Source organism: Solanum verrucosum, unplaced genomic scaffold (genome assembly GCF_900185275.1).
Source record: "Solanum verrucosum unplaced genomic scaffold, falcon-dt-bn FXZP01000064.1, whole genome shotgun sequence".
NCBI classification, from domain to species: Eukaryota; Viridiplantae; Streptophyta; class Magnoliopsida; order Solanales; family Solanaceae; genus Solanum; species Solanum verrucosum.
Window position 1 is genome coordinate 839,726 of NW_026020144.1, and position 140,632 is coordinate 980,357.

A 140,632-nucleotide genomic window follows, 5' to 3' on the forward strand; every position below is an offset into this window, starting at 1 on the left:
AGACATGAAAATTTTAAGTTTTTTAAAATAAAATTTAAATATTTAAAAACTATGTAAAAGTACTATAAGTTAAAATAATTTTTAGAAATATATGAAATAATTACGATAAAAAATAGATTTATTTAAATATTCTAAAGATGTCACAAACATTTGATACTTATATTAAAAGCTCAATTGAATTTCATTTTACATTGAAAAGTTCCTTACTTTAAATTAAAATACTCCTTATAATTGATTATTTTTTATATAACAAAATCTTTTTTTGTCACGTAAAAAAAAATGGAAAAGACCATAAATTTGAAAATGGTCAGAAAAAAGTCTAATTTTAGAAAATTAGAATTTGACATCTTTAATTAATAATAAAAAATATTTATTATTTCCATGTTGAGAGCTGTTAACACTTAACCATATGGACAATAATCCTTTTACTCGGAGACTCGTCCGTGTGGTCCTTTGTTACTATAAATAAAATAATGTAAAAAAGACATTATTCTTTTTCATAACATTGGTCGCATTAATTCGAACGAAAAAAATCATTTCAACGATTGATATGTTTACCACTGTTTTTGTCGTGTTTCACCTTTTCGATAGAAAATAAAATTACATGAATTTGGATTAATATTTTAAAATATATTTATTTAAATTGAGATGAGAAAAATTATAATTTAAAATATTTTTTGTGTTTAAAATATTAAATTTTAATTATAAAAATATTTAGTTAATTTTATCTAATTTAAATCTAATAGTTAGATTAATTTGCGAGAAGCGAAATATAGCAACTCATTTTGGAAACGGAGGAATTACTTGTTTTTCTTTTAGTTAATTAAAAAATTTGACCATCCATTAAAGTTTTGGGTTTTTTTTTTTTTTGTAGTAGTAACAGAGTATTTTTCTTTGTTATCAACAAAGCTTCAACTTCGAAAAAAAAAAATGAATTTCATATATTTAAATTCATCAAGAAAAATGGTTCAAATATACTCAAATATTATTTTACAGTACTCTCGGAATGAAATTTTGTTACGGATCAAAGAAACAAGATTGTTTTTTTAACAACAGAAATAATATTAGATCAAAAATTTAACAAAGAATAAAATCGCTAGTAAAGGAACAAACTTAATTATTATTATTTTTCCCCTTACTCTTTTGAAAATTGATAGACTAACCTATATTATTCAGTCGAAATCACGTATTCTTTCCTTAGGGGAGAAAACAGCTTAACAACAATTTGCAAGCAAAGGTAAGAGCTTTTCTTGTTGTTTATTTTTCACCTACCATTTTTTGTTGGGACATAATATATACTCCTAGTTTATACGTATTTTAACTATTTTATTGACTATTTGCTATTTTCCATTAGTAATTTAATATAAGTACATGATAATTCTGTCATCAAGGCAAAAACGAATCGAAAATATTATCGAGTGTTTAAGTCTGAAGCTCATTGTTCTAGCCCTAGGACACAAATGATGATATCCTTATTAGCATTTACTTATTTTATGAAAGATTCAAATATCTAAGGATGAAATAGGAAAAATTAAAAGAAATGGACAGTATAAAGTAGTAAAATTGTGTAGAAGTCATAAAGTGTCAATTGACATAATTAAATATTTTTATTCTAGCTACACAATATATTTTTTTAATGAAGGAGTGTCTTTCTAAACAAAATTCCAATTTCATATAAATCTGATTTCAAATCATATTTTAATATCGTATATCCAAATTAATCGTAAATCTTTTGAAAAGGCCAAACACATATATAGCCCCTCTAACTTGTTCACATTTTTCATTCTAACACTTTATCTTAGCTTTGTTCTTTAACCCTTAAACTCCATTTTTTATGTATCATTTTAACACAAAATACTATTTTTATGATTTCTTTATTTTTATATATATTCTTCAATTGCAACTTCTTATTTTAAATTGACATGTGTCAGTTAATTTTAATTAAAAAATTAAAAATTAACAAAAAATAATTCTTTTTAAAAAATAATAGTTTATTTTTAAGAGTGTTATGTATTTTTGTGTGAAAAATAACCGACGAAATTGTATTGATTTTCTTTCTTTAAAATCACCGACAACCTAACAAAGTCAGTCGAGTTTTAACATTGTTTAGTAGTGTTATTAGTAATGAACAAGAGTCTTTTTTTAGTAGTGTTATTAACAAAGTCAGTCAAGTCTTTTTGAAGATGGATTTTTTTATTCGTATTGATTTATATTAAAAATTAAAAGTGAGTATTTGCGTTAAATTTAGATAGCCTAGATGATAAGAAAAAATAAATAAGTAGTGTTATTTAATTTAATTGAATGTTTAAGAAAGAAAATCAAAGAACTTCCGTCAATTTATTTTCATGCAAAAATACAGAGAAATATCAAAAAATAATATTATTGTTTGAAAACTTTTATGTTCGTTTGCGAATGTTTACTTTTTTTACGAAAATAAACAGGCACACATCTATTTCTTTAAAATAAGAAATTGCAATTGAAGAACATAAATAAAAACAAATCATAAAAAATAGTATAAGTGTTTAAATGGTACAAGAAAAAATGGAGTTTAAGGGTTAAAATAGAACAAGGCTAAGTTGGAGTGCCAAAATGAAAAATGAGGGCAAATTTGAAAGGTTATGTATGTGTTTGGCCTTTTGAAAATGATAACATGACTAATTAGATTAACGGTGTACATTTTACGTAATTTAAAGGGTACTCTACTTTCTTGGTAAAAGAGACGTAGTAAATGAGATTAGTGATTAGTGGAACAGATTAAACCTATGGTCATGACTCATGCCATTGCTTAATTAACTACTCCAAACTGAGATTTAATTATAATAAAAAAACGTGGTAATACCTATTTCGTACAAGCAACAGTAACTAACTGACAAAGTATGGCATAAGTATTGAAATATTGTGCATCAAATAATAATAAAAAAAAGACAAGTGAGACCTACGTGTACATACAAACATTTGTCAACAACCTAATTATTTAGAAGTATTTTAATAATTTAAGAGATGGCATAAAATTATTGGCAGAATGGAGCGATATAATATTGGGTTCACCTAAATTCAATATTTCTAATGTGTAGAAGAGTATCTATATATTTTCTTACAAAACTAAATATAATGGATCTACAACAAAAAATATTAAAGACTAATTCATTAAAATTTAAATTTTGAATTTGTTTCTCGAGATTAGCATAAAACACCACCTAAGTTTAGTTGGAAATTTGCATGTAAGGCAATAATTCTACGTCAATCTCCATGATATTTTCTGCCATGTGCACAACATTTTGTCCTTTTCGAAATTAATAATGCATTGGATTATTGATGTGTAACTTATCTTAAAAAAGGTGTATGGATTAAATGTGATTTTGATCGATTTTGGTTTAGTGGGTTTGGGGGGAGAGGGGGGGGGGGGGTGTTCTTGCTTTGTGGTAAAATGGTAGGTGTTAGATTTGAATGTTGAATTAAAGTTCTAAGAGAATTATATTTTATTTTTTATTTTTTCAGAAAAAAAATGGTTTTTTGATTTTGTGGGTAGATGTTGGCACCAAGAAGAATGAAAATATGATTGATTCTTCTTCTTTTTTTTTTGGAAAAAAGATCATTACTCATAGTGCTTTAAATACTTGCATAAATAAAATTTAAGACTCTTCCTATGAATAAAAAATTTGAGTAATCTAATAAATGAAGTATTAGATTTGTTGTATAAAATTATTGGAAGATATTGTGAGAGTGAAATTTCAGGTTCAGATAAAAATGTTTGAATTTTGATATAGTTAAGGTTGCAATTTCAAAGTTTGGCCTTGCCAAGGCCATCTTCAATCATATATGTATGAATTTTGATCTCATCAAGGCCATCTTCAATCGTATATGTATGAATTTTGATCTCATCAAGGCCACCTTCACTCATATATGTATGAAGTTTGTCGACAAGTCTATAGCTTCAATAAAAATATCTAAACTTGACCGTTGCAAACTATTATATATCTAAAATCTTGTTAAGGTCAAAATTTTAGTTAAACGTATCTGAAGTTGAATTTTTTTTCAACTCCCCAACTAGTCATACTAAATTTTAGGCAAAAACGTCTGATGTTTAACCTTCACAAGTCCACACTTCAAATAAAAACTTTCAAAGTTATATGCGAATTTTTAACTTTAATCGCATACTTTTAAGGAAAAATTACTTAAATACACAACGCTACTTTACCTATTCTCAATATTTCCCTACTCTTTTACTAAAATACAAAAATCCCTTATTTTCCCCCAATTCAACTTAACCAGATACTTTATTAGTTTAAGTATCCGTCCGTTATTAATTAAAGTATCCGCGCTGCTATATTATGCATCCGCCCGTTAATTAAGTATCCGTACTGCTAACTACTTAATAATTTAAGTATCCGCCCGTTATTAATTAAAGTATCAGCGCTGTTATATTATGCATCCGCCCGTTAATTAAGTATCCGTGTTGCTAACAACTTAATAATTTAAGTACCCGCCCGTTATTAATTAAAGTATCCGCATTGCTATATTAAGTATCCACACTGCTATATTATGTATCCGAAAAACACTAAAAAAAGGGATTTTTGGTAATTAATGAAAGAGTAGGGAAAGGAAGTAATTTCTTTCTTATACTATGTCATTTGCCTAATTTTTATTACCAAATCCAAAAGTGGGTATTTGTTCACTTCGTCCAAGAATAATGTTCATTAATTTGCTTGGCTAGTCAAGCATGGGCTAATTTATAGATCTTTGGGCTTCGATTACCGAGGAATAGAGGCATTATTACACAAATTTGGGCTATATTTCGACTTTTCAGAGGCCCAAACAGGTTTAGCCCATTGCAATATTTGGGCTGTATACAGCCCATGACTTTATTATAGGAAAACTCATATGTTAAATGTATTTTAAGTGCATCAATTATTCCCCGGAATCATATCGACTGCAAATGAGCAAGTATTGTGAAACTTTTTGAGATAATAATAACATACCTAGTATAATCCGATTAATGGAATCTGAGGAGAGTGGTGGATAATAGGTACATAACCTTGTTCTTCGTATCTAGTGAAGGTAGAAGAAGTTGCTTTCGTAGATCCTAGGCAAAAGAGAAAGAAAATAAAAGTAATTGATTCGGCTAATTCATATTTGCGTCATGTCAGATCTACTGGAAACAACGAAAACGCCCCTAAAGTTTGACATCTTAATTTTGGATATATGAGTTGAAATACTTTCAAGATAAGTTGCAAATGTTCAAGACATGTATTGGAATATTGTGGCAGCTTGACCAGAAAATTATGATTTTTAATTTTTATCAAAGTCATGATTCATGAATATTAGCTTTGAACAAATTAATATCTTATTGTTATTTTCAAGACTATCAAAAACAAATTCCATACTATTCTCATTATGCTAACTGCTTACCAAATCAAATTTAGTCATCAATTGAAAGCAGGCAAGACGGTGAATATAATTGTGATAACTCTAAATTTTTTATTAACATTTATTGCGACCAATCCAAAATATCCATATCGACTAAGACCTTATTAACGCAACAAAAAAGACCAAGCGGAAGAAGATAGCCCGTTGGTTGGTTCACATTATCACGTGTTTTTGCTTCACTTCTAGAAGAAAGTAAAACACAAATGTACAACTACTATTAAAAAAAATGTATTGAAATCACTTTCAAAATTATTAATTTCATCTTCTAATTGTTGACAGCCTTAAAAATACATTCTTACTTGACTAATTAAACTTAAATACACTCTTAATCATGTCACATGAGTGGGATACACCCCTAAATACTCGTTAAGTTTAGAGGTATTTTCAACATTTTCTCGACTTTTTATTAAGAGTTCTATGCTTCTACGATATCACTTACTATGTCATTTGGCAGATCTTGAAATGCATTTAATTAAGTTCAGTTAGGAGGACAACAAAAACATATTCTAGATAAACATAATGTGTTTAATTATGGCACGTCAAAACTGTTACCTACCCCTTTAATTTAGCAAGGTGTGTTTCTTGTGAAAACTAGAAGTTTTCCTCTCTAAACACGATTTGCGTCAGGTGTTTACATCGAATTGTATAGATTTATTATTATTAGCAATTTAGTGAAGTGAAAATACATGCTGGTTAATTATAATTACATTTTAATATTTATATACAAAAATATATTATATACTTAACTTGATATAAATATCGAATACAGTAAATTTTTACCGTCAAATATAGTATGTTCATAAAATTATGACACGTAAAACTATTAATTACCTACCCCATTAATTTATCAACATATATTTCTTGTGGAGACTAGAAATTATTCCTTTCAAAAACACTAATCGCCACATAGTATTCTCACCTACCCCATTACCCTACAAATTAAGGCCATTTTTTTTTTTAAATATATGATAAAATTCAACGTTTTTTTCAGCAATAATTGTGAACAAGTTGTGATAGGAAGCTTCATATTCACGTGTAGGTCTTAACTAATGTACCAAAATGTCATGCGACAGTTCGGTCCAATTCCAAAATAACATTCGATTATAATTGTTTGGTTGAAGTAATTAGGAAAATTAATTAGTTTGTATACAAATAATTGTAAAATTAATATTGGGTTGGAGAGATGATTAGGAAAAAATAATTTAAAATAACTTATGTGGTATTTCGTTGGTTGTATGAGAAAAAAGTAATACTCATGTGGTTGACAGCAACATTTGATTGGTGGTACTAAATAATACTCACGGGAAATTATATAATGAAAGTTTTGAAACAACGATATATAAAGTTATCTTTATGTGTGTTTTATAAGTTATAGATTCAGCGTGAAATTAATCATTGATATTGAAATTAGGAGGCTTATAGACTTACTATATTATACCCTTTTGTATTGCGACTCTTTAACAAGATACATATATAAAAATAGATAAAAGCATAATATTTGAATGAATCTCTTGCCAACACTTAGTTGCTCTTGATTTCTTTTTATACATACACTAGATAATGTGACCCGTGCTATGATAATATAAACGGTATGTTTTGGGGCTAATAACTGAGTTTTTGAAGCGATTGTTTGCGTGGATAAAGAAATAATTTTTTTTTATAACAAACCTGTACTTTCTTTGATGTTATTTAAGGCATAATAAGATTACCCACATACAACATTTTTGAAATATTTTATATAGTCAATTATCATGATTTATAGTATTTTTACGATAGATTCACTTCAAGAATCAATGGAATTTTTTGTATTTTTTTCAAAACATATTTTATATTGTCAATTATCATGATTTATAGTATTTTTACGTAATTTTTAAATATAAAAAATAAGACAAACAAATTAAAATGGACCCAATATATGTTATTTTAAGTTATTAATTATTGTGATTTATGATATTTTTATGTAACTTTCAAATAACGTATATTACTGGTCACTTTGTCCTAATTTATGTGATATGGATAAAATTACAAAATTAACCCTTTTAAAATGTCTTTCAGATATTTTAAGTTGTTAATTATTATTATTTATAATACTTTTTTGGTAATTTTAAAATGATATGTGTTATTTTTTCTGTCCCAATATATGTGAGTCTAATAGAATTCTGAGAGTCAACGTATTGTATTATATAGCTTTTAAATATTTTAAATTGATAATTATTGTAATTTTTAATATTTTTTAAGTCATTTGTAAATGATATATGTTGCTTCCTTGATTGGGACTTTTCCATTTGTGACACATATATATAGATATTTGGTGCCCGTGCCAGCACGGGCCCAAAAAATATTAATTTTTTTTGTTTTAATTTATGTGATATAAATGGAATTTGAAGATCAATCGATTTTTTATATGTTTTCTTAAAAATATATTTGAAGTTATTAAATTGTTGTGATTTATAGTATTTTTACGTTAGTTTTGAATAATATAGGTTACTCATGTTTCAATTCACGTGAATAATCATAAATTTTTCCAGTTGTTAATTTACTGTGAATTCTTGAAATTTTGACGTTATTTTCAAATAGTACATGTTACTTATTCTATTCCAATTAGTCAATCAAATTTCTTATATGATTTAAAAATATTTTTAATTGCTAATTATTGTGATTTATAGCATCTTTTATGTAACTTTTAATAATATATAATTTGTTCAAATTCATATGACAATGATAAGATTTCAAGAGTCCACGCAATAAAAATTTAAATTTTTTAAAAAGTTGTACCTCTAATATATTTTGTAGCTAAAATATACTCTCTCCGTCCACTTGTATTTGTCATGTTGCGCTTTTTGAAAGTCCGTTTGACTAATTTTGAAAGTTAAATCAGATTGTATTAATTCGATATTTAAAAAAATAAATTAAATATGCATAATCTATACAAAAAGTACTATAAATTGTAATTTTTGCCTATGAATATGATGAAAAAACACATTGTAAAATATTAGTTAAAATTCTTATAGTTTGACTCTAAAAGGAAAATCATAACAATTAAAAGTGCATAGAGAGTAATAAATAGGTAATTAAATTTCAAGAAGTTTAAAATAAAAGGTTGGAAAAAAGAATTAGATAGACAACATATATTGAAAATTGAAAACATATAAATAATAAATGGGCCCAAATAAGGTCAAACTTTTTGGCTAATAAAGTAGTAGGTAATTAATGGTGTTAAATTGTCCAATAATATAAATTTTAAAGGTACAACCATAAAAGAAAAATGTACAACACTATGAAGTACATATCATCCAACACTTGTCATGTGCTAAGTAGTAGATATTTCCACTTATTATATATAGTAATATATTAGTGGTTTTTGAACAAACTGCATAATTCTGTCCATCAAAACTCGGAGCGATTCGATTCTTTGTATGAAGAAAAAATTAAAAAAGGACCATGCTATAACCTGCTACTTTATTGGAACCACGTTAATGTGGACCCTCCACAAATAATTCAACATAAAAAGGCCAAGTCAAATTTCTAATTTTCTAATAATATTCTCGTACACTCACCTAATTTGCTTGCATGTGAAATAGTTAGGTCTGTTTAGTCATCCAAAGACATTTATAAAATTATATTATAATTAAATGACACTCATATTTATCCCCACGTCTAACACGACATTATTTAGAGAAATTTGTATATATTTTCTATTAAAATCCAAGTAGCAAAAAAACAAAAAAAAATTGAATAAACAAAAAGAACTTACTTGTAAGGCTTGTGATGTAATGAAATATTAGGACGAGTTTGACTTTTATAGCATAATTTTATACACTTTATTTTACACAAGCAATTGATTATATGATGACATGTGTTTAAGTACAATAAGAATATACGCAATATAGTTTTGCAAAGGAGGGTGGTGTATATATATATAGTCTTATATTGTATCTTAAGAAGGAAAATAGTTTGTTTTTGATAAATTTTCGGTTTAAATAAAGCAATGTAATAAGATCAAGTATAGCAAGAAAATACAATAGTCACAAAGAAGACATGCTAAAAATAAAAAACAAAAGTCGAATACAATAGCGATAACAAATAATATAGTAGCCAACAATAGCTATAAACATGAAAAAATAATTGTATACATTGAATTTATTTTATTGTTATAATTGCTTCTTCACTAATTTATTACAAAATCTTTGTTGCATAGATTACCAATAAAAAAATTTAAAAAATCTTTGTTGCATATAACTCGAGAATAAATTAAAGCAGTGTCACTTGATGCTAACGCTTTTTATGTTTTAATACGTGGACATATAATTTGTCTAGTTTCCATTCTACTACATCTTATTTATATTTTATATATAGTTGTATTTTGTCTTGTTAGCAAACTAAATTTATCTCAACAATATTCGACATTTTAAAATAAAAAAAGAGTTATTTTACTTTTACCCTTATTTTCTATTAACGAAATATTAGTAAGGTGAGATGTTCAATGAAAACTATATAAAACGATAATTATATATACTTGGATGATATATTATAAGGAAAACATTATGCACACTATCTATTTTTGTGAGACTGTAAAAATGATCTGACAAATTAGGTCATGTAGCAATAATATGATAATGTGCAATTCTTTTATTTTACTATTTAGTAAATCAGATCTAGCATGCAATAATAAAAAGTAAAAAAAAAAAAAAAAAAAAAAAACCACAAGCCAAATTTGATCAAAGCCAAAGGGGTTGTTGACTTGTTGGTACATTTGGTAAATGGTTGGTGAGACTTGAAAAAGTTGACTGTTGGAAACCTTGAAAAGGGGTGTATATGTATTTGTTTTTTGGTTTCATCTGGTATTTGATCTCCTTACGTTTTTATCTGATATTGAATTCCAACTAAATTTAAATTTACGTTGAAAAATTCTATATTGAGAGTAAAATACTCCATAATAAAAATGACTTTGTATCCAAAGAGATTCATGACGTTTATTATGGGCACGATACTTAGTCCTTCTTAATATTAGGAGTTTACTTAGTAATTTCCAAAACTTCTTTATTGTAGCTTTCTTACAGTAAAATTTATTTGTTTTTATATGTATTTTGTAAAAGGAATTATATTTTAAGAAGTAGTTTTGACTAATTCATTTGACTTTTTAAAAATATTTAATAAGCATATTTTATTTGATCAATATTTTTAAAAAAGTACTTTTGCATATAATTGAAATATATATGTGTTAAATTATTAATAAGGAATTATTTGGTCATAAATTTATGATAAGACTTTTATCTTAAAGAAGAATATAATTTTCTACTAATACCATTAAAAGAACAACAACATGAATTTGTAACATTTTCCTGCTAAAAGTTATTTCTAGTGTTACTGAAAAATATATATTTTATTTGTTGGCCCGATATATTAAATCTTATAAAATACTTTTTAATTTTTTTTTTAAACTTAGTTAAACAGAATATATTAACTTCTTTAAAAAAAATATTAAAACTTAGTTAAACAGAATATATTCATTAACGACAACAAAGTGCCTTGAGACCACCAAGATTCACATTTTTCATGTGCTCGTTTCATTATTTACCTCGAGATCTGAAATTGAAAAAAAGAATTAGAATAAAGTTGAAAGACCCACTACCACAAATTAATCATGCATTATCTCTTTTAAATAGAAAAGTATATTTTTGTGGACTTTTCATCAGATAAATAAGAGTCAATATGTGTAAAATAACGTTAATATTAAGTATTAAATATTTGTCAAATAAAGAAATATGCTATTTTATTTTTGACTAGTTAAAAAGAAAAGTCCGTTGTCATATAAATTTGGGATAGAAAGAATATTTATTGAAATTTTGAATATATATAAATTATTATGATTAAGTTTAGAATAATATATTCAAACACGTGACATGTATATATTGACTTGACATAAACACTCTATAAAAACAAATTTTTATTGCCCAAATACTTTGAGTTGGGAGAGTGAACTCTTTGAGTGTGACCTCATAATAAGTAGAAGTTTTACATGCAATAATTTGAGAGTTAAGTCTTTGTTGATAAGGGGCGTTGAACTTCTTCATAATTGATTTATGATGTAAATCAAGTTAATCGGTTGTAATTCCTTATAATTGGATAAATCTACAAGGAACACAAATTAGTCGAGATTCTAAATAACATATAAATTATATGGTGTGAATATAAATTAGTTGACTATTAGTCGTAAATATACTAGAAGGTTGGACTAATAATCGTAATTGTGAAAGAGAAGATAAATTAATAGACAAATTTAATAGTATTAGTGTTATGTACAAGTGAAATTACAAGCACTAGATTGCAACTTTAATTCTGTATAAACCACACAATAACAACAACAATAACAATAATAATAATAATAATAATAATAATAATCTATACATTCTATACTTTAAATCAAGCAATTTGATGTTAGAATGTCATTTATTAATTATTATAATACAAGTTTATTAATATGATAAATAGTAGACATCAATTTAAAAAAAATACAATTTATTGCAAATACATTATACAAATGATTATTTATTAAGTCGATATAAAGGGATATATAAATTTTTCACTTTTAATTAAAAATTTCAGTTTGAATAATGTAAAAAAAATAAAAATCCAACAGGAATCACTTTCTCCGGCTGATATTTACACCCAAAAGAATAATTGGAATCTAGCATATAATATGACAATTTGGACTTTTGCGATGTTTTTATTTTGTGGTCCTATAATATGTACCAACGAATTGTTTGGAAGTTGGCTTCATGGCTTGCAGTTGAATTACGCAAGTATACATTCTCTATATATAACATTATGTTTAGTACTGATTAGGACGTAAATTATTAATATATAAAATTAATATGATATTTAATTTATAATTTTAAAAAATTTCGTAACTAATAAACATATAAGTAATAATTTATTTTATGTATTTGATATAATATAATAGAAAAAAAAATCATGCAATATAGATTTGATTTGAATTGACATACCAAAAAGTACACACTTTATGATTTTATTAATATAAATGGTTATTAATTAAATTTAATTTCGTTGACCACCTACCCCTTTAACAACTACTCCCTCCGTCCCTATTTACTTGTCCATATTTCCTTTTTTGGTTGTCCCTATTTAGTTGTCCATTTTGACAAATCAAGAAAGGACAACAAATTTTTTCCTATTATACCCTTATTTACACTTCTTGAAAATTGTAAAAGTGTATGTTGTTTCCCTCCAATTTATTTCACTTTAATTCAAATAAGTGGTTGTAATTTTGAAGTGAAAAGTTGTCATAAGGGTAAAATTGTAACTTCACTGTGCTAATCATTGTTGCCTTAATCTGTGTGTCATTTCTAAAGTGGACAACTAAAAAGGGACGGAGGGAGTATTATTTTTTTTCTTAAAATAAAATAATAAATTAGACATTTTTCTCTCTTTTTTTCCTCTATATATTATGGTTAACATTATTTGAGGTTTCCCGTCTCAAAGGGAACAGAGAAAAACACACAAAATATATTTCGGTCCCTTTTTTCTTTGTTTCCCTTTGATTCCTTCTTCTCTTTGGATGGCCGGCCAAACAGTCATTGTTTCCGGTTTGAATCCGGCGGCCATTCTTCAGTCCACAATCGGCGGAGCTCCGGTTGTAGCAGCGGCGGAGAACGGCCATACCAGAAAAGTTGTTCCTCTGTCAAAAGATGCCCTTCAGGATTTCATGGTTTCAATCATAACCCAGAAATTACCGGACGATAAACAACCCTTTTATGTTCTAGATTTGGGTGAAGTTGTTTCCCTTATGGAACAATGGAACTCTGCTTTACCAAATATTCGTCCGTTTTATGCTGTGAAATGTAACCCTGAACCTTCATTTCTCTCCATGTTGTCTGCTATGGGTTCCAATTTTGATTGTGCTAGCCGTGCTGAAATTGAGTATGTTTTGTCTCTTGGTATCTCGCCGGACCGGATTGTTTTCGCTAACCCTTGTAAGCCGGAATCCGATATCATTTTCGCAGAGAAAATTGGGGTTAATCTCACAACTTACGATTCCGAGGATGAAGTTTACAAGATCCGTAAACATCACCCGAAATGCGAGCTTTTGCTTCGAATCAAACCCATGAACGACGGCAACGCCAGATGCCCAATGGGTCCAAAATACGGCGCATTACCGGAGGAAATCGAGCCGCTCCTCCGTACAGCTCAAGCCGCTAGACTCACCGTCTCCGGCGTTTCCTTCCATATCGGCAGCGGAGACGCCGATTCCAACGCTTATCTAGGAGCCATAGCCGCAGCGAAACAAGTTTTCGAAACAGCAACTCAACTCGGAATGCCAAAAATGATGGTACTCGACGTCGGCGGCGGATTTACCTCCGGCCACCAATTCACCTCCGCTGCTCCCGCCGTGAAATCAGCTCTGGAAACCCACTTCCAGAACTCCCCGGAGCTAACAATCATCGCTGAACCGGGTCGTTTCTTCGCAGAAACGGCGTTCACTTTAGCAACAACCATCATCGGCAAAAGAGTCAGAGGTGAATTAAAAGAATACTGGATCAACGATGGGTTATACGGATCGATGAACTGTGTACTTTACGACCATGCTACGGTGACGGCGACGCCATTAGCGTGCATGTCGAATCGTAACAACCTCAACTGCGGGGGGTCGAAAACGTTTCCGTCGACTGTATTCGGGCCCACCTGTGATGCACTGGATACCGTGTTAAGGGATTACCAGTTACCGGAGCTACAGGTTAATGACTGGCTGGTTTTTCCTAATATGGGTGCTTATACAAAAGCTGCTGGATCAAATTTCAATGGATTTAATACATCCGCCATTGTTACTCACCTTGCTTATGCTTATCCAAGCTAATGATTAATTAGGCTTAAATTAGCATGGTGGTTGTAATTTTATTTTTTTCTTCTAATTTTGTCGTTGTTTGGTAATTTATTTGCCAATCAGCATGTAGTTTCTTTTTTGTCTCATAAGAAAAGCAAGGATTTGCCAATTGGATTTGCTTGTAGTTATATTTTATGTCTAAATAATCCAATTTCATCTATTGAATTTTATGTTCGAATGATTAATATCAACTTAAATTCATGATATACCAAAATGAGTGGTCGTGCAATGATAAGGCTATTTCACACTTAATGAGAGTTTTGATTGAGTTTGAATATGGGTATGAAAAAAATTCAATTGGGAGTGCAGCCACCAAATAGACGCGATCTGAATTTATTTGGAACTCCTACATAGACTCCGGACATCAGGTAAAAAAATGAAAAAAAGAAGAAGTTAAATTCATGATATAAATTTCAAAGAATTAAAAAAAAAAAGATATAAATTTCAAAGTTATATTTAATTAATCCACTCCCCCAAAAAATTTGTATATGAAATCCTTGCTTGAAATTTCTCAAATTAAACTCATAAGAATTCAAAATATTTAAAAATGAATCAAAAAATAAGACTATTTATACTCGATAAGCATTTTTTCCCGCGTTATAGACCACGCATCACCGCCCATCAATTGCGCAAGTAGGCCATGGGATTTGGATATGCCCATCACACCTTAATCAGAATATGATAGAAAGTACATTTTTGGGTCGATACAACAAACATAGTAAAGTAAAACTATTCGTATATATTAGTTTATGATTTACAATTTATGAAGGATATATTATATTCTCTCATGAAATGAACCTTGAGACTCAATAAAAGAGCAAGTTGAACTCGAGGTACATTGATTCTTTTGAACTCTTCAAAAGAACTGAAATTGTGGCCTATAAATTAGTCTCACCACTTGCTCTATCACAATTCATTTAGTTTTTCATATTTCGAAAATATTCTTTGAGATTCGAACTATATTATTCAACATAATGTATATATTGAACACATACTTGTGATTTTCAGTACATTCCCTTCATTTTTTTTATGATAATATTTTATGTGATCATAAAAGCATGTTCGTTAATGATAAATAAAAAAGATTGAAATAAAAAATTATGAAATAGAAATAAAAATTATATTAAAGTCCGATTATATTTATATTGAGCTAATAATGCTAGGAGACAAAGAAGGTGAGATTCCCTCCTAAATTATTGGAAGAAACTACCTATCTAAATGACGACGAATCCAATGAATAAAGTGAACCCTACTTTAAATTTATATATTCTCATAATATCTGTCATTTCTACAACAACCACAAATTAAATATTCATCACTTTATTAAAAATCAAGAAAATATTCTTTCTATCTAGTTTCACCTTTACTATTTCGAAAAGATGCAGCTCATAAACATATTTTTGGTCTCAATTTATACGGTATTATTTTGAGAATCAAAATTGTTAATTTTGACCATAATTTTTTATTTTTTTTTATATATATATTAAAGTTGTTAAAAAAATTGATTTGTTCGATATGAATTAAGATGGAGGGATTGACATTTTATGATTTTCTCGATATAAAAGCTCAAAATGCAATAAAATGTAATAGAAGGAATAACATTTATTATTTCACCATAGGAAAAACAAGAATTTACTATACTTTTAACATCTAAGTATGTTAATTTAGCTTTTACTTATAATTTAATCTAATTCAATTTAACTTTGAAATTGACAAAGTCAATTATTGATAAATGAGTATTAAATAAATGACGAGTCATGGAGTATGTCAAGAAAAAAATGTGTGTGCTATGTGTGTCACGTTATTTTATTAATATGAACAGTAAAAATAGTCGAATTGAGAGAATTGACACGTTCAGATAATTCTTAAGAAAGACCATTAATAAAGAATGAACAACTTTTTCTTTTTAAATTTTATTTGACACATTCTAATCATGTTAATTACGTTAGTGGAAAACCAACATTTTGACTTTCTTTCATCATCAAATACTAATCCTTTTAAAACTATATTAATTTCTTTTTGAAATCTATGGTGAATCATGATTGGACTTGGTGATATCATATAGCAGTATATCTTCTTGTACACTAATATTTCATCAAACTATTTTATACGATTATTATTTTATTATAACACATACAAAAAAGTAGGTACATAATTAAATGTTTGTTCATAATACATCATGGTGGTCTTTTTTTAAATACAAAAAAACTACTACCAATGAGAAGAATACACAATAGAGAAAGAATAAATATAAAATTTGGGAGGGTATGGTTGTTCTTTCTCATTTTGAATAGAATAAAAGGGGCAAGTGAATGGTCAAATTGATATTAATTTAAAATTAAGCATGAACGGTACATAGTGTCAAAGAATAGTTTAATTAAGATAAGAATTATTAAAAACTTTAAATGAGTAGCTTCATTTTCCAAATCTTAAATAGAGATTTGGTTCTTGATTTCATGATAGGGGCTTAATTATATTAGAGATTTGGTTATCAACATCGTAAGGTGATAACTTATTTCAACGAATAGGTCATATCGAGTCATTTTTTAAGAACAATAGTTCCGCTCTGATAGAACCACTTAGATCTTGAACCTATACCATTCTAAAAGGAAGGATGGCGAAAATTCTTCATTATCAATGGAATTCCAATGTTCTCTTGATAAAACAAAAGATCATTTTATCAATCAATTATATCTGATGCATTTTTGCTCGTACATATAAACAATAAACAACAAACAAAAATAGATCTGGTGTAACTCTATGAGTGAGATTTGGAAAGGGATCGTACAATAATATTTATGAAAATACAGTATGTATGCCATTTATGATCAAATGTGAATATCTATAGTATATACACTTGCATCATTTAAAAGGAAATGAACATTTCACTAACAGATCCATAACTGGTCCAAGCCTTTTCTATTGAAGTCCAGTTCTATGTGGGCTTGGGCCCAAAATGTGGAAATTTTCCTAAAGAAGTCAAGTTGTTTCCACATAATTATGATTAATGACATAATTAAGGAAGTTCCAACTAACAATTGGTAGAGTTTAGCTTAAGTTCAGTGTACTGCGCCTTTAAATATCTAATCATGCACTCATGGCTTTAACGAGGCTATCATGTATGAAAGTAGAGAGTCTATTTTCAATAGCCACTTAATTAAAACAAATACATTAGCAAAAAATTCATGCTAGAAACAATGAAAAAAAGAACCTGTCATATGAAAAATGTAAGATTGAAAAACAAATGTATCCTCTTAAAGGAGTAGGATTGCGATTTTATTTTTAAATTGGAGGCAGGAGAAATATAGAAGAGAATTATATGGTAAAAATCGAACCTTTACCAACAAGCAACTACAAATCTAGAGAGACAAAAGGCTATTCACCCGAACCTTTAAACTAAATATTTATATATATATATATAAGATATATATGCAAAAGATTAAATCAACGGTCCAAGACATTCAAATTATAACCAAACATCCGAGATTTAATTCTTACTAACGTTGTATAAATAACCAATCAACTGAGTTACTGACGTGTCCTAACCGTCGAATTTTGTTCAAGACAGCAAGAGATTTTACACGGTAAAATCGGCAAAGGCAACCGTATATATATATTGAGTCTCAATTTTTTCTTTGTTTCATCTTCCTTACATTACAAAGTCAATAAAAATCTGCAAAGCTTCACTGATAACCATGGAAACTTTGACGTCTTCTGCCACAACTGCCCCTTCTCTATCCGTTTTTGCTCCTAAATCAAAACATCTTTCCTCTCGTAAATTTGTCAAGTTTTCAGTTTCACGCAAAAGTATGGAGTATTCAATCATTTTTCTCATAGTTTTTTTTCAAGCATTTATTGATTCTAATGCTAATCTTTTTGTTTTTGTTTTTGTTTTTTCAGATAATGGAAATGAACCCGATCTTCAATCTGACGGAAATGAAGGCACAAGTATCGTTCCCATCTTCAACAATCCTACTCTCTCCAAGGTATTTTTGATTGATCGAGCATAAAGTTGATATTTTTCTTTGATTTGATTGTTGTGTTTCCATGATATTATGGTGATTTTTGAGGTTTTGATTTGTGGGTCTGTTCTGTCTAGAGGTATTTTTGATTCATTGACCTCAAAGTTCAATTTTTTTTTTATTTGATTGTTAGGTTTCCATAAAATTATGGTGATTTGAGGTTTTCATTTGTGGGTCTACTTTATTTAGGGGTATTTTTGAATAATCAACCTCGAAGTTGCTTAAATTGTATTTTCTTTGATTTTATTGTTGGGTTCTGACGAATTTTGGTTGATTTTGGGGTTTTGACTGGTAGGTTTACTTATTTAAGGTAATTCTGAAACATCACATCTCGAATATACTTTGGTTTCATTGATTGAATTGTTGGGTTTCCTCAAAAATATGGTGAATTTGGGGTTCTGATTGATGGGTGCAAGAGTAGTTTTGATTTTTCACTTTAAAGTTGGTTTCGTTCTTTTTGTTTAATTGTTGAGTTTTCCAGGAAGTTGTGGTGATTTGGGATTCTAGTTGGTGGATTGTGCTGGATTTTGAGTTATCATCCTCAATATTGAGTTCTTTCTTCGTTTAAATTGTTGGTTTTTAACTATATTGGGGTGAATTTGGGGTTCTGATCAGTGTGTCTTTTGGGGATTTTTACCAGGATGCAGCTATGGGTTTGGTCCTTAGTGCAGCTAATGTAAGAGGCTGGACTACTGGCTCGGGTATGGAGGGGCCACCTGTGCCTGCTGGTTCTGATTCTGAATCCAATACTGACCAGATTTCCACCTTCCCTTGGTCTCTCTTTACTAAATCTCCACGAAGGCGTATGCGTGTGGCCTTTACTTGCAACGTCTGTGGCCAACGAACTACTCGTGCCATCAATCCTCATGCCTATACTGATGGCACTGTTTTTGTCCAGGTACTTTACTAACAAGAACCTTACAAGTTACATTGGTTGATGAAAGAATGAATTAGTGACCCTTTCTTATGTAGCTTATTATTTTATATGTTTATTGAAAAATAGAAGACAAATGCTACCCTTAGAAGTAAGAAAGGATCTTTCTAGAAAAAAGTAATGAGGACTTGGTAAGGAACTTTCTAGAGAAAAGTAAAGAGGACTTGTTTCCTAAGGGATGCAATTTTACCCTAATCAACCAAATTTATTGAGAAATATAACTTTTTAGGGCGAGGGATCAAATGAGATTTTGAATCATCGCATTGGTCTTATATATTTCAATATCGAGGATGAGACCAAAGATTTGCATTTGTTGATAAACTCTCCGGGGGTTGGGTAATAGCTGGGGTGGCTATTTATAATATTATGTAATTTGTGCGACAAAATGTCCATACAATATGCCTGGGACTTGCCGCTTTAATGGAATCTCTTATCTTTGTCGGAGGATAAACTGCCAAATGCTTACCATTCTATCCTGCTTGGCATATAAGCTAATTTACTTGGTTTCTTGTTTTGGCAGTGTTGTGGATGCAATGTATTTCACAAGCTTGTGGATAATTTGAACCTGTTTCATGAGATGAAATGCTACGTGAGTCCCGACTTCAATCCAAGTCCAGACAATGATATTGGCTTCAAGTATTTTGATATGGATGATGACAATGATGACGTCTTTCCACTTTTTTAAGGTCTGATAGAAGGATGTGTAAAAATTAGAGTGTTATACATTCCCTTGCTTCTATTAGGCAGTTTCTCTAATCACATGACTGTAAATAACAAGTATACCCTGTTTATATGAGTTATGACTGTTAATAATTGAATATGCATACTGGTATGTCTTATCTTGGTTGGGTCTTGAATCTTGTGATTTCCATTATGGAATTTGTTTGGATAAGTGCCTGTGCTTATTGATGTTTGCGTATACGTTTGTGCTGCTGGGTTCTATATATGTGATGAATTTATTCAATATTTTCTAATCACAATCTCACTGAAGGATATCCTCTCTATGCTGCTTCGTTTGGGGCTAGGATGTCAAAATGCCAACCACTTTTTCGCTTTTGTTTTCATGTGCTTACTAACTCGGCAAATTCCTTTTTATTTTCATATTTTTATACACTATGGTTGGTTTGGGTGAATAAGGTGGTCCATAGGGGGGGAAGTAACAGAGATGGTTACTTCAGTGCCCCTATAAGAGTCAGAAATGAGAGAAACTAGCTCCATGATATCTTCAGTGCCCTTCCTAAACTAGATTGTTCCTACCCCTTTCTTCCCTTTTGGCTTTATTGAACAAAGCAAAGCGTTTTTGCACCCCTGTACTATCATGCCAGAGTTTATGTTTTTTTGCTGGTTCATCTTGACATTATATGCCTGTTGTGAACTTGGGAAATCGAGTAGTAACTTGGTTGGAATGAAAAGCAGCTCTAGATTCAAGGGCTGTCAACCTTTTGAGCTGGAATTTATTGTTTTACTTTTACAAGCAAGCCAGTGAGCATGACGGGCGATGCGATGTAAGCCAGTTGGTTATATTAGGGAATCTTTTGGATAAGCTACTTATCCAGAATGGAACCTTGCTTGATTTTGGTTTTGATTGAAGGAAGTGTGTTGCTGGCACTTCATTTGAAGGTCAGATAGTGGCTTTTCCTACTTACCACTTAGGTGACTTGGCCTGAGGTTTAGGGGCGGATCTAAATGGGAACCTAGGGGTTCATCAAGTGAACACAGTAGCTTCTGCACAAGCTCTCTATATGTATTACGATTTCACTAGATATCGATAAATATTTGAACTATTATTGTATATTTACTTGAGGACATTGTAGGAACCCACAAACTTAGACTTGAATTCGCCTCTGCAGTGAGGTTAATGGTCCTTTGCACTAAGCTCATCCTTACTGTTACCGTAGAAGGAAGATAAGCTGATTTATACCTAGTTCATCTTATGTTGAAGAGAGTAGAGAGAATATGCCATTCTCATCTGTCTCTCATTTGTCCATAGGATTGTACAACAGTTAAATCCCATTAAGTTGGCAGTTGCTTCTGTCTAGTTCATGATTTGATCTGTGCACAATTGCCGCATGGATTGATGTTGTTCTGTATATAACACTATCTTTGAGTCTCTTGTCCTGGTTAAGCGGGAGACTCAATTGAGCACCTCTGCCCCATTTTAGTGGGGGTGGCTTGACTATCTAGCCGTTGGGCTCATGGGCCAATATAAATGTTATCTTTTGCATCATTTGTAAATCTCGATTGTAAGTGAAAGCATCTTCTATAAGCAATTATGAAAGCATTTAGATAAATGTTATCTTTAGGATATGTAAACATCATGAGAACATTTATAAGGCATTTGTACATCTTAGACATTCAAAACTGTATGTGTTGATATAAGACATGGAGGACACACTATTGTGTGAGTGTAGCTGAAGGCTACATTCTTGAAGTGTTCACGGTGTTTGGAGACATTGCTATAGTCGTTATCTCGAGTCATTGCTTCTAATTTCTCCTCCTACCCTGGTCTTCAGAAGTTATGGAACTTGGGCTAGAGTCTCCTCATTTGTCATCACTACTACTCTCTGAATGGCGATCTTCCCTCTTAGATCAATCATTCAGATAACTCAGGATGATCTTATTACATATATAACGGGGCAACTTGAGAGTACACCTCGACTATTTTACTTTCCATTAGCATTGGGTAACGGCATAATGCTGTTCACCAAGAGTTATCATGTGGGCAGAAGTCACTTAGCGTTTGTACTAACAATATAGACATAAAAAAGGAAAGATCCTTATATTAAATCTTCTGTTTTGTGTTTAATATTTGGGGGTTTTCATTTTCTGTTGCTCTGTGTATACTTAAGTATGAAACCTTCACTCAAGATATGCACTTCACATGTGAAGATATTTTGAATTAGAGTTGTAAAGCAGAATTAGATGGAATAGGCCTTGAGGCTTGTACCAAAAACTACTTAGTACAATTGCAGTACAACAGAAATAAGGGTAGTACATTAGAGTACCCTACAAGAAGCATAAATATATATATGAGTTTCCATTTCCTAATGTTTATGGCTTATTCTATGTCAATGCATGGAACATCAAATTTGTGGATCTTTGCAGGTTAGTCCACTCTTCATGTAAAGACTCCATATTAAATAATGTAGTTGTCTCCATCTTTAGGTCAGAAGTTTGAATCGTAGAAGCAATCATTAGTGCTTACATTAGGGTAGTGTTGCTTATATGCATCACACCCTTTCTTTTGCTAACACGAGATATTTTGTGTTCATAGTGTTAAAGGATTTTTAGATTAATTGAGGGGAAAATGCAAGTAATGTACTACTCCATAATCGATAAATTTACACTTATACTGTAGATATTTTTACTTACTAGTGTGTACAAGTTAAGTTATATTTGTTTTGAAATATCTCCTTTTGTGAGCTATGGTTAAGTTAATCGTGTCTCATTCCATACCACACAATAACCGATATTGACATTTGAGTATTTTCCATTAACATAATTAAACTTCTTTTAACTATAGATATATAATTCAAGTCGAAAACGCATCTTAAACCTATCAAAAATTACATGTCTGCATCTCTCAAAGGGAAAAAAATAAAGAATTGTGACCTTCTATAGAGCCACATAATGGAAAATCTACGTATTGAGATTTTTATTTTCAGTCTTGTACTAGTTTAAACTTTTTGTGATTCAATATAATTGTAGCCCTTCAATTTCCATCTTTAGATAAACATATACACGTCATAGGATATATAATCCATATCAACCAATAGCATTCTTTCACAGCAGATAACTGTCCATCCTTTGATCACAGTATACACCACTCATTTATACAAAGAATCAACCTCTTCCTTCACTACTCTATCCACAACCTCACATATTAAAACCCCATCAACCCCTACTCCCCTTTTCTTGATTCCAAATTTTCAATCACAAAAGCAACAACAACAACAATCATATCTATTAACAAAATGGCCACTGTTACCTCTGCTGCTGTTGCTATTCCATCTTTCACTGGCCTCAAGGCTGGTGCTTCCTCATCTTCCAGAGTTAGCACCGCTGCATCCGCCAAGGTGGCAGCTGCCCCAGCTGCCAGATTGACCGTGAAGGCGTCTTTGAAAGATGTCGGTGCTGTTGTTGCTGCCACCGCTGTTAGCGCGATGCTTGCTAGCAATGCCATGGCACTTGATGTGTTGCTTGGTGGTGATGATGGGAGTCTTGCTTTTATTCCTGGAAACTTCAGCGTTAGCGCTGGTGAGAAAATTACATTCAAGAACAATGCAGGGTTCCCACACAACGTCGTATTCGATGAGGATGAAATCCCAGCTGGTGTAGATGCAAGTAAGATTTCCATGGCTGAAGAGGATCTTCTGAATGCAGCAGGAGAGACATACAGTGTCACTTTGAGTGAGAAAGGAACTTACACTTTCTACTGTGCACCTCACCAGGGAGCTGGAATGGTTGGCAAAGTTACTGTTAACTAATTTTCTCACCTCTCTGTTATGTAAAAGTTGATTTGAGTTCCCATCAATTTCAACATTTTCCTTTTAGTATTGCCCTTCTCTTTTTGAGGTGTAATGAAAACTCAGGAAATTAAAGTTGCATATTTATCCATGTAATGTCATTTTGTGATTAATACCAGCTTTTTTGGACTGTAATATTGCTTTTGTAACATCAAAAAGTTCAACCTTTCTCCTGATGGTAAACAACATACCGTTTAAGTTGCTCAGACTCTTCAAAAATGTTGCCAAATCATCCAAAAGTAGAGCCTTTTTGGAGAATCCGAGCAACATAGTATCTCCTAACCTGTATGAACTAGCCCGTATTCACAGGAAATATGATCACAGCAATGAAACCAAAGAATAAAAATATCTTTCTCATAGTAGAATAGAATTATAGAAGAGACAGAAATTAGATAACAACAAATGGCCGAAAATTTTCACTCTGCATCTGTTGAAATTATATATCTTTAAAGTTAACTGTACATTTGGAGAGATTCTTGAGATCATCATGAACAAGATATTTATTACATGATTAATACAACAAAGAATGGTATAACATTAGTGAACACGATGCACAACTTCGACAGCAACCAAGATGATATAGTTCTTGCTCACTGAGTTGGAATTCTGATAATTATTCTCACCAATTCTATAAGAAATTGGTTTAATTTACAGGCATTACAAAACCGGAAGACGGGAAGAGTTATGTGGTTAAAGCATCAGGAAGATTGGTTCGAGCTCCTAGTATTTTACCACCAACATCAGGAAAATATTCATGACCAGGCAAGGAACTTACTTTCCCATCAGTACCAACTTGGACTGGATACTTGAGAAGATGACCTTGTAAAGGTTTGAATTCGTCAGCTGTAAATCTATTCCAGTTATCTTCAGCAACCTCATTTACATGCTTCACGCAGTTCAAACTTTCTGGCTTTGTGAAGGTATCGTCTAACTTGCCCATGTGCTCTGCCCATAGAGACATTCTATAACCATATACCTGCAGCCAAAGGCGGATCCGGAATTCAAATGTGATTTCAGCATTTAGGTGTTTAGAAGGTAATATTTATTGCAATGTTACTGATTTTTTTTCACATCAATATCTAAGTTCAGTGTTGAAAATACTGATTTCAGTTCAACACATCAAATAGAAGATCTATCCCCCTCTTCATGTAGTTGTAGTTGTCAAGAAGATCCTTTTATAGACAGGGTAGCATGATTAACAAAAAATTTCCTGCTATTGATTAAGATTTGATAGTTTTGATCAAAATGAAAATGTTCTAGTTTGCTTTATTAGGGGAAGGAGATTCACAGACCTGGCCATGTGGATGCCTTTTCTTCATAGCCCAAGTGTGATGAGGTTGATATGCACCCATAGCTATCTCTGTGTCTCTTGAACCAGCCATAGATCTTTGGTTAATATTGGCAGATCCTAAAATGACATACTCATCATCCACTATCATCCCCTTGGCATGTACATAAATCATAAACCGTCCAAATTTCTGTGAAGCTGAAATCTGATGGCAGTTTCATGGCAAAATTAGTCCTCATCATTATGTGCACTTACAAGTCTATCTATAACAACAACAACAACACAGCCTTACCCCTAACTTGTGAAGGTAGAGAGGCTCTTTCCGGTAGATCCTCGGCTCAAGTAAGAAAAGGACATACAAGGATATCTATAATGAAATAGTGTAGGATTTTCAAAAGATTCATACAACCATATCTGAATCTTTTGTGATTTCTTTTGTAAATCACACCAATTTGGTGTACTTCTATCATATTTAACATACAAAAGAAAAAATAGATCCAAATACGACTGCGCTACTCTATTAGTTCTTCGGAAATATTTAAGAGGCAGTTCCTATAACTTGTCAAGTGTTGTTAAAGATATTCTCTTGGTTTATAATGTAGTACAGATGACTTGATGTGTACTCAGCCAATGTCATGAATTGATCAAATTACAGAGAAGTAAATCTAGTTCCAATGTTCCATTCACTAGTTAGAATAGTTTTATTTCTTTTAATCCAGAAAACTAGCATAGATACTTGTGCGTACAGAGTATATAAAGTGACAAACACGTTTCTAACTTTTGCTTAAAAGATTGTTTCAATGATCAGAAATTCACAGTCAAGCACATATAGTTAGACAAGTAGCTGAACTGAAGGAAAAGAGGGTATCCTTAAGTATATCGAACCACATTTAATTCCAAAAAACATCAGGTAGATTTTAAAGCATTGTTTAGCGAAAGGGTAGCATAACAATTAGCAGATATAATGAGAATAAAGATTCCTACCAAATCGCCATTTGAAGCATAGTTAAACTTTGATTCTCCACGTAATTCTTCTCGATTACCCAGACAATAGAAGTTTAAGTAGTCAGAAAGATGTACATCTATAAGCTGAGAAGATTTTAGCTCTTGAGCGATGATTGCATACATCATTTTCATAGTTTGCCTCTGCAAGAGAAACACAATAATGAGAATAGCAGCAAAAGAGATAGTCTCTTAGTAACTGAGAATAATCTTTGATAGGCATATCACCCGTTGCTGGCATCAAACTACAACAAACTCAACATATTAAACGAAGCAAAACTGAAGTACAAGAACTGTAATGGAATTGTCAGTAGCCTTCAGCAACAAAAAGGACTTTTTCTTTTCTTTTTTGGAAATGGCAATAGAACTAAGAAAGTGTTGATCACATCCAAAAGAGAAGAAAAAACAGAGAAACAACTAAAAGAGGAGGAGCACCAAACTTAAAGGAGGACCTCTACAAGTAGATATAAACTCAAAATATTCAATTATCCACCAAACTAATTAGATTATCACATTTCGCTCACTTATCCCCGTGTTAGGGGCAAGAAATAGCAAATCATGCACTGTAATCTGAAAAGTTGGACAATGTGTATCACTCTTTCGGTCAATTAAGTTAAATCACATTCTTATTTTATTGATTACAATACTCAAGAAGTACACACAATGCTGACATTTAAAGAATAGTATGCTGCATAACCTGCCAATACAGAATTTCTTGCACTGAGGCAGAAGTGGGGACTCCCTCGGGCCACATTGGAATGACAATATAAACAGCAAATCGCTCTTTTGCCCGAATTTTGCTGGCTATTTTTAATGCAAGCTCCATGGGAATTAAATTATCAGCACCTAAAGTACAAGCAAACACTTGTGAGGGAACAAAAAAAGATGGAGCCAAAAAGAGTTGCACACAGAACCAAGGAAACCGCTCTTCACTGGCGTAGTCTAGGTGACCAAACAGCCTCATTAAGGTACAACTCCTTGAGTAGAGATGATTCATGTTTTTCTAATATGATTCATGTTAATGGACATTATTGGGTGAAAAAACAATAGGCATGCAATGATGAATTTCGACTCATAGTATGTCTTTAACACCTTGTTTGGTTAAAATGTAGGGGAAAGAAGGGAAAAGAAGTGGATTACCATTGTTCACTTAAAAGGGGTTATTCTCCATATTAAGTTTAAATGAATGTACAAGTAAAAGTCTTGACTAATCCTCTGGTACCTCACCAGCACAAGTACCAACTAACTCTATCCATCAATGCGTAAACAAATGGGAAGAAATCACCTATCTTTTTATGAAGAGGGGGATTTGAATCATGAGGGTAATTTAACTATTTGTGATCAAAATCACAATATTTCTCTCCAAAACTGAAGGCATCACAACTTCTGAGGTAGAAGGGTATCATGGCCTACAAATTTACTTTACCCTGTTATTTATTCATATGATTAAACAAGGTAAATGATCCTTACAATCCATCTTATTCACCTTCCACCTAACCCTCCTCTTTAACCCAACCAAACATAAAATGAGAAAAAACTCCATTAGTCAGAGACATTGGATTTGTATTATATCTCAAGGCAGTTATGGTTCTTTCTTTCCTTTGACAATCCAAAAGCACAGAAGAAGATAAATGATGCTAAATTAGATTAGGAACAACAATCATTCCGAATAAAGATGATAAACCTGCTTCTTTGTATGAAGGCCAAGCATATGATGACCCAAGGAAATATTGATTTTCAATATAGATAAAATGCTGTGCCTGTCTAATTGCTTGAATATATGCCATCTGGATGCTTCTATCAATCACCAAATTTTTTGCACAGACAAGGTTCTGCAATGAAAAATGTCAAGGACCTTTTAGAAAGTAAAGCAAATTCAAAACCAACGCTATATAAAGATGGCATGTGACATTCAACTTTCAGTATGGACTTCAAGAAACAAGAAGCTACGAGAGTATGCACCTGTGATTCAGCCAAAAGAACATCTTTTGGAAATCCTTTCAAGGACCCTGAGTCAATAGATCGAAAGACCTGTAAGCATTCAAACAACATAGTGTTAGCTGTAACTTAGTTAAATCTAATCAATGACTCAATATTTTCCTTTGTGAAGAAAAACGTTAGTTCCTACGAACCTGAACATGCCAGTTTTCAGGATCGTCTTCCTTGGAAACCCACAAAGATTGGTCGTCATTTGGAACAGAGGAGGAAGGACTTGTAATCCAAGAAATTCTTTCTATTTTGATCAAAGCATCGTCGTGCCAATGAGATATCTTTTTCAAACGTCTTCCAAACTCTGACCATTTTGTGGCTTTTCTCCACCGCTGCTCAAAGTTTGTGAGTACATCATATGCGGCAGGTCCTTCGATCTTGCAATGCAAATCATGCCATGGCTGTCTAGGCGCCTTGGTTCCTGCCTATCGAAAAGACAAAATTATATCTCTGCCAGGAAAATCCCAAAACATCAGTCGGGGAAAAAAAACTTGACACCAGGTCAATACATGAGGGTCGGATAGAGAGGAACAACATTAGTTCAGAGAACAAGTGTATCATCATTTTTATAGGCTTGCAAGAGAAAAAGATAACTGAAAACTAAAATATCAACTGCTTAAAAAAAACAGATTTTTTGAATTGCCTATATGTTATATTTTGGCAGGTTGAGATTACTAAAAGAATGTATGCTCAGGTGTTATATATTTCCCATCACAGAGGTCTAGACCAACAATAAACAATACTCACACTAAATGTTGGATTATGATAATCATCCTTGAAGACTGTGTCAAGATCACGGAATAATCTATGCTCAGGTGTATCATAACGCCCGTCACAGAGGTCTAGACCGCCAATGAAAGCTGAAACCTTTCGGTTATTGCCACTGGCTTGTGTGTCCACAATCACACACTTCTGATGGTGCGTATAAAGGGTTCCAACCACCTGGATATCATATAAACAGAAATGTAAGTTATCTGGATGGTTTAAATGAAAAGGAACTTGTATAGTTTGTCAGGTCTTTGGAGGGAGCGATCTTATGCAAGATCATAGAAAGGTGATTATATGTCTAAACGGTGAGGAGGCACACCTGTTGCATAGGACACAAGTATTTTCACAGAAATAATGTAAAACACATACACAAGCACATCTTACAAGTGATTGATATATAGGTTGAATATTTATGTCTATGCTTTTCTTCGTTACATTTTAAAGTAAATTTTTGAAAAAGTTAAATTACTTTTTCCATGTAGGTCTCTCTACATCTCCTATCTCAGATAAGGAATGCAAATTTTCTTATTGTAGGTCTTAGATATGATACCATGGACAAAGAGGCAGCAGTTTGCCACAAAGATCATTAATTTTGAGTTTTCAGGCATGAAAATTGTCCCTTGAACTTAAAAGCCAGAAATCATCCATAATCAGACTATCATCTACTCAAGGACAACGAAATATTGGTATGGTATGAAGCATGCCTGTTGCTTGAAAATGCTTAGCTTACTGCTCGCGTAACGAGGTGCCAGCACACAGTTGACAGATGAGTGCTTAAAAAATTTCCGAGTTTCTTCATCATGAGTTTGCATCACTCCATCCTGCAAAATTTAGTGCTTATTGAATCAGAAGTACACTGTCAAAAGACTATCAACTACATGAAAATTTCTAAAAGAATAATAAATGCAATTAAGTTAAGATCTTACACAACTAATTCAAATATTAAGAAAAGCAAGGCATTGTAGATGCGCAGGGGTAAGTCACATGAAAGGCTACAGAGCCCCACAGTCTGAGATTCAGTTATGGCCCTTGAATGGCCCCATTCAGCTGCCATAGATCATTCGTCAAAGTATATATTCTCGAGAGGCTTTTAAAAACTTTTTTTGAAACAAGCACCAGTAATCTTCTAGCTATAAAAGATTCTACCTTTACAATCCACTCATTCCATGAGGTAGACTACCACCTAACAAACTTCAAACACAGTTTGACATCATATTAAGCTGGTGCTGCACACAGAAACAGGAAAGCTCAACAAAATGATTATTGAGGTCTCTTACAGAACAGGCTATGGGGATAGACTTAAGAAGAGCTTTAAATGCGCTCAAGGAAGGTGTCCAGTAATACCATCAAGTTTCAAAAGTGCATGAGGGTAACAAGTGTCCTCCGTAGAACAATTCTTGTTGAGGGCATAAAGGTAGTGCCAAAAATATCGAGAAGTGTAAGCTTAGGGAAAATCAGGCCCTCCAACGGATGAAGCCAAGCGCCTATAAAGTTGGTACTGCTTCATGAACTCACAATACACGATGTGTCAATCTTCATAAGCCTCTAGATCTTTGACCTATATCATAGTCCATTACTCCACTTAACAACTTCCAAAATGGGAAATCACGGTATTTCCCTCTTTTTCTGGTTGGTTTAAAAAGCAAAAATAAAGTTATAATTGGCATGTACTTTTGCAGAGCCCTGGACCTAGCATAGTTATCAGCTGCAATGAAAGAATTCATTTGTTCATCCTTCTATGATACCAAGAAAAGATCAGGATTTTAAAGTTTCCATGTTAGGAGAGGAAAGATACAGCCTAGAATTTTTTTTCCCCAAAATGAATAGGAACAAAGATTCAAAAAGGGAAAAGGGTGAGAGAGAATTCTATCACTGTACAATCTACATGATCCCAACAAACATATAAAGTTCCAAAAAGGAAAGCATATTAAAGTAGATTATTATAATGTGCCTCACCAACTAGTCTAATGCTATATAATACCAAGTGGCACAATCTATTAATCAAATTGAAAATCATCACCATAAGATTATCCATAAAGGAGCAAATATCATACCGTTTGAATGAAGAACTTGCTGTGAGAAGTCTTATCATCCCAAACCAACAGCAATACCCTCACACCTTCCTCCGATTTATACTTAAGCAACTCTCCAAGTGTCAAATCTCCGCCGCTTGGCAACGGCTTACTTGGCTCCCTCACCAGCTTCACCTTGTGAAAAATTGACCACCCTACCACGTACACCAAATGATGTGCCTCCAATATCGCATGACATATATCTTCCCAACACTTGCTATGCTCGAATATCTTGTCATCATCCAATTTGATCTCCGGCAACATTCCGTCAGGCACGTGCGCGTCCTGATACAGAATAACAGATCCTCCGTGCCTCGCTGGGAAATAACTCGCTTTCAGGCCGCAATCTTCTGATACACCGCCGTTATACGCCGGATTACCATCACAATGGATGAATTTCATTTGCAGCCGAATCGCACAATCAGGCTTTGGAGGTTTTCCATAAGGTCCAATTATAGGAAACCAATCATCAATTAGCTCACCGGACTTGATCTTCTCAGCCGGCACGGTAGCAACGCCGATATAATCCGCACCGAAAACATCATTATCCTTAACCTGAAACTCTACAACTGAAACAGGATGAGCAAGCGGGATTTTAAAATGCTCATTCCAAACAGGATCCTGACAATTCGATATCACGCGCGTACGCGCCACAGTAGCGCCGGTTAAACAAACCGTAACATACGGATCACTAGTTATGATTTTCCGGTGATGACCTTTCCTTCTCCGGCGAGTAAACGGTTTCCGACAGATATCTAAAGCTGTAAAGCATCGACTGAGACGTTCGGTTACCAAATCCATGTTAGGTAACCTTCGAGCTTCTATAATCTTCAAATCAAAGTCTCCATGAAGATATACCACATTTTCACAATTCTCATCCGCCATTGATATATATATACACAAATTTACCCACACAAAAAATGAGGCAATGTGATATATAAAAAGTTGAAAGGTGAATCGTGTAACCGCCGGCTATGGCGGAGTTTTTAACCGACGGGAAGGAAAAAAATGAACAAAAATTGGTGTCTCCGCCGTAGCCAACGGTGGTGGGAAAAAGTAGAAAGGTGGTGGTTAGAAGAAACAGAAAATCAGCAAATTAATACATTGTGAGAGAAATGGAGCACACGTTCGAAGCGTTGGACTTTGAAGTTTACAATAAATAGTATTACACGTGGCTATTTTCCGTGTCCAATACTAAGTTTGGTCAAATTGACCCCAAAATTCTTATTTTTGTTTCGAATGATTAAAATTCCAAAAGTGTCCTTTACTAGATATTTCTTCGATCCATTTTAGTCATCGTGTTTATGTAATTGATCTAAAATAATGGATATGATGCCCATCAAAATTTAAAAAGTTGAATACGTCAAATTCAAAATTTCTTGCATTTTAATTATCGTATTTATGTAATTGATCTAACATAATGGTTAGGATGCCTATCAAAAGTAGAAAAGATGAATACGTCTATTTATAGTTTCTTGCATTTTAATTATCGTGTTTATGTAATTGAGCCAAAATAATGGATAGGATGTTTATTGAAATAAAAAAAGATGAATACGTCCAATTTAAAGTTTCTTGCAATTTTAGATGTAGTTAATTGTTATTTTTAAGAATCGGAAGATATAATAAATTGATAATTGTAATTTTTATCCCTGCCAAATAAATATGAAGAAAAAAGTAAATAATATTAATAGAATCAAGAATAATTAGATTATTTTAGTTAATATTTTCTTAAAATGTGAAGAAAATATGATAAATAAAATGGACATAGGGAATAAATAAACCAATAGATTTCGAAAGTTTTCATTTATGCATTTACTTTTGTTATGCCTTTTGCATATAATCCAAACAAATGTTCCTCTCTTTAGCCATGGCCATACCAAAACAAATTATAGAACACAAGCAATTTTTTTTGAGGCCACATCAAAACAAATTATAGAACACAAGAAATTTTTTTGAGACAAATTAATGTTTCTTAAATTATATATCAATGTTCAATTTTGAAATGTTTTAAAATAGGCATATTATTTAGACAAATTAATGTTTCTTAAATTAATGTTCTTTTTTGAATAATAGTATCACACTATTAACGTTTCTTAAATTACTACTCTCTCAACAATAGTTGTTCACTTTATTATTTTGGATGTCCAACAATATTTGTCCACTTTATGAAATCAATGATGATTTTATACTTAGTTCCTAATTTATCCTTATAATTAATTGTAGCTATTTCTCTATTACATTTTCAGACATTATATTTATTACAATCAAAGGGTGATATAGTAAAATTACCCTCCTTCTATTTATAGTTTCTTAAGAAGTGTACAAAATCAATAGTTGACAAGTATTGTTAGACATAATAATATATAATTTTCTCACAAATTAATCTGTATATTCTTTTTACAAGCATTTAGTTTCACGAACAATCTTTATATATATATAGGGAAGTGCTAAATGATCAGAAAATTTAAAAACTATAACATTTTTTTAATTTTAAAATAAACTGATTTTTTTTTCATTTTTTAGTTAAAATATATTAAAGTTAAAAGGGTAAAATGTTTTAAAAAATAAAATAACATAGATAAAATATCATTCTGGCCAAAAAGTTTTTTTCATATATATATATATATATATATAAAGATTATTTGATTCTCTCTAGTTCCAACAAAACAACAACAACTTTGTTTTCTATTTATCCAATTCCAAGATAACTTGTTTTTGAATGTTGTGCACAAATTAACACTTATGTGGTCAATCGGTTAATTGTCATTACTTAATTTATAAATTAAGCAAGTTAATCCTCGCAAGTCACGAAACGACCAAAACAAGGCGTCCAATATTTCTTTTTACTATATACTAATGTCGTATTTGTTTATGAAAAGAAGTCTTGAAATAACGATAAATTATTTGTATGTGATCTATAGATTACGAGTTTGAGTTGTGAAAGAAGTTACTAACGCTGAATAATTTATATCACACTCCTTAAAATGCGACTCTTTCCCATGCATGATTGTGGGATTCTTTGTGCATCAGACTGCTTTGCCCTTTTTTATTATATTTGTTTCTACTTTCTATTGGTTTTTTGGATAGTAATTTCTATTGTTACCAAATGGATATTAATTCATAATAACTCATCGTGGGTTGAACTCAATCTTTTACATAACAAAACCGTATCTCATCCGCTTTTAAAAAAAAGATTAAGTTTACATAGTTCAAAATACATAAGTTTAATTATCTAATTGACTAGACTATGCCAGACTTAGAATAATTGAAAACAAATTCTTCCTTCTCTTGATCCCCACCCACCTTCTGTAGAGGCGAGTCAATGAATTTTATATATTCATGTCACTTCATACGGCCCCATTTCATTGATTTCACTATTAAAGATTAGATAGAGATTTTTTCAAATCATAAGTTATGTGGAACCACATTTATTTTTATATCGATATTAATTAAATCTATCGTCTAGTACACACGGATAGAATCACATTTTTTCAGAAAAGAACAGTTACACCTACTCACTAAACATTATACTTCATCAATTCCTACAAATAAAGATTTATATATATTTAAAATATCATATTCAAGTAAAAGAAATTATTGAAGTTGTTAACGAATAACGAATAACGAATAACGAATGAAAAATCAAAAAATAAATAATAAATAGTATTATCAAGGAGAATTAAGGAAACATGTTCCATTCAAAGATATTCTACGACATTCATGATGTTTAGATAAATTACAAATATTTCATGAAAAATAAAAGAAATAGTGGATCATATATACTAAAGAACCTTCAATATATCTACTTGGATTATCATACATTTCTATACATTCTTAATATCCTATTAGCAAAAGCCTCAAGTAACTAAAATTTTGGCTTCAAAGTACTAATTGCATGAGACTATATACTATATACAATCAATTTACTCCAATCATGGCTATGGGCTATGGTTCTGCTAAGTTTGAATCATTTACACTCCAATTGGTTACATTTTCATCAGGCTTTATCATAAGACTCTGAATGAAGGCTAGCATCTGCGATATAATTGAATCATATAATATAAGTAATTGCAACATAGTTTTTTTAAAAAAAATGAATTATGAATTATGAGAAAGTGCTTACTGATGCAAATGCAGCACAAGCTAAACCGAATCCCGGGTAATGGAACGGGGCATTTTGCGATAGAAATAAAGCTGGAATGAAACGATATCATCAGATTAAGTTGACCTAAGTTCGAAAAATGTAACAACAGAGAATTGACAGAACAAAAGAAAGAGGGCTTATTTAGTTACCTGTTAAAGGACTAAAAATTAGTGGAGAAACTACACTTGCAAATGAACATATGCCTGTGATGCATCCCTGGACTTTTCCCTAAAACGGAAAAATTAAAGTAAAATTAGTTGTTGTCAGAGGCGGCTCAATAAAATTAGTGGCCTAAAGCTAAACCAAACAAGTTTAGTAGTGATTGTTGAATATGTACCTGCTCATTTGGCCCAATTTGCTTAGATGCAATGCTCTTTAACTGTATTTAAGTATAAACCTTTTTGTCAATTTTTGATGTTTATAACTAATGAACAAGAGATGGATTATATTCAAATGAACTTACACATGGCATTGCAAAAATAGACAAAATTGAGATCATAGCACTAGCATAAGGGACCTGCATGAATTTAACTTGTTAGAAACACCTCACTCATATAAAAGCCTATGGAGCATGAAGGAGAGAAAGCCATGTTGCTCGGATCCTTCAAAAATGTTGTAACACTCATGTCAGATTCTCCGAAAATGAAGGATTTGATATGAGTGCGACTGTATTTTTGAAGAAACCGAACAGCATAGGAGTAGTAAAGAGGTGAGAGACCTACCCAAGAGGACCAAGCAATGCTGTAAAGCAACATCTGCAATTGAATTTGGAGACAACATCAGTAAAACAAAGTTTCTGAATAGCTTAAAAGCATGTACTCCCTTTGTTTCAATTTGTTTCTCACTTTCCTTTTTTGACAACTTTAAATTCTAACTTTCTACCTGACATGTTTAATACCACAAGATTAAAGAACATTTTAATACATTCTTCATGTCTTTAGTTTAAGACGACTTGATTCAAAAGTCTTCTTTACTTTCTTAAATTACTTGTCAAGTCAAAGCCAGACAAATAAATTGAATCGAAGGGGCTATGTAGTTAAGTATATATAGATAAATTTGTTTTGTACATGAAGACAACTGAAGAAGAGGCCAATCGAAAGCAACTTCTCTTCTCCAAAAGCAGGAGCTAATATGGGCATGAGAAGTAGCTGCAATAGCACAAAAAGAAATCAGAATATTTTTTAAACTAATTAAACATCAGAAAAAAATGAATATATACTAAATAAAAATGACAAAAAAATAAAATAAAATCAAGTTACCTGTGATATAGATCCTGCTATCCCAGAAATTATCAACAAATCAGCAAATTGATTTTTGTTAAAGTGAAATTGTGCCTTCAAGAAAAACTGCATAGATTTTGATAAAAATCAACTTGTCATTCAAGTTCAAAAATCCATATAGAAAGAATGTTGATGTTCCAAAAAGAATGACATATGTCTATGTTTGAAGACTTTTTAAATTTTAAATTACTCATTTTACCCTTAACGACACGTCATTAGTACCATATAGACCACAAGTTATATACAAGTGTACTTTCTCTATGTGTCTAATGTCTTTCTTTTCTCTCCAAACTTTGTATCAACTAAAACGTCATCATATAAAATGAAATGAAAGGAGTACAATATGATGCGATATCAAACTTACAAGTAAAGAAGCCTCAAGGCCAACTTGTGCAACATTGACAAAGAATGAAACAATAGCTGCCTGTAAAAATGTCGAGCTGCAAAGTCCATTCAAAATGACTATAAATTTCAAATCCTGAATTCGTCTCTGATCGACTCATTGAACGATAAAAAAATAAAATTGAGACAAGTCTTAATCTAACCTGGTCTTCAACAAACAGAGCATATCACTGAAAGAAGGCAATGTCTTGAAAAATTGGAATCCTTTCTTTGGAGCTTTTTCCAATAGACAACTAGTCTCTGATTTTTTCGAGCAAATGTTACCTTTCGTTATCGATTCAGGGAGGAACATCTTCATGTATACTAAAGCTATCACTGCCATTGCTGCAGCAACCTACACACATGTAACAGTCGATTAACAACAATGTAATAAAAATTAAACGATCAGTATATATAACTTAAATCATACTAGTTGAAAATATCGCGTACTTGGAAAGTGGAAGCAGTGGATAGGAAGCGAGCAGAGAGGTTTCCACAGACAAAAGCAGAGGAAGCAATTCCTGAGAGGACTCCAAAAACAGAGGCACGACGACTTTCTGGAACATTATCAGCCTGAAATGAACAAAAAATCGCGTAATTTTAGTATATCAAACTAGTACTATTTGATCTAAAAAAAAAATCGATAACAAAATTCATGTTTTAAAGTGTGAGAATTACCACATAGGCAAGAGCAAGACATTGAACACTTCCTTCACAAATCATGGCAATGAGTGTTCTCAGCACGTAGTAAGCGTAGAAATAGTATTTTGTCCTGCTATATGCCAGTATGGCTAGGGCCATTTCAATAACAAGTCGTTCGTTAGGACATATAACTTAAACTCTTTTCTTAACGCTCTCGATTTAAAAAAAAAAACGAAATATAATAATTAGATTAAGTTAAACTGAATAAGAAAATGTAGAGATTACCTAAAGGGAAGATGGAAAGAGTCATAGGAAGAGTAAGCATGAGTTTTCTCCCATATGTGTCTGACAAATTCCCCAACACTGGCATCATCACTAATGATCCCAATCCTACTATCTGAAATGTTGTGAAAAAAACCATGCCCAAAAATATTCATCAGAGATTTCGAGTTTGCGTTTCTAAAATTTGTAATATAAAACAAGCCACAAAAAATGGTATGAAATAGGAAGTTTGAAGTTATGTTACTAAATTATATAAAAAATGTGTGGTTTTTCTGGAACTGATTAAAAAAAGAGTGTCACATAAATTGAACCAAATGAATAAATTCTTTTGGTGAATATCATCTTGTTTTCAATATTAAGCCTTCGTAATGAATTCAAATTAGTCGAGCAACTGATTTCAATTAGTCCCCCAAAAAAGTGCCAAAATCCATTGGAAATAAAATATAAATAAGAAAGTAAAAATACATTTAAAAAAGAGAGTAAAAGGTCGTTTGATAGGGAACAAGTTATCTTGGGATAATTAATCTCGAAATAACTTATTCCGTCATAAGTTATTCTGTTATGTATATGAGATAACTTATTTCATCACTATGACAAATATGAGGGGATAAATAATTTAAGAACTACTTAGTACTTCCAATCAACGTGCGATAAAACAATTCTAACTTTATTTTAAAATTATTATACCTTATATCTTTCCTGAATGACTTTTAAAGGGAAAAGGGTCAAAAATATCCCTCAACTTTGTTTTATTGGTTGACTAAACCTTTACCGTTAAAATGAAGTTAGTTTTACCCCTGCCCGTCTACAAGCTCATCATTTGTATCCTCCAAACTAACGGTTTCCCAAAATCAATTCCAAATTCTCAACTTCGACCCGAATTATCCCTTTAAAAACAAATTATCAATTAAATCCGACCCATAACCCATTTAATCTGATCTTACATACCAAATGTATAAAAAAAAAGTAATGAATTCACCAAAACCCATTTCAATTCCTAATGAACAAATAAATTTCCAGCCATTAATGAGCTTTTAAGAAGCAATGTTAGGAGCAAAAGCAGAGGAAGAAGACATGCCAGCCTTATGTTCATACACAAAAATAAGAACAATATTGCTATTGAAATAATCCAATAACCTTCTTCCCCAAAAGTCACTTGTATAGATATATTCACTAGTTCTTCAAATCCGCCGCACACGACGGTGAAAAGGCAGTACTAGGCGGTTGAATTCCACCAGAAAACAACAACAAGAAAGAAACTAAAAAGTTCATGCTGCTGCAATTTTGGGTGGGAATTATCTAATTACACAAATTCAGATCTGTGATTTCAGTGTGAAGAAATGGGTGTGATGTTTTCGATTTGGGTATTTTGGGGAAGAAGTTTAAATTATTGATTTTTCGAAGTTAGAACTCGCTTGTAAAATTCGAAAATCAAACTCAAGCTCCAAGCTCCATTAATGGCTATGAAGTTTCCATGGTTGGTTCTTCAAGTTTCAGGCTCCAATTCAAAAACTAGTACCCTTGGAAGCTTTTAACAATGGCTTTGAAAATATTTACAGAATGAGTAACACTACAACAAATTCAATGACAAGGGAGAAATCCATTCTTTTTAGTTTTGGTGGACTCAACAAGATTGAGAAAATTGAAAATTAAATTAAATTTTGTTTATAATGGTGGTGGGTTTTATATGGGTCGGATCAGATTAGAAAAGAATTTCATTCTAAATGAGTTTTAAATGGGTAATTCGGGTTGAAATTGAGAATTTGAGATTGATTTGGGGCAAATCGTTAATTTGGAGGGTACATATGATGAGTTTGTAGATGGCAGGGGTAAAACTAACTTTGTTTTAACGGTAAGAATTTAGTCAACCAATAAAACAAAGTTGAAGGATATTTTTGACCCTTTTCTCACTTTTAAATATATAGTTCAAAGGGAAGCTTAAGAGGGAAGTAGGAAAAATAATAATCCCTCCGTCCCATTTTATGTGGCAACATTTCCTTTTTGGTTAGTCCAAAAAAGAATGTCACTTTCCTTATATGGTAAGCTTAAGAGGGAAGTAGGAAAAACATGAGAACTCTGTTCACTGACAAGTGATAAATTCTAAAAAATATCAGATCAAAAAAGTTAAAAAGGAAGTTTCTTAAAGAGCGAGCCAATGAAGAAGAAACTTCTTATACAAAAAAAATAGACTATATATTTAACTTTTTTCTGAAAGGAAACTTCCTATATGAACTGGTCCAAAAACGTAAATATATGATCCTTACTGTTTAACTGAAGGTTTACGTTCGAATTTTGGATTAAAAAAAGAGATAAGTGTTAAAAATACACTTAAACTATCCTTTAGGTTAAAAAATGTTTGTCCCTAAATATGCCTTACACAATGCGAAATCTGAATTAATTAGAACTCAATCGAAGTTTTAATCACCTAATGGAAAAGAAGAATCATCATCATCGCACTAAGATTCTTTATCTAGCTATCAAATTAAAAGCATTCACTTTACCCTTTTTCTCTTTTTTTTTTCCTTTTTCTTTTACCAACTTTTTTTCATGTTCAATTCAAGTTTTCTCTCTTAGTTTCATACTAACATTCATTTTCCTTACTATATTAGTATATTTTATTTAGAGTTTAGCTTTTTTATACCAATAGTGAAACAAATTTAATGTTGTTCGGTTAGCAAAAAGGTATATTTAAGAAATAATCAGAAAAAATAAAGCCGATATAACATGTTACAACATGTTAAATTATATTAATAGTATACAAATATCTTGTGTAATAGATATGTAAAAGTTCAAACATTCCTTATATTTTTGTGTTTTTTTCCCCTCAAAATTTTGTGGTGAAACTTACCATCAAACTTACTAGAAACTCTAAAGAGATAGCTTTGATGGTAAGATAAGCAATGAATAAATATTAGTATTGATTTTATGAGATGTATATTACTTTATCATGATAACATATTTTTAAAACGTATATGCATGATGTATGTCTTATTTTCATTAATTTTATATAAATATTCTGTGAATAATTTTTACGTACTCAAATCTTAAAAGTGATTCCCGATGTATAAGTAGAAAGAGTAGATAGTAACAGCCACAACTCACATGGATAATAAAAGCAAATTAGTTGCTACTTTTTTTCCTTGAAATGGTTATACGTATTAGTATGATTTTAACTCCACAAATTAAAGTAATGTTGATAAAAAGGAAAAGGAGATAAAAAAAAACTTTTCTTTTTTCCTTTAGACTAATTCAACTAATCTTAATTTACATCAAATGAGAGAACACTTTCTATTAAGAAATTATCAATATACAAACTCAAAATCTCAAATTATAACTAAGTGTAAAAGAATTTCAACTATTTTCCATCGTGATAAAAGTAGTCATGATGCTATTGCAGCATAACCATAAAAATATATAGTGAATTTTCTTAACTTTCTCATATGATACATTTTAATAATAATTCTGACTTTGTTATTGACTGTTCAAAAATTTCATGTTTGAATCCCTCTAAACTCAAACTCTAGCTATCTCAACAAGTCACAAACAAGTTAATATCAAATACAAACAAGTTCAAAATAATACTACTCAAAACGATGGATCAGATTGTTACAGAGGATGAAAGATTACCGCTTGTTGAACTCCGGTGAGGTAAATAGCAAGTGAGCATTCATCTTGGCCTGGACAAATGGCTGATAATGTAATATCAGTCATAGGTGGAATCACCATGAATGTAGAGAAACAACTCAAAAATACTGTCATGAATAGGTGACTCAAACCACAATATTTCTCCATTGCTTTAATTTTTTTTCTTACAAAATCCCAAAAACACACACTGAATTTAAAGAAAATGAAAAGAGCAAAAAGACAATCTTATAAAAAGCAGAAAAAGAAACTAAGACAGAATTTCATAGGAGAAAAATTGTCTCCTCTAAGTTTATGTCTTTTTTTTGCATGACAATTTGGTAAATTATATTTACTCTAGCTAGCAAAAGTATTTATACAGTTTAAAGTAAAAGGAAATGAGGTAAAAAAAAGATATTTTATTATATTAAATAAAAGTTAAGCAAGTAAAAACAGGGGGGGAAAAGAAAAAGTGGTTGTAATATTTGGTTTAAGGGGGGAATATAATGGAACATTAATAATATATACAAAGAGGAGTCATATAAGTCAAAAGAGTAATGAAAGTGCGACGTTGAAATGATGCGTAGCTTGCAAGAGAAACATACGGTAAGAAGTGAAAAATTCACATGTCAGGATCAGTGGCGGATTCATTATTTTTATTAAAATTTACTAAGGAGGTTTGAAAATAAAAATACAGTGTTTGAGATTTAAACTTAGAAGTGAATCTTAAATTCACTCAATCACTAAATTAATCTCTAATTTTAGATTGAAGAGGTTTAAAATCTATATATATACTTAATTTAGATTAATCTTTCCAAATATCGTTATATCATGAAAGGATAATTTGATGCACAAAGCATCTCACTTTCACATATAATTTGAAAAAAGACCGCATTTAATGAGGTTGATAGAGATAGCCATCATAATACAAAGTTGTTGCTTCAAATTATCTCCTCTCTGCTTTTATTATTATATCTTCAATAGAGATCACTTGAATATTAAAAGGACATTTCCTTTTTATTTTTGCAATAATTATAACATTTACTATTATTATTGTTATCATATACTATCCGTTATATTACTAGGCAAATATTCTTATTTTTTTTCCATTATGAACAGTAATAGCATGACCGATCATTGTGGATATATTAGATGGCCAAGTTACTATTATTTCTTTTTTCACTTTTCTTATAAATTTATCAATTTTTTTTTATTTCTTTTTAATTTTTTTATAAAAAATAAATATGTAAATAAAAAGTTATTTTCCCACTCAATGTTTGAACTGCACCTTGATAAAAAAGTATTATTTCAAAATTCGAACTCGAAATGTCTAATTAAAACAGTCGAGATAAAAAAGAATTGGTGCATGTGTGGCTTACGCTTTGAAGCGTACAAGCTAGAGGATGAGCAACTCACACTTTAGTGGGGCCCTCTATCTTCGTCATTTTGTTTTGTCTTTTTTTCTTTTTTATTTGGTCCTACTTATTTCTTTACGTACACTAGAAGGTAATTATAATAATATTACGACTTTACTCTTTAATAGAAATTTAAACCTTTCGGTTGAGAGAGTTTAGTTAAATTTGTTCTTTTCTTTATCTAACCTTTTAGATTAATATGGTAATTAAAATCACTTGTTCATTTACAAGTTGAAGTTCAAAAATCGTTTGATAACTGATTAACATTACGCAAATCTTAATTATGTTAATATTAGTTATTTTATCTTCGACCTAACATGAGATAATAGATCAATTTCCTCATAGCTAGTACATATATTAATTATGTGAATTTTTAAACTAAGCCAAAAATCATATTCATTTTAGGGAAAATTACGCGGTTAAGCAAACTTATACTACTTAATTACTCATCATAGCTATAGTTTGCTATAATTACCACTCGCGACTAACATTATACATTAATTATGTATAATATACAATTATCTAACCGATATACTTATACAATTCACCTCTCTCCCACTCTCTGCCCTGTCTCGCTCGCCTCTCACCTCCCTCTCCCAACCTCGCTCGCCTCTCTCTTCCCTCTCCCAATCTCGCTTGCCTCTCTCCTCCCTCTCCCAATCTCGCTCGCCTCTCTCCTCCCTCTCCCAATCTCGGTTGCCATATATACAAATACATATGTATAATATACAATTATCTAACCGATATACATATACAATTCACCTCTCGCCCACTCTTTGCCCTCTCTCGCTCGCCTCTCTCCTCTCTCTCCCAGTCTCGCTCGCCTTTCTCCTCTCTCTCCCAGTCTTGCTCGCCTCTCTCCTCCCTATAACATGTAGCTACGAATTGTAATTATCAAACTATAGCTATGGAGAATAATTATGCTATTTTTGAGTGGCTATATGTGAAAGTTCCTCTTAGTTTTAAGCATAAACAACTTACTTCCCCGATAGCTAGCAAATGTTTACCAAACACTTTTCGGATTCTTAAACATAAGAATCTCCTAAAAATTATAAAAGTTAATTGTTGTACTCTTTTTTTTTTTACTTTTATTTGTGTACTCTTTTTCTACTTTACGTGACACTATAGCTAGAGTGATAAGTAATTTTTTATGCTTACCATAGTTTTTCGAGTTCAAATAATACTTATTCTTATTACTCGTATTTGTTAGAAAATAGTATTACAATATGAGAAATAAAAAATATATATTTGCTAGTTAATAAAATTTTCTTTAACATTTTTTTTCAAATACATCTTTAATATTCATGAAAGATATGTCAAATTATGTTTTGTCTAGTTGTTACGACACAATACAGTACAATACAATACAACACAAGTACAATATGATTCAATACATTACAATACAATATAATACATTACATTACATTATGAAACAATACATGAACGATCCAAGTGTAAACATCATTAACACGACAAGCGACATAAACCAATGAGAATATGGTGAACAAGACTTCCACACCTTGTTTGGATAGTTGTTATCTGTTGTATTGTAACACATACATTATGAAACAATACATAACAATCAATACAACGATACATTATGATGCAGAAGATAACACCCATCCTAACAAAGTGTCAGCGTAATGACTAAGCTCGTATCCTTTATGAGAACTGCTATCTTGTCTTGAAACATACCACCACACTAAATCTGAAATATCTTGCAATAGAATTTCATCATTACGAGAAATGTAAATTGGCCTAATCATATTTATTGAAGGTATCGAACCCACCATAGTCCACGACTCCGCAACTCCATAATCCTTCATAATCCACACATACATCCTGTGTTTATAGTCACAAGTGATACATAGATTACCTGATGAAGACACTAATCCCCAGTCAATAGCGTCACTATTTGGGTTCGGCAATATTGCTACATTTCCAAACGTAGCATCTCTGGGGTTGAACCATGTCACATAACTATCACCGCCACCACCATCACTATCACCAGTGATCCAATGAAGCTTTCCTTTAACAAATTGAACAGATTTAGGCAAAGAGATAGTACTTGGAAACTCTTGAATGGTTTTCCAGGAATTACTTCGTAAACTATAAACATTAATATGAGCAATCAAATAACTAGATTTACTTGCCACAATTTCAACAATTTGGTAATCATTTTGACAATCGACATAACCAAATGCATAAGCAAATCTATACTTGCGCACATCAATTCCTGAATGAGGAAGTTTATACAACTCTCTAATCGACGGATTCCATAGAAACAGAACCTCAACTTTAGCACGGTAGATTATATACCAATCTTTTAGAGTAATATTAATTCTTTTTGCTGATGTACCAAATATAAAAAATAAATGAATTACATATATTTACTTTCTTGGATTCACACGATTTAGCTATTGGAATTTGGAAGCATAGAAAAAAGAAAATAGAGAATTATAAACTTATGATATACACATAGCATCTTTTTAAAAAATAAAGAATGTAAAAGATCTCAAATAAGTTTTTTATAAGCAAATTAATAAGTACTCCATAATCCATATTTTGACAACTTAACTTGAAATAAAGAATTTAAAGTTGAAATTTCTTCTTTTTAGGAGTTTTCCAAACATCAAATTCCTCTATTTCATGTTTTCCACCACAAACTCCCATTTTCTTTTCAAGTAAAATTCACATGCTAACACAATTTTAACTTCTTTCTTTTTAGGAATAAATTGAAACACACACAACTTGAAAATTCGTATATATATATATATCCTTTAATTTAAAGTTAGTTGATATTTATGTTTTTTAATTTTGGGTGTGAACAAATAAACACTTAAACTTGTATAAAGTTGACCAAGTTGACACATGCACCCTAGATGATATAATACACGTAGATGCCACGTAGGATACTGTGTGGACATAAATAACCACGTAGGAAGCCAAGTAGAATATGTGTGTCTACTTGTTCAACTCTATACGAGTTTAAGTGTATACTAATGCATACCCAGTGGCGGAGCTAGGATTTCCGTTGAGGAGGTTCCAAAAAAAAAAACATGCTAAATAGTGTTGTACTAGATATCAAGCTAAAAATTTGAAAAATGTTAGTTGGCTATATTTGAACCTACACGCCTATTAGCTTATGAACCCCATAGCCACTGAACCAAGTCATTTACTTGTGCTGAGGGGATTCAATATTAAATATATAGACATTAAATACATATTGAACATATATACATTGTATAATTTTGATTCAGTGAGTTCGAATGAACCCTCTGAAGTCCACGTAGATTTGCCCCCGTGCACATCTTTCAATTTTGAGTGTACACAAATAAATGCTTAAACTTGTATAAAATTGAACAAGTAAACACATGCATCCTACGTGACATAATACATGTAGGATGTCTCGTAGGATATGAATTGCCACGTAAGAAGTCAAGTAGGACATGTGTGTCTACTTTTTAACAATATACGTGTCATGCCAAGTAAAATGACACTTTTAAATAAATGTGTGGGTAATTTTTCCTTATTATTATGCCCCTTTTTTTATTTATTTTTTAACAAAACTTGATTTCAAATAGGTTTTTTTTTCTCTTCCTAAACTTAAAATAAAATTAAAGCAAAATAAGAAATAAATAATCCTGGAGTTTAGGAATAGAAGGGAAAGAAACAAAAAAAATAAAAAAAATACTAAAAGAAAAACTTCCCCAGCTCGCCTCTCTAATGGAGTCGTCGCCGCCGCCGTCAATGGAAACCTCGAAACGCAGAGCAGCAGCAACAGCATCAATTGCTAGCTTAACCAATGATAATTCAGTTCTTCCTATAGAACTAATATTTTTTGAAATACTCATAAGGCTGCCTGTGAAAACCTTGCTAAAGATGAGATCTGTTTCAAAATCCTGGATTTCTCGCATCTCAACTCCCGAATTTGTCAAAGCACATCTAAATTTTTCAGCCAATAATCGAGAATTTTCTCACCACAGGGTTCTTAGTATCAGGTCAGGTTCTCACATTCACGACGACGGACATATTACTAGATGGAGATATTTCCGTACCTTTTCTCTTTACGCAGTTCTATATGGAGAATCTCCCTGTTTTCCTGTTGAGCTTCATAATTTTGGTGTAAGTTATAATGTTTTGGGTTCATGTGATGGATTGTTCGTTATTTCAAAACCTGGTATGATAATGACATTGAGAATCTGTTTCTATGGAATCCGTCAATTAGAAAGTTGAGTAAACTTCCTTATTCAGGAATTGATGTGCGCAAACGTAGATTTGCTTATGGATTTGGTTATATCGAATGTCAAAATGATTACCAGATTGTTGAAATTGTGGCAAGTAAACCTAGTTATCTCATTGCTGATATTAGTGTTTATAGTTTACGAAATAATTCGTGGAAAACCATTCAAGAGTTCCCAAGCATCTCTTTGCCTGAAAATGTTAAATTTGTTAAAGGAAAGCTTCATTGGATCACTGGTGGTGGTAGTGGTAATAACGCGACATGGTTCAACCCCGGAGATGAGAAGTTTGGCAATGTAGCATTGCCGAACCCAAGTGGTGACACTTTTAACTGGAAATTAGTGTCTTCATCTGGTAATCTATGTATGACTTGTGACTATAGAAACAAGACAGATGTGTGGATAATGAAGGAGTATGGACTTGCAGAATCATGGACCATTGTGGGTTCGATCCCTAAATTTGTAAATAAGGTGGTTTGGCCGATTTTCATCTCTCATAATGATGAAATTCTATTGCAAGACGTTTCAGGTTTAGTGTGGTGGTATGTTTCAAGAGATGATGACAGTTTTGATCGTCCTGAGGATCAAACACGTTGTGAATATGATCGTGGAAGTGAGCTTAATCTATACATTGAAAGTCTTGTTTCGCCAAATTCTCCTTGAAGAGCTATGGATTGATGAGGGAAGGATAGAAATTTACTTACGCTATGGTCTATTGAGGTAAGAAATGTACCCCATCCAATTCTCAATATGATATGTAAATATACAACTCTTGTAGAATGATTGTGATTATCTTTCTTTCTATTGTTGTTTATCATGTTAGTGATATTTAAACTCTGGAAAATAACTCTTCCAAGTGTTTTGAAAATATAGCTATCTGGTAAGTGAATCCATTGCAGACAATTGATACATAAGCATGTAAAAACAGGGAAACGAAATGTGGTTCAACAAGAGGAGTCTTACAATCTATCGGAAAAACCTCTCTATCTCACAAGGTAGGAATAATAAGGTTTGCGTACACCTCACTCTCCACGGATCCCGCTATGTGGGATCATACTAGGTATATTGTTGTTGTTGAGAAAGAGTCATCAAATTAAAGAGCAACGTTGAAATGGTGTGTAGCTAGCAAGTTCATTAAAAACCATACATAAAAGTCAAAAACTCAATGCATAACAATGTCTATGTTTGAGTTAACTTTTAGTGCATTTCAATTATATTTCTTCGGGTAATATTACTTTCTACCATCACAAATATCGAATTATTATGTTCGTTATAGATCGGACCTATGAGAAAAATAAAGCCCACTGGTGCAATTGTATGCTCTTTTTGTAAAAGTTAGATGAGACCCATACTGGTTTTGAAGATGGGCCAAGACAAACTTTAGTGTTAGGATGTTTATATGGGCTCCAATAAAACTGGTCTTTGGGCTCTGCAATTGATCTATGCCTGTTGGTACCCTTGAAATTTCATGTGATTATTCTCTGGGCTTCTTATACAGTCCAGTGTGGATTTCTCTTCAATTTTTATCAATTTCTAATTTCGTCTTCACAATTTATGTGACAGTGTTTGATTGAACAAGAAAGAATAAAAGATCTTTTTTTTGTATACGTGATTTAAAACAAATTTAGACAACTAAAACATTTCGGATATAAATCATTTTATTAAGAATGAAATTCGAAGGTTAAAGTTAAATTATTTCTAAATAAGTAGAACATTTTTTTAAAAACAAATTGGAAAAAAGTATAAATGGAAGAATAATCGTATGCCTAACACGTTGCTTCTCATTTCAAACTTTGTTACAAAATATCAATCACTTGACATTTTAGAACTCTTAAAAAGAAAACAAATGTGTCTAAGTCAAACTAAGATTATATAATCGAACCTCTTACGGCAAAAGAAATAAGCTAGTCCACGTATAATATAACAAAATACATCTATTATGTAAGAAGTGCATACATAAAACCAAAAAAAATCTTCAGCTAAAGTCTATTATGATAAAAGAATTTTTTTGGAGCAAAATAAAGTTACCTCCGTGAAATCTATAAATTATGAATTAGAGCTGATGAATCAACTACTGATGCTTGCATCGGTGCATCGAACTATCCAACTTTTAACTAATAGTCTATTTGGCAAAGCTTTTGGGAGGTCAGGCTTTTGGGAGAAAATAAGCATTTTTCAACTAGTAACGAAACTGCTTTTTAGAAGCTAAAAAGGTAATTTTTACTAAAAGCATTTTTGAGAAAAATATAAATACACTTTTTAAAAGTTTGATCAAACATTAATTACGTTCAAAAGTATTTTTAAAATTTCTTATCACACAATTGTTTCTTATCAACTTTTTTTAAAAAATAAAATAAAATTAATTTTTAAAAACTTGGCAAACAAATTACAAGTCAATTGCCTATCAAACTCTTTTTTTATGATTTTTATAAGACCCAAAGAATATCACATATAAAGACAACAAATAAGCAAAAAAATCTAGATAACTTGATATTCTTTTCATATATATGTGGTTCTTATGTAACCAAAGTCTATCAAGTTGATTTCTATAGATACTCCAATCCAATAGTGTCACAACCTCATATCAACTACACTTCTATTCCCCCCTTTCTTCTAAACTTGACATCCCTCTTTCTTTTGTGGCTATTCTTGAAAAAAAAATTCTTTAATCTATGGCAACTCTCACAAATTTTTTGCTCAAACCCTCTCCAAATCTAGCTTCAATTACAAAAATTAGCCCTTCACTTTACTCCAATTTCCCTTTTGAGAAATCCAAACAATCAATTTTCAAGAACCTCAAAACAAACAAGCCCTTATTGATTACAAAGGCAACAGCAGCACCTGATGTTGAGAAAAAAGTGGCCAAAAGTGAAAGAGTACAAAAGGTTAATAGTATGGAGGAATTGGATGAAGCATTAAAAAAGGCGAAAAATCGACTAGTTGTGGTTGAATTTGCAGGCAAAGATAGTGAACGTTCCAAAAATATTTATCCTTTTATGGTGAATTTAAGTAAGACGTGTAACGATGTCGATTTCTTGTTGGTGATCGGAGATGAAACGGACAAGACTAAGGCACTCTGCCGGAGGGAAAAGATTGACAAGGTAACGTTAGAAATTTACACATATTATTACGTATGTTTCAATTTATGTGACTATAGTCTAAATAAGCATGCAGTTTTAAGAAATTTAACTTGTCGATCTTGATGTTACATGAATTGAAATGGATGGAGATATACATGGAATATAACTAGTAAATTGATTGGCGTATATATAATATAATGGAACTAGATCTAGCTTTCGATCAGAGGCGATTCCAATATTCAGACTAACTTGATAGGTTCAATTTTGGAAAATCTTAGCCAGATATTTTGAAATCAAACTTCAAAACTATAATATTAATTGAAATTTTAGTGATTTTTTTTTATATATTTCGCATTATAATACTAAACAGTATAGTGAATCCATATAAAGTAAACCTACAACCCCTTCTTAAGATGATCTCTTTAATAACTAGACATGGATCGAGCATTTGAAATTTATTGGTTCAAAACTTGAAGTTTATATGTATAATATACTTGGTGAATTTCACGATAAATATATAGGATGAGCCAAATTAGTTACTAGTTTTGATTGAACTCGTACTAAACACACTATGACCCTTACATTCCAATGTATAAAGTAAAGTCTATAGTTACTATCTCGCTACAACTTCCACCCATATATATAACGTGCACGACCCGATAATAATAGAGAAAAGTGTCTGATATACCCCTCAACTTTGTCATTTAAAGTTGATATACCCCTCGTGGCTCATATATACCCCTATTGTTATCAATTACTATCAAACTCGAGATGATTAAAAGATAAATGAAATATTAAGGTCTCTTTTTTTTTTCCCTATAGGTACCACATTTCAACTTCTACAAAAGCATGGAGAAGATCCACGAGGAAGAAGGCATTGGGCCGGACCAACTAGCGGGTGATGTACTCTACTACGGTGACAGCCACTCGGAAGTAGTGCAGCTCCACAGCAGAGAAGACGTTGAAAAGGTAATCGAAGATCACAAAATCGATAAAAAGTTAATAGTCCTGGATGTTGGATTGAAGCATTGTGGACCATGTGTGAAAGTTTATCCAACGGTGATCAAGCTATCGAAGCAGATGGCTGATACAGTCGTGTTCGCGAGAATGAATGGCGATGAGAATGATAGTTGTATGCAGTTTTTGAAAGACATGGATGTTATTGAAGTGCCTACATTTTTGTTTATAAGAGATGGTGAGATTTGTGGAAGGTATGTTGGTTCTGGGAAAGGTGAACTTATTGGAGAAATTCTTAGATACCAAGGAGTTAGGGTTACTTATTAAAATTGTTGAAGTTATATTATATACTCAATTGGGACATTTGATTTGTGTTAAATGATTATGGGGACTAGTTAAGTGGGAAAAAAACCAAGTTGAGATTTAAGTTTTGGTATGTTTAGTTTGTGAACTATGTTGTAAGTGATTAAGATTGTCATGATAATTGATTTTGAATGAGAATGTTCTTAGTTAAGTAATCCTTATTACCCTTGATTTTGTTGAATCATTTAGCTTGAAATGATCTTAATTAAAGCGCTCGAAAAATCCTAACTTAGAAAAAATGTTTAAGGATGGGAAGAGAGTGAAATATTATTGAGGTGGTGAGTTCGATCATTACATGACTCAACTAGATTAGTTGAGGTCTTGTGATGTTCTAGTTGAGTCATGTGATGACGTTATGTTGCAATATTAAATTAGGCGCTTAACGAAGAAATTCTTATATAACAAGGAGTTAAGGTTACTTACTAAAATTTGTTGAGGCATCATGTTATGTCGCAATATTAAATTAGGCACTTATCGAAAAAATTCTTATATTACTAGGTGTTAAGGTTACTTACTAAAATTTGTTGAGAAATGTTGAGGCATCACATTATGTCGCAATATTAAATTAGGCACTTATCAAAAAAATTCTTATATAACAAGGTGTTAAGGTTACTTACTAAAATTTGTTGAGAAATGTTGAGGGTATTTATATTTTATCACTGGGACATTTGATTTGTGAGACGATCATTATGGGCTTAAGTTTGTATTTGTATTACGGATACCCTTCTTTCAAAAAATTATATACGTTACTATAGAAAATTGTGCGTAACATATTGATAAAAAATATTTTTCATACATATATATTAAATTTTAGATATTCCTAACAAAATTTCTAGGTTTACCACTAGTATTATATACAATTTTGATTGCAATAATTTTATATCTCGAATTTGCCTCTGCCACTAAACGTTATGACAAAGGAGATTTTGATTATTCATTATCTTGATTTTATCCCATCAAATAATAAATTAAGCAATTAGGTAAGCTTCATTAATGTTAAATAAATTGAGTTTATTTATATTAAAAAACAAATCAGAAGCTAGATATAATATAATATAATTTGAGATTGAGTCGTTTTTTTTGTTGCTGTATATATTACGTTACGTGACACTAATTCTCTAGCTACCTAAAAGAGAAAAAGTACAACAAAGATTAAGAAAATGCCTAGGAGTTAATTTGATAAGTTTAACAGGTCAATTAATGTACTAATTAATTAGCAATGGCAACTTGTATTGGACAACAACTCCTAGTATGTCGGCAAAGTTGATTTAGCACGTAGTTTCACGCCTTTTAAGATTTGAATATACTTCTACATTCTATATTTGTTGTTCACGTTACTAAAAATAGTTATCTCAAATTATTTATTAATTTATAAATCAAGATGGAATTAATTAATTTTTTTCATTTACCCTTATAATTAATGATTTTGAAAGTGTAAGAAAATTTCTAAGATGGTAAATTAGTAAAACTATTCTTCTTATTTATTATTTCATCAAAGATATATAAAGAAAAAAATACACAACTAATATGAAGTGGAATAGTAAATACGTAATACTACTTAGTTTTGAACTATTAATTGCTTTGCTTAATGAAGTGAACAAGAAACAAGAAAGATCTCATGTTCAAATTTAGCTAGGCAAAGAATATTAGGTATATCTTCCAATCTGCTTAAGTTTAATTTTATTGGGGGTAGAGTTATTTAATACATATTTTGTGTCCTATAATCTAAAGAATATTGAAATTTAGCAAATTTAACATTGAAAACTTATAAACTTAATATTTGAAATTCATATCTGAAACGCGTAAGTTAATTGAATCCAAAATATCAACTATAATTATGGTGTAGTTTTACGGGTGATGTTTAAGGAGGATAGAGTTATGCAGATTTACCTCTATCACATAGAGATTAAAAAAAAAAAACTATTTTTGTGATAGACCCTCAATTCAAGTATAACATCTCAAAGCAATTTTAATAAGAAAGCAAACACAAAACACCACCATCATCAATAAATTAATAGAAGAAAAAAATTACACCCTACAACTATGACAAGAGAAAATTGTTCAGATGGTAAACACCCTACTTCCAACCCAAAGGTTGCGGACATATACAATATGTATAAATACACAAAGTCAATTTAACTCATATTTGTCTATTAACATCTTTAATTATAGACTATTTTAAATTTTATACAATCTATACATAATGATTTCCCCCAAATTAATATTATATATTTAGCTGGGGAACATTAATATTTTCAAAACCTTTATATTTATGAAAAATCTCCAAAAAATTAAATAAAATTGCATCAAAATAAAATCAATCTTATCTTATTTAATACTTATTACACTGATTTGTCCTGTGGTTTTGCTTAGTCAATAGTATTTATCTATTTTTGACTCTTTAGACATTTTCTCAGTCAATAATCCAATCCTTACCTTTATATAACCTCCTTTCTTGTACCCTTCCCCCACCCACCCACCCACCCCTATATAAATACAACCTAAACATCTCAAATTTATTCATTTCAACATCAAAAACTAAGATATTTTTTTTCTTCATATCAACACCAACAAAAATTCAAAAAATCTAAAAAAAATTGTAAAATGGAGAAGGAAAAACCAACCAAGCCAAAGAAAAACATGATCTTGAAGTTTTTACCAAAAGCAGTAGCAGCAACAGTTATATTCCAAAATCACCCTTTTAGTCCTGGTAGAGAAAAAAGATTTCATCATAATCACAAAGGATTTTCTGGTCCAATTATATCAATAATCCCAGTTGAAGCTAGAAATAGAAAATCAAATAGCGAAACAAATCAAGAAGAACCAACATCGCCAAAAGTTTCGTGCATTGGTCAGATCAAACAGAGGAAGAATCTCAATAAATCGAAGAAAAAGGAATGCCCCAAATCACTGGAAAAAAATCCGAGTAATAAGAAGAAGAAATCGTCATCAAGCTCTAATTTTAGAAATATATTTCAAAGACGAAGAAAAATCGATGTTAATAAAAATTCAAGTGATATTATTTGTGAAGTAGAAAACAGAGCACCCTGTTTGAGTCAAATGAGGAAATATGCTAGTGGTCGTGAAGGTAATTTATCGAATTTCGATTGGAAAAACGTACAAATTACACCTGATGATCATCGGAAATATTATTCCGATGATGATAGAGATAATTATCGCGTTGGAGATGAAGATGAAGATGAAGATGAAGAAGAGGTAATAATTCCATTTTCAGCTCCAATTTTAGTAGGAAGAGATAATAGACCAAATTTTACTTTGGAGCCAAAAAAGGAAATTAATTTATGGAAAAGAAGAACTATGACAAAACCAAATCCTCTTCAATTGAAAAAATAAGTTTGTTTAGTTGATTTTGGTGTTGTTGATTCATTTAAGCTTATAATTAGTTTACAAATGATCATGTTGTAAACTATGTTACTTGAATCTTGGATCTGATACAGGTATGACAATATTTTTGAAGAATTCAACTATTTAAGTAATATAGTTTAGTTTTATTTTTATGAAATCCTGTATATATTCATGTTACGATTAAAGCTTGTCCTTTTCATTGATTCGTTGTTCTTTATTCATTTCACCCTATACTTAGTTTACTTGGAAATGATATTTTGCTCGAATCTTTCAAAAATATAGAGGCACGCGAATTTTGAAAATAATAAATCGTAATCTAGGATTTTGGAGGATTTTGAACTCTGATATATATTCATGTTACGATTAAAATTCGTTTGGCGATAGAATTTCGGGTGAACAGATACTTCGAGATAGAAGGGAAAAAATTGTATGAACCTTGTGGCCACGTTCTTAATTCAAAATTGGAACAAAAAAAAGGCGTCTAATATCAACCCTAGTACTAAATGGGGTGGGGGGGGGGGGATTCAAAATTAGAACAACAATAAAAAGTCGTCTAATATCAACCCTACTAAATGGAGAAAAAATACACTAGTAAAAGGATAAAAAAAATCATATGGGGAGCGTCGGTTATGCAGTACACTGTTCAAATTTAATTAAAACTTTAAATACCAAATGAAAAAAAAAAAGTGTTATTTTGATCGGACACGTAATTTTTGTGGTACACACACGTAATTGGCATATGTATGTTCATACTTCACATCTAACAACAAATTTTGTTTGGTGGCAACTATTATTATGCAGTTTTTGGGTAGGGTCCAAATAAGCAGCCAAAATTGAATTTGGACCATAGTTTTCAAAGATATTTCACATATTCTTTAATGTTGTACAGATAATTTGTTAGAGCATATTTTTAATTGTTTGGAGTATGAAATTTTTGCACGTTTAAAAAAATACATTTTTGATTCGATTAAGAAAGTCCATTATAAAGAGTTTAGCACAACAAACAAATATAACATTATTCGTGAGATCAAATTATAAATTTGAGACTATCGATTAAAACTAGAAAACATTTATCATTTCGTCAGATCTCAAAATGATTAATACTATAGAATTGGTAATTATATATAATTATTAAGAAAAAGACATGTACATATAAAGTCAATAGCAATCTAATAGCTGCAGAATGTCGTAAGCATTTACGTAATGTGTATGATATATATAACTCATGGATATACTCATAATATAATATACAAGAAGGGTATGATATATATATATATCAATTGAACCTTACATGTAATATAAGTAATGTAACGTGGAAGCAGCTACTACCATTAAATTGTTGCCTTCTGATTTACAATTCCACTTGATTTTTAAATTATAAGTTAGAAAAATAAAATAATGGTTGATTGTTTACGTTTACTTGGTTAACTCCTTATAATTATAAAACCAACATTGGCATTGACCTACTACAAGATTTTAATTAAAAATACGTCCGACTAGCTGTCAAGTAGCTATTCTTTCTTTAATTTCGTGTGCGTGATGTTCGTAGCGACGGATCTACGGTAATAGTTATAAACTCATCATACTTTAAGATCGTTATAAGAGTTGAATGTATGATGAGTTTGCAATTAAAGTGACAACTCTTTCTTTGAATTTGAGTTAGTTCGTGTTTGCCAATCGGATCTATTGTGTAACTTTAAGAATATATGCGAGTATATATATACACGATTGTAAATCATACTCCCTCCGTTTCACAAAGAATGGTCTAGTTTTACTTGGCACGGAGTTTAAGAAATAAAGAAGATTTTTGAATCTTGTGGTCCTAAATTAAAGTTATGTCAAATGTACAAAATGCCCTTTGATCTTGTAGCCTTAAACATGTCACGTGAAAAGCTGAAATTAAAATGTTACTAAAAAAAGAAGGAAAAACTACTTATCTAAACATAATTCACTATCATATATACTTATTTTACCTCTAGTTTAAAACAATTACATATAATATCATTTTTAATAATTATATCATATATTTTAAAAAATTTAATCAGTTATACAAGTTCCTTAAATATTGTGTTGAATAATTATCTTAAAATTCAAATTCCGATTAGCAATTCAAATTATCTCTCACGTCATCCCCTCTCCCCTAATTTATCGTCACTCCAAATGATCAACCTACTCTCTCTCCTAATCCTTCCACTCCCATCGCATCCCAAAAGACAATGATGGAGCAGAAGAATGCATCAATGGGCATGTCTTCTCTAAGACTATATATCAACATGCGGAAGTCTAATATCTAATTAATTATAACTTGAAGAATCAAAACTTTTGTATATTGAACTGATTTGACAGCAAAACACTTATTATTTTCTTACTAGTGGCATCAATGGCCACTTTTTCTACTGCCAAAGATGAGAGAGACGAAGGGGAAAGGGAAGAGAGATGGTGGTAAAAATATGTATCTAGTTAGTTGTGTGTATATACATGTATCTAATTAAAAATTTGTGTATCTCATAAAGTGTACACGTATCTGAATTAAGATTATGTACCTATAAGAAAAAAATTCTGATGCTCAAAAAAATGAGAAGAAATTTATTATTTTTTTGAAATTTTTGGGAGAGGAAATTCATGGAAGAATTGGAGAAGAAATTAATAGGAAAACGCGTGATTTCCTCCTAAATTGATGTGTTTACGTTACTTTCCATATTTATATACATATAATTAGATGTATCTGCTTAGCATGTATCCGAGATACATGTATCTAAACTACCTTTTATATTTAGATACATATAATTAGATGTATCTGCATAGTATGTATCCGAGATACATGTATCTAAACATGTTATGTACATGTATTTGAAACCAAAATATGGCAGAAATTGTAATATCGAAAACTCACGGGAAGAGAGGTAATTAGCTCCTAAACTAGTGGGATTTATATTGTTTACCCGTATTATTATAGTTTATTATAGAAACACGTAAATTTTATATTCCATCTTTATTTTGGGGAATGGTGGGAGAAGAATAGAATCTAATTACAATTTTATGGGAAAACTTTGGGATAAGAGGAGAATATTGGATCTCGAAACAATTAGCACAAAGTTTTTAAGGATTCTCCTATTGACCCGCTTCCATTATTTTCTTTGACTATTTGAACTTTTGTAAGTGAAAAAAAATATGGTTTAAAATTCATAAACTAAAAGTCCATATTATCAAAATTCCAACGAATCAATATTTAATCTAGGTATAAGATTTTTCTCAAGTGTTTCTGTAAGTCTAACATGCAAAAATCTTGATCTCGAGGAATAAAGATATCATGAATCAGATTGAATGATGAATATTACACCCAATAATCATAAAATTAAAATAGGTGATCTTGAACTTTTGACTCTCGTTTACCACATAAGAAAACCTTCAACGTCAAAAGTCAAAAGTAAAACATTGTTAAATTTGAAGTTTTGTTCCTAGGACAAAGTGAAGTAAAAAAATCAAAATCGCTCACCCAAGATCATTCTTGTAAATCACCCCTTTGAAATTGCAAGTTAATAAGTAAATAACACGAGATAGTTAAAAAAAAACACAAAAGAAGACTTCCTTTAATTAACTACTCCTTCCGTTTCATGTTAATTACTACTACTTACTATCAATTCACGTTCCTCTTTAATTAATATGATTAGTAAAAAAATCCAATACATGATGTATCTCAATTTTCTTAATTACTATACCTTGAAGGCAAGTTACAAGTTCATTAAATTGCATTATTTATGCTTCATGTAACTTTCACATATACCATCACCAAGAAATGACTATGTCAAGTGGAAATACAAAAAATAACGTTGTTATTCTAATTTGCTTTTCACTAATTGTATTTTCATGTTTTTTGAGGTTTCTAATGCCATTAAGTACATAAAATTTCCATCACCTCTAAATGAGACTAAAAATCAACCAAAAATTCCAGCAAATCCTTATACAAGAGGCTGCAGTCCTTTAACTCGTTGTCGTGGTGGTAATTTGGACCGCACCCGGGGTGATGGCACCTAATTCTCGAATCTCGAGTTCTAGCTCTGAGAAAGCAATAAGTCAATAACAGATTTTTAATAATTTGTACTATTGAGTTTAACATTTTCGTTTTTCAATAACAAAACACTTTATTCTTATGTAACAATGTTCACAAATTCAACATGAGAAGTTGGTTCTTGATTTATTTATTGCTGCATCTTTTTTTTGAGAAAAATCTTAAATCGACCACTTATTTTTGGGTTAGATTCAATATCATCTCTGTTCTTTTACATGAAGCACTAATGGTCCTCCATATTTATAGTATTAGTACATTTTTGGTCCACCCTCATACTTTAAAGGGTGTTTAGATTGACTTAAAAGTTGGTCAAACCTATTTTAAGTCAGTTTTTTATTTCTGAAAGTATTTGACAAATATAAAATAACTTAAAATAAGCCAAAAATAACTTAAATTAAGTTAGGAAGTTTTTGTCAAGGTTAAAAAAATAATTTAAAATAAGTTTAAAATGACTTAAAATAAGTTTAAAACCAAAAATAAGTATCCCCTACTTTTTATTTTTTGACTTAAAAAAGTTATTTAAGTTTGACTTTTTATTTTTTATTTAAGAACTACTTTTTTTTAAATCAATCCAAACAGGTTAATAGTCTCTCTCTTCTTTTTTCTTTTTTTTTTAAAAAATTAGAAGTTCATCACGTCAATTTATTTCACGTGCAATAACATAAAGGTGAGAGCACTCTTCTTCTCATCTTTGCTCAAATGAAGTAATTGTTTCTACTTATCATAGAGAGGAAAACGACTTAACATTTCATATACTAAATTATGAACAAAATAAAACGTTAAAAATAGACGATAATTTGAAAAAGGATAAAAAATTATATCAATATTGCAAATATAAGGAACTATCAATGCCCCGTATGAAAATTTTAAGTTTGACTATATTTGATCCACCACTAATTTTGGTTAAAATTTTAACTAACCACAAATTGTTTTTGAGACCAAGGAATAACAAATAGTAGTCTCTATCCAAATTTCAACGGAATTCCTCGAAATTCGTACTACCTTAGGCTATTTTTACATATTAATAGAATTGAACATTAGTATAAATATTAACAAATTTTTAATGTCCATATACATCAAAAAAACATATCGAAGAAATGGCTTCAATAAGTGGAAACAAAAACATTAATGTTATTATTGTTCTTTGCTTCATTTTACTTATCGCATTTTCAAGCTCTGCGAAGGATGTTTCCGATAGCAAAAAACATATAAAGTTTCCACCAAATCATAGTACAAGCGGCGAAAAATCAAAAAATCCACCTAATCATTATCACAGAGGATGCAGTGCTCTAACTCGTTGCCGCAAAGATACAGATAGCCAACCCTAAAAAGGTCGATTCGCGTCATTATATATATATATGTTGAAAATATAATAAATATCTACACTATTAATATACTTTAATACTACTATGTTATTTAATTGTTTCTTCGAAAAGTTATGTATCAATTCATGTATATGTGAAATAAACATGAGGAATTAATAAATCATTTGCTCTTCGATTTTACATGAATAATCGGTTTCCCCTTGATCTCTATAGTAACATACACATTCTTATAACTAATTAGTCAATTAATTTCGAAATTTATTTTTTATTTTGGGGAGAAATTCAAATTCACGCTCCTTAATTATCGCGCAAGGTGAATAATACTTTAAGCCCACAAAAGCATCTGATTTAAGCGCCAAAAATAGAGCCCCAAGTAAATCAAATCATCTGATGAAAAAAAAAGTAAAACAAATCAGTTTTTTCTTTTTCTTTTTTCACTTCAAATAGATTTTTAAACTACATTCAAATATAGGAAGTTATTGGCATTCTACTTAAAAAATGTACCGAACCATTTCTTTTATTTTGATTTGATGAAATAGATTTGAAATACTCCAAAAGTATGATATTACTTTTGATATTCTACTTATTGGTAAAAAAAAATTAACATTGCTAAATATTAGGTTAACTTTGACTATTTTTTAAAAGATTACCTATATGTGAATGATAGAGATACGTGTAGGTCGAGTCGGATTGAGAATTTGTGAATGATAGAGATTAGAGATACGTATAGGTCGAGTCGGATTGAGAATTTGTGAATGATAGAGATACATGTCGGTGTAGTCGGATTGAGAATTTGGGAATGATAGAAGTTAAAAAATATAATTTGCTCGCTAAGAACTAATTTGATCTCTGTAGAGTTCTCAAAATATTTTAATTTCGTTATAGAATATACGCTCTTTCACTAGTACTAGCTATTTTTCTTTCAGACGTATATTTTCTTCTTTCTTTTTTTTTTTTTTTTTTTTTTTTTCTTATTATTTTGATGAAAACATACATTTGTAATAAAATGAGGTTTCAATACAAAAACTAAAATTAGTAACATCGGATCGACGAAATTTTGAATAATATTAATCTTTAAAATTTTGGATTTATCTCTATTTTGTAGTATCAAAATTTTAACAAACCACAAACATTACGAGAAAAGGGAATAAGAAATATCTTTGTCCAAATTTCAATGGAATTCCTCAAAATTCGTACTACCTTAGGCTATTTTTACATATTAATAGAATTGAACATTAGTATAAATATTAACGATTTTTTAGTCTCTAATATCCACAAAAAAAAACATAACCAAGAAAATGGCATCAACAAGTGGAAACAAAAACATTAACGTTGTTATTGTTCTTTGCTTCATTTTACTTGTCGCATTTTCAAGCTCTGCAGCTAATCATTATCACAGAGGCTGCAGTCGTTTAACTCGTTGCCGGGGCTAGCAATTCAGATGACCACTCCAAAGGCCCCCTGAAAAGGTCCGATCCAACGGATTTAAATTAAGTTATATACGTTGACAATGTAAAGATTATTTACACTCTCAATATAATTTGACATGTCATTTATGCAATGTACTATGCTAAACTTTATTTCAAGAAAAGTGTATCCAAACATTTGATTACTCTTTGACTTACATGGCAAAAAGAAGCAAAATATTGTACAATGTACTCAAAAATTTAGAAGGGAAAACAACCCGATACGAGTTAAAGTCTATACTGCAAGATCAAACACTCTAATGTCTTTACCTTGATTATCTGAGATCAACAGACGCGTGATATTTCTCATTTAAGTTATCATTCAGCAGAAAGAAAAACGATCTTCACTTAACTTACTAAAAGGAAATGAATTTGCTACTATGATTGAAATGTTCCAGCAGTAAGTAGACAAAAGTGAAGAGTGGAGTACCAATGCAAGATCGAAAAAGGCTTCTCTCCTCCAAGCTTTGATATGTTCTACATTCCAAACGCCTTTTACACAGAACGAGTAGCAAAGCCCCGATCAACCATCTTCTCCACCAATTCTTCGTGTTTCCTTAGTTGCCCTGCCTTCCTTAATTGCTTTAGAACCATGTCATAAACCGACTCACTTGGTCTCAAGCACTTCTCCTCGATCATTTCTCTGAAATATTTATAAGCATTATTCCAATGTCCCATCCCACAGTACATGGAAATCAGAATCTTGAAAGTGTTCACATTAGGCTCTACTTCATTCTCGTCCATTTCTTTTCTGAGCTTGATAACCATGTCAGTAGATTTTGATTCCACAAACATCTTCATCAATATATTGCACGTCACTGTATTAGGCTTACAGTTCAACTCCTTCATCTTGGCATACAATCGATGAGCAGCATTTACATCACGAGCCTTGGCAATGCATCTAAAAATAGGGTTAAAAGTAGAAGCATTTGGTTCACATCCTTTCTTAGCCATAACGTTAACCACCTTAAGAGCTTCATCACGATTCTCATCCCTACAATGAGCATCGATCAAAAAGTTATACGTGATAACATCAGGAGAGCATGATAGTCTCTTCATCTGATTATACACCTGGAGTACCTTCTCTGTTCTCCCTGCCTTCACGTGGACACGCATAAGGTTATTAAACGTAATAGCATTAGGTTGACAACCAACATCAATCATCTCCGAAAAAACATCATAGGCACGAGTAGTTTGCCCCGACCTACACAATGCATCAATCACAATAGAATAAGTATACACATTAGGCTGGACCCCTGCATCCTTCATATCTCGAAAAATCCTTTCTGCTTCGGATATATTACCTGCTCGACACCAACCATGAACCAAACTAGTGTATAACACAACATCAGCCTCGAATTTATCCTTCAAGCTATCAAAAAACGATTGTGCTTCAGCTGCCCTTCTTTTCTTACACAAAATCCCTATAACTACAGAAAAAGCATTCCTATCTGGCTTACAATCATAATCCTCCATTCGATTAAACGTATGAACAGCTTCAGAAGCAAGACCAGCACGAACATAACGACGAATCAAAATCGAAAAAGTTTCAATTGGGATTTTGATATTTTTCAGTTTCATTGAATCAATCAAATGCCAAGCAACATCAAATTGACGTACCTTTCCAGCAAGATCAATCATTTCATTGTAAGGCTCAGGGTTTAAGAAAGATCCACACGAATCACGAGCTGCAGCCCAATTGAAGAAAGCTAGAGCCTGTGAAAATGGGATACCATGGCGAACCGACCCGCATTTCTCGATGACCCGGCTGACGACCGGCGGGGAAATGGACCGGTTATCGGAGATACTAGAAAAATCGAAGGAGAGAGTTGGGAAAGTGATGTTAGGGTTTAAGGGAATGGAAGTGGGACTAGCTGTAGGGTTTTTCCGGTGATGATCTTTGATTAAAGAATGAATCTTTTCAGCTATTTGAGCTTCTTCTTCAGATAACACCTCAGTTCGGTAAATGGGTCCCCCATTTTCACCTTCACCGTCGCCGTCACTTCCGCCGCCTCCTCCGGCGGCGGCGATCTCAGAGGTTGAAACAGAGCTGAAGAATCTAAATTTGCTCTGAGAAGAGAATGAACTGAGGAAATAGCGGCAGAAATTCAAGCGTGCCATAGATTTTGTGACGGCCATGGATTCAGCTGTGTTCAGGAATTTGCTGCTAACTACTAACCTATGTACCCCACCCCACCCCACTCCCACTCTCCACCCCAAACACTTTTTTTTTGAAACCCTAATAATTTATTTTATTTAATTAAAAAAAGATTGAAGAAAAAAACTAATCCAATTCTTTTTGGAATTAGGAATGGTTTTAATACTACTAAAATTAGAACAATTTTTTTTCCTAACCCGTGTTGATAATTGTTTATAAATAACGAAATTATAGTCCTTTGACATTTACATTGCACCAAATTATTTAAAAGTAAATTATGATAATCTTTTATACCGATGAAGATATCTAACGAAAAAGTGAAGCTTATAGTAATAAAGGATTTGCAACTACCTCTATCAAAATCTGAATATTAAAACAACATTATATTATGTAAAGGTCAAAGAATCAATGTTAATCAATGGCGTTAAAGTGATTGGGAGTTGAAGACGATACTGTATGACTCAATGGAAAAGGTTTCATGTGAAACGTTCTTAGAATTTGTTAGTGAAATTATTGTTTGGCATTTGAGACGTTGGGTTAAAAGTGTTTTTGGTCCCAATACTTAATTTGCGTAGAAATAATAATACTTGTAATCACGAAGTGATAATATAGAATTACAAGTAGATATTTTAAAGCTTCATAATTTTTATATATTTATGCAAGTACTTAGTAATTTTATTATTCTATATAAATAAATTATTTTCAATCATTCGTATTATGCCTTCTTTTATTTATCCTTGCTTAACTAAAATACACAAATAACTAGTTAGTATTGCTTGTTAATTAAAATCTTATAATCTTATAATAATGATATAACATACTTAATAGCAATACTAGTAATTAGTAAAATATATCTCTCATTAAAATTAGATATATCAAATTAACTAGAGTCAAGTAATAGAAAACGAGAAGTATCGATTCAGAAATCTGAGATAAAATATGAACGGGTTGAATTTTGACCCATTTTCGAACCCGAAATTGCCAACACTATTTTCCAATTTCTCTTCCCTCCCTAAAATGCTAATTTCCCCAAGTGTTCTTGCCAACAACAAACAGATTCCTTCTCTCTTTCATTAATTCCAGTCAGTAATTTGCAGATTTCTGTAACAGGTTAGATCTCAAATGTTTTCTCTAATTAGGGTTCAAAATACGTTTTTTTTATATTTTAATTATTTTTTTCTGCTTTGTATCTCTTTCTGAATGATATTAAAGTTGCCGAATTGTTTATGCTATAATTAATTACCCTATAAAAGCTACGTTGTTCTTGTTGTTGTTTATTTTTTCTTCTGGGAAATGTCAAATTTATTGTATTATGCTGCCAAATTGCCAATACGTTGTTTAATTTAACTGAGATGTTGATTACATTGTGTTTATTCAGTTTTTATGCTCAATCATATTGTCAACTGTTAGAAAAGGTGCCAGGGAAGAATAAATTGATGTATTATGTGTTGCTATGGGAGCTTAGTGCATTGAGCTATCTTTTTTATATTCTAATTCATCTTTTTCTTTTAATGTGTGCCAAAGTTTGGTTCTTTGCTGCTAATTTTCTTTTTTTCTGTGGTGTTCAATAATATATTTGCTTTGAAATCTATGGTTAGCAACTTTTAAAACTTGAATTTTGATTAAACTGAATGGAACGAGTATGTAGATTCTCCGGTAGTCCTCCCATTGTCTGACCTGGAGCTCTTTCTCTACACAGTGGTCAAATGAAAAAGAGAAGTCGTTTTTTTTGGTTTCGTTGTATCTCTAGTCCTATAGTGGCATCGCAGTAGAAAGGTGTTCTAAGTTCGATTGAAATTGCTTTTGTTAGATACATGCCAGCATGCTAGCGTATTTGTTCCATCACGTAGTATCTTGAGTACAATCTGTTTCTTATTTTATCCCAAAAAGGGGTCTTGAGAGTCAGTTGGGAGTTTTTTCCATCACCTAGTATCTTGCATACCACAAGACATGCACCACTTCTTTCCCTTCTGCTCTCTTTCGGTTGCTGTGTTTGATAGATTCTTAAGAAACTCAAGACTGTTCTGTGTGGATGTTGGTAAATTCTGAAGAAACGTGTTTTTAACTTGGATCATTTCTTTCACTTCACTTTGATCTACTGGCTTTTTCTTGTGAAGTACGACAATTGGATAAAATATGCCTGTTTTAAAGTCTTATTTCTCTGCTCCTACCAGCCAAGTCACTGAGGTGAAAGATGACTGCTAATATCCAAAAATTCCGAAATCTTTCAACTGCTGTGAATCATAGTTTTGAGTCAAGATGTCTCTTGCATCACTGTCGCTTTCTGCACCATGGTCCAGACACTATGGAGGAATTATTGGATAGACATGTGGTCAAAAAGGAGAAGAGCCTTGATGATGACGAGAACGAGCTCCTAAATAGACAGCGACTCACTAGCAGTCGCCGTGAGGCTCTAAGTCTCTACCGAGATGTCATCCGTGCTACTCGGTTCTTCATGTGGGCCAACTCTCAAGGCAACCTATGGCGTGATGTACTCAGAGAAAATGTCCGAAAGGAGTTTGAGGAGGCACGATTTGAGAGAGATCCAGAAGTCATCACCAGGTTGCTTATTGGAGGCCGGGATGCTCTGCAAGCTGCTTTGGATAAACTTGCTGAGAAACAAAAGCAAGAAATCGAAAAGCAACGTGGCAATTCAAATACTCCTTGATATTCCGGTTAGTCAAATTTTTTTCCCTCAATACACACCCATCATATAACATGTTTTTCTCAGAACATTATCTATAAGATATATTACCATATACAGGATGACGTTAACTTCAGTTTCTTTTAGCGTTGAACATTATTACATTTATTTTCTTGAATTGGAACTGATTGGGTGATTGGATAATCTAAAGTAGGATTCAAGTTAGATGCTGATTGGTCGACTTTTGGTACATACTTAAAATCTTTAATACAGATTGACTTTTGGTCAATGGAACTCAAATGAATAAAGTAAGGTTGATTTTGCAGGAAAGTTACAATTAGCAGAACTTAACTACATTGGATATAAATGCATTACCGGAAACGCTAATAAATTTGTGTCCGTTTCAAAAGGTCGATGGATGACCACATAAATCAATCAGAAAAAGGAGAATGATAGCAATTTGATATGTTGTGTGCCTTCCTCTCACCGCAATATCATGAATTTGTCCGAATGATAGCGATTTGTTATCTATTTAGCTCTCAAAACTTGGTTTTCCAAGATCAACCCTTGTAGTTAAAGGTCAGGCTTAGTTCCCCTTTTACAAAGATTCTTCTCAAGTGCCTATAAAATCAAGACGCAGTTTCAACGTTAAAAAAAGAAAAAGTTTGGAAGTTGGAACTATTGTCATTATTGTTAGACATGTTTATTTGATAAATGTATGTCTTCTTTGCAATCAAACTTGATAGTATCTACTATACTTTACTAGTACTTTTCATTGCATAGTTAGCAGAGCTAAATTGTAAATGTAGGTTGGCATTCGAAAAATGAAGTTTTATTTTGGAGTAAATAGCTCTCCTCGTGTAGAATTAAAAGTAGACCAATGAGATGGAGAATTAGAATCATGCTCACGAGCTCGCAAATGAAAATTCAGTCCCCTCCTCGGTAATAATAGGGTGATGTTACTGTTTGAAGCTTATTAATGTCAATTTGACAATCAAAGTGGGCTCAGGGGCGGAGTCAGGTTGGGCAAGGGATTCTGCGGAAAGTTGCATTGTATATACTAGGCTAAAATTATTTTGTATGTATATAGAGTTGATGTTGAATTCTCTTTACTTCTTCATATTCTTGAACCCCCTTAGTGAAAATTCAGACTCCATCACTACGTGGGCTGGGTTTACTTTACAATCCTGATGTGCTATTCAATTCACTCTCCCACTTCTTTTCTCCATTGTTGAATGATATTCAGCTATGCTAATTGTGCAGGTGTTGTGAAATGTACAGTGATAGTTCAAGAACCTTAACAAGTGAAGCTCTTCCGCGTGGAGATTATGCAATACAATTGTAATTGTTATAATCTTCTCGTTACTCTTTCAACCTTCATTATACTTGTACTTTCCAGAAACAGGAGAAACTTTAGAGAATTTTTAGACTTGTTTGGTTTGTGTAGGGATTTAACCTTGTCTGTTTAATGGTCATAAGCTTAAGTGCCACATAGCAGAGGCCCTTAAACTATTCGAAAAGTTCCATATTGTAACAAAGCCAGAGCCAGAATTGAAGCTTACGACTTTGGGATTCTAGTTTTGTTAAGTTATTGAATTCTGAAATTGATAATTTGTATATATTCAAATGAACTCTTAAGACAAAGCCTGGGTTCGTACTAAAGCTATTGATTGGGTTTTAAGAAATAGTTAGCTTAAGATGTTAATTCACATTATGGTTTCTGATTATATACTCATGTAGATGATTGATGAGCGTTTAACTTGAAGCAGAAGATATAATCGCGAGCAGAAGCATTAATCAAAATTGTTTTTACCGTCAATGTCTTTATCCTATTGAAATTATGACTTAATTTGGTGAGCGTTCATCAAGTAATCAATCTAATTAAATATTATTAAAACAAGAGAAAGAGAACTAGATTCAGTGTGCTCTATTTCGAAAACCAGGGGCTTTTTATACCTTTTCAAACAAAATACGAAAGCTCAGTCCCCAATCAGGTAATTTTGAAAAAACAACATAAAGGACTAATTTGTCATTTCACGTAAACCGTTATTTTTAATCTTCTTCCAGCATAATCTAAAAATACATAAAAATATAAATTCTCTCTTACAAGTTACAATTCACCGTCAAATAAGACTTCCTATACGATTTTCTCAATTTCTCCGATTCATTTTTTCCGTTTGACGAACTCTCACCGGGAAAAGCAACTCCGTTACCGGGAAATACTCTTATTTGCTAAACGAATGCTGCATTAAATTTGATCAATCTAGGGTTTCGGTGAAGATTGTAGTGAAGCAATGGCGAAGGGGAGGTTGAATCGGCATCAAGGGAAGAGATCATCGACAGTGGTTTTAGTACTTTCGATGCTTCTGATGCTAACAGTTGTGCTTCTAATGCTTCTCGCTCTTGGCATTTTCAATCTTCCTGTTGGTTCTGATGATGAGTTGTCGTCGACTGCTCAGGATCACATCAAGTTCAAGCGGTTCAACTTAGACATGTACGTATATTGTTTTGGATTTCGGAGAATTGATTAATTGCACTGATTTTATATGCTTGGAGTATGTTTTAACTGTTGCTTCCGATCCAATGAGTTTTTGTTGGACTGTATGGCTGAGTAGAGATTCATTTGCAGAGGGGAAGGTGACGGACTGGGGAAAAGAGGCGAGCAATGGACGGAGATCTTATCTTGGGAGCCTCGTGCGTTTGTTTACCACAATTTTTTGGTGAGCGTTTCGCTCTTGCTCTTCATTATGTAACCATAATCTCTGGCATTTTTGGTTTGATTTTGTTAAATTGTTACTTATTTGTCTACTGAATTGTTAGCAAAATATCCTTATAGGTGAGCTAAGGTTTAGTAGTTGTTGTTACATTGCTTTAGTTCTGGTTTTTGGTTAGAGATTTCTATGCTCGCGTAAGGGTGATATTTAGAGAGCCTCTAGTTTTATAGTATCTCTCATTTGCATTGTAGGTTAATTATTATTTAGCATGAGAATATCTAGTGAGCTAAGGTTTTGTTATTGTTGTTCTATAAAATTAGTTATGGTGTTTGGTTAGAGATTTGTATGCTCGTATAAGGTGAGATCTAGTGAGCTTACTTGAACATGATTGGTGCGATCACATTAGTAACAAGAGAGGCAGTTGGTGAAAATTGAGAGGTTGTCACTGAGCATTCCTAGTCATGTGGGAAAAGAGGTCAAATGGAAAGGCAAGGCCATACACTTGCTTGGCTCCATGTGGAGTATAGCTCACTTCCAAACATCTGATTGGGGAACGGGGAAACACCCATGCTAATTTTATAGAACCACTCATTTGAATTAAAGGTTAGTTATTTAGCGTTAGAATAGACATATCAAAATAAAACATAAGTATTCATATAGTATACCCAACCAATTTGAGGTTGGATGTGTGTTAGATCATACTAATTATAACATGTGTTTACTTTTGTGATTCACTAAGGTATTGTAAAATGGAAAAGTTTTAATGTGACAATGTGGTTTGCATTTCGACAGTCCAAGGAAGAATGTGAATACTTAATAAATCAAGCTAAGCCTCACATGGTGAAGTCATCAGTTGTTGATAGCAAAACCGGTCAGAGTAAAGATAGCAGGTTTGTATTGCTAATTTCTTTACTTCCATTAATTGCCAGTTTGCCACAACCAGCATCTTTTAAGTCTTCGTCATCTATAATATTTTTTGCCCTTCATTCCAAACCAATATCTGATACTATTTCAGTTTGAAGACACCTCAAAATGTCTGCCTCCATCCTATTTAATAGTACTAATTATTTTATGCAACTTCTACACAGTTTAAGAACTAAATTTGAGCGATGTTTTCCAAACGTGTTAACTTTTCGATCGGTACTTACTCTTTTCCACTGCTATCAGAAAGTAGATAAATCTTACTAATTTTCTAAAATTTGTGTTGGTTAAATGGTGTCATCTGAAATAGGATGGAAGAGGGAATTGCTTTTTCCTATGTTGCTTGGACTCTTCAAAAATGAAACCAAATGTTTGTAGGATCCTCCAAAAGTAGTGCCTTTTTGTAGGATACGACACCTGAGCGGCATCATTTTTTGAGAGTCCGAACAACAAAGGTTTTTTCTATGGAACTGATGTTCTGACAGTTTTATATAACAGGGTTCGTACAAGTTCGGGAATGTTTTTGAGGAGGGGGCGAGATAAAATTATCAGAAATATTGAGAAGAGGATAGCAGATTATACATTCATTCCTGCAGGTACGAGGACTGTGCGATACCATACAAAATCGTAGCGTATGAACTCTTTGTTGTCATTGTCATCCACAAGTTCTTATTAAAAAATTATATATGGGAAACATTCTCCGATTACGTGCTTTATTTGTTCTTTTATAAGAAGCAATGGTTGTAACTTAAAACTTCTTAGTAGTAATCATTAAATTTCAAATTTTTCTATTACTTTAATTTTGAAGGTTTAGATAGTTAAGCTTAACTTAAGTGAGGTTTAGGATTTTTACATTCCATTTTATTCATGTTAGTTGCAGAACTTAAATATATATTGTCCTGTCTAGGGATATCTTAGGCTGTTCTTTTGCCTGGCCTTCAAAATATGATCTTACTAGTTTGGTTTTCCTCTTCACAACACAAAAACGTGAGGGGGTGATCCTATTTTTGTTTGTGAGAGTCACTAATGTTAATTTTAAGGGAAATGAAGATTGATTCTGCACAGACGTGTATTCATCCTGTGTTAGGATCATAATAATGTTTTTCTTCCCTTGTGAATGCCTTGATTAGCTTAGCTTGTTTACAGAACATGGAGAAGGTCTACAAGTTTTACACTATGAAGTTGGACAGAAGTATGAGCCTCATTATGACTACTTTCTTGACGACTTCAACACCAAAAATGGGGGCCAACGCATAGCTACTCTTCTCATGTATCTGTAAGATTTATGATTCCTCAAATAATTACATGATAGATATGGTAAAAGTTCTGAATTTTTTCTAAGTCGCATCCATAAGGAATACACAGCAATTGCTTGTTTTATTTGCATATTTGGGGCATATGCAGATCAGATGTTGAAGAAGGGGGTGAGACTGTTTTCCCAGCAGCAAAGGGAAACTTCAGTTCTAGTCCTGGGTGGAATGAGTTGTCAGAATGTGCCAAAGGGGGGCTCTCTGTCAAACCAAAGATGGGCGATGCTTTGCTTTTCTGGAGCATGCGGCCTGATGCTACTTTGGATCCGTCAAGTCTGCATGGTGCTTCTCTTTCTCCTTAATCTCCCACTATTAACACCCTTTAAACCTTATTTAAATGTTTCCCCTTTCCTTCCTTCCCTAGAAGAACTCTGATAGAAAAAGATGCAAGTGTACCTGTAGCAAACAGTTTAATTTTGGTCAGTTTCTTCTTGTCTTGGGCAGTGGATGTCTGATTTTACTCCCTAAAAGAACTAATTTTTTCTTTTAGTCTTCTAACAACTTTGATCTGTGCAACTTAACAATTTTATTCCAGGTGGTTGCCCTGTGATTAAAGGGAACAAATGGTCATCTACCAAGTGGATGCATGTTGGTGAATACAAGAGCTAATTTTCTTTCAAAAAGGTATCTTCATTTTGGAAATTATTTTCAAATATCTAGCTTAAAACTCCTCACAGTCAACTTTCTCTTGATATATGCTGATTGATGATTAAAACATGGTCTCAAGTATTGTGAAAAGTATGTTGTGCACCTGAACGAGTTAATAATCAATACAACCCTAACCGTTTACCTGTAGGCTTATGATTACTTGCAAACACTTGTGATTTCTGTCAATTCCTCTATGGTAGCAATGAAATAGGCTTGTGAGACAGTTAGGGCCTCATGCTAGTGTCGCATCAAATTCTCAAGTGCTACCATCATCTCTCTCGCTCTCTTTCAAATTGAATGCAATTCATTTCTTTGACTCTAATAGCTAGAGGGAAGAAGAAAGCTTTCATCTTGCATTCAGCAAAGAGATGTTTCGATTTTATATAAATCCTGGCTGAGTTAGGGCCTTCCCGATTTGGATTATAGCATGCTAGCCTTAATTCTCCTTATTACACAAAATGCACGACTTTCTTAGAATCAATATATTTTGCTCTATATCCAAATGTAAGCAGTTTAGCTGTAAAATGTGAAAGAATCTGTATTTGCCTTCATGGAAAATGCATTTTCACTTTGGTTATGACACCTTTTTCTTGCGTTTCAGATATTTAGGCCGAGTTACAAGGGGTAATGGATCCCAACCTTATTGTAGTTGTGGAGAATGGTGCTTGCTTGGGTTGTTTAGACTTCTGGGGCAGATGTGAGGCTTATTTGCCAGACTTCCATTAACATATACGCAGGCCATTTGCTTGCCGGTTTTGAAGAACTCATGCATATTTGTGGTTTCTGAATATACCGTTGTGGTAGTCTAGTTAGGACAGAATAGTTGGCAGCTAAATGTATTAGAAATAAGAGTTTGAATTATGTTATTTATTGCATGGGGCTAGGTTTTATAGACTGATTTACTGTAACGTTCTTCGGAAAATGAAAAAGAGAGATAATGGTACAAAAACACACAAGAAGTATAAGGAAACTCGTTAGTTTCAAGGCATGTTTTGACAAATAGTCAGTGATAGTTTAGGTAGAAACACAAATATTTGATAGTTCAAATAGGAAACTCGCAAAAGAATGATACTTCTTCAGGTGTCGCCTTCTCGAGTTCTGCTGATTAAATATAGGAGAGTAATTTAACTATATAACAACAAAAAAGAATAAACTCATTATAACTATCTATTACAGTATCAAAACTGTGTTCGAGATGTCAGCGTATGAGAAAATTTAGTTGAACTAGTATCAAAGAATCTGCTGCTCCTTTTACATGGACATTCAATCAAAACAATGTATCATGTTGTGTTGAATTCATAAAACCTGAAAGTAAATTATTCACATCACCAAATGTGAGATACGAGGATTGGAATTATTAGTATTAGAAGTAATTTGGATGAGTTACCTTCTCAGTGTTGATGGCACGTAGATCGCTTAATATCTCAGCAAAATCAGGAGGAGGCAACCGCGTAAAATGTATATTCTCGCCTGTGAATGGATGCCTAAATCTGCAAATCAAGTCACATATCGATACTGATACATGTATATGTATTTAGTCATGCAGAATTGATGCAACATAATATTCAATGTTTACCCGAGGGTTAAAGCATGGAGGCAAGGTCTGTCAATTTGAGACACCAATTGTGAAAGTTTCCCATGAAACATTGGTGGTGTTTTATGCTGAAGAAGCGAAAGGGCCATGTTCTTCGTACCTCCATACACTTCATCACCCATAAGAGGTATACCTAGGTACTTCGCATGAGCACGTATCTGTTTCGTTAAACCAAATGCTAAGAATAACGGGCTAGAAAGATTGAAGCACATATGTTTGAGATTTGAAAGAATGTAGTAAATCAAGATGGCAAAGCATGAAGTTGACAATGTTTAGGCAGAAGAGTGAAAATTTGTCATGAGTAACTAAGAGTCCATGTGATATTGTGTACCTGATGAGTGCGACCAGTTTCTAGCCTCCATTCAACCAATGCCGAGCCACCCCCAGCAAGTTTTTCAATTACTTTATACCTGAAAATATTACTTGATTTATATGTCACTGGAAGATTCACATCAGCGTGTACTTTGAAGAGAAGCAGGTAGACCTTTTCCACAAGGATTTCACATTTGTTTGGGGTGATTGTGCGTTGTGTGTGTGTGGTTGTGGAGGTGGATCTAAACGGAGCAGGGAAGGAGCTGTGGAATTTGACATTCAAATACTAATCAACGCATTGCAAAGAAAACAAAGTATGAAAGAGTTTCCAGCACCTACTGACAGCATGACGGGATTTTCCACTTTTAGGTGTCCCAGGGATAGCAGCCATACGGATTCTGTTATTAGAATCACGACCAATTGGAATATCAACGCGTCCTGCGACTGAAGCTGGTACCCCACAAGTAATGCTGACGTATACTCTCTTAATGGTATGTTTCTTAAACTGCTCAGCTAGACCGGCAAGGGAATGCTCGTTCTGTAGAGACAACATGAAAGATATTTAAACTAAGCAAGATAGTCTAGTAACACAAGCACACTTATCTTATAAGGTAAAGGAGATAACTAGACATGAATTACCCATCTTCAGAGCCTGTAAGTAGGAATCACCTTCGCTACAACAAGCAATCCACTTGTTCCTTTGTCTAACCTATGCACAATTCCTGGCCGAACAGATGACTCACACATAACAGAAGAGTCACCATAATTAGGACTTCGATTGGCAGAAAACATGTTCAACTCATCATCAGAAGCATCCTCCACATCAGAAAGCACTTCCTCACCCGGAAATGAAACAGTAGGAAGACTGCAGTGATGAAGAATACCACTTACAAGCGTTCCAGTAGCATTTCCTGGTGCAGGATGAACTACCTGTATTGAAACAAAAATCCCATTGAGCTTTTCTAAAACAGTCAAGTAGTAGTTCAAACATCCGTGTTATTAATTTCAATCAATCTGTATCACTACTAGAACTAAGGAAATGGTTCAAGTACACTGACATCCAGAATGGAACTATTACATCGAACTTCATGTATCAGAGTTCTCTTTCCTGATTAACAATGAGTATTACATGGTTAATGAACTTGTGCTCTAGAAATGGACAACAAAATAAAACTCTCAAATCCCTCTAATCCAAGAGCACATAAATCGAACAAGACTCCAAAAAAAAAAACTACGGTAGGTGATTCCACTGTGGTCAAATGCTTGAATATCTCCATTCGCATGCTAAAAAAAAAATTAATGTTTCATCAAAGAAAGATGCATAACATGCCTGAAACAACTATTTCCTCTGTTTCAATTTGTTTGTCTTACTTTTCTTTTTAGTCTGTCTTTCTTTTTTCACCACCTCTGTGCCAAGTCAAAACCAGATAAACAAATTGAAACGGAGGGAAGTAGATTATTCTAGAGCTTACCATGTGAGCAGGCTTGTTAACAACAAGAACATGCTCATCTTCATACACTATATCCAATGGTATATCCTCTGGTTCAGCTCTTAAAGGCTTCAAATCAGCTATTGTACAATCAACCTTATCTCCACCTTTTACCATATGTGAGACCTGCAAAGTAAAAATCAAATCTTTACCAACAAAACTGAGAAAAATCCATAACTTTAAGCCAGTGAAATCCTTAAGAAATGTTTAATCAGGCTCCAAATATCATGTAGAAATCCTGTTTTGACAACAATTTAATTTCAATTTTTCATGTGACGCGTTTAAAACTACGAAATTAAATAATATTTTGGTACATTCTATTATTGAAAAGATTTACTAGTAATATTATTTCAATTTTTTAGTATATGTATAATTTTGAGTGGAAAGCAGTGAGACCTTATCAGTGACACGTCCATTGACGGAAACAAGGCCAGAGCGGATGCTAGACTGAACACGAGCTCTACTAACTCCGTCGATCCGGGAACTGACCCATGAATCTAGTCGGAGCTTTCCGGTTTTGCCACCAACTGTTTCTTCGAGCTTGACGCCGGAGTAATTGGACCTCCGGCCGGGAATTTCATCCGGTGAGTCGTCGGAATCTGAGTCTCCGGGGAATTTGGTAAATGCTCTGCAAATGAAGCTTGAAACCCTAGAAAGAGAAAATGGTTTTGGGTTTTGTGGTAGCAAAGAGAACGACGTAGTATTGAGTGCTAGCATTGCCAATGTCCCTTGAGGATGGAAGGGATTAGCGGTATTTTCAGAACAGGTGAAAAAGAAGATGGATATGAAATAAAGCGTCGTCGTTTTAGGTAGAGATTTTTTTCTTCGAAATTTTCAGCTCGGTGCCTGGTAATAACATTGGAGTGGATTAAATATGGATTCATAGGGACTAGAGGCTTGAACTCAATGCCTCTGATTAAAGGTTGAGAATCAAATCATCTCAGTATAATCCATGTAAATCGATGAACGTTCCTTGGTTGAATGTACTCTACCTCCCTTGTTTTTTGTTTCCTTTGGATTAATAAGAGTATTATTGAACCAGATCACGTGCATCTTGACTATTTTAATGAATAGTTGAAAAATCAATTACCTAGTATTCTTTTGTGTTATATTAGAGGACTTCAGGAACAAATTATCTAATATTTTTATGAAAAGACACATACACCGGTTACATGATTACATCAATCAGATGAATGCATGGTATGTGTTTGAATACATAACAATCACATAATATATTTTAACTTTATTAAATCATATAATTGTGATAAGTTGAATTGATTTGATGTAAACATCATGTGTGAACAAGTATTTACAAATTCTAAATTGAAGGTAACTCAATCTTCTGATCTTGTTAAATACTATTTTGTTGCTCAGACTCTTCAAAAATGACGAAATGGCATGTTGAGTCCTTTCAAAACCAACATGAATACAACAATATTTTCAAAGAATACGAGCAATATACAAGATTTTGTGTGTATTTTTATTTAACTTTCACTTAATTTTACATTGGTAAAAGCTTAAAGCAAAGGTGCACTTCGTTACATTTTTTATCACTCAAATAAGTTTTCTGGTTGTACAAAGAACTGAACACTCCTCTCCCAACTTTGAAACTGCTGTTATTTTACAATTTTTACACAACAGGAGGATCTTATTCAAGGAAAATGCTTGCAACTCTACCATATAGATGAAGAAATGGTCAATTTTTTCATCTTGGCTTCACTTCATCAACAGTTCCTCTCCTCATCATCGCGACAAACTCTTCGTAGTTGATTAGCCCATCCTACATTTATGAAAACAGAAATTATATGACAAAACTTTGTTGCATTGAAAAGAAAAAGTAGAAGAATTATAAGAGAATTGGCTAACTTTGTTTGTGTCAACATCATCTAGGATTTCATCAATTGTAGCTTCATCCCCCATTCCATATTCTTCCATCGCGTGTCTAAGTTCATCTCTTGTGATAAATCTGTTAAAGAAAACCGAGAAACAGTTGAATCAAACCAATAATCATGTACAATACTCACGAATAACAATTCACTATAATGGCTAAGTTTTCTTTGAAGCAGATTTCTGATGTTATGTTCCATTATATGTTCTCAATAACAACATTTCACTATAGCAGCTTAAAAATATCCAGACAAACGACGTTATTACAGAGAGGTTTGACTGTATTAGCAAATAAGGTTGCATGTTTGTAGTTCTCAAAAAACACAAACATGACCCTAGGTTGTTATCAATTGAATCCGGTTTATTGGAAATTTATACTGTGCATTTGGGATAAAGAACATTTTTTCGGTATATACCTTGTATTTTCTTAAATGTTAAATCCCCTTGTAGAAATTTCCGACTCTGTTACTAGTCAGGGGAGGTAAAACATGCTTTGAAATGCATCGTAGTGTTGTTATATTGCGCCTTTGGAACATGATAAGTTCGACATTAAAGAAAATGGAGAAAATACATACCCGCTACTATCTTTGTCAAAAAACTGGAAAGCCTTATACAAATTCTCCTCTCTTTCGAGTTTGTGTCGATGCATAGTAGCAGTAATGAACTCGATATAGTCTATAGTCCCACTGTTGTCAACATCCGCCTGCAATCATGAAAATGTAATGCAAAAAAAAAGTATACATTATAATAAAATTGACACAAATAAATCTAACATTCTTACTGCATCCATCAGTTGTTTTATTTCAGATTCACTGAGCTTTGATCCTAGCCTAGATAGCCCTGTTTTAAGTTCATCGTATGTGATTGTACCGCTCCCATCAGTATCCATGTTATTGAACATCTGCTTCAGTCCCTTGATTTCATCTTCTGATAAGTTCTCCGCGATAACCTTTCAAGGAATTTGTATATATATTTCAGCATCAGAACGAAAAATGTGTCACATAAACTGGAACAAAGGGAGAAAATGTTACTTTGCAGTACCTTAAGAGCGAGTTTCTTCATCTTGTTCATTGCTCTAAATTGCTTCAGCCTTGACAAAACAGCACTATTAATAGGCTTGTCCGATGCTTCACCGTCTTTCATAAGCCACGGATGTTCTGCATCATACATTATCAACATGATTTCGTTATCAATTCAACGTTTAGTGATTATACGTGAAATTAATACATATTGAGATGTATATGCACTTACGGAGGGCTTCATCTGCAGTGATACGTTTTTTAGGATCCATTGTTAACATTTTCCTCACAAGATCCTTTGCTGAGGTAGAGATAGAAGGCCATGGAGATGATTCAAAATCCAATTGGCCTTTAACAATTTCTTCAAATATGCCCTTTTCAGTTTCTGATGTACAAGTACAAGAAAACAGAACATTAGTTGATAGAGCGTCATGCGGAAGCTAATAATTGCAAATCATGAGAGCGATATACTAAAAGAGTAGAGATATGATATTTTAAGACATTTTGTTCAGTTGATCTACGTATAAAAAACTAATATAAAAGAAAATATTAAAACTACAGAGAGAATAATCTCCCCCTAATAAAATCTCTATTACAACAAAAGATTAGTTCATCAAAATCGACACCTTAGTTAGTTACATGCAATTATCTTTTAGGCGACCTGATAGTACACCATCAATGTAGAGAATTAGTTAAAACTCATCATGAGTTTCTTGACAAAGTAGTTTGCAACTAAAAACTTTTCTACTCTACCTAAGAACATATTATTGTAGGAAAAAAGAAGTAAAAATAGTGTTACATGCCACTTTTTGTCCACGTCTTTGAAAAATAGCTATTGTCATGGAGTTTCGAGTTATATTATGAAATTTGAAACCCCACGACAAGTGACTATTTGTGAATTTTACGCGAAAGAAAGTGTACTTACCAGCCCAGAAAGGAGGAAATCCACTTAATAAAATGTACAAAATAACTCCAGCACTCCACACATCTATCTCCTTCCCATACTTGCGCCTCAACACCTCTGGGGCAACATAATATGCACTTCCAACAATATCCTTGTAAATTTTTCCTGCAAAGTAATAAATTCGCGAAAATGTAATTCTTATTACAAGTTTAATATCCGAAGATAATCAAAATGTTTAACATTTATATATTTATGTTCAATTCGATTCAACTTAATAAACATGTCTATTATATATTGCTACATTTTGCCAGTTCGATAGAACTCATAAACAATTTAACAAAATAGGTAGAATGAATATTACAGTCCGGCAAAACCTCAAAGGATATGAAAGATTGAGCAACACATAGTAAGCTTCGTCAATCCCCTTGTGAACAATTTGTACCAAAATGAACAAACCGGTCATAACTTTGTGTATATGACAGGTTTTGTTTATCCAATATAACTTTGTGAAACAATACGTACCAAAGTTATGACTTATGTCCCACACAATATTATTTATTAAACCACTTGATATAAAGCTCCTTCTTTTACAACCAGGGGGAAAAAAAGGCATAATACATAAATATATCATTTAATTTGATTTCAACGGACATTTATGTCCTTCAATTTTGGATCTGTACAAATAGATATTCGCCACACAAAATTGTCATGTCGGACGAATGTGTATATTTGTTCAATTTTATACACATTTAAATGTTTACTTGTATACAATCAAAGTTAAAGATCGTAGTAGTCAGCTGAAATCAAATTAATAATCATGTTTATGTATTATACCAAAATAAAAGAACTAAGTAAGTCATACTATTATATTTAAAAAAAAATTCGTGTTCAATTAAACTGCGAATTTAATCATCATCATTATATTCACTGTGTTTACAGGTTTTACACGGGAACATAAAGAAAATATGCATTGACCTGTTACTTTCAATTGACTAAGTCAACCATCCACATATATAGTCTTGTAAACTTAGGACCAAAGTCTATTACGTGGTCCCATCAAATTGACACTTTTATTTTTTTCTTCTCAATTTGCAACAATCCATGTTTCATGATTTTTGTAAACTTTAAACCGCGTAAAGGAACAGTAAGTCATAAGTCTCCTTTTATCACCGTAGAAGTCTCGGGTTTTAGTCCTGGTATAAAATTGCTTTTGACAAAATAAAATAAAAGCATGTGATCATTTTTCGTTCTTTAGAACATGTTTAATAAGTCTTAATCAACCTTTAGAGTAGCATATAGCTCATAAGCCTAGGGTTTTAAATAGGCTTTTTAACAAGTGTGTTGTGCTAAAACCTTAAACAACAAATATAAAAAGACCAGAAGAGCATTAATTTAATAAAGATTAAACAATTTGAGTGACTAATCATGTCTCATTCAGCCCAGTAATCAAGCTTAACTTATATGGTCACTAGACAAACTATTGTTCTAATTAACATTATCATCAATTATTCTGAATATTTAAAAGACTGTATTCAAGAGTTGATTTTTCGGATGATTGTATTTATTATCTCAAAAAGTCGTTTTTTTGTGGAAAAAAAAAAGTTGAAATAAAAAAAGAAAAATGACTTTCTAAAATAATATAGTAACTAAGTTGAGTAATCAACCCTCGTATCAAGCCTATTAATCAAGCTTATTGCTCAAGGTAGTTATCACATGACATCAAAGAGAATAAAATAACATGATTAATGTAGGAAGTGAACAAATAAAACCACCATAGAAAGCTAACAAGGATTGTGATATATAGAGGAGGGTCAAGGATAAGAACTCAATCGCATTTGGTAGGGAACATTTTATCTGGAAGTCTCAACGTGAACCCTAAATTAAAATCAAGGTCCTATATATGTTCTGAAATCGATGAAAAAGGAAGTAAAAGAGAATAACTTGAGTGAAAAATATTAGTCTAATAATAAAGAAGTGCAAAGAACAGTTCAATGCACTAAGCTTTTGCTATGCACATGGTCCGAGTAAAGGTCAGAGCACAAGTATCTATTGTACGCAGGCTTACCCTATGTTTCTACAAGAAGTTATTTTCACAACTCGAACAACTGACTCAATCACGTTACAACAACTTTATCAGTTACATCAAGACTAACAATATTAGAGAAAATTTGAAACAAACTAACCTTCTTCAATGAAAACAGAGAGCCCAAAATCAGTAGCCTTCAATGGAGAATCATCATCCTTACTAACCATCAAGAAATTTTCAGGTTTAAGATCTCTATGCATCACTCCCATAAAATGACAAACATGAACCACATTCACTATTTGTCTTCCAATTCTTGCAGCTTCTTTTTCTGAATAATTCCCTTTTGCTGTAATCCTATCAAAAAGTTCACCACCACAACACAACTCCATAACCAAATGTAGATTATTCTTATCCTCATAAGCACCTTTAAATTCCACAATATTTGGTTGTCCACTTAAATATTGAAGTATTGTAACTTCCCTTCTAACATCTTCAATATCTTTTGGTGTTACCAATTTCCTTCTTGAAATCGATTTACACGCGTATTTCAATCCACTTGATTTATCAGTACAAAGATATGTTATCCCAAATTGACCTCTTCCTAATTCTTTATCAAGATCATAAAGTGTTTTTATGTCTACATATGGCTTTCCTAATATTGGACCAATTTGAGTTGTTGATGACATGAAATTACTAGTCCTTGGCGTTGGCATATAAGTCGATGCTGGTTCTGGTGTTGGTGTTGGTTCTGGTGCTGGTGACGATTCTTGTGGATATTTTTGAGATACTACTGGAATTGGATGATACTCAGGGGATGATGAAATTGGGACATCTCTATAATGTGGACAACAACATTGTTTAGTAAAACAGAGACCCATTGGTGATTATTTTTTTGAGAAAAGGAGATTTTTTTTTTTTTTTTTTTTTTTTGGTTTGAGAGAGAGATTTGTGGATTTTGATGGATATTTAAAGGGTGTTAAGTAAAGTATTTTAATTCACATTGAGAATGTTTTGATGGAGATTTTTGTGATTTTTACAACAGACTGTTTAGCTTTTAGAGGTGCTTTGCTTTGGCTTTGCCGTGTCACTTTTGGATATTTTGTTGCTCTGTTTTTGGTTTATTCTTACTTTTTAGCTAGCTTACGGTTTATACAAACTGAAATGTGAACAAGACGTGGACCAGACATTGGTTTGTCCATTACGGATATCGAGTAACTTTGTTCATATTATTATAAGTATCTCGATTAATTTTATTGGATACTTGCTACTTATCACTAACATACGTTATACGTATTTGGCAATTTTATTTACGAAGGCTTGAATAAATAACAAAGAATCACCTACTACTTTTTATCTTTATTAAAATTTAAACTATTAATCATTAGACTACACCCTTGGTGCTGGAATCGAATGCAATAAAAAATTCTAATAAGGAAATTCAGGTAATTATAAAAATGTTACGTCTAGTATTTTTGAACCACTGTTATTTAAAAATTATATCTATATGAGAAGAAAAAAAATGATTTTGGACTATTCCAGTCGTTACTTTAACGTGTTGAATTAGGTGAGAAAATTCTTTCATAAATTATTACAATCAAATTGTTAATATTGACTACTCTTAATACACTCCCCTCATTTTAATTTATTTGAACTATATTTACTTGACACAAAAAATTTAAAAAGTATAAAAAAATTTGAATCTTGTGATCTATAATTAAAGATATGTCAAATATATCAAAGTTTACTTTAATTTTGTAGTCTTAAATATGTCAAGTGAAAAACTAAAATTTAAAAAATTGTTTAAAAAGGTCATTCTTTTTTTTTGTTTTGAGAAAGGTAACTTGTAAAAAGGTCATTCTTTTCAAATGAACTAGAAAGAAAAGTAAATCAAACAAATTGAAACAACGTGAATATTAATTTATATCACCAGTCAACTTAAGTCAAACTTATTGAGCGACTAACTTCACTACTCATGGAAAATGTTCACGAAAAATATTTTTCAGAAAATAAGTGAATTTTCTTACTTATTTTCTTATATTCGATATATAAATAATAAATATCATTCTAAAAATATTTATATATAATTTCGATAAATACTATGAGACTGGAGTGGAGGTGTAAGGGTGTGAGGTGGTGGAGATGGGGCTTCATACTTCATAACATGTTCATCATAATAGAACAAAGAATGATAATGACTCATCCTGGAGTATAATAAAAACATTTTTATGTACATTTGTGATTTTCGAGAGGCTCATATTTGATGACTTCTCAAACCAACAACAAGAAGTTGTGAGTTCCATAAACAAAGGCCCATTAAAAATTCACAATAACATGTCGGAAAGACATGCTTTATACCCAATTATACATTATGGTATCCTCTTACCTATTTATCTCTACATATAACATGTAAGAACCTAAGATCAGCCCAATAACTTAGTTGTCTGGGTCGCAGCGCACGGGATTCACACACTTGGGGTGTACCTCATAGCCACACTCAAGGCATTGATAAGCCCATCCATAGCCCTGTTCATCACAATCACAACAGATAAAAGCTCCACCTCCATGGCCTTCTGGTACTAAAGTGAGCTCGTGTCGATGGCCCGAATGGTTCTCTGTCTTAGGAAGGCCTTTTGCTATTTCATCCATTTGCTTCTCTAATATGCCTACTCTAGTCTTTGTGAATGGGTAAGCATTCTCCTTATATAAGTTGATGAGGCTCCTACCTGTCGAGCCATAATATTAGTTAAGTAATGAAAGCTTTCAAATGAGATGGTCACACATGATAATACTATATACCTTGTTTGGTCACTGTTTTACCATCAGGGCCCAGTATCACTAGGCTCGGAATCCCTCGGATATCAAAATACTTAGCTAGAGCATTGATTGTTGGATCATCAAATGGAATTGCTAGCCAGGGCATGGTCTCGAAATACGTTGTGAAATCCACTTGGTTATGGTCACTTGATACGAACACTATCTCGAAATCCTCATCCTCCTTTCCCTCTAGCTGCTGCTTAATCTTTTTGTAGACTGAAATTAACCTCGGAGTAAATTTTTTCGCAGGAATGCACCATTGAGCTGAGAAGTAAAGTCCAACTGTTTTCCCCTTTAAAGAAGCAACAGAAACCTACAAAATAAAACGTATATACGCATGCACAGCAAATTGGTGAATATCTCGAGTACGCATATGTTTCACAATCTATTCGTGTATGAAAGACAAACTTACTTGTTTAGGACTAGGATGCCCCAAAAGAACATCTCTGGCATCGTGTGTTAGCAAATTGCTCAAGGTCTGGTTGTCACATTTCTCCTTCTCCTTCTCTCGTAACTCGTCCAACCTTTCTTTGGTAAACGGAAAAGCTTGCACTCCATATCGATACACGAGTTCAACACCATCTTTAATAACTGCAGCGTCTAATTTGTTATCGTTAGGTTGTAGAATTATCATACAAGGGATACCTTCGACATCAAACTTTTGGGTAAGGGCCCTCCTTGTTTCCAAATCAGAGAATGGAATTGCAAGCCAAGGCATTGATGACCTATAAGTATTGAAGGCATTTAAGTTTTCATCGGACGAAATAAATACAATTTCGAAACCGAGATTGATATTGCTGCATTCCTTAAGCTGTTGGTACACATTGACTAGCAGGTTTGTAAACTTCGTACATGGTGAATACCAGTTAGCTGAAAAGTAAAGGCCAACAACTTTGCCCTCAAGTTCCGAAACTTTCACCTGCGTCAACACAACCGCTATATCATAAAATCATGTGAAGTACAAGCTAAGATTATTCCAATGGAGCAAAAAAATAAAATCATGGCCCTGAGTTTAAGGATTACACACACACACACAGAGAATATTCATGTCCGGAGAGAAATGAGCCTTTTACATCAACAGAGAACGGGCAAGTACATAAAAGGGGATGCTATCATACGCAATATTCACGATACTAACAAATTGCTGAGCGACCATACCAATTGCAGCTTAACAATGTTTCGAGTTGGTAACTTTCCAAGTAGATAATTGTCATACCAAAGATCTCAAATCACATTAGTCCATCTACTATTACTTTGAGACACCAACATGTCCTAATTCAAATCATCTGCTTTTGCCTTCAACAAAACTAGCTCGTCAAACAAATGTAGATCGCAATTCAAGATTTGCATTTGTACGTGCTACTTAGAACAAAAAGATTATAACTTGACAATACACATTCACTCCCTCATATTAATAGTAACTATTAGGCTTCTTCATATGCAATTTCCGAATATGTAAATTTTATTTCATAAAACTTGACTTATTATATATGTTTGAATTCCAACCAAAAGTTACAACCAGGCCTTCATAGATTTTACTTTAGCTATCTCAATTTTCCCACTCAGTGTCCATAGATCTCCACTAATTCGAATCCGCCCCCGTTAAATTTAAACATTCTCTATCACATTTTTTTTCATACTCAGGCCTCAAACCCGATACCTCTGATTAAACGTAAAGGAATCACATCCATCTCATCACCAACAACAACATTATATAAGCAACTTTTGTAACTTATCTCTTTCGCCGTAATGCTACTCTTTATATCCTCCACTATTTTAGTAAAACAAATCTACTTATAGAGAAAATAGAAAAAGGTCGAAAAAAAATATTGTGAAATTGAATAAAAATGCTTCTTTTAATAGTTTATTTCAACGAGTAAATCGTAAGCACTGATTATTCCTAACAATAATAAAATCGAAGATTCTATGTTCGAATTCACAGAACATGAAAAATAAAACCGTAAAACATACCTGAGCTCCGGTGGGCGAAAGAAGAAAATCACCATCTTTGGATGCTAAAATCGACAAATAATCATCAGAAACAAGATGAGAATGATAATTTTTAGAAGCAAAAGAGTGATAAACAGGAACAAAACTATTATCAATTTCTTCTTCTGCTTCTTCTTCCTTAATACTAGTAATATTCTTCTTCTCCAATTCCTCCATTTTTTTCCAATCTCACTAACAAAAAAAAATATTCACCCTTTTAATAAAGTTTATTAATACTGAGTGTGATATTTCAGAATTGGAATTAGGTGCTTTTGTGTTGTTTGGGAAAGTTATAATTGTACGCCATTTCTGATTTTTATTTTTCTCTCTCTTACCTATCTCTTCCCTATACGTATATAGCTATGCCTAGTTTGTAACACGTAGCATTTTTTTCTCTCTCTCCTTTTAATTTTTCGTCCTTCATCACCATCAATATTGTGCTTTCCAAATTCTATACTCTTTTTCTTATTTTTAACTACTCAACCACAATAATATATTCGGTATATTCTCGCAAATATTGATAGAGTTCGAAAAGGATGAGATATATGTTAAGTTAAGTTTTACCTTTATATTTATATGAAGGAGAAAGATTATTTTTGATATTAATAATAACATATTTAGTATAGTAGAAAAAAAGTGTAATGTGTACAGGTTAATCTTTAACTTTCCGTTTTTGATATTCAAATTATGTTGATACGTCCATTATGAAATTAATTATTGATAATTTTGATTAATTACCACCTTTGTGTAAATTTACAATTTTTAAGAGTTAAATCGAACAAATCATTTAAATAATGAGAAGTGAAGTGAAGTATTAAATGTTTAATTTTTTTAAAACAGTTCGACCAGATATGTAAAGTATGACAAGATTAGTTTACAAGTAAAATTATTGATTAATGCTAACCATATCTATCTTATATTGCCCAAAGAAGTAAATAATCATTACTCTCATCATTAGTCACTTGACGTAATTAATTAATTAATAAGTAAGAGATTAATCAATCAACTAAACAATTCGTAATTATTTTCTTTGGCCACGTATATGCTAACTATAATACTAATAATTTAAAGGAAGAAGAAACATAGCACTTTAAGAATTTCCTGCTGTTTACGTAATAAATTCCTCTTTTTTCGGCGAAAAGATGAGGACACCTGTCTAATTTCTTTATCTCTTTCTTTCACACACATTTTTAGTTGTTTTCCTTTTTGGTTTTTCATCGGGCGTACTATACCTGGATTAAAGTCTATTATTTTGAATATATATTGGTGTAGAGATTTATTTGTGAAAAAACGCTTTCTATCAAGAATTGTTCATATTAAAGGTTCGAATTCAAGACTTCTGATTAAAAGAGAAACAGTCTCATCCACTGTATCATATCAGATCTTCATATTTTTAGTTGAAAGTAACAATTTAACATTTAAGAGTATGGGCATCGACAGGAATAAGAAAAGTAGTTACTAACGACGCACCAACAGTTTAGCACTCAATTTAGATACTTTCAAATTCATTGCAGTATTATCTACACCAATTTATTGGTATATCGCTTGATTTATCTCCTTTAAAATATAACAGTTCAACAACATCGTACAACTCAAATAACTCTGAATGTTGAAAGTCTAAAGTTCAACTATTAGAACACCTTCCTTCAACATATAATTCATTTATATATATATATACAATTAATTAAACATTTTTTTTTAAAATCTTTATTTCAACTCTCTTTTTTTTCTTCTTTTTAAAAAAATCAAAGATTGAGCTCCAAGGTAACTTTTATATATAGCAAACACAAAATTCATATTTGTACTATAGCAAAGTTTGCATAATTGCGCTCCATAGCAAACATAAATATGTATATTTCGCTGTACATATACAAAAGAAAGCAATTGTATAATCTGTTTTGGTATACATATACAAAAAGATCAATTGTATAAAGTGAGAGAGGCGAGTGGGCGAGATCTGGGAGAGTGGCAGCGAGATCTGGGAGAGGGGAGAGAGGGGAACGAAAATATATGTATATATACAATTTTCACGCATTTTATACATTTGCGTTTTTGTATAAAGTGAGAGAGGTGAGTGAGAGAGCGAGATCTGGGAGAGTGGCGAACGAGATCTGGGAGAGGGGAGAGAAGGGAACGAAAATATATGTATATATACAACTTTCTCTCGTTTTATACAAACACAAATGCATTTTATACAATTTGCATTTTTTGTATAAAGTGAGAGAGGCGAGTGAGAGAGCGAGATCTGGGAGAGGGGAACGAAAATATATGTATATATACAATTTTCTCTCGCTTTATACAAACACAAACGCACTTTATACACTTGCGTTTGTATAAAAATCGAGAGAGGCGAGGGAGAGAACGAGAGTGGCGAGCGAGATTCACCAGGAGAGAGGTGAAATAGCAATAGTTTGTTATGAGATACAACTAAATGAAACTATATTTATAGTATTTAATTTGAATTAATAGTTTACTATTATATACAATTTTCCCTTATTGAAAAGCAACAACATCTATTTACAAGGCTTGGTCCAAAGGTGACCCGGCCCAAAACAGAGATAGAAACTCAACTCTCCTTTTTATAATATCAACCTTAATATAAACACAATATAATACTTCTCATATTTCTTCACTCTATTTTTTTAAAAAAACAAAATAACGTAAGAACATCTATAATCACTATTTATAGATGAGAAATTCTTCTGCTTGAAGTTTACGATAATAGGCTATTATTGTAAGTCCTTTAATTGGATTCCCTTCGACAACTTAAGCCCAAGTGTTTTCGGGATTGGACCAGTCGGAATAATTTTGAAAAATTGCCACTTTACAGGTGCAGTTTCACAATTAACCATATTCAAAATTATTTAAAATTAAGTCACTTCTTAATACGAAAATTAAAGTATAAATTATAGGAACCACATATTATAAGTACTAAATAACATCCTATCCCTTCTAGTTTTCTATTTACCAAAAATCCCTTAAAAATGATGTTTGCGGGATACATAGCGTTGTGCACGGGATACATTAGGTTTGATACATTCCACATAGCGGGATACATAGCGTTGTGCACAGGATACATTAGGTTTGATACATTCCACATAGCGGGATACATAGCGTTGTGCACGGGATACATAGCGTTATGCATGGGATACATAGCGTTATGCATGGGATACATAGCGTTTGATACATTCCACATAGCGGGATACATAGCATTGTGCACGGGATACATAGATAAATAAGGGATTTTTGAAAATTTTAAAATAAGTAGAGATAAATGGATATTAAGGTAAGTAAAGGAGTGTAGTTAAGTAATTTGTCCAAAATTAAATGTCGACAATTAACCAATTTTATGGTTGCAGTTTGAAAATCAATCACTATTTCAGAATTATTTAAAATTAAGTCAGCTTCTTAATACGAAAATAAAATCTTGGCAAATATAACCTAAACTAAACCGAAATAACTTGTGTTTTTCTCTCTCGAGCTTTCTTGCGTCAACATATAGAGAATAGTTTTGTATAAGTATTTATGTTCTTGTTTTTTTTTCATGTAACTTAAGATACTAATGTTTCTATTTTTTGAATCAAGTATAAATAGTAACGTCTCTACACCGATGAGAACAAGTATAAATACTAACGTCTCTACTTTTTTAATCAAGTATAGATACTAACGTGTCTACTTTCTTAATAAACAAACTTATAAAAAAGACATATTTTTCAAAGTGACTTCCATGTTTGCACTCCATCAGCAATATGGAATTTTCTTATTTAATGGAACATCATCTAGGAAAGTATCTAAATAAGGTGCTATTATTTTTGTAGAATTTAAAAAAAAAAAAAAAAAGTAATTACCCATAGAAGAATATGAGAGATGACACTAGGGGCCTATTCAACTTATCGGAATCCACAAAAACTAAATAACTTTTCCTCAAATTTTATAGGAGTAATTACTAAGATATTTACAAAATATTTGATTATAAACAAAAATTTACTGTATATATTAATTTAAAATTGTTATAAAAACATATAAACATTATGGTGTTATTATTGCTGATAGGTGCAATATATCTAATGCATATATATCTGAAATAAGCTTACATGTGATATCATAATATTTATTTACTAATTAGTAAAATACTATCTTCGTCCAACAATACTTGTTCAGTGGGATCACAGAAACAAATCCACATTAGTTTGTATTGATTTTCCTTTTCTTTATCTGCCTTCAAAACTACGGGTAAAGCTAAGGTACAAAACTAGTTCGTAGACAACAAAGACACGGTTCCACATCATCTCCATTGTTGTTTTGTTATATCATACTCTGATATCATTATCGTACGATTTTTAAAAAATATGACAATTATTTTAAAACGGAAGAAAGGTAGATATTTTAGGAAAAATCCTTTTGGCCAGAGAATTTGGCGAGAATAGTAAAATAACATATTTCACACTATGTTATTTTATCTTTTTGAACATTTTACCCTTTTAACTTTAATATCTTTTAATTAAAAAAAAAATCAGTTTATTTTAAAATAAAAAAGATATTATAGATTTTTAAAATTTCTGGTCAAGTTCTGGGCAAATTTTCTGGTCATTTAGCATTATTCGATATTTTACAAGTGTCATGTACATAGCAGTAAAACAGTAATACTAGTAATTAATGACTGTTCTTGGGGACTTCTGTGCTCTAACATTAATTACTTTTGGCATTGAATTAGAAGTAAATTAAAGTTGTTGCTCATTGCTTAACTTTTCAGTCGTGAAGAATATGCTCCAAGCATATATAAAAGTTACTCCTCTTTTTTTATTATAAAGTGTTACTTTTTCTGACCTTATGTTAAAATAGTATTCTCCCGTTTCAACTTATGTGGCATTATTTAATTTGATATAAAATTTTAAAAAATAAGGTGAATTTATACTCTAAAATAAATTTTAAATATTTGTATGAATAAATATTTTTTAAAAATTGACATTCTTTTCTAGATTAACTAAAAACAAAAGAATGAGTCAAAGGTAAAACATGAATAGACTTTTGTGATTTTTCAGTTTCCACACGATATTTGGTACTCACTTTGAAGTCTGACTAAATTTGAATTCACGCTGGAAAGTTCTATATTGTGGATAAATTGCACCCTAACAAAGGTGACTCTCAAATTTAACATTGCTGATTAAAAATAAAGAAATACTTATCATTTATCGATAAAACATGAATATCTTATGAGATTAACATAGGAAATAGTAAGTAAAAGTGAATGGACGGATCATTTTAATTCAATGAAAATAACAAAAATAGAAAGGGAAAATTAAAAAATGGGAATGGGTTTGACAGAGGAGGACAGATGATTTTTTGGTAGGAGCAATAAATGAGAAGAAATACAAATGGAAGAAAACTAGCGAACCGATGGACATTTGGGACTTGAAATTTTCAAAAGTCACACGCAACAAATATCTATGCCCTTCACTATTCCATCTAATTTAATGTACCAAAAAATGCACAATGAATAATGCATACCTATAACCAACAACAAGAGTTTGATGGATGAGTAAATGCCCCCTCATTTCGAGTTTTGACTATGAAATATAATAAATCTTTTTTTATGTCAATTCATAGGGTCTTAATACGAGAATTGGATATCGGATGAGAGAAAAAAGAAAGAGCATAGCTATAAGGTTCATTTGCAATTTAGTCTTTATTTTGTATTGGTTTTTAGTTTGTCCTTCGAGGTAAATATTTTTTTCGTGAGACATAAGTTTATATTTTTGTATTATAATATTTTATAACTTATGCTTTATACCTTTAAAGAATTTATACGTCGCTAAATATAAGTTCAACTGTTGACTACAAAAGTTAAAAGACCAACTCATTTGAAGAGCAAATTATGCGATTAAATGTGGGTCATTTGCACTTCTTCCTCTGTTAATAAATAAAAGTTTATTTTTTTCATATCACAATGTTCTACGAGTTATATTCAAATATCACTTCAATTTCCTTAGAACTTATAGTCTATTAGAAAGAAAAAATTAAAGATCAATCTATTTAAACGTGATTATATGTAGGTATAAGTGAGCACCCGTTGAGGGCATAGAAAGGCAATTGATGTGTGGTTTAAAAGAAAGTCAGCTTTGGTTAAAAAGGTTTTAAAACCAATTGATTGTTTCACAGAAACACAAGAAAGTTAGAGCTGGCATCTACCCTACCTTCCTTTCCTCCATAAAAAGCTACCTAATCAAAAACTCTAAAAAGTTGTTAGGGAATCAATTTTTAGTTTCACTTTCACTTTCACTATGCACGGGCCTAGGTCTTGTTTGGTTAAGCAAATTACAAAAAAAAAAAAAAAAACAACTTCATCCTGAGTACACGACTCGAAGCCTCTTGTTAAGAATCGAGAGTACTTAGTGCCCATCACAATCTTTAACCACCATTGTAACGACGATGCAATTGGTATGTACCAGAAGATTTCCTTATGTGCTATGTCGAAACCTTCTAATTTATTTAAGTAATTCATATAAGTTTGATTAAAATTAACATTTTTGTAAAAGTACATTTTGAAATTTTAAAAAAACAAACAAACACGGCTTAGTGACCATTTGGTTCACATGTAGCCAAATCATTTGAGGCTTACAACTAAAAGCCTTTTTAAGTAATCATTTGGTTCACATTATCACATGTAGGGTTATATAAGAAAACTAATGTGAATGGATTGTTATGTTAGTACTTAGTAATGAATAAATTAATTATGAGTAATTATTTACTCTGCAAAATTATATGTTTAAATCACTTGTAATTTTATTTTATTTTCTTATAAATTTTCATGTAACTTAAATACTACATAAAAAAATCTTTATATTTATTTTTCTTTAAACCTCCGATCCGCTCTCGCTCGCCGCTTAGTTATTCTTGTACCCACAATCAAAGGAACCCATCAAATTGAATAATAGTACTAGTACAACTTTTGTACTAGTGATGCTTTTCTTCCCCTATCTTTTTTCTCAAACTTCTCTTCCCCATTCATAGTGGAGAAGTATTATACACTATTTGTTAATTTATTTATATTTTATGATTTTTATTTTCTATAATATGAATATATGTGAATTAAATCCAATGGCCAGTATTAATCACTTGATTGCAATCAATTCAAACTTCAATTATGATATTATATGTAATGTTGGGTTCCTACCAAAACACTTGCCAGCTCCCCTCTGTTTTAGACTTAAAATTTCTTCTGTTTTTATTCCTCCTACCCCCACCTCTTAAACCTATCTTTATCATCATTTGATTACACACCCATTTCTTTCCAAAAAAAAAAAAAGCTTCATGAAAATTCTAGAAATAATTAAATAGACTAGCAAAGGAAAATTCAAAAATTATATCTATGAATTTTGAAGAGAAAAAATAAATTTACTCAATTTTCCATAATTAAAAAATTATTAAATTCGATTGAATTCATAACTAAAAAAACTAAAAATAATTACCTCTTTAAAAATTCTAACACCAAAACATTACTTGTTTTTAACTAAACCAGTAACATTAAAGAGGTAATTATTTTTAATACAATTCAATTTTTACAAAAAATATAGTAAATAAAAATAACTTATAGTCTACTTGATCAAACTTAAAAAAGTGCTCCTTAGTGTGTATTTTTCTGAAAATACTTTTTTTTTCTAGTTTTCTAAAAAACAATTTATGTTATTTCCTAGAAGCACTTTTTAAACACTTCATTTTACAAGAACAAGCACTATTAACCTTCCAAAAGCTTCATCAAATAAACTATAAATTGTATTATTATTTTTTTAATTTTAATGGACTAAATTTATATATTATTCTATATGTTAAATTCTCTTTTTTAGTAACTTCACATTTTGAAGTATTTGAACCAGTTGATAAAATTTCTGGTTTTTACCAATGTGCAGCATCTCCAGAAACTTCAACAATGGTGACAATTCTGAAATGAAAAAAACATAAACGGAACAAAGCAAAATCGAAATTCAAGAAACTGTACTTGATTCAATTAAGCTATTTCTCATAACAACATCCACCACCCAGATTCAGAATTAAACGGAAAAAAAATATATTAATACGATTCAACACCAATCATATCAAACTACTCCTATAATCTATCAAGCATTAATAAAAATAAAGTTGAAATAATTTTAATTATGAATTTCTTCAACATGGGTTACTTTCAGGTGGATTGAAGAACTCCGGCTCCAGTTTAGTTCTACAAACCGGACAAATCGGATTTTTCGAAAGCCAAGTATCAGCACATTCAAGGTGAAATCCATGGTTACAACCCGGAACAACTCGAGCAATTTGCTCGTTCTCAATTTCATCCAAACACACCGCACAATCATTACCCATTACCAATTCGTTCCCAGTAATTTTCGGTAGTTTGTCCAATTGAGCAGCAGAAAGCCCCAATTCCTGATTCGTCTTTTCGTTATGGTAATTTTCGGCGCCAGGGCCGGCAGACTGGTAAGCAGCAGCGTACCAGAGTAAACAGATGTAGACTAAGAAAACAGCGCTCATTCCAACACAAGGAAGAAACAGAGCGAGAAAAACAGAGACAAGCATTGTTTACTTTTGAAAAATGACTAAAAATATATATTTTACGGCGGGTGGCGGAGGTGGTGGCGCCGGAGGAGAAGAGAAAGAATTAAAGAATTGAGTAATTGGCACACCATGCTGCAGAGGGAAGATTCATGGAGGAATGATGAGGTATTTATATACAGAGAAATAAGGCCGTGTTTGGATGGAAAAGTTTTAAAAGTTAAATTTAATAAATGAGTTAACACCTGGGGCTGACCTGGGAATGAAATGGGGCTGAAGAAGGAGTGACGTGTAAGAAGAAGAGAGGTAAGGGCTGTTACATTGGGAAAAACAAAGATAAAAAAAAGGGAAATAATTTGGAATTTGTAAGGTTCCAACTAGTTTACGAGTTAATTACTTAGATACACTCTTACTAATTTTGGTGTGTTCAGATATGTTCAAATACATCTAGATACATGTATATTGATACATGAGATCAAAATTACATGTAATTTGTTTTAGATACATTGTATCTATATATATTCACATGTATTTGAGATATATAATAAATATCGCTCGTCTCCCTTGTCTCCCTCTCCATCTTGCTTTCCTCTCTCCCTATTTTTGTGTATCTGATATCAAAAATACATGTATGTAAGTGTATTTTCATCTATATATGGTAGGAAACTGTTAATTAGTGGTAAAATACGTAATATTTTAAAAATACAAGTAATATGTACTTTTTTAACTAATGGTAAAATACGTAATCTTTTGAAAATATAAGTAATCATAGTACATATGATAATAAATTATGTCTAATTATGTAATTTTTTGTTATATTTTTTGTTCAAACATAACTTCAATATTAAATTATGTTCTCTCAATTATGTTTCAAATGTTATTTTTCGTAAACATAAATTTATTCATAACTAAACATCTATTAATTTAATGATGACATTAGTAATAATAGTAAAATTGTTATGAAAAAAAATCAGGAGGAATGAGTAATTAATAACATTCTATATATTATGACAGTATATATTTATCTATCACATAACAGTTGATTGGCGTTGATCTCACACCTTGCTATCGACTAATAAAATTGATTTCACCTCTTTTCTGAAGAATGTTTTAATTATACCCCTAGTTTGAGTCGAAACTTATAAATACAATCAAATCAACTTTTCAACAAGAATAATATATTATAAAAAAAAAAGAAATTACAGACAGAATGAGTAATACTAATATTTTAATATTACAACTTTGTGACAATAGATATTTGACTTATAAAGTGAGAGTTAGATGTCCATCCCACGTCTTGTTATCACATAACAAAGTTAATTTTACCTTTTTTATACGAATAATTTAGTTATACGCGTAGCTTAATTAAGTTGAAATTTATAGGTACAAGCAAATTAACTCTTCAAATTAATTACGTATATCTATTCTTATAAAGGAAAAATAATGGAAACAACTAAGCAACAACTCACATGGATAGTTACGTTGCATTCACATTATTAGATGGTAAAATTTATCCCTACTCAAGGTTTATATGAAGCATATTAATAAATACAAGATTGTTTTGCATTTATCAACTAATTATGAATTATGATTAGGTGATTCGTATGTGTGCTACCTTTAATTTTAACTATTGAAATTAAACATTTTAGTTTTGATATAAGAATATACCAAATGCGAAGAATATTTAACCAAACATGTGAAGAACGTAAAGATTAATAATGATTAATTCAAAGGCTAATAATTTGGCAAGTTAAGAAAAACCTCTCGAACCTATCATATTCATACCAGACAAGAGAGTCTCGAACGGTCGAGAAGAATCTAAGTGTCCAAGAGACAACTCAAACAATAACTAGGTCGTAGCTATGTAATAGCTGGAAGCCTGAAACTGACGAAAGTTGGAAAAGCAATTACCAACCGTTCATAATATAACACCCCCCCCCCACCCCCATCCCACTTCCTTATTATTGTAATTAATCGAATTCATATGTTTACACATGACTCTATATGTATTCTCTATCAGTTAATTTATCGTTCATCTGATTATGCACGACTCTACTCTACTATTTTAATGGAGTATAAAAAATCTATATATATGAATTTTTATTTTTGAATTCTAGTTTCTTAGATCAAACGACACGTAAGAGTTTAGAGCCACATAGGTAGAGTATTAATTTTTAAATTACATTCGTTTTTTTAGTAAAAACAAAAAAGGAGACACCCAAACAGAAATTTTGGCAGCAAAAGGACGCGTTGCTTGAAGGTCAAGGAAGAGAACAAAAACTTTCCTCCGCAACACATGCACTTAACTTTTATGGCAACCCCACATATACGTTCGTTTTTTTTATTCGATGTTCGATATATTTATTTAAATTTATATTTAATTTAAATTCTCATCACTTAAAATTTGTTTAAATAGAACATTTCATACTCATTATTCAAACACGATGTTACTAATTTAGTGCAGAGAAATCATATTGAAATTATAAATTTAATATTTATATATATTAATAAACCCCTTAACACAAATATATTATTAAATAATAATTATTCAGTTCGATCCAATCTGTACCTAAGCTTCTAGCTCTGCCCCTCAAATGAGGGGTATTGTATTTCTTTATAGCGCCTTTCCAAAAAAAATTTCCTTGTCGTTGAAATTATTTCTATTCTTTTTTGTGCTTTTTGTGCCTTTGTAATCTCTACACCGCTAGTGCCTTTTGCTTAGTTGTTTGCCACAATTATTCTCCCTCACTATTTTCCTTATTTATTTTTATTTAAATTTTTTTCTTTTTTTAGTATTTACCTATATAGCTCCTTCCTTTTTGTTTCCTCTAAATTTGTTTGAAAGTACTAACGTATGTATTACAACTTTATTGTAGTGGGTGTCAGTTTATTATTACAATTCAATTTATACATAAATTTGTGTATGTTGTAAGCACCAAGGGCCGTGCTAAAACAAATAAAATTATTTTTTCTTCATTAAAATTATGTTTTCTTTAAATAGGGTCTCAATGCTTTGGCCAGTCATGGCTAATGAAAAATGGCATAAAAATTGGAACACCGCGAACAAATCAGAAATGTCATTTTAGCTTTTGTCACATAAAACGAATCGTCTAGTATTTTTGAAAGCTATTTTATCTCAAACTTAAATACTCTTATTTAATATTATTTCTAATAATTAGAACGTTTCCAGTTAATTTAGTCAATTTCTTAATACATGCACATATATATATATATATTTGAATAGAATTATCGAGTTTATATGAACTCAGTATTACTTAATTACATTGTTGATACGTACTACATGGTCTAAATATAATAATATAGAGGATGTCTTTCTTTAATGTAGTTTCTATTTCTAAGTGACCTTATTAAATGCTATGTTTATTCAAAAATATGTCCTAGGACCCCTATATAACCTTTGTTCAATTTATTTTTTCAAACCAAATTAATTAAACGGATTCCTTAGCTAGTCACCTGAAAAGAAAATAAAAAAGCACCCACTTGTGTGGATTTCAAAAAACTTTTGAAGAGATATTTAATATTAATAAAATATACACTGCTTTTTCTTTACGGCAAGAGTTAGAAAAAAGAAAATATTTTTTATTTTGCTAAACTATGCAGGTGTGTGGAGTTTATTAGTCCAATACATTTTAGAGATTAATAATTTGAGTTGATAAAAGATTGGTCTAAGTGCTAGCTAATTACCATAAGAGTTTCTTTAAAGTGATGATTAATTTAGAATTAAGGGTACGAATCCATTATTTCACATAACCTACGGACTAAAACAAAAGTTATTTTCAATTTGTTTGACCACTAACATACTGCCCTTCCAAACTACTATATAATTAACTATTAATGTGATTGGATTTTTGATAAATTAATCAAAATATCTTTAAAGGTTATTATTTAAAACAAAATATATTTTTAATAGTAGTAGTATAAAACTCATTTTTTGTACCAAGCCAAAGATGATAAGTTTGATATATTTTGGGTACAAGATTGCCCAAGTGGGGCTCAAGTAGGAAGGGATCTAAAGAACCATTAGCCAATAATGGAGAAAGACAATTATGCAAGAGGATTAAAAAAAAAAATAATAATAAATATATATATATATATATATATATATATATATATATATATATATATATATATATATATAAAAAAAAAAGATCACACTTACCTCTATTCTTAATTAGAAGTTTTGAATTCTAATTCTGAAGGTAAAGAAAAAAACTTGTTAAAGGGAGTTGGTAAAATTCACAAATAGACCCTTTTCAACTATGTAAATCGATAAATATTTGTTGTTATGGAGTCTCAATTCTATAAATATTGAATTTCATCTGTAGAATTTGAAACTTCATGACAATAACAAGTTTTCAAAAACAAGGTTGAAAAGCAACTAGTTAAAGAGTATTTCTACCACAATCCTTCCTTTAATAGATCGTATACGATATGAATTTGAATGAAGTAATTATATCATGACCTTCACATATCTGATTAATGTTATAAAAACAAATAATAAACAAAACAAACATAGAATAAATTATTTTTTCTAGTCTAGTACTAAGCTAAAGATGATAAGTTTGACTATTTTTTTTATTTTTTATTTTTGGTACAAGGATAGCTAGTTCAATTAGCAAGTGGGAATGAAGTAGGATATGATATAAGGCAAGGTAGATATGTTGGGATCAGGTGGGCTTTTTTTGCTTAGTAAAGAAACAAGGTGAAGGGTCATAGTTTCCACTTAAAAGATAGATAAGTTTGAAAATTTTCCTCTTATCCTTTTTGAGGCTTTGTTGTTGATGGAAAGTGTATTATTGATGTGAGAATTATACTCTTTTTTTTTGCACGATCACTTTGGCATTTGATTTATATTTTACTATGTCAATGGGTTGGTAATCATCTCTAAGATTAGACGCATTATATGTTTATATATATTTGGCCCTTCTTCTATTTGTTAGGCCACTATACATTTTCTTTTATATGGACCCTTGTGTTAGGTTAATAATCATCTAAGGTTTTGGTTGGATGACATAAAGGATGAGAAAAAAAATATCACAAATATCTTTTCAGTCGTGTATTTGAGAAATAGTCATTGTCTTAAATTTTCAAATTTCAGAACTGAAACGTCAAGATAAATATCATGGAATTTCAGTTCTGAAATTTGAAACTTTGAAATAGTGGCAAAAGTGGTTAGTGGGACTATTCGTATAAATGAGCGAGAGTTAAATAAAAGGAAGATAAAGAGGATATGATTGACCATATTATGTTATTCTTTTCTGTATTGTTTCAATTTTAGTCTGCAAACCATATAAGATAGGTGAATTGCATTAGGCAAGCTAGATCGAAAAAGCATGTAAAGCGGTTCAAATTTAAAACCTCCCATTGAAAGATCACCTGCTCAACCAACTCAGTCACTCTTACCAATGATTAATTGATTGCTTATGAAGTTGGATCTTTAAAGAAATAATTGAATAGTCAAAAGATAATAGTTAGAGTCATAGTCACAAGTTTAAATGTTGGCTAGTTGTGTGAACATGATTTGATACTAAAACTCACAAGAAAAAGGGAGATAAAGTAAAGTTTATTTATGGATTAGTAAATGAAAGTTAGGGGTGTATAAAATCGAATCGAAAATCGAACCAAATCGCAAATCGAGTTAACCCCAAAAAAAAACTCGACTAGTGGTTTGGTTTGACTTGGTTTGGTTTTGAAAAAATAAACCTGACTATATTTGGGTTGGTTTGGTTTTAACTAAAAAAAACCAACTCGAGATCAAACCAACCCGATATTATATATATAATTTTAAAATTTTATTTTATACATAAAAATATTTACTTTGATATAATTTTTAAATATTTCTTATACTTTTTCATAGTTTTTATCTTTTAATATATTATTTCAAGTTTGAAACTTAGAATTATGAATGGGCCAATAAAGATTATAGTCCACAGATGTTGGTAATTATAATAAAGCTTAAATCAAAATCAAATTAATACTAATTTTAATTTCCTTTAATATTTAGTCATGTAACTAATACTTATTAAACTTAATCTTAGCATGATTTAGTACTTTTAAATTATGATCATTTTCATTATGACTTGTTAATTTGCAATATTTGTTTTACGCGATTTCATTATTATTATTTTTGTTGGATATTTTAGTGTCATTAATCATATCATATTGTGTTATATTTTTAAGAAACATCTTAGATAGTTGTATTTTGGTAGGACTAAAGAAATATTTGAAGTACAAGTAAATTATATGTTTGTATGAATACTTTACCGGAAAAATCCGAAAAAACCCGAGGTTGAAAAACCCGAGTTTTATTGGTTTGCTTTGATTTGGTTTATAAATTTAAAAATCCGACACAAATGGTTTGGTTTGATATTTGAAAAACCCTAACTAACCCGGCCATGTACACCCCTAATGAAAGTAATAACACAAGTACCCTACTGTTTGGGTCGTATATAAGAACGAACCATAATAACCAAAATAATCAAAAATAAATAAATAATCTCCAGATGGCTTTTTTTAGGATAATATTTTTGATAAATGATCCTCTTTTTATTTCTTTTATTAAAATTTTATGAATCTTTAGACCACGGTCTATAGATTACTTTCTGAACAAATTAAAAATCTTATAACAAATATTAGATCATGATCTGAAAACTTTGTGAATTATTATCGTTTACCGAGTGTAACATTATTCAAAAGAATAATTTTTCAAGAGTTATAATTCCATAACTTTTATAAAAGAGATAAAATCTGTTAGGAGACAACGGCATAAATCAGCCCAGAAAAAAATCACTCGAAGGCATTGCTGGTCCATTAAAATGAGAGTTTGGGCCTAGGCATGTAAAGAGTCCTATTGGGCTTTGTAGCCCATAACTACAAGCCTGGTCCAATTGGGTGCATTACTGGATAAATGTCACATAATACAACTCATCAAGATGCCCAATTTCAAATTTTCATTTCACAATTGAACTATCTAGTGGAAAATTTAATTCTTTTGATACACCAAGATAGTTTCTTAAGGATGAATCGGAACAAGCCGATTCCATAAGGGCCTATGGGTTAGAAGTGGCGAGGGAGACTGACCCGATTGAAGTTATTGGACTGAGTATAATATTAAAGAGTTTTGCGAAATCCATACTCAACTATTACCTATAGAAGGACGAGTTTTAAGCGTATTATATTGCATATTTGACTCAGTCTATTCTTCTCACCTCATCTTCTGAATTTGTTTCTTGTCCCCTTTCTAATTACCAATTCTATTTCTTCAATTCTACTATTTTCTTTAGTTGTTAACATTCTAGATTTGTAATCTTATGATATTGAGATCAATATAGTACATAACACCATAGTACTTGTTCGGTGAAATTCTTATTGCTATCCATTTTTGTTTACATACTTCATTTATGGCATTTTGAATTTAAATTGATATAATATGAGTAAAATCGTGGCTTAGTAATTAATGTCCATTTTTATTTTGATGAACAACATTGATAGTCATATTGGTTATTTATGAGGAACAACACCCATTTACTTGATTTCAGTATGTCCACATCATCATTTTGTAATCAAAGTTCCAAACTTTTAGAAGATAATATGGAAAATAAACATTCTAGGTTTCACATAAAATTGAAATTTGCTACTTCATAGTTTTAAAATATATCAATTTCAATAAAATTTTAAAATTTGACGATCAATCATACTGATATTAGAAGGAAAAAAAAATCCATGCTACTTAGAAATTGTGAAAATGATTGGATAATATCCTCTCATTTTTTTTCTCTCATGTATATCCTCTCCACCTTAAAAAATTATATAATTTCCTTATTTAAATATCAATTACTAGAGAGTGATGTGTGTATATAATTAACTAAGTTCAAGGAACTTTCTTCATGAAAATATCCCACATATATTTAATTTAATTAATAAGCTAAAATAGTAGTGATCTAATTATCATTTCTTTAATCTCAATTTATATAGAAATGTATGATTTTTCAAAGACGTAATCGGCACTAGAATAAGTAATTACAAGCAATCTAATATTTCTATAAATCGCTTATTAAATATCTAAATTATAACAAATAAATCATCATATCAAGTAAGACGGACAAAAACATTAAATTATTTGCACATCCCATCATTCAATAATGCATAACTAAGATATAAACACACTCCAAAATTCTATCTAAAATAATACTCTTTCATTCGAATTTATACGACACTATCTGATGTGATATAAAGTTTAAAAAATAAAATAAATCTTTTTAACTTTATTATTTATATGGCTATATCATTTATTAAGGATATTTTTTAAAATTAAATTATTACGAATTATAAAAAGATAGGAACATTTTTCTAGAATGAACTAAAACGGAAAGTGTGCTAGAGTAGTAATGATATAACCTATAGTTTATTTGTGAGAAAAATGTGATGATATATATATACGTGGATAAGCTTGAACCAAACCGGTTGGACCGGTTATATGGAGTTAGGGCAAACGAGAAACTCGGCACTATAAATAAATCGAAAATGAGAGCCAAAACGGTTAGGGCGTAAACGAAGAAACGAAGCCGAAGAAGAGGGCTCTTCTTTCGTGGAGAAGAATAATACTAATCTTATCCTTATTCTTATACCAAGGTACAAATTATATACATATTTTACTCTGTTTCTTCTCAGATCTAATTGATTTTACCCTAATTTGTTTCATCTGTAAGTTTAATTTCATTAATTTTTCTGTTTTGTTAATTGTTGAGATTTGATGAAGTTTTTTTGTTGTTAATTGTTGAGATTTGATGCTTATTGATGGTTTTATGATGAATAGATGGATCGGTACCAGAAAGTGGAGAAGCCAAGGGTTGAGACACCTATTGATGCGAATGAGATTCGGATTACTAGTCAGGGGAGGATGAGAAGCTATATCACTTATGCTATGACCTTGCTTCAGGTAATTTCTATTATAAAAATGTCATTTTTTTGTTTAGAAGAATCCCCCGTGTGCGCTGTTTTATTTTTTTGTTTTGTTATGTTATGTGCTTGTTTATGTGTTTTGTTTAGATGTGCTAAATTTGGTGAAATTGAAGTGGCGATGGAAAAATGGTTGTCTGATTGAAAGCATCCAATAGAAGAAGATCAAAATGTGTATAGTTTCGTGCAAATATTAAATTTGTTTTTTTCCTGCTTAGGTTGTATGGCTTTTTAGAAGAATCATCTTTATGCTCTGTGTTTTGTTTTTTAATGTTGTGTTATGTGCCTGTTTATCTGTTTTACTGCGGCCATTCTGTTGTATATGGTGCTATGTGTAGATATGCTAACTTTTGCTTATAAAATTTATCAGTAATAGTGGAAGGAAACTGAAGTGACAATGGAAATGTAATTGTTTGATTGAAAGCATCACATATAAGATTAAAAGTCTATAGTTTTAATTGATTATATATTGTGAAAATAATGAAATTTGTTACTTTTTCTGCTTAGCGCGGCGCCTTGTATAAATTTAAGGTTTTTCTTGGATGAATCCTCCGTGCTCTGTTTTTTATTTTGTTATGTTATGTTATGTGCTTGTTATCTGCTTCACTGCAGCCATGCTTTTATATATGATATGCTAAATTTGGCTTACATGGTTTATTAGTAATAGTGGATTGAAACTGAAGTGACGATGGAAAAATATTTGTTTGATGGGAAGCATCTTACAGAAGATTAAAATGTGTATAGTTTTAATTAATTATATATCTTGCAAATTATGACATTTGTGTAGATTCCTGAAAAAGTTACAAAACTTAGTTATTTATACCTTGCGTATGCCTGCATAGTGTGAATTCATGTTTTTACCACTCTATAATTGATATTATCCTGCGTGGTGTCACTCTTCAGAACTTGACATCCTTGTTGTTTATGCAAATATTTGTAGGAGAAAGAATCAGAGGAGATTGTGTTCAAGGCAATGGGCAGGGCAATCAACAAGACTGTGACAATTGTGGAATTGATTAAGGTAAAAAGTGAATGTTTCTCCTATATAGTTTCTGTTGTTTCTACCTATCTGATTGCTGATGGAATTTTGCATATTGGTATGGGGCTTGTGCAGAGGAGAATTGTTGGTCTTCACCAAGTAACGTCTATTACATCCACTGATATAACTGATACATGGGAACCCCTTGAAGAAGGCCTCCTACCGTAAGTGCATATTTGAAGCTTTAGGAATTAAGATGTGTTGCTGTATGTATTGCTCTAATTATATACATAACTGCTCTATTGGCTGCAGTCTCGAGACCACCAGGCATGTATCAATGATCACAATTACTCTCTCCAAAAAGGAGCTGGATAAGAATGCTGTTGGGTGAGTATTTTGGTCTTTACAGTCCCCCCCCCCCAAGCACATGAGGAAGTCAGATTTCGTTATTACTCATTGTTGAGTCTGTTATGTAATATTTCTATCTTAATCTTGAATGCATGTGGAATTAGATCTTCCTATTTTGAAGTGCTTCTATCTATGATGTAGATGGAATTTAAAATGTTAGTTTGATATATTATTATATCATATTACCAGTAATCGTAGGAAATATTAGATAGATGGTTGTAAAATCAGTTGGGCAGGAGGCGTTGTTTACAATATTGAAGAGTTCTTCACTTGTGTTGTCCACATTCACTGGGCTTGAGATATTTATGTCTCAAGTTCAATGGTTGTGCAAAACTAATAAATAATGTGGTCGTTGTGCATGTTTTATAATTTGGTGCGAGCAAATTGGTTTGCAAAACTTGTAGGCTCATGCTTTGCTCTCGCCTACAGGTACCAACAACCATTGCCAGCAGACCAGGTGAAAGTGTCAACAGATTTTGATTATGATGGAGGTTTGTTTCATTATAAATTTATCAATGGATGCAAATGTTGGTAGTATGTGAAACGCCATGGTCTTATTTGCTAATATTTGATTATTTAGAAGGATCTCCTAGTGGTGGACGAAGAGGCCGCGGTGGTAGAGGAAGGGGAAGGTCCAGAGGCTTTCCAGGTATGAATCTTTTGGAACTTTTACATAAAGGCTCTGATGATGATGTAAGATTTAAAGATATATTTCAGTTAATACCTGCAAATAGATGTTTTGATGCTTTCGGTAGTTTGCTTATTCTCAGTGCATGGGGCTCATTGGAGTTGCCCTCTATCTGTTCAATATTAAGTTGGAGTAGAAATCCTTTTACTGTTACCTTTCTAATTATTAATTTTTAAAAAAGCAAAACAAATATCACCTTTAAATGTAAGTTTGTTCTCTTCCTTTATGTAAAACCCAGACAGAGGAAGTATGCATTGATGTCTTGGTAAAGAGATTCATTGCTGGGATAGAGGAATTATGCGTACATGTCCTGGTAAAGGGATTCATTTCTAGGGAGATAAATCACCAAGTTCGATTCACAGCAGGGTTGAAATTAGGTGGATTCATCCAATATGCCTTGGTTGAGGCTCATACTGCTCCCGACACTGTCCTGATTAAAGATATAATTCAGCTGACACCTGCAAATATATGTTTTTGAAGTAATTTTCTGAATTAATGATGAGTGCTAAGCTTTCAGAAAGCCAATTGTCAACCCTTCTCTCAGCAACATCTAAAGTGCTTGTGTGTGTGCTTTTTGCTAAGAGGTAGATTTCGATCAAGTGAGGTAATATGCTCAAAATTACAATTTTGTAAACTTGAACAATTCGTTATGAATGCTTGAATGAAATATAGGCTTGTTTGAGATATGGGGGCAGATAAATGTTGTCTTAAAGATTCTTCATGCATACTTTCACTTTATGTTCTGAATTCCAGTTATATGTGCTTACAGTCACTGGCGTTTGAATGACATGTACAAGGAGTACTCTCTCTTGTTTTTCTTCACCATATTTTTAAATGACAACGTATGTCGGGAATGATGAAAGATAACAGGGATGCTCTCTGTCGATGTGTAATTGGCTGATTTTACCGAGTGCGAGTGTAAGTGGTTATTGTTCATGACATGCTGGCTGTTATCTTATCCAGGAAATGGATTTATGCCGTCTGAGTATGATGATGGTGGGTATGATCGCAATCGGAGCTATGGTAGGGGTAGGGGTCGAGGCAGAGGTCGTAGCTTCCGTGGCCGTGGAAGGGGAGGGTACAATGGTCCACAGGATGCCCAGCAAGATGGTGGCTTCTACAATCAAGAAGCTCCCATGCAGGGACGAGGTAGAGCTTTGCTGCCTTTCCATAGTTTGTGTTTGTTCTATGGTTTATTCTGCATATTTAGTCTAGGCGCACTGCTGCTGATACCCAACTGCCCTTCCTTACCCTTTCAAACCCAATGACCTTTATTTGATGCGATAGTTTTCCCTTCACTAGAGTAGTGGGCATTGTATGTGGTTTGTTTCATGCTGTAAACAGTTATGAACAATTTCTTGGAAATCCATGCTGGAATGGTTTATGCAATGCGCATGCTGTGGAGCTCCATTGGTTTCACAACTGAGAAGATGCATGTCCTAAGAGTAGACATTTTTGTTACTCCAACAACTGAGAAAAATTGTTAGTTATCTATACGATTTTTCTATTCTTGACATCTGTAGCTAAGATTTTTACTTTGTTGTAGGCCGTGGCCGTGGAAGGGGAACTCGTGGTAGGGGGCGTGGATTCAGATCTAATGGGCCGATCCAAGGTGGTGGTGCTTAAATTGTCAAGCTTGAAGAATACAGAGATTATGTGCTATGAGTGCCTGCTCCATGTTCTATGTTTTTCATTCCTTAGTTACTCCGTGTTAACAGTAGGTTATCTATCTGTAATCAGAGTAGACTAATTATAGAATTCAGGACCGCCCGTATGTGGTGATGCTTTTTTTTTCTTTGTTTTTCTTGATATCTTCTATCTTTATTCTCTGCTTGATTAGGTGGTTGATCAAGTGTAATTTCGTTAGTGAGCAGCACATTCTTTGATTTGTCTTTGTTTGTTGAAATGTTCAGTGTTGATCTTGTTCGTAAATTTGCCTTGTTTTTAGGTGGCAGAAGACCTCCAATTGCATATTTTCTGTTGCTCTTTATTAGCAAGTGAAATAAGTCTTAAGCTTTTACAATGACGTTGATTATCATAGATTTGTGTATGCTTCTTATTGAGCAGTGGAATATGTGACATTTACAGTGGGGAATGGTGAAATGGGCTTCTCACCTCTTTTAAAGAACTTGTGATTGTTGGTTAGTGATGAGTCAGTGTCGGTTGATTGTGTGAAAATAGTTCCTGATGTTGAACTATGAACGGGGGCTGCGATTCCCCACCACCTCTTTGATCTGTCTAAGGGTTGTAGTGGAAGATCTTATCGTAATTGTATTTGAGCATCATTATGATCGCCTATATTTTGCATGCTCTGTCGCCTTAAGTTTCACTGTGTTATAGTGCGTTTGTTTTGGTTCTTGAGAATGGTTGCTACTTGCTACTTTTATTCTTGCCGATGGGTCTACATTCATGATTCATCTGTGTGTTAATAATGTGTGATTATGGGTAGAGAAGGATGGTTATTTTTTTTTGTAATGGAAAAGTATACAAGTAAAAAAAGAAAATGTAGGATCTGTAATCATGTCTGTATTTCATCTTTGGTTCGGCACAAGTAATGGAAAGATGATTTAGCTTCTTCAAAGAATTTCTTGTATCTTAATGAGCCATACAAAGGAAACATAAGACAAAACTATTGAGATGAAGATCTTATTAATGAATAGCAAAGTACTAACAATAGTTACGTCTTAGTTAAAACTAAGTTGGGATAGGACATATGTTTAAAACTAAGTTGGGATAGGATATATGTTTGACTTATTGTTCATGTCGCTCCATTTAAATCTGTTCTAATCTAAAAATACAAAAACTTAAATCTTGTGTACCCTATGTGGGTTTATTAGAATTTAGTAGCTTTTGCATAAATCTTGCATGTATGTTCAGTTTCAGATTGACAATTCAATTCAGTCGAACACTAGAAGGATGAATCCAACTCAGAATATGAAGTACTAAAAGATTACTATTCTCCTGTTACCGTGATTGTTTGCACATATATTTTGATTGAATTAGTGAGATAATAGAAATAGTACTCCACTTGTTTTTCACACGAACAAATCAAGACCCTTAAACTTCAAATTCTTAATCTTTGTCTCCGACTCCTATCTCAGTCTATAAAGTAAACGTTTTAATACTTGGATGATGTAAATGTGACGATATAAAAAAGAAGAATCACAACTAAATTAACTATAAAACACATGAGTTTTCAAGAAGTCATACAAGTTGGCTTTTGTTTTTGCCAATTTAACAAGGAAAGGATAATCTATATATGGAATTGTAAAAATAATGGACCAGTCAATTGTGGTGCCCTTCTTTTCTTTTTTACATCCTCTTTTTCTGCTAAATTTGTCTCGTTGACATTCTTCAATATCAGTTTCATCAAGTTTAATTAATCAACATTTTTCATAATGCAATTTGCATATTAATTTATTATTTGAATAACTGGAAACAATCATTTGATCTAAACAGATCATCAACCTTGAACCATTCAAAGTTCTAATTACTTGTTAAAATGTCCAAATGATTAGCATTGATGATTCAACAGTGCTCTACTTGATTGTATTATAATAGTCCCATTTTTGTGGTGGTGTTTGACTGGTCACAAATTTAACGAACAAAAAAAGAATTTGTGATCTGAAATAAGCAATATATATTTTAGGTTATAGATTTTCTATTAGTTATGTTTGCTTATCGGGTTTTGGATAAACTACTCAACAATGGGGACGGTGATGTGTATGCAGTTTACTCCTATTTTGAGAAGGAAGACTGACTATTTCTGATAGACCGTTGGCTCAAGTAAAATATATAAGTTTATAAAACAAATACAATAATGTAGAAGTCAAACTGAAAACAATGAAGAAGAGAACCGTTGCAACAAAAAAAATAGTGATGATCGAATCCAAGGAGATGAGAAAATCAAAGAAAAAGATAGTAATAAAAGCAATATTAACAATGAAACTAGACAAAAGTCGATTAACTACTAACCTCACCCTAATTAACTAAGGATTGAGAAAATAAGAAAGTACTAAAAAAATATGATATACTATTTGACATGAAGGAAGTAATAAGAATTTAGTTGTCTTTACCGATTAAATATAACTAAAAAACTTAATGTTTTTTAAATGGGAAATCATTTACTAGTATTTTTGTTTCAAATTATCCTTAATTTTCTTTTTAGTGTATTAATCAAGTAAAATATTTAAGAAGAAATTACTGATAATTCAGATATTAATGATTTAAAGTTATGAAATATATTTTGTAAAAGCTGTGTACAAAAATTTAAAAGACGAATGGATAATAATATATATGGACCTGAAATATTATATTATTGGTCGTTAGACGTGATTTTCTACCAGAAATACCTCTATTCCACGTGTCTACGTACTGTTTGTCCCTTTTGACCATTTATTATCACAAACCATATGGTAGGTATTTTTTTTAATCTAAAAAAAAAAAAAAACAAGAACCATAAAATTATATGGTGCATATTCAAAAGAGTGGACTCTATGGCCAACTATGTTTTGCATGTAAAAATAGTTGTGGTGGAATAGATACGAGTCTTCGATCTATCAGAATTAATTAAAGATCTTAGTTTGAAAATTGAGTATGGAATTAAATTTTGATAGAGTCTAATTCCTTATTTGTATGATATATGTCGTGTAAATTTGAATTAATTAAATCATATTAATATGAATATCAGATTCAGATGAAAAACGAAAATAAAATTATGTTAGCTTGACGGTGGAGACAACAATCACATGGGTAGTTTCATGAATTTTCAATATTGGAACTCATCAAAAACATTTTTTTTTCATTCTTTTATTTTCTTGCAGGATAGAATTTTTCAATTTGATAAAGTCTCAAGACCAAAAATAAAGACATGTTTCTACTTTTTCTCCAAACACGCCGTTAATTAAGGCATAATTTGGTGTAAATTAAATGAGGAAAGACTTATTGATTAACCAACCTTATGACCAAAGAATCAAATAAATTCACAATTTTTTTAATTAAATGGAAATGCTTTCACATTTGTGGTTGAAAAGTTAATAATTATAAGTCACTTGAAATAAATAAGTAATAATAGGTGAAGACCTTATTTCATCATTTATATCTATTTCTTTTAACCATGTTTCACCGATTCAATTCAATATTTATTTTTCAGAAGTTTAGTTAAATATACTATGATTAACAACACCTAATCTTCAATCAAGAACTCATGCATTATATTTTTCACGTACGATTACTAAATATTATATTCTATAACAGTAAAATCACAAATCCATCTGCCTCAAATATATAATATTTCAAAGGTGTACTATGTCCATGAATACTCACCGTCCAAGATGGTAGATTAGCAAAAAATATAATCAAGATGAATCATAGTATAATTCTTTTAACTTAATAAAATTATACCTAATCTGACATCTAAAAAGGGTATTTAGCAACCTAGACTTGTAATATAAGAGAATAAATGCATAATTAATATTGTTGTTATTATGTAATTGGACCACATAGACAAATATAGAATAGTATAGTAACTAATTAAAGAAGGGCCTAAAAACATAAACATGTGCAATACACATGAGTATGATGGGACATATGCACGTAATGTCAAAGCAAAGCCATGTGAGGTTGCAAAATTTATATAAATTGACAGAAAATATATTTATATTTTATTATATTATCCTAACTGAAACATTGAATAAAATCACTTTCTCAGTTCAATTTATTTGCCTTTAATTTCATTATCACTCGTATTTGTTTGCTTTGATTATCACATTATTTTGTTATCGTTACTTTTCTTTCTTATGAATATTGTGTACTACTTCAGTTTATGTGTTTCCTTTTTCAAGCAGCTTTAAAATACTTTATTTAAGTTTGGGTATGTCGAAACAACCTCTCTATTTTTATGAAGTAAAAATAAGATCTACGCTTATTCTATCTTTCTCAGACCGTCACTTATAGAATTACACCGAATATGTTATTGGTGTTATTGTTGATGTTGTCTTAATTTGTTTGGCTTGATTTAGAATCAAACTAACTAATGATCGGTGTGTGAATTTGAATATAGAATTTCTAATTATTATTATTTAAAATAAAATTTATATATTTAAAAATTACATAAAAATACTACAAGTCTTTATAATTAATAACTCTATTTTAAAAAAAATTATGATTCAAAAGAAATATTTTAACCATTCAAATAGTAACTAAGAATTTAAGACAAATAAATTAAAATAGAGTCACAAAGGGTGTAATATTATTTGTTGCACAAACAAACAAGAATTCACATTGGAAAAAAATAAGATAAAATTGAGACAAAATTTTGAGATGTGATTTTGATCTACAACTGATTCAGTGGCAAAACCCATGTGGCTAGGAGAATAAGTTTGATATATTAGAACATGGCTCATAATTGAATAAGATCATGACATTTTTCTCATTTTTATACACTAAAATTACTATTTAAGAATTATTTGTTTTTTGTTTTCCATTCACCGACATATCCAAATTCACTTTTTCCCCATAATGTTAAAAATTTAACTCAAATATACACACTGTTTTAATCTACTTACTCGTGAATCTTTATAAAATTATCGAATTTATAATTAAATCATTGAGTGTAGTTTTACATTCGTAACATTGTTTTATATACCTTAAGATTAAATATGATCATCGTATAGTTAATCCTTACAGGGTCAGACTCAACAATGTGATTTACGAATTCAACCGAACTAATAGCTTAGATTCAAATTATATATTTGTTGCTCTAATAAGTAAAAATTATTACTATAATTTAAATTTCATAAACTAAAAATTTCGATTTCAACCTTTAATGAGTTGCAATTTCTTTTTAAAAAATAAATGTGGTGTCCTTTTTTTCTTCACAAACAAGTTGCAATGTTCACATGTGAGGTTGTTTGCATTAAATAGCCAAACTTTCCCTATAAAAGTATCAGCTACTTTACTTGGCTTAACCATTATTTCTACAACACATACCATTTCTTTTTCCTCAAATTTTCTTCTATTTTTCTTAAGAAAATGGCCAAAATTGGCATTTTAACATTAGGTTTCATATTTGTTTTTTGTAACATTTTGGTTAGTACTGCAAATGCCTTCTCTGCTTCTGGATGGATGAGTGCTCATGCTACTTTTTATGGAGGATCTGATGCTTCTGGCACAATGGGTTAGTTTTGCAAAATTTTGTATATGAAGAATTACACTTGGTTTGCTCTTTTATACAACACTCTTTTCTTTTTAATCTGTTATAGAAATAACTATATAATTTTATCTCTAATCATGACATACTACTCTTATAGCTATAGAAATGTCGTGTGTCATATTTAAGACCATAATTTTTAGGTATACTTTTGATATATCATGAAATTCTTTATATTGTTTTAAATTTCACGTTCCTTCAAATATTTTGTGAAGTCAAAATTTGAAACTTGTGAATTTGTAGTTTTGGTCTTTTTGAGTCACTAGATTCTAAATTGATAGTAGTATATATAAATTTCTTGAGTCACATATAAAGTATTAGTCAAATTAGTGAATTCTGTCAAACTCGCTTCTTACCCTTTAGCTCTGTCTATCCCTCCGTCACATGAGAGAGTAGTGAAAAAGATATGGATCTTTTTTAAAAGCCCAAATTTTATTTTTACAAAAATTTTGTGCTCAATCAAATACCGTTCTACGAAATAAGACAGTAGGATAGTAATAATGATATGAATTTTGATTATTAACAAATGATTGTTTGGAACAGGGGGTGCTTGTGGCTATGGGAACTTGTACTCAACAGGTTATGGTACAAACACTGCTGCATTAAGTACTGCATTGTTCAATGATGGGGCATCATGTGGTCAATGTTACAAAATTATGTGTGATTATAATCAAGATTCTAGATGGTGCATAAAGGGAGCATCTATAACAATTACAGCCACTAATTTTTGTCCACCAAATTTTGCACTTCCTAGCAATAATGGTGGATGGTGCAATCCACCAAGGCCACATTTTGACATGGCTCAACCTGCTTGGGAACACATTGGTATTTACAGAGGTGGCATTGTTCCTGTCATGTACCAAAGGTACCCTTTTCTTACTGTTCTGTCAGTTTTAATTTGTTTGTCTGGTTTTAATTTGACATGAAGTTTAAGAACGTAAAAAAGATTTCTGAATGTAGTGGGCTTAAGTTAAAGATATATAGAACAGATTACAATGTTTTTAAATATTGTGGTCAGTCTTAAACATGTCATATAAAATTCAGAATTAAAGAATTGTCAAAAAAGAAAAAGTGACATTTGTTTTGAAATGGAAAAGTAATAAACAAATCGAAATGAAAAGAATATGATTTAAGGTTGTCTGGTTTATCCCAAAAAAATATGATTTGTCGAATTTGTTTAAGCTTGAACGAATTGATATATCCATGGGTCCCAAGTTGGATGGGCTAGATTATAAATGTAACATTTGCATAAATAACCACTTTCTGCGGCTATTTAAAATTTGTCCCTAAATAGCCTAGTGGGCGATATTTTGTCTACAAAAAGGAGAACTCGTCCAACTACTTTTAAAGACAATTTATTTCACTTAACTAACACAGAGTGAATTTAAAGAGTAGCCTCAAAGTAGGCTATAAAATTAAAGAGGTATAAATACTTTCATTATTTAGCCCAACTTGGCCTGTTTATCTTGATTCAAAAAAATTCTAGATGGATTATGCCTCAACCATTTTAACACGTTCAAATTCAACTCAAACCACATATTTTGACACAATATTTACTTATAATAATAATATATCCAGTTAAATTAGGCTAATAGTGTAAGAGTTCTATACACTATTCATATACTATATACATTTCAATAGACAATATATACTATCAAATCTCTTTATAATATCATTTGTCCTGATATGTTGACCACTATCATATAATATAACATAGCATGAAATACCAATTTCAGTGAAAACATGTTGCTATAAACGATAACTGTTATAGAGAAGTCTGACTGTAACGTAATATTTGTGTGTTTGCAGGATTCCTTGTGTGAAAAAAGGTGGAGTTAGATTTACAATAAATGGAAGGAACTATTTTGAGCTATTAATGATAAGCAATGTAGGAGGGGCTGGATCAATTCAATCAGTACAAATTAAAGGTTCAAGAACCAATTGGATGGCAATGGCTAGAAATTGGGGGGCCAATTGGCAATCAAATGCATTTCTTAATGGACAATCTTTGTCATTTAAGGTCACAACATCAGATGGTGTCACTAAAACATTCTTAAATGTTGCTTCATCCAATTGGCAATTTGGGCAAACATATTCAAGCTCTATTAACTTTTAATTTTTTTTAAAAAAAAGTCGAAAAGTTCGGGATTTGAAGTTTATGAGTTTATATATATACGTGTGATAGGCAGCGGCGTGCTTACTGTTTTACTGAAAGCAGCCCGCCCCCTTCCTCTGTCTTCTTTTATTCGATATTCGAAATATACTGGCTCGATTATTGATGAAGTAAGTTCATGAACTCTAGTCCGAAGGTGCTGGAAACATAAATATATTTGAAATTTATTGTGTGTATGTAGTGTAGTGTGAAATTTGAAATTTTTATTTTTTATATATCAAAAGAATTAAATAATTAAGACACTTTGTCTTTGATGCAAATGTTTGTAGGTGTATCAAACATATATACTAAGCTTGTATTGTAATAAGGTCATGTTATACATATATTTTATCAAATGTTCCTATGTTTTGCTTCAAAATTACTCTCTTCGTCTCTAACTATTTGTTATGAATTCTAAAATTGTCTCAACTTACTTGTCCTTGTAGAAATTCAAGATGATTTTTTTTTCATTTTACCTTTAGTATATAGTAATTGTTTTGAAGACTATTGATAATACTTCAATTATGGAGTAATGTCACATTAATAGAGTAAAATATTTAATAAAGAGATTATTCTTAAAACATAAATAAATGTTAAAAAAAAACAAAATCCTTCTTAATTAATAAATACTTTTTTGTAAGAAACATGTAAAAAAAAAAGAAATACATCAGATAATTAAAGATGAAAAGAGTAATTTCTAAATTAGTTAGATTAATAAATTTCTAACACAATATAATTATTACAGAAAACCCCATCCACAAATGAGTAATAATAGCATTCCACTTTAAAGTAAAGTGAGCTATTATATAATTAGATGTCATTTTGCTTGTTTCTGTTCAACTCTATATCCAATTATTAACATTGAGACAATTACATTTCTGTTCAAAGTACATATGAGATTTTGGACCTTTTCTTGTTTTGGTTCAACCCAATATTATATCCCCAATAAAAAACATTAGCCTTCCTCTTTAAAGTAAATTTGTCATTTTGCTTATCCACTTTGCATCAACCACTCAAAACCTAAAATCAATATATTTTGACCCAATTGTGCTAATTCATTTCCTTGGACTTAAACAACATCAATATTAGTTATTAGACCAGTAAGTATAATTGAGTTGGTGTAGCATATGATATTTTATAAGAGTTTAGGGATTGATGCTTTTTGTCAACGCCTTTTTAGTCGAGTTGGTCACACCAAGCTTATCTAGTGCGGTTTATGTCTCCTCTGTAGTTTGGAAAATATTGTACAAAAATGAGTTTCCCTAATGTGTACCTGAAGTGTAGCAATTGCATGTAAGCTTCTCCGAGAGCTTCCAAATATATATAGCAATAAATCTAGTGTAATCGCACAAAAGAAGTAACAATAATTCAATATTTTAACTTAAAGAAGAGACTGATTTATTTAACTTTTATAAGAAAGAAATAAGAAGGTAATGGGTGTTTAGTAGTAACAAAAGACTTTGTATCGAATAATTAAGAGTTGAGACTATATATAATGGTAAAAAATTTATTAGCACCATTATTACATTAAATGAATAGATGCATAATATATGTTTGCTAAGATATTATTACTATCACTTAATTATATTTTATATATAGTTTTACCCTATCAAATTATTTTAGCATAAGATAATAATACGATTTGTCGTAAATGTGCAAGTGAATATGTAATTTTTCGATAGAGACTATACATAATGATAAAAACTTATTCGCACGGTGATTACATCAAACTTTTTTTTTCTTTTCACTTCACTAGCTTGTTTTTCATGTACGTATTTTACATAAACCAAATTTGTATATTTTTTAAAAAAGATTGCCGACTTGCGGCAAGCCAACTCTTTAATGAATAATAATTGAGAGAAGTAGTTAGTTAAATTAAGTGGATATTTATTTATTTATTCAGTATATATTAATTAAAAGAGTTATATCACTTTATACCATAAACATGTATACTTCCCTACTCTACATAAGAGAGTTGTTAAATTTTCTATTACAATTAAGTGTAATGTGGTCTACATATTACTTGCACATATATATTTTGGTGACAAAATTTTGAAAAGTTGGTGCATTATTTAGTTAGTTTGGAAATTGAGGCAGCTAAGTTTTTAATGAAAACTTGAAAAAAAAATTAAAGCTTGATGCATCAGTTTGCCTAGTGCAATTTATATATTTTTTGTTTGGTTTGTGAGATATTACATTTCAATAGAGTTTATTCGGACCAGATCTAAATAATAACGATTGTAGATCACCTTCTTACCCAAAGAAATTGTGTTAATATTATGAGTCTGTTTGGATAGACTTAAAAAAAGTAGTTAAAAAATAAAAAAGTAGAGGGAGTCCTATTTTTTATTTAAAACTTATTTTAAGTTATTTTAACCTTGCCAAAACACTCCAAAAATCTAAAAATTACTTTAAAATAGGTTTGACCAATTTTTAAGTCAATCCAAACAGGCTCTATATCATACTACTTTAATTTTACGTAAATTATCTCATTGAAGTCTTAAATATTTGTCACAATTTTTTTTTAATCTTGAATCGATTAGCGTATGAGCCACTTATTCACTTGACTAACTCCCCATTTTTTGCAAACAAAAATAAAATGGATGATTAATTATTAGAACCGTTTTTAATAATTATGAAAAGTTGGAAATTTTGAAAAGTGGTTGCATTATTTTTAGTTGTTTAGAAATTGAGACAGCTTATCTTTCAAATGAAAACTAATTGGAATTTTTTTAAGCTCGTCACATAAGTTTGTCTAATACGATTTATATTTTTTTTGTGTGGTTGGCAAGTTATTACATTCGAACAGGTTCACCCAAAGTGCACCTGAAGAATACCGACCGTGGGTAAAAAATAATTTGTGTTGTCATTGGATTTTAGTTTTCGTACCAAATTAAAGTCATAAAAATTACCACAATATTCACTTGACTAACTCCCAGTTTTTTGCAAACAAAATTTTAATGGATGATTATCGTTTTTTACTTAGCAAATGAACATGGCACTTGTTTAATTGGCTAACTCCCATATGAAAATCGAGAAACTATTATTGTTTAAGACAAAAAAAAAAAACTCAAAATTCAAATTGATTAATAAATTAAATCTCTTTCTCTCTAATTAAGTTTCCAAAACAAAATTAAAATGGGTAATTATTTCCCTAAATATCGGAACTGAGATTTGTTTTTCCTGGCTCAAGAAAATGAACATGTCTAATATATATATATAATTAAATAAAAATGTGTTAATCTTGATTCCCATGTGGGTATTAAGCAACCATTGGTTTTCCCCTTTGTGTCTTAGTTGCCAATAAAATTAAAATTAGTGATTATTAGAACTTGGATCTTTTTTTTTTTGCTCAAGACAAGAACTGAGTTATTTTATTTTTTAAAATAATGTGTTAAATAACAACTCCAATTTTAATTGTTACCAAACTTTGCTAACAAACATATGATTAGATTCCAATAACAACTTTTCATATATTTTTTAATTTTTTCCTCTTATGTTTTCCCTTTAAATACTCATAGCATAGTTCCTTAACTCTCACACTCAATTAACCACAATCAATATACTATTAGCTTTCAATTTCTGATAATTTTGATGGCATTACAAAGATTTCTTGTTGTTTTTGTAATTATTTTTGTGTTATTTTCATGTGTAAATGCACTTAGCTCCAATTACTATGATCAAACATGTCCAGATGCAGAATCAACTATTAGACAAGTTGTTAAAAAAGCAATGTCAAATGATAAAACAGTTCCAGCTGCTCTTTTAAGGATGCACTTCCATGATTGTTTCGTCAGGGTACGTAAAATTTATTTCTACTCCTATATATAAACAAATTTTTTAAATATTGTACTTTATTAACTTATGTAGTTTAACCTATAATAGTATATAATATTAGTTATCATTTTATTTTGTTATATATTAATGAGATACGATATAATGTCAGCTAATTAATCACTAGCTTTTGCTAGAATAATATCGTAAAATCAAAGAGGAAGAAGAATTTCATCATAGAGGGAACAATGTGTTAACTTAAAGGGCTAAATAACTCCCTTAAAGGGAACAATGTTTACCTCTTAGATGACTAATATAATGTTAATTTATTTACATGTAAATCAATTAAGATGAGCTAAGATTGAGCGATATAATCAGATTCATATAGCCGGTTATATATAATTATTGTATAAATATCTTTTACACTATCAGAACGTGAAAATATGTACTTTCATTTAAGATGATTATTTTATGTTGTAATATTAGGACATAGTATATACTATATGGTAATTAATTGTTAACTAACTTATGGTATTTTTTGCCTTAAATTTTTATGAAGGGTTGTGATGGGTCTGTGCTGTTGAATTCAACAAAAAACAACCAAGCAGAGAAAGATGGACCTCCAAATATTTCATTACATTCTTTTTATGTTATTGATGTTGCTAAGAAACAAATTGAAAATATGTGTCCTGACGTTGTCTCCTGTGCTGATATTTTGGCTCTTGCAGCTAGAGATGTTGTCACTCTTGTGAGTTCTTTTACAACTTTTTAAATTTTCGGCGTGTGAAATTTACTGACTCGACTAATTTAAATTTGTGTCATAGAAAACTATATTTAAAACAAAATGAAGAAGAATACAATGCTACAATAATACCACGTAACTATTAGGGATCATTTGATAGTGTGTATGATAATAAAACCAAATAAGGTGTTTAATAATGTTGGAATTAGTTGTGTTGACATCATCATTTGTCGATCGTTTGATTAGTTGTATTAATTGAATAGGGTGTACTAGAATAGAAATAGTAATCCCACCCCACCCCACCATCGTATTAATAATGTCATGGTTTACTATGTTAAGAATAATACTTAATATAGTGTATAACTAATGCAACTATATATAAGTTGAAAACACTGTCAAACAAGAGCTAATACATTATTGTTTAATTTCTCTAACACCTTCCGCCAAACGACAAATTACTTTCAAAATATGTAGACAATGCACAAATGCATGTTTTATAATCATGGTGTTGTAGTCGGTCAGTTTGTGTGTGCACCTCGACTAGTCTAAATTCTAAGGGGTATATGTTACCTCTCACCGACATACATATCTAGTAACTTTGTCTATCAAGACTCAGACAGATAAGAAAATATCACCTAGTATTCTTTCCTTTGCTAGAATTTAAACCTGAATTCCGATAATTCTCAACCCATTTCATCATTATTATAAATAAATTTTATGTTGTTTTCTAGAGGTTATCAAGACTAATGTTGAAATTGTTTCCGATTATTCTCAACCCATTTCATCATTATTATAAATAAATTTTATGTTATTTTCTAGAGGTTATCAAGACTAATGTTGAAATTGTTTCCGATAATTCTCAACCCATTTCATCATTATTATAAATAAATTTTATGTTATTTTCTAGAGGTTATCAAGACTAATGTTGACATTGTTTCCGATAATTCTCAACCCATTTCATCATTATTATAAATAAATTTTATGTTATTTTCTAGAGGTTATCAAGACTAATGTTGAAATTGTTTATTGGGCCAATTGTTTTAGTCTGGTGGACCTTATTGGGCCGTACCAAAAGGTAGAAAAGATGGACGAATTTCTATAGCCAGTGAAACAAGACAATTACCTGGCCCAAATTCCAACATCTCTCAATTGCAACAAAGCTTCTCCCAAAGAGGCCTTACTTTGGATGATTTGGTTGCACTTTCAGGTAAACACTCTCTATAATTTACGAGTTAATTTCACGTATAATCACTCAATTTTTTCTATATCATAATAAAATTACCAAATTATTTCTTATGACGAAAAAAAAAAGCCATTCAATTTTATCTTAATATCATAAAAGACACTAAATTGTTTTTGTAACAAAAAAAAACACTTAGATTTACCTTAGTATCACAAAAAGTCACTGAATAGTTCTTTTATATCTAAAATGTAATTCATTTTTGTAAAATGACTTTTTGTGATCTTTGGGAAAATTTGACAAATATTTTGCTTACGAAAAATAGTTTAATGACTTTATATATAATAAAAAATACTAAGACAAAGTTGAGTATAGTTCAAAATGGTCAAAATACCCCTTAAACTCGCATTGAATTTGAATCCCACCATTCAACTCTCTTTTTTTCATTTTAATACTTTAAAATCCAATGTGAGGTTAGGGGGCATTCAAATAAATCTGATTATATAAATATTTTTGCTTTTTTTCATATTCAGGAGGACACACTCTTGGATTTTCTCATTGTTCATCCTTCCGAAACAGAATCGAAAAATTCGATAGCAAAAATGACGTCGATCCAACCCTAGACGCATCGTTTGCAGCTAATTTAAAGAAAATATGCCCCCTTAAAAACACAACAAAAAATGCAGGGGCTACGATGGATACTACGACATTTTTATTCGATAACGCATATTATAAGTTAGTATTGCAAAAGAAAGGTCTGTTTTCTTCGGATTCAAATTTACTCACAAATTCAAGAACCAAAACACTTGTTTCAAAGTTTGCCAATTCCCAACACGAGTTCTTTAAAGCTTTTGCTGATTCAATGATTAAGATGAGTAGTATCAGTGGTTCCGGTCAAGAAATAAGGCGTGATTGTAGATTTGTTAATTGAAGCTTTGTTAGAGGTCTTGAGTTCAACAATTGATGTGGAGTCCTTTTTTACTGGAAAACGTTTTATTGTTTAATGTGACACTTTCGGGGCAGAAATGACTTGTAATTTGTCTTTTGGTTGGGCTTTTTATTCATTTGTGGGGGTAATAATATGTAAAATGTGTGTTTCTAAAGATTGAGAAGAGTTTGTGAAGGGATTAATTTGAGGATGGTGTGTCTTGAATCTTTATATTGATTTGATTGTAAATCTACAAAAATAAATAAATTCTTGTTTTTTTTTAATTTGATTTCATTGGATATCCACTTATGTGAAATGAAAGTACTCTTTTGTTCCGACATACATTTATTCACTTTATAGTTAATTGTTTTTGTTTTAATTTTGCCATAGGAAGAATTGACATATGCACATAATTGTTAAAATTGAAAAAGAAAAAAAAATATACAAATGGTTCCCAAAAAAGGTTCATTTGTGTAAATCAACTGTATATGCGCTTTAGTGGATCTTAGTAGCACATTTTGTTGAATATTTTGAAATTTGACCTTGTTGGTGAAAACTTGATTTTTCACCTTTTAATCGTCCCCCTATTTCTTCTTATCCTGCCTCTTATATTAAAAATAATAATACACTGCGAGCTTTAAATCAAATTCAATTATGTAAAATTAACTTAAATATCCATCCACCTAAATGACTAAACTAAAAATAGTCAATGTATGTATAATATATGTACGAGTATATAATCTATGTATATCGACCAGAAAAAGTGCACAATATACTAATTGACTATTCGTGTAAAGATCAACGGATTCGCTCCTAAATTACTGGGCTAGAAAAACATTGAGAATGGCTTTGATATGGTTTAGATTGGCCCAAAAAAGTTGGGCCTATTGGGCCCAATAACACTCTTCTCCTTCAACTTTCTCTAAACCCCAAAGTATAACAAACTTTCTACTCTCCCTCCGTCGAGTTCAACTTGCCGGAGTTCCTTCCAATTTCCGATGACGGAGCAAAACGCAGACGAAACCAACACTGTCCAAACTTCGAATCTCGAAAACGTGAAACCGACAATAGTTGCTTGCTCTCATTCGGATACAGCCCAGAAATCAGAACCACTAATTGAAGAACTAAAAGATGAAGAATTAAGGAAACTTTTGGTGCCGAAGTTAGAAAACCTCCCAATTTCTCCTCCTTCTGCTGTCGAATCCAATTTCGTCACCTATTTTGCTCCCGGTAATAAAACCCACTTCAAATTCTTTTAAATTAAGGCTCTGCTTTGTTCGATATTAAGTAGTTCAGAACTCAAATTTGTAGAAATTAAGAGCTGTATTCCTTTTTAATTGTTGTTGCAGATTTTACGAAACCTGGGCATGATCAGTATGTTCATCGACATGCCAATGGGTAACAGAACTTAGTAATTAAACTCTTTGTGCTTTGTTTTTGCTGTGATTTAGTTGCTGCTTTGAATTTTGAAATTTGAGTTTTTGCTGATTTTTTTGAAATTGGGTTATTGAAAGATTGTGCATAATTGGGTTGGCTCCGACCCACATTGCTTTTAAGGATGAAGGCGGAGTTACTTCGGTTGATTTCAATGTGGGGAAGTCTGATCGGAGTGGAATCAAGGTCTCTGGAAAGCGAAAAAAGGTATTGATAGCTGAAATTTTCTTGAATGAGACTAAAGATTGCATCTTCTGCTGAACTTAATCAATATTGGAAAAAAAAATTGCATCTTTATGGTGAAGACGTTTGTTCATGTGAGTCATTGCAATTTTATAACTTATTAGTTGTGTTGTAGCTAGATTGATCTGCACAAATGTTGTTGGATAGAAGTTGACTTTAATTTTATGATTGACGGAACTTGTTAGAGTTTTTTTTTTTTGATGACAAGGGAAACCCGCAGCCGCTACCCTTTGGGTGCGCACAGGGTAAAATCCTCCGCTCCTATGCAATAGCTCGCAAACCACATAGGAGAGGTAACCCGACTAGGCAAGCCCGGTGCGACGAGCTTGACCTAGAAGGCAAACCCCTTGCTTTCGCTGGCAAGGGGTTTCGAACTTGAGACCTCCAACATGGAAGTCCCAAGCCCAAACCACTAGGCCACCCCGAAGGGTGAACTTGTTAGAGTTTTAAGTATGCTAAGAATCATAAGGGATGGCTTTCTTCTGAAAATATGTCGAACATAATTCTTATTGTTTTCCCTATGAAGAAAAGCTAACAAGTTAAATTTGCTCCCTTGTCTGTGTTTAGTTAATATTGGATAGCTTCGTGTGAGATATTACTCAAATTCCTAGTGTTGCCTATTTGCGAACTTGACAAAGGATTACTTTCTGAACATTAGCATACAATGCAAGCTATTCATCATATGGAATTGCCTTGTCAGCAGTAAATATATGTGTGGATTATGTCAGATTAGTTCTATACCCTTTATCGTCAGCAAAACAAATGATTGAAATTATGAAATATGAACATATGTACATTCTTCAGTCTTTTGAAACAACATACTTTGTTGGCTACATTGAGAACACAAGTCATCATTGCGGCGTACCACCATTTGCCACATATGCACAAAAGTATGAACTGTGCAAGTAAAGCTAATCTTTCAATGGTTTTATGCTTTATGCTTCTAGTTTAATGAAATGAGGGTGTCATTTTGTTCTTATGCAGAACGCACAACATTTTGAGTCTAATACAGCATTATGTAAAGCCTGCACAAAGGATGCTTCTTATATTGTGAGGTATGAGTTTATATTCTTGCACTCCTTTCTTTGACATAGATTATCTTAAAATCATTAAATGATGGTCTACTTATGTTTTGCAGGTGTTGTGTGAAAGGCTCTTTATTAGAAGTCAATGATAGGTTAATTAAGCAACCAGAATTGCTTAACTCATCGGTAGGAGTTCTTACCTTGAATCAACCTCTTCTTTATTTTGGCTTTTAGATGCTGAACTTCATTGAAATGAGCATCGTTTGTTTATGGAGTCATCATATCAATGCTGTTAGCAATGGTGTATATTCGTGATGATAAAGATCTTGGAACCATCACTTGTACTACATTGAAGCTCGAAAAAAATATCTTTGGCTGATTTTTCAGAATACAACTAAATGTTTGACGCAACTTGAAGGGTGAGGGGGGTGGTGTGGTAAAAACATGTTTTGCATGATATATTCTCATTTATGAGATTCATTTAAAAAAAGAAGATATATTTTGATTTTGCAGACTCGTATTTCTTTAATCCCTGGAAATGTTTGATGCTGAATTCACACCTTGTTTTGCTTGATGTTGATAAAAGGTGCTGAAAATAGGATATGCATGAGCTCGATAATAAAAGTTCTGTTTTTGTCTTTTTCGTTTTAATATTTAAAGATCTTTCTCATAGACGTGTTCCAAATGGCATTAAGTTGTGTCATTTGATTGTGACATTGGACTTGTTTTGCATTCATAAGATGTTGTTTCATTTGACATCCTCCTCCTAATATTATAATTACATTTCTGGTTGAATATGTGTTCCTCGTGTTTGCTTTCAACCACAGGCAGACAGAGAAGGATATATTGCAATTATGATGCCAAGGCCCGCGGATTGGATCAAGGCCAAGACAACTTTGCTGGGCATTGAAGAATATAGAGAGTTGAGAAAGGATACGTTGCAATTATAAACAAGCAAGGTGGTAAATCAGCTCGTTGAAGGCAGCATTTGCAGGATTGGAGTGTATGCTGTTGGAAAAGTTTGCAGGATGTTCTCTCTCTGTAACAGTAAGATCTACTACTTCACTACACTTCTGTTATTGGCATACAGAAGAACAGTGTCAAACTTAATTAACGTTCTTATTTGTACTTTTCTGGTGTATTATTTGGATGGGGGGGAGTTTTACTTGTCCACATTGCTCCATCAATCCATATTTTGTTTTTCAGAGCGATATGATATAGAAACATATAGTCCGTAGTTACTATATGAAAATGTAACATGTCTATTATATTGCTAATTTGCTAGAACATGAAAAATGAGAAGAATTTTTACTTGCTATGACCTCCATTAAGTTTACAAGAAAACAAAATGGAGGAAAAGAATTGTTCCATTATTAAAGACAAAAACACGAAAAATTTACTCGTCTTTGTTGTCATTTTTGATTCAATAAATTGCACTTAACTCATCTGCTGACCATTTCTTGTAGAACCATTCTTCTTGATCTGTTTATAGTGATGAAACACAAGAAAACATGCTCTTCAAGCTCTTTCAACTTCTCCATGAAGCAGTCCTTGTTAATACTGTAATCCCTTATCGCCTCCTTCAACATATCTGCATTTTTCTTTCTAGCACACATATCAGCTACAGATCTATTATGCTCAATTTCATCATATAGTCTCCTCACTAGCCGACTCATTGTATCAAAGTCATTTATCAATATGTACACCCCCTTTGCAGCTACATCAAGCTGTGCTATTAGTATTTCCAGTGAACTCGAACCTTTTCCCCCTTTATCCACCTTTGATCTTTTCTTGAATAGCTTATAAGAACAAGCTAACAACCCCGGGGCAGCCATAATACCAACCATACTATGAAGAACTAGTACTAACAAAGCTATCATAATCCCAGTATACCCTATTGCAATACTAATTCCAAACACCCTCTTGCAAGTTTTCAAGAATTTCATCCTCTTGTTAACTCTTCTGAACTGTAACGATAGTTTCTGAAGCAATAAATCATGTCCTTCGCGTGTGTCCAGAATCTGAACTTGGTTAACAACAGAGAAAGAGTTGTTTAACGAAGCAAATGATGCAAGTTCTCTATATACATTGTAACAATGCTCTGATTCTTGCTCTATTGTCATCAATCTGATAGCTCTTCTTATCTTCTTATAATTAGCTCGTGTTTGTTGAACATTTTGAAGTAGTAATTCACAGATTCTGCATGCTTCTAAGGTAATATCGAAGTAGTTAACAATAAGGGGATGAAGTTGACATGATTCAGGGAGTTTTAATAACGCTTCTTGACATAGATTTGTATCGAGTTGAAGAGAAGAAGACGATGATTCGTTTAATTTTCCATCTTCAAGTTGTTCTTGAACTTTATTGTATAGTTCTACATAAGACTTAGTCCTTAAGGCTTGAACATACTCTTCATTCACATTTGACTTGTTCACCAAGCTACCCGAATCGTCATTCTCTATTCTACCTGAAAAAATCGCATCAAACATTAAAAGTATGCTCTCTCTAACAATTTTATCACATTTTTCAGATAAAGACGATCACACGATTAAACTCAATAATTCAGCATGAATGCTCCATACATTAAAAAAAGAGTCTATAATTAGCAAGAAAAGGAAGAATATGAAACTTACGTTGATTTTGGAGAGTCGATTTCAATTTGAACCAGACCAATTTTTTCATTAGATGCATATATATGTATGTTGAAAGAATTAGGAGAATTGAAAATGTTTTTTTTTCCCCAGAATATAAAAACTCTGAAAGCAACTGATTATTATCTTTATATATATGAGTTGTTTCCTTGTTTGTTGTAAAAAAGCAAATTAAGTTTTAAAAACAGAAATAATTTGTGACTTTGAAGATTTATATAGCTTTTATAACACGTTTGCGTCTCCTATACGTGTAAAGCATCCTTCTAGCAAAGTAGTAACTTCTCCATTGACTAATTAAACAACCGCGTCCACAGTATACACTGTACATCATGCTAAATCGAGGCCTCGAGTCCAAGCTCTAAGTATGGAGAAAATCCTAATGAGCTCTATAGTGTGCAATTCGAATTTTATCGGGACTTCAATATGGACTCCGGATATTGGATAGGAAAACACACACACAAGAAAGAAAAAAAAACTCTGTCCTATATTATTTGTCCACATTACAAAGAATATACGTCCTAAATTACTTGTCAAATTGCAAATTTTAGTTAAATTTTATCATTTTGTGCTTATAATAAATCTTTTTGAAAGTACAAATATTATAAATTTTCAAAAAAAGTTCCTCTGTTGTTAAAAGGTAAATTAATATAAATATTCTTCTTATTTATGATTTCATAAGGACTACTCTCCAAGATTGTAAAAAGAGTCTTACTAATAGTCCATTAGAGTATTTATTTATTTATTTTCTAAGTAAGCTAAGTTTATTAAGATAAAGATATTACTGTTATTTTGAGAGAGAAAATTAATCCATGTTAGATATAATGAGAGCAACCTAACATCACCACACAATTCATGTGGATTATATCACTAGCTTTGCTACATTACCCAATAAATAAATAAATTATAGATGAAATTTACTAACAATGAGTGCCTTGTAAATGATATTTTTTTCCTATATGTTTTTGGTATTATTGATTATGTTTAAAGGTTTAATTTCCTAATAAGGAAAAAAAATGTGTTTTAGAAAAAAAAAAGTTAGTTAAATATATGAATTTACATTTATTTCTTGGAGTCCACGTTTAAGCTTCTTAAGGGATATATATATATGAATCATGAATAGGTGACATTCATGTTTTTCTCTCATCTCTTTAACTTGGAATTAATATCACATGAATTTTGCTTATGGTTAATAGTTTTTGCTTACATTTTTTGTTTGTGAGGTGATAAAGGAAGTGTGAGGTCAACACGTACCTAAAGTGCCTTGTCATAATTTAATAATAATAATAATTACGTTTAAGTTGCGCTTCAATCACACATAAATTGGAGTTAATGGTATGAATCATCACTATTTTATTTAAATCTTATATAATCTTATCCATGGTAATCTTTTATTAAATACCAATAATCAAATACTTGATATCTTGGTTTTTTTTTTTTTGAATAATCCGAAAATTTATGAGATATTTGAGATTTATATATATAATCGAATGCATCCGAAATACGTTGGGATTGAAAATGATTCCTCTGAATCTACGTCATTCGGCTCGCGCGCTGAAGGCGTTAGACTTATTCTAGTACATGAAAAAGTCAATTTGATAATATTGAAATAATAAATGTTGGAGGGTAAATGGGCAGGTAATGCTTGATTCATGTTCGATTGGAAATAAATAAATATGCAATTATATCCACAATTTAATTTTCATGCGTTATATTAGGTAGACCACATATTTTGTAACTTATTTGAATTCTTTCCTTTCCTTTTAAATAATCTTTTTTCTAATTCATTTTCCTTTAATTGTCACGCAACAATTAAGAAGCTATTCTTTTGAGAATCTTTATTAAAAAATATAATATATATTCTAAACACAAAATACAAATATATATGATGCAATAGATTTTGTGCAATTTTTTTAGGAAGATCTTCGTAATAATTAATGTAAATTAGGTAAACTGCATATTTATATACTATAATAAACCGGGAATCATATATTATTATTATTAATGCTAGTAAGGAAAATAACTTAAATTGCTTACCATTGGAGAATTCCTCTTTATTTTAATATACTTGACTTTTCTAAAATAATATATAAATATGATGGAAAATTCAATTCCTTAAATCATAAGTTAATAAATAAAATTATGAACAAATAAACAGGCAATTTATTTCTTTTGCTTCGAGAAATTTGACTAGTAATTAAAATAACAAATTGCAAATTGCCTTTGTGAGAGAAATTTGAAATTAGTTCATTTGATTAAAACTAATAATGAAATTTTGACATGTCATTTGGTGATAATTCATCAACAACTATAACAAAAAATTAGTATTATAAGTTATGTTAATTAGTGAAACGTTTTTTGGGTTAAAATCAGTAAATTACCTAATTAGCATATCCTGTTTAAAATTATTGCTTTAAAACAAACAAGGAAACAATTTGACAATAATCAATGCTAATATTAATGTATATACATTTTCCTTTTGCAACAAAATTATCAAAATAATCCTTTAAGTTATTAAATATATATATAGGAAGAGAAGCAAAAGAGAGACGATTCTTACATTTGTAAAATAGGCATTTCTTTTGGAGTTACGTAATTCAATATATATTATCGGATGAAATAAAATGGTAACTAAATATTTTACAGTGCCAATATGACGAAAAAAATTGTACACAATTAACAAAAATAAAATTGCAAAAACTTAAACTAAAAGTTTAATTGTATTAAACTCATGCAAACTTTGACATTATGATCTTTGCTAGTCTCAAATCAATCATTCACAACTAATGGTTAATTTGTCTAGCTAGCTAAGATAAACATCATAGAAAAAAAAGACCTAAATTAAGGAGTACAAAAAAATTTAGTACTCCACCAACACATGCTTTAAGTTCAAAAGCATGGTAGTAATTAAACACTAAAAAGAAAAAAACTAAGTTAGAAAAAAAAAACATGCAAATCATGAAAAACTAGACAACATTTGATCTAGTCTTGCAAAGGTTGACCAATTCTTGAACAACATCATCAATCTCCTCATCACCTTTGACTCTAATTGTCTCACTCATTTTCTTAGCTTTTTCCCTTATGGATTCTCCTTCTTTTTCCAAGACAACCTTATTGATAATTTCACTAATTTGTTCTCCATCAAGTTTTCCATCTTTGTCCCTAACAACTTCCAATCCAATACCTACTTCTTCCACAAGCCTAGCATTCAATGGTTGATCAAGATGCATTGGCATAGCAATTATTGGCACACCAATTTTCATGCTTTCCATGACAGAATTCCATCCACAGTGACTGACAAATCCACCAATATTAGGGTTTCCTAATATTTTTGCTTGTGGGGCCCAATCTTCAACTACCATCCCTCTTTCACCTACTTTCTTGAAAAAACCTCGTGGCAACGCTTGTTCAAGTTTGAGTTTCTCACCTTTCGGAAACCTCACAACCCAAATGAAGTTAACCCTACTTTTCTCCAACCCATGAGCAATCTCTTCCCTATCTTCTTGTGACAAAAAATATTCACTCCCAAATGACACAAAAATAGTTGACCCTTTTGACTTTTGATTCAACCATGTTAAAATTTGTGAATTACCATCTTCACTTGTTGGCTCTTGAACAAGTGGACCAACAGGAACAACTCTCTTTTTAGTCAAACTAGATATATAGTCACAATATTGACCATCAATTTCCTTAAAACCTTTGATCAAAACAATATTAGAAGACCTCTTGAAACACAACTTAACACTAGTGTTATCCTTTTGTTGTTGCTCAATAGGCTCCAACTCTTGATTTTTAACCATACGTGTTAGCTCATAATCACGATAATAAATAGAAGAGAAAGGAAACTCTGAGTTAGGGTACCTAAAAGTATGAAACATGTAGGAGAACATAGTGGCGCTACTAGTAACAAAAACAACAGATGGAATGTTTTTCTCCGCGGCAACCTTAGGTGCCCATGGTTGAAGTAAATCATAAATAAGTAAGTCAGGCTCGATAGAATTGATAATTTGAGTGAAATTTGGACGAGCCTTCGCGAAGGCCTTCTTGAGAGTGGACATGAGGTGGGGTGGGAGACCATTGGTGGTATGGTAATGAGGAGGTAGGTCAGGAAGGGATGGAAGTCGAAGATCAACAAGGTGAATTTTTTCGGTTAAGTCTTCATTAATGAGTTTTTGTTTAATAGATATGAAGTTCGCGGGTGTTGAGCATAAGAAAATAGTGAAGTTTCTCTTAACGAGCTTTTTAGCTAGCTCAAAGAAAGGAGAGATGTGTCCATGTCCTAACCACGGAAACATAAGAACACGAATCGACTTTTGATTGATCTCCATTGAAGCATTCATGTTTTTTTTTTTTCACTCTTAGATTCAATAATGTTTGTTGATGAAGGGATGTTTGTTATGAAGAGGGTATTACAATTTATAATGTATGATATTGTCGTATTTATGTTAAGTTTTCATAAAAATGGAAGATTGTGTGGAGATGGAAATTGAAATCCTTGAACGAGAATCATAGTATATTTATAATATTGCAGGTTTTATTATATATAGTTAATATTTTAATCTTGTGCCCTTAAATAAAACGTAAGGAGAAGAGTTATTGAGGATCTTTTTATTGCCTTTTAAATCTAGTACTCAATTACCGTTGATGAAAGGATAAAAAGAGTTGGATTTTATAGTTGAAGTATATTTAACAAATATTTAGACCATCTACTTATTCACCTTACTACTATTCTTCGTATCTTATTTCATTTCGATCGTTTGGTAGGATGCATTAGAAAAAATATATTGCATGCATTATTTTTGTGTAACAGTTATAATATTTTATTTGATATTATAATATGAATATGATATTAATAATGCAATGAAAGTAATGCATACATTAATATATTTAAAGACATAATTCTTCGTAAAAAAAATTAACATTATTTTCATCATATTTATAGAAGGTAGTTTTGAAAACAAATATTTTCTTCTAAAAATTATGTAGTGCATACTTATTTTAACACATAAAACTGAACACTGCATAATAAATATATACCTAATGTGTTTAGTGTTTACATCAAAATAATATAATATACTTTTATTACATCAAAATATAATATAATATATGTACATCAAAACTGTGGTTTTATTTATTGATCCTATTCCTAGGTGTGCAAAAGATCACACACGCCATGTTGTTAATTTGGTATGATATAGTGTGAATAAATTTCATAAAATGGAAGGTCTCGTGATAATAATTATTAGAAATTACGTATGATACAAATTTTTATTACAATAAAGTGGGGAAATCATTCTCCTAATATTTGTAAGAAAATAAGCCCAAATCCATTACCAATATTAGATAAATATTCCTCTTTTAAACATATTGACTTTTCCAAAAATAAGATAAATGAATTAGAGAATCATTAATCAATCTTTCAAATTATGAAGAGATAAATAGATAATTTAATCTATTTACTTAATGACTTCTAGGGTCAGTTATATAACATAAACAAAAGGAGAAATAACAATGACATGAAATACTATAAGATCAAATTTTAATTTTAATCTTTAATTAAATCATAAATACGAAAAATCGACCATCTACCCTTTATATTCCCATTTCAAATCAAGACATGAGATAATATAAGATCAAGTTTTAGTATGGAAAATATAAGATCAAATTTTAGTATGGAATTATGAAAAATCATGATATTATAGCAATACAATGAGATTGTATTTGCTTAAGGACTTTGAGTGTCAGTTATAACTTCGTGTTATGTAAAGTAACTTTAATATAAATAAATAAAAGGGAAAATAATAATGACATTATATAACATAAGATCAAATTTTAGTCTTATTTAATCATCCATACGGGAAATCGACCTTCTATTCCTTATATTCCCAATTCAAATCAAACATTTTTTATTCCTTAAATTCAAAAAAAATAATTATAAGTTACCCTCTATGGTTCATTTTGAGATATTTCAATAGATACAATTTACTTGTCAATTAATGAGATGTTACTTATTATCTAATTAGCAAATATCTTTTTCTTTTTATAGAGACTTTCTCCAAAATTTTCGATATATTCATGTGAATTAATAAAGGTAAGAGAAGTTCAAGAGAGATTTTTACATTTTGAAAAATAGGCAACTTTTTATGAGTTAGGTAACTAGATATTCCTGGATGAAAGAAAATGGTAGTTAAATATTTTATTTACATTATTGGAAGAAAAAAAGTCATAATTGCATCGATAATATAAAATTAATATAACAAAAATTGCAATAAGTTACTTGTAGCTCCTTAATAAGAAAATAGTTGTATCGTGTATGGGGGCATAGACACTACGTCCAGTAGGCTTAAATCGTGGCTAATTCGGAAATTTAGCGAAAAATATTTAAGAAATAGTATATGCGTATGAAAAGTAATTTGTGATTTATATACATTGTATAATCTTTTATATATATAATATAATTTTTGATAAAGGATATTCAACTGACCATTCTTTTCATCGTCGTATGTGGTTACATAGTTTACAAATGCTCAAACTCAATTGGACTTTTCTCATGTACACTACTTTCGTTTACACAATTTCATTTAATTAAGTCAAAGTGAAGGTAAAACGTTTTCGACTCACAAGTCTCACGGTTCAATCTTATTCACACCCCTTGATGATGATAGTATGTTTTTTTTTTTGTTATTTATTAAAAGGTAAAAAGTAAATCGTATTACCAATTAAATACATACGATTTATTAATTTTTATATATAAAAAAACAAACTCAAAGCAATTATAGTCTTGTCTACAATAATCATTTTTTGTTTATGTAGAATGCAATTGTCTAGTCGATTAGTGTAATTTTTAATTGGTGTCAAACTAATGTGTACTTGTTAGGGCTTAACTATATATTTAATTTTATCAGATGTACTCTCCTAAGGAATTTAAGCATATTTAATAAATCTGATCTTTTTACTCTAAACCTTGGGGATTTTTTTAGGTTATTGTTCATGTATTCTAGTTGATTTATATGTAATCTCAATTATTTTCAAAGTCGTATGTACCTACAAATTTAATAAATTTGATACTTCTATCAAACATTTTTTCTGGGGCCTAAAGTGAAAACCTTTACTAGTCTCCCCACTGACCTTTCCCGATCATAATATAAAACTCTTTTTAATTATATTTAATAAAATCATTCATTCAATATATGATTTAAAAAAGAGGCTAAAATTAGAGATTACTATGGTCATCTGCATGATAAAACAAATTACTATATTTACACAAAATATATATATGAAAATTGAGGTGGGAAAAACTTGATTTAATTTTTTTTTGGATCAATTGGTGAAAAAATTTGGCTCCAAAAAGTAAAATATAAATAGTCATCCAAATGTATTTATATTTTTGAAATCTAACATTTCATCATTTATTACAAAGCTGTCATAAGCAAACATTAAATAAGGGCATAAGGGTAAAATTACCTTATTTCTTAATGCAAGTGTAAATGAAAAAGGTGACTTATAATATGGGACGGAAGGAGTATGAAAGATTATAGTCCACAAGTTTAAATATTTTGCCACTCAATTTCACTATTTATATTGTTAAATATCTAAACACGTCAATTTTGTAAGTTTAGGTTATGTTGTGATTTTTGTAAATTACTATAAATCAAAATAATAAATTTTGTAATAAGATATTTGAAGCTCTATTATGACAAAATAGTTTTCGTATACAATACTAGTACAGAGTTTGTTTGGTATGAGGATGAGAAAGACAAAGACAAAGACAAAATTATCTCGAGAGTTACGGATTGAATATTTCATAAGATTAGTTATTCCACCGTGTGTATATATATATATATATATATAACTTTCCCATTATTATAGTATAAATAATATGATGTTATTTACAAAATTAATAAATACAAAATAAAATCATTTTATTTTAATCTAAGATTATTATTCTTTATTCCTCGTACCAAAGACTCGCGTAGAACTTGTGTGTAGCATAGACATCACGTCCCTTGGGCCTAGCTTGCCAATACATATTTGAGTTCAATTGGGCTCTTATCATGGATACTGTTGTGATTGACCAATTTACACATATATATATATATCTCTTTTTGGCTAAAATTTAAATTTTGTCTATTTTCAAAAGCAGCACATATAATCCTTACAAAAATTACCTTTCGAGATAACAGTAGGCTCAAAATTTAAAATATTTGGTTATTTTTCTCAATTTTATAAACAAATTATTTAACTATTGTGTGACGTTTGAATAACTTACAAAAATAAATTAAATCATGATTTAACATTTTCTATCATATGATTTTCAATTTGTTCATTAAGTATAATTATTATTATTATTATTGCAACATTGCCTAGCTAGTAATAAAATTACTTTTAATATTTTTTGGTTAACTAATTAATTGATAATTTGTCTTTAAAAACAATATTTCTATCTATATAAAATAGGGTCTTGTGTACCCGCTATTTTCTTCCGATCTTATTTGTGAAATTTCACTAAGTAAATTCCTTCCAGTAGTATGGTCATATTGGAAATTATTTAAAGCCTATTAAAAGGATAGAGTGCTCCCTAGCTACATAAAATTCTTTATTGCACCATTGATGGTGATTATTTTCCAATTTTATTTATTGCTTGTTACACAAAGTATGCCATGTTCTATATGTATGACTAAAGAATACACAATTCCACAAAAATGCCAAAAAACACTTATAGAGTATACAAAATTTAAAGCAATTATAGTCTTGTCTACTATTATTTTGGAAAAACTTTTTTTAATTTGGAATGTAATATTATGTGTTTGATTATTTTTTACTACAAGGGCTTAATGGATCCTTTTTATCAAAAAATTAATTTAGCAAAATTCAATGCTTTTACCTTCGATCGTCAAGATGTTTAGGGTTCATACTTGTATTTATCTAATTGATTAGTACAATTTCAATTGTTATTAAAATCGCATATATTCGTTCAATAGAGAAAAGAGAGAAGAGCAGACCAATTTTCTTTACTTTATTATAAAACTGAAACAAAGAATTCTTTGACTTTTAATGCTGAAACCTTGAAAGCAAGGAATGACCTCTTTCCATCCATAGAATCTCTTCCTTATGCTAGCACTTTCAGCTATCTTTCTTAACATGCTTCTATCAAAGCAACTTGTAAACTCCGACCATCGCCTATAGGTATGGGATACGAACGATTAAGCATGCTTAATTTTTTTTTACATACTAACTGAGAATGAAATCTATCGTGACTTTCAAGTAGCGCTTGATTGAGGAATGAACCCCGGCGACTTAAAAACAATTTGGTGTTTAAGTATATTTCAGAAGTATAAGTAAGATGATTTTATTATAAATTTTAAATTGTTTTTAGGGCTCATACGTGCATTTATTTAGTCGATCAATAAAATCTCAAATGTTATCAAAGTTATGTGTGTTAGTCAGGATGTTTGATACATTTACCATAAACTTTTGAGTTTTTTATCAAAATTTATTCATACATTATCTGTAGATTACAGAATCTCGATTATTATTAATATCATGTATATCGACAATTAAAATTACAAAAATCAAGAAAAGAAATCATATAAACGACATAAATTAATACCCGACAAGATTAAAAACTTAATTAACTACATGATCAAATACTTCAATATGTCTATACAATTCATCAATCTAGCATTATCTCTAATCCAAATTCACAAAGAAAGTCTGATCTGATGGAGCAATCATTCATACGTTTTATCCTTTCGTTAGACATCATATATACCTATCAAAATTTAAATTAATTCCACATTTTCAATATTTTTACTTTAAACCTTTATATTTTTTTAAAAGATTCTTATATACATTTATCGAGTTGTCGATTAATAAAACTCAATTTGTACATACTAGGGTTTCTCAAATTTTTAATTGTAAGGGCATAAACACCATTACAAAGAAATCTAGAGTATCTTTTGGTAATTTCATTATATTATTGAAATAAATAAGAAAGAGGAAAGTAAAAATAATAAAAATAAAAATAAAAATAAAAATAAAAATAGGACACAAAACAGAGGGAGATAGTGATCACTGAAACCCTAAAATTTACAGCCTTTCTCTCTCACCTGATGCTTTCCAAAAACCTCAATTTTCTTCTCATCACTCTTCCTTGAATTTCGTGCCTGATTTTCATTTTTTTTTCTCTACATTTTTGTTTAATCTCTTTGATTCTGTTGATCGGTTCTGGGGTTTTTTTTTTCTGAATTTTTTTGATTTTTTTTCTTTTGTTTTTGAATGGCCACGCCGCCGGATTCTTCTGCAAATAACAACACCCCAAATTCACCGGCGGCCAATACTGATGGTGTCGCCGTTGTAACATCCACCGGCGCCGCCGCCGCCGTCGGGGCTACTGTCAGCAGTCCTCAAGCTCGCCGGAGTTTGCAAGCACCATGGGCTCAAGTGGTCCGTGGTGGAGAGGTTGAAGCAGCATCAGTGTCAAGTCCTCGCTCGCCGTCACCGTTGGCAGCGGCTGCCGGTGTTTCGCCGGAGAAAATTTCGTTGTCGGATGATTGCTCGACCCAGAAGATTTCGCCGGAGATTTCTACTTCCGGTGCTCTGACGGAGAGTTCTGATAGTAATGATGGCAATGTAGGTCGGCCGAAGAAGCCTGCTTGGAATAAACCTGTAAACGGTGTTGTTGAGGCGGTTTCTGTTATGGGTGGGGCTGTTTCCTGGCCTGCTCTCTCTGAGTCTACTCGGCCTAGCCCAAAATCAGCTACTGATTCAGCAAAACCAATTCCAGATGGATCGGCTTCTGTTTCTCAGGTTTATTTACTATCTAATGTTGATTTTTATACTCAAAGTTTCGATTTTTATTTTGTTTTGCGTACTTTTGAAGGCTAAAATGTTAACTGCATTTATATTTATTATGTTGATATGAAGGAATCAAAAGGGGAATAAATGATTAATTGGTGTGTGTATATGTTTTTTGTGAATAGGGTCCAATAATTTCTCAGTCACCTCAAAAACAGGCTAATGTTAATGCAAACACAAATTCAAATGCAAATCCTACTACCCCTGTTAGACAAAGATCAATGAAATACAGAGGTAGCAGCAGTGGTGGTGGTAGTGGTCCAGGTGCTGGAGCATTTATTAGAACTCCGCCTCCACCTCCGCCTCCATTGCCTCCACCATTTCCTGTAATGCACTTCCCACCTGTTCTTGAGCCTCCTGTAAGAGGTGTAAGACCTGTTGGAGGATTTCCGTCTCAGCCGCATGGAGTAAATGATCATTCTTCCCATAGAAATCATGGCAGGAAAGGTAACTTTGGGGGCCGACCTCGTGGAGATGGGTCTTATCATAACAATCATGGAGGAAGGCGTGATCAAGATCGGAGAGACGTTCATATGGGTCCTCCATTTGCTCCTCCTCATGCAGCGTTTATGCGGGCTCCACTCCCTGGTTCTGGCCCATTTCTTCCAACCCCTATGAGACCACCTTTTGTTAATCAGATGGGATATGGTAAGTCCGCTGCTCCATTCTTTAATAATCTAGTTTGCTAAATGTTACCGATTTTGTTGTTGGTTCCTTTCAGATATGCCTCATTTCTTTATTTTTTGATGGTTCAGATATGACTCCATTCTTTTATGTTCCTCCTTTGAGTCCCGAGCCCTATAGTGCTGTGCCTATCATCAACCAAGCTCCACAATTACCCCAACATTTACCTTTAGTGGATCCAAATTTGCCTTCCTCCTTGGTTACTCAGATAGAGTATTACTTCAGGTAATTTTCAAAGCTATGAATGTAATTCCTTTCGTTTCCCTTCCCTGTTTTCCCCCCTTTTAAATAACTTTCCTTCTTTCAATTTATATGATCTTTTGTGACAATTATCTAACGAAGTTCCTTTTTTTTGTGGTTCAGTGATGCTAATCTTGTTAAAGATGACTTTTTGAGGGTACAGATGGATGAGGAAGGCTGGGTTCCTATGCATCTGATTGCTAACTTTCCTCGAGTAAGTGATATCCCTATTTCTGTAGTACATATTGGTTGATTGCAGAATCGGCCTCTATGATAAGTTGATAACACATCATTGTCTTTCCTCTTCTATGTTGATATGCTTAGGACCATGTATGTCTTGTTTTTTTTTAAAATTATTGGCACTTTTCGTTTGCTTAAAGACATGACGTGTGTGAGGATTGACTTTATAATCATGAACTGGCTGTGATTATCCTTGTATTCTCTTTGATATTTAGCTCAGCTTGCTTAGCTAAAATCATTGAATCTCAGCATAAAGATGTCACAAGTTCCAGGACTCATATGCTGAGATCATTTGAGCTAGTGAATTGCATATAGTAATTGTCAGGTGCTTGGAGATAAACATATGAAACTAGGTCATGACTAACAAAATGCTCTAGTTGAAATTGAGTTTCTCTGTGAATTATTCAGAAACCAGCTTATGCAATAACTGTTGAACTTATCTAGAATGGGTACCAAATCTGTACAATAGACTAAATTCAGGATTGGAAGTGTACTTTGTCAGGTTTATTTTGGTTTCATTCCAGTTACCTATCCAAATTTGGATATTTTCAGATCCTTTGTTCTAGCTTAATGTCTTTTATGTTAGAGCTGACTTAATCTTTCCTTGAACCATCTGAATGTACTTCATAAAACAAACTGAAAATACTAGACACGTAATTTCTCTAACTCTTTTTAAAAACTTGTAGTTCCTTTGACTGGTGACTGAACACACAAGTTTCTTTCTCTACTAAAGGAAGTGATATCTCCCCAAATCATCTATGCCAGTCTCACATTTGCTCTTCCGTATATGTTTGTTGTAGCTTCTGGAGGTTGTTAAATGCAGACCAATTGTAGAAAGAATTTTGATTGAGCTGTAATGTTCTGCTGTGATTCATTGTTTCATGTTGGTTTACTTTTGATGTTTATCAGCATAGTTTCTGTTTGCTGATGGATGTTATTGCAGTTGACAGAAATAACCTTCATTGAAGAGAAAATCTGGAGATCAGAGTTCCATTTGGGGCTTTCTTGTTTATTTTATTTAATTTGTTGGTGCCCTTACAGGAAGTCAAGGATAGAAAATTGGAATTGGTTTCCATTTCCTTTTCTATTCAATTTAAAATCCGTATCCAAATTTATATTGTTTGGCAGCTGTTTTCTGAATTCTAACATTTTCACCAAGAGCATTTCAATTTCTTCTGCTTGAAATCGTTACACAAAACATTTTTTTATATCCAATGGTTATAGACTAATGATTACATGCCGAAGTCAAGAATTTGGTTCAATGTCCAAGTAGATTTTAGCACTCTTTATTGGATCTTTAAATAGTGGAATTATTACAAATAAGGCTTTGGATCTCATCAATGCTTTTAGGACTTCTGTTATTCCTATTGTCCAGATTATTTAAACCCTTTGGTGGAACTCTATATGTTGAGTATTGATTATGGCAATACTATAAGATGTCTATGACTTTTTATTACCTTGAGATTAGCAATTTTGTCTTTTATAGAGGGCTTTATTATAACTAATCTACTGTAATCTGCAATCACATTTTGAGTTATGTTACTTGACTATTCATTTGATTGACACATACATATCTGCAAAATACACCCAAAAAAGGCGTACTAAATATCTGTGGGGGACCCATAAATCTATACCAAGGGATTTTAAAAATCAGTAGAATGTTATATATGGGATTTAAACCTGTG

At 31.4% G+C, this 140,632-nt stretch overlaps 22 protein-coding genes and 1 pseudogene across 23 annotated transcripts in view; 13 read left to right on the plus strand and 10 right to left on the minus strand.

Moving 5' to 3' along the window:
• Window positions 1-12,890: 12,890 nt before the first annotated feature.
• Window positions 12,891-14,489, plus strand: LOC125827939 (ornithine decarboxylase). Its single transcript, XM_049507273.1, has one exon. The coding sequence runs from the start codon at window positions 13,007-13,009 to the stop codon at window positions 14,300-14,302; it is 1,296 nt and encodes a 431-aa protein (XP_049363230.1). The 5' UTR covers window positions 12,891-13,006; the 3' UTR covers window positions 14,303-14,489.
• Window positions 14,490-17,962: 3,473 nt separating this feature from the next.
• On the plus strand, window positions 17,963-20,081 carry LOC125827953 (uncharacterized). Its single transcript, XM_049507285.1, has 4 exons — window positions 17,963-18,136; window positions 18,230-18,315; window positions 18,992-19,249; window positions 19,806-20,081. The coding sequence occupies exons 1-4, from the start codon at window positions 18,025-18,027 to the stop codon at window positions 19,968-19,970; spliced, it is 621 nt and encodes a 206-aa protein (XP_049363242.1). The 5' UTR covers window positions 17,963-18,024; the 3' UTR covers window positions 19,971-20,081.
• A 2,742-nt stretch (window positions 20,082-22,823) lies between these two features.
• Window positions 22,824-23,946, plus strand: LOC125827954 (plastocyanin, chloroplastic). The gene has a single exon (XM_049507286.1). It carries the CDS (start codon window positions 23,260-23,262, stop codon window positions 23,770-23,772), a length of 513 nt encoding a protein of 170 aa, XP_049363243.1. The 5' UTR covers window positions 22,824-23,259; the 3' UTR covers window positions 23,773-23,946.
• A 253-nt stretch (window positions 23,947-24,199) lies between these two features.
• LOC125827928 (phospholipase D delta-like) lies at window positions 24,200-32,002 on the minus strand. The gene is made up of 10 exons (XM_049507261.1): window positions 30,913-32,002; window positions 29,563-29,679; window positions 28,838-29,032; window positions 28,234-28,515; window positions 28,064-28,132; window positions 27,786-27,933; window positions 26,799-26,947; window positions 26,084-26,245; window positions 25,104-25,304; window positions 24,200-24,787 (listed from the first exon to the last, which is right to left on the minus strand). The coding sequence occupies exons 1-10, from the start codon at window positions 31,813-31,815 to the stop codon at window positions 24,494-24,496; spliced, it is 2,520 nt and encodes an 839-aa protein (XP_049363218.1). The 5' UTR covers window positions 31,816-32,002; the 3' UTR covers window positions 24,200-24,493.
• Window positions 32,003-34,875: 2,873 nt separating this feature from the next.
• Window positions 34,876-41,554, minus strand: LOC125827938 (uncharacterized). Its single transcript, XM_049507271.1, has 14 exons — window positions 41,287-41,554; window positions 37,663-37,774; window positions 37,414-37,526; window positions 37,186-37,308; window positions 36,900-37,090; window positions 36,719-36,794; window positions 36,334-36,420; window positions 36,142-36,222; window positions 35,797-35,829; window positions 35,538-35,591; window positions 35,412-35,453; window positions 35,224-35,302; window positions 35,054-35,124; window positions 34,876-34,965 (listed from the first exon to the last, which is right to left on the minus strand). Exons 1-14 carry the CDS (start codon window positions 41,449-41,451, stop codon window positions 34,876-34,878), a joined length of 1,317 nt encoding a protein of 438 aa, XP_049363228.1. The 5' UTR covers window positions 41,452-41,554.
• A 2,739-nt stretch (window positions 41,555-44,293) lies between these two features.
• LOC125827890 (F-box protein CPR1-like) lies at window positions 44,294-45,368 on the minus strand. Its single transcript, XM_049507230.1, has 2 exons — window positions 45,356-45,368; window positions 44,294-45,045 (listed from the first exon to the last, which is right to left on the minus strand). The coding sequence occupies exons 1-2, from the start codon at window positions 45,366-45,368 to the stop codon at window positions 44,294-44,296; spliced, it is 765 nt and encodes a 254-aa protein (XP_049363187.1).
• Window positions 45,369-46,421: 1,053 nt separating this feature from the next.
• LOC125827942 (F-box/kelch-repeat protein At3g23880-like) lies at window positions 46,422-47,612 on the plus strand (annotated as a pseudogene).
• A 1,867-nt stretch (window positions 47,613-49,479) lies between these two features.
• LOC125827946 (thioredoxin-like protein CDSP32, chloroplastic) lies at window positions 49,480-51,483 on the plus strand. The gene is made up of 2 exons (XM_049507279.1): window positions 49,480-50,037; window positions 50,839-51,483. The coding sequence occupies exons 1-2, from the start codon at window positions 49,609-49,611 to the stop codon at window positions 51,298-51,300; spliced, it is 891 nt and encodes a 296-aa protein (XP_049363236.1). The 5' UTR covers window positions 49,480-49,608; the 3' UTR covers window positions 51,301-51,483.
• Window positions 51,484-53,922: 2,439 nt separating this feature from the next.
• On the plus strand, window positions 53,923-54,907 carry LOC125827948 (uncharacterized protein At1g76070). The gene has a single exon (XM_049507281.1). The coding sequence runs from the start codon at window positions 53,941-53,943 to the stop codon at window positions 54,688-54,690; it is 750 nt and encodes a 249-aa protein (XP_049363238.1). The 5' UTR covers window positions 53,923-53,940; the 3' UTR covers window positions 54,691-54,907.
• Window positions 54,908-61,964: 7,057 nt separating this feature from the next.
• Window positions 61,965-63,750, minus strand: LOC125827933 (pentatricopeptide repeat-containing protein At1g20300, mitochondrial-like). The gene has a single exon (XM_049507267.1). The coding sequence runs from the start codon at window positions 63,699-63,701 to the stop codon at window positions 62,058-62,060; it is 1,644 nt and encodes a 547-aa protein (XP_049363224.1). The 5' UTR covers window positions 63,702-63,750; the 3' UTR covers window positions 61,965-62,057.
• A 954-nt stretch (window positions 63,751-64,704) lies between these two features.
• On the plus strand, window positions 64,705-68,003 carry LOC125827955 (uncharacterized). Its single transcript, XM_049507287.1, has 3 exons — window positions 64,705-64,830; window positions 65,895-66,395; window positions 67,628-68,003. Exon 2 carries the CDS (start codon window positions 65,915-65,917, stop codon window positions 66,386-66,388), a length of 474 nt encoding a protein of 157 aa, XP_049363244.1. The 5' UTR covers window positions 64,705-64,830; window positions 65,895-65,914; the 3' UTR covers window positions 66,389-66,395; window positions 67,628-68,003.
• Window positions 68,004-68,356: 353 nt separating this feature from the next.
• On the plus strand, window positions 68,357-72,856 carry LOC125827947 (probable prolyl 4-hydroxylase 3). The gene is made up of 8 exons (XM_049507280.1): window positions 68,357-68,858; window positions 68,994-69,084; window positions 69,871-69,968; window positions 70,498-70,595; window positions 71,146-71,275; window positions 71,404-71,591; window positions 71,845-71,933; window positions 72,559-72,856. Exons 1-7 carry the CDS (start codon window positions 68,659-68,661, stop codon window positions 71,916-71,918), a joined length of 879 nt encoding a protein of 292 aa, XP_049363237.1. The 5' UTR covers window positions 68,357-68,658; the 3' UTR covers window positions 71,919-71,933; window positions 72,559-72,856.
• A 464-nt stretch (window positions 72,857-73,320) lies between these two features.
• Window positions 73,321-76,123, minus strand: LOC125827800 (RNA pseudouridine synthase 2, chloroplastic). The gene is made up of 7 exons (XM_049507141.1): window positions 75,750-76,123; window positions 75,336-75,479; window positions 74,533-74,793; window positions 74,199-74,401; window positions 73,883-73,961; window positions 73,534-73,709; window positions 73,321-73,447 (listed from the first exon to the last, which is right to left on the minus strand). The coding sequence occupies exons 1-7, from the start codon at window positions 76,068-76,070 to the stop codon at window positions 73,321-73,323; spliced, it is 1,311 nt and encodes a 436-aa protein (XP_049363098.1). The 5' UTR covers window positions 76,071-76,123.
• A 684-nt stretch (window positions 76,124-76,807) lies between these two features.
• On the minus strand, window positions 76,808-82,101 carry LOC125827760 (calcium-dependent protein kinase 29). Its single transcript, XM_049507085.1, has 8 exons — window positions 81,347-82,101; window positions 79,185-79,328; window positions 78,492-78,644; window positions 78,282-78,397; window positions 78,022-78,189; window positions 77,816-77,943; window positions 77,220-77,319; window positions 76,808-77,133 (listed from the first exon to the last, which is right to left on the minus strand). The coding sequence occupies exons 1-8, from the start codon at window positions 82,065-82,067 to the stop codon at window positions 77,059-77,061; spliced, it is 1,605 nt and encodes a 534-aa protein (XP_049363042.1). The 5' UTR covers window positions 82,068-82,101; the 3' UTR covers window positions 76,808-77,058.
• Window positions 82,102-83,359: 1,258 nt separating this feature from the next.
• On the minus strand, window positions 83,360-86,216 carry LOC125827635 (probable nucleoredoxin 2). Its single transcript, XM_049506942.1, has 4 exons — window positions 85,975-86,216; window positions 84,416-84,922; window positions 83,986-84,316; window positions 83,360-83,912 (listed from the first exon to the last, which is right to left on the minus strand). The coding sequence occupies exons 1-4, from the start codon at window positions 86,167-86,169 to the stop codon at window positions 83,623-83,625; spliced, it is 1,323 nt and encodes a 440-aa protein (XP_049362899.1). The 5' UTR covers window positions 86,170-86,216; the 3' UTR covers window positions 83,360-83,622.
• A 7,757-nt stretch (window positions 86,217-93,973) lies between these two features.
• Window positions 93,974-94,680, minus strand: LOC125827636 (E3 ubiquitin-protein ligase ATL23-like). Its single transcript, XM_049506943.1, has one exon. It carries the CDS (start codon window positions 94,558-94,560, stop codon window positions 94,156-94,158), a length of 405 nt encoding a protein of 134 aa, XP_049362900.1. The 5' UTR covers window positions 94,561-94,680; the 3' UTR covers window positions 93,974-94,155.
• An 8,350-nt stretch (window positions 94,681-103,030) lies between these two features.
• LOC125827969 (uncharacterized) lies at window positions 103,031-107,522 on the plus strand. Of its 2 annotated transcripts, none has more exons than XM_049507303.1 (9): window positions 103,031-103,188; window positions 103,373-103,495; window positions 104,456-104,536; window positions 104,630-104,718; window positions 104,807-104,881; window positions 105,332-105,393; window positions 105,483-105,551; window positions 106,554-106,739; window positions 107,137-107,522. In XM_049507303.1, the coding sequence occupies exons 2-9, from the start codon at window positions 103,373-103,375 to the stop codon at window positions 107,214-107,216; spliced, it is 765 nt and encodes a 254-aa protein (XP_049363260.1). In that variant the 5' UTR covers window positions 103,031-103,188; the 3' UTR covers window positions 107,217-107,522. The 2 variants fall into 2 exon arrangements, with proteins under 2 accessions (XP_049363260.1, XP_049363261.1); XM_049507304.1 differs by having other exon boundaries at window positions 105,486-105,551.
• A 5,038-nt stretch (window positions 107,523-112,560) lies between these two features.
• Window positions 112,561-114,919, plus strand: LOC125827968 (expansin-A11). The gene is made up of 3 exons (XM_049507302.1): window positions 112,561-112,767; window positions 113,344-113,665; window positions 114,610-114,919. Exons 1-3 carry the CDS (start codon window positions 112,623-112,625, stop codon window positions 114,914-114,916), a joined length of 774 nt encoding a protein of 257 aa, XP_049363259.1. The 5' UTR covers window positions 112,561-112,622; the 3' UTR covers window positions 114,917-114,919.
• Window positions 114,920-118,504: 3,585 nt separating this feature from the next.
• Window positions 118,505-121,579, plus strand: LOC125827820 (peroxidase 64-like). The gene is made up of 4 exons (XM_049507166.1): window positions 118,505-118,750; window positions 119,286-119,474; window positions 120,513-120,675; window positions 121,182-121,579. Exons 1-4 carry the CDS (start codon window positions 118,547-118,549, stop codon window positions 121,577-121,579), a joined length of 954 nt encoding a protein of 317 aa, XP_049363123.1. The 5' UTR covers window positions 118,505-118,546.
• Window positions 121,580-122,567: 988 nt separating this feature from the next.
• On the plus strand, window positions 122,568-125,589 carry LOC125827821 (uncharacterized). Its single transcript, XM_049507167.1, has 6 exons — window positions 122,568-122,806; window positions 122,926-122,974; window positions 123,091-123,217; window positions 124,238-124,308; window positions 124,392-124,464; window positions 125,106-125,589. Exons 1-6 carry the CDS (start codon window positions 122,575-122,577, stop codon window positions 125,226-125,228), a joined length of 675 nt encoding a protein of 224 aa, XP_049363124.1. The 5' UTR covers window positions 122,568-122,574; the 3' UTR covers window positions 125,229-125,589.
• LOC125827822 (UPF0496 protein At1g20180-like) lies at window positions 125,576-127,007 on the minus strand. The gene is made up of 2 exons (XM_049507168.1): window positions 126,912-127,007; window positions 125,576-126,745 (listed from the first exon to the last, which is right to left on the minus strand). Exons 1-2 carry the CDS (start codon window positions 126,967-126,969, stop codon window positions 125,721-125,723), a joined length of 1,083 nt encoding a protein of 360 aa, XP_049363125.1. The 5' UTR covers window positions 126,970-127,007; the 3' UTR covers window positions 125,576-125,720.
• Window positions 127,008-129,892: 2,885 nt separating this feature from the next.
• LOC125827891 (UDP-glucosyltransferase 29-like) lies at window positions 129,893-131,266 on the minus strand. Its single transcript, XM_049507231.1, has one exon. It carries the CDS (start codon window positions 131,264-131,266, stop codon window positions 129,893-129,895), a length of 1,374 nt encoding a protein of 457 aa, XP_049363188.1.
• A 5,703-nt stretch (window positions 131,267-136,969) lies between these two features.
• The window catches only part of LOC125827570 (la-related protein 1C-like), a 5,504-nt gene continuing 1,841 nt past the window's right edge, over window positions 136,970-140,632 (plus strand). Inside the window, exons 1-4 of the mRNA XM_049506867.1 lie at window positions 136,970-137,735; window positions 137,909-138,431; window positions 138,539-138,692; window positions 138,831-138,921. Of these exons, the coding sequence (XP_049362824.1) occupies window positions 137,205-137,735; window positions 137,909-138,431; window positions 138,539-138,692; window positions 138,831-138,921 (1,299 nt within the window). The 5' untranslated portion in view covers window positions 136,970-137,204. The remainder of the gene's footprint in view (window positions 137,736-137,908; window positions 138,432-138,538; window positions 138,693-138,830; window positions 138,922-140,632) is intronic.

What these genes read in the sequence shown, in the direction of transcription:
- LOC125827939 (XM_049507273.1), top strand. Translation starts at nt 13,007, where the DNA reads ATGGCCGGCCAAACAGTCATTGTTTCCGGTTTGAATCCGGCGGCCATT.
- LOC125827953 (XM_049507285.1), top strand. Translation starts at nt 18,025, where the DNA reads ATGGAAACTTTGACGTCTTCTGCCACAACTGCCCCTTCTCTATCCGTT. An exon ending in GTTTTCAGTTTCACGCAAAA is followed by an intron (nt 18,137 to 18,229) that starts GTATGGAGTATT and finishes TTGTTTTTTCAG; the next exon opens with ATAATGGAAATGAACCCGAT. An exon ending in ACAATCCTACTCTCTCCAAG is followed by an intron (nt 18,316 to 18,991) that starts GTATTTTTGATT and finishes GATTTTTACCAG; the next exon opens with GATGCAGCTATGGGTTTGGT.
- LOC125827954 (XM_049507286.1), top strand. Translation starts at nt 23,260, where the DNA reads ATGGCCACTGTTACCTCTGCTGCTGTTGCTATTCCATCTTTCACTGGC.
- LOC125827928 (XM_049507261.1), bottom strand. Translation starts at nt 31,815, where the DNA reads ATGGCGGATGAGAATTGTGAAAATGTGGTATATCTTCATGGAGACTTT. An exon ending in ATCATAATCCAACATTTAGT is followed by an intron (nt 28,516 to 28,837) that starts GTGAGTATTGTT and finishes TCTTTTCGATAG; the next exon opens with GCAGGAACCAAGGCGCCTAG. An exon ending in TTCTTTTGGCTGAATCACAG is followed by an intron (nt 27,934 to 28,063) that starts GTGCATACTCTC and finishes TTTTCATTGCAG; the next exon opens with AACCTTGTCTGTGCAAAAAA.
- LOC125827938 (XM_049507271.1), bottom strand. Translation starts at nt 41,451, where the DNA reads ATGGAGAAATATTGTGGTTTGAGTCACCTATTCATGACAGTATTTTTG. An exon ending in TCTTCTTCAGTTGTCTTCAT is followed by an intron (nt 35,830 to 36,141) that starts GTACAAAACAAA and finishes ATTCAATTGCAG; the next exon opens with ATGTTGCTTTACAGCATTGC. An exon ending in CTATTTTTGCAATGCCATGT is followed by an intron (nt 35,454 to 35,537) that starts GTAAGTTCATTT and finishes ACTTAAATACAG; the next exon opens with TTAAAGAGCATTGCATCTAA.
- LOC125827946 (XM_049507279.1), top strand. Translation starts at nt 49,609, where the DNA reads ATGGCAACTCTCACAAATTTTTTGCTCAAACCCTCTCCAAATCTAGCT. An exon ending in GGAGGGAAAAGATTGACAAG is followed by an intron (nt 50,038 to 50,838) that starts GTAACGTTAGAA and finishes TTTTCCCTATAG; the next exon opens with GTACCACATTTCAACTTCTA.
- LOC125827948 (XM_049507281.1), top strand. Translation starts at nt 53,941, where the DNA reads ATGGAGAAGGAAAAACCAACCAAGCCAAAGAAAAACATGATCTTGAAG.
- LOC125827933 (XM_049507267.1), bottom strand. Translation starts at nt 63,701, where the DNA reads ATGGCCGTCACAAAATCTATGGCACGCTTGAATTTCTGCCGCTATTTC.
- LOC125827955 (XM_049507287.1), top strand. Translation starts at nt 65,915, where the DNA reads ATGACTGCTAATATCCAAAAATTCCGAAATCTTTCAACTGCTGTGAAT.
- LOC125827947 (XM_049507280.1), top strand. Translation starts at nt 68,659, where the DNA reads ATGGCGAAGGGGAGGTTGAATCGGCATCAAGGGAAGAGATCATCGACA. An exon ending in TTATACATTCATTCCTGCAG is followed by an intron (nt 70,596 to 71,145) that starts GTACGAGGACTG and finishes GCTTGTTTACAG; the next exon opens with AACATGGAGAAGGTCTACAA. An exon ending in GGATCCGTCAAGTCTGCATG is followed by an intron (nt 71,592 to 71,844) that starts GTGCTTCTCTTT and finishes ATTTTATTCCAG; the next exon opens with GTGGTTGCCCTGTGATTAAA.
- LOC125827800 (XM_049507141.1), bottom strand. Translation starts at nt 76,070, where the DNA reads ATGCTAGCACTCAATACTACGTCGTTCTCTTTGCTACCACAAAACCCA. An exon ending in ATGGACGTGTCACTGATAAG is followed by an intron (nt 75,480 to 75,749) that starts GTCTCACTGCTT and finishes TTTACTTTGCAG; the next exon opens with GTCTCACATATGGTAAAAGG. An exon ending in AAACTGGTCGCACTCATCAG is followed by an intron (nt 73,710 to 73,882) that starts GTACACAATATC and finishes TTAACGAAACAG; the next exon opens with ATACGTGCTCATGCGAAGTA.
- LOC125827760 (XM_049507085.1), bottom strand. Translation starts at nt 82,067, where the DNA reads ATGGGTCTCTGTTTTACTAAACAATGTTGTTGTCCACATTATAGAGAT. An exon ending in TGAAGAAACTCGCTCTTAAG is followed by an intron (nt 78,190 to 78,281) that starts GTACTGCAAAGT and finishes ATTCCTTGAAAG; the next exon opens with GTTATCGCGGAGAACTTATC. An exon ending in TAAAACAACTGATGGATGCA is followed by an intron (nt 77,944 to 78,021) that starts GTAAGAATGTTA and finishes TCATGATTGCAG; the next exon opens with GCGGATGTTGACAACAGTGG.
- LOC125827635 (XM_049506942.1), bottom strand. Translation starts at nt 86,169, where the DNA reads ATGGAGGAATTGGAGAAGAAGAATATTACTAGTATTAAGGAAGAAGAA. An exon ending in TTTCGCCCACCGGAGCTCAG is followed by an intron (nt 84,923 to 85,974) that starts GTATGTTTTACG and finishes GTGTTGACGCAG; the next exon opens with GTGAAAGTTTCGGAACTTGA. An exon ending in TAAAACAGTGACCAAACAAG is followed by an intron (nt 83,913 to 83,985) that starts GTATATAGTATT and finishes ATGGCTCGACAG; the next exon opens with GTAGGAGCCTCATCAACTTA.
- LOC125827636 (XM_049506943.1), bottom strand. Translation starts at nt 94,560, where the DNA reads ATGCTTGTCTCTGTTTTTCTCGCTCTGTTTCTTCCTTGTGTTGGAATG.
- LOC125827969 (XM_049507303.1), top strand. Translation starts at nt 103,373, where the DNA reads ATGGATCGGTACCAGAAAGTGGAGAAGCCAAGGGTTGAGACACCTATT. An exon ending in ATGCTATGACCTTGCTTCAG is followed by an intron (nt 103,496 to 104,455) that starts GTAATTTCTATT and finishes AAATATTTGTAG; the next exon opens with GAGAAAGAATCAGAGGAGAT. An exon ending in AGATTTTGATTATGATGGAG is followed by an intron (nt 105,394 to 105,482) that starts GTTTGTTTCATT and finishes TTGATTATTTAG; the next exon opens with AAGGATCTCCTAGTGGTGGA.
- LOC125827968 (XM_049507302.1), top strand. Translation starts at nt 112,623, where the DNA reads ATGGCCAAAATTGGCATTTTAACATTAGGTTTCATATTTGTTTTTTGT. An exon ending in TGATGCTTCTGGCACAATGG is followed by an intron (nt 112,768 to 113,343) that starts GTTAGTTTTGCA and finishes TGTTTGGAACAG; the next exon opens with GGGGTGCTTGTGGCTATGGG. An exon ending in GTTCCTGTCATGTACCAAAG is followed by an intron (nt 113,666 to 114,609) that starts GTACCCTTTTCT and finishes GTGTGTTTGCAG; the next exon opens with GATTCCTTGTGTGAAAAAAG.
- LOC125827820 (XM_049507166.1), top strand. Translation starts at nt 118,547, where the DNA reads ATGGCATTACAAAGATTTCTTGTTGTTTTTGTAATTATTTTTGTGTTA. An exon ending in TCCATGATTGTTTCGTCAGG is followed by an intron (nt 118,751 to 119,285) that starts GTACGTAAAATT and finishes ATTTTTATGAAG; the next exon opens with GGTTGTGATGGGTCTGTGCT. An exon ending in TGATTTGGTTGCACTTTCAG is followed by an intron (nt 120,676 to 121,181) that starts GTAAACACTCTC and finishes TTTCATATTCAG; the next exon opens with GAGGACACACTCTTGGATTT.
- LOC125827821 (XM_049507167.1), top strand. Translation starts at nt 122,575, where the DNA reads ATGACGGAGCAAAACGCAGACGAAACCAACACTGTCCAAACTTCGAAT. An exon ending in TCTCTGGAAAGCGAAAAAAG is followed by an intron (nt 123,218 to 124,237) that starts GTATTGATAGCT and finishes GTTCTTATGCAG; the next exon opens with AACGCACAACATTTTGAGTC. An exon ending in GATGCTTCTTATATTGTGAG is followed by an intron (nt 124,309 to 124,391) that starts GTATGAGTTTAT and finishes TATGTTTTGCAG; the next exon opens with GTGTTGTGTGAAAGGCTCTT.
- LOC125827822 (XM_049507168.1), bottom strand. Translation starts at nt 126,969, where the DNA reads ATGCATCTAATGAAAAAATTGGTCTGGTTCAAATTGAAATCGACTCTC. An exon ending in ATCGACTCTCCAAAATCAAC is followed by an intron (nt 126,746 to 126,911) that starts GTAAGTTTCATA and finishes CGATTTTTTCAG; the next exon opens with GTAGAATAGAGAATGACGAT.
- LOC125827891 (XM_049507231.1), bottom strand. Translation starts at nt 131,266, where the DNA reads ATGAATGCTTCAATGGAGATCAATCAAAAGTCGATTCGTGTTCTTATG.